A 144,179-nucleotide genomic window follows, 5' to 3' on the forward strand; every position below is an offset into this window, starting at 1 on the left:
GCTGATTTTTGTACCTACCTCATTTTAAAGGCAAAACTTGTTTAAAAATATCTTGCATCATTAAATGTTAACTAACAAATTTGATGTTTTGCACAATAAGAAAACATAAAATTCAACGTATATACAGAAGAAACAAATGTGCATGTCAAGAAAAAGTAACGGAAGCTAGGAAAAAAATTTTGTGAACATGACACCAGGTATGACCTATTAAAGTCTAAGGCTTTATAAAGTAATTAAAATAAATAAATGTGCCACATGCACATGTAAAGAGTTTTCTTCCCCAAACAAAAGAAGGGAGGAGTTTATCATGCCGACACGTGTGTTGCCTCAGCAAGGATCACATTAAATGAGACAAGTTGATCTACAGGAGAATAATATTTGTAAGCAGTGTGTGAAAGCCTAACTGCATTATATTCCAGTAACTTCCATTATATTTTTAGATTTTGAATCGTCACCTGCTGCCTGAATTTTGCATTTTCCTCAAGATATTTTCACTATAAATGAGTGCAGAAAAATCCACCGGAATGCAGGAAATGATGTATTTGACATTGACAATTTCCCAGTATCGTTCCCTCCCCTCCATGTTGAAACCAAATGTATTATGTCCTCAATGCTATCTTAGCAACTAGGCTTAACATACACTATCAAATCAGAAGTGAACAGATAGCGTATATATATCTAAAAGGGTTGAAAAATACTCACACATTGAAACCAGTAAGCACAACAAAACACCACTGAAAAAATGTACGTCTTAGGATTTGTACTAATGGAGGAGGGACATTTGATTAAAAGCGGTGGGCTGTTTAAAAGATTTTGAGCTGCTGCTGCAAAGACACAGTCCTCCTTACACACTAGCCTCGATCCTAGACTAGTTATCGTAGAACTGTGTCTCTCAAATTAATGAAATTAAATCTTGTGGCATCTCTAAGGCTCCAACACTGGTGTGAATTTTGAATTATATGCAGCCAAACTCCTGTTTGTGCATAATTTGGAAATAACTCCACAAAGACGGGGTTTAAAGCTGACTCTCATGGTCGTAGCCTTGGTTTGAGAAATACTGAGGACAGGAGTTAAATCAAACATAAAAGCTGTTTGCAAATTTCCTGACAGTTAATTATTCTTTTCAGATGTTATTCATTAATTTACTGCTCAGTTCTGATTATCTAAATGCTATTTCTCCACACCACTAGTAATAATACTACCACTGATAATAGGAATTATAATTTTAGTAGAGACATAGCTTATCAGTTTACACGATCTGTTTTGATAGTTTGTCTGCCTGTTGAGTCTTCGTAAAAACCAATCTGTAAAGACACACACACACCTGTAAAGCCTGTAAACATATTAAGTCTAAAAACATAATAATGTAAATGCCTCCTCTAGTTATTGAAAAAAAAAAGTCCAAAAACAATACTTAAGATGTGACTTTGGTTTCTTTCCTAATCTGATACATTAGCAAGGGTCATCAAAAATCACTGCAGTGAATTAATGTGAAATCGTTTCAGATTTGTTATACTGACCTTTTTTCTTTTCTTTGGGAAAAATATGAGTGTACATGACATTTGATAAGACATAGAGGAGGAAAGCTGTGAATTTACTTTCATTTAACTTTCATCTAACCCAGGGTCAGTGACCTGCACTATCAAAAGAGACATTTATCACCAAAAATATAATTTATTTAATAAAATCTGTCTGAGGGCACAAAACATATTTGAGCCTCAGAATAGAGGTAACACAGCCTATTGAGTCCAAATTACTAACAGGTCTAAATGAGCATTTGTTGATGTGTTTTAGAACATGGCGGCCGCTCTGCAGTGCACTATTTATGATTAGTTGGTACTTTGCAGCGTTGGCAGTGAAAGCTATCAAATCTGTCAATGCACTATGAAAATCTTTATTTTTATTAGAGACTTTTGGATTTGGAATCCAAGGCTAGCCACACGAGGGAGACTCAAGATGACCGCTATTGAGCTTCAGCAAAATTTAGAGGAAAAGGCGCCAGGCTGTAGACACGTGGCGCACATTTTAGTTGAGGAAATGGAGGTTCCAGCACCCCTAGAGGTACTTTGGAGTACTGCAGGGTGGTACGCTAGAAATGTTAATTTAAAAAATATCAGTTACCCATAATTCCTAAAATAAGTATACTATAATAAGATCGATAACAATGTAAATTAAGTTAATTTAAGTATCTGTCGCCACAAACACAATCACATTCACATTGTGTGTTTGTTCACTGTGTGTTTCTACCAGAAATGTTTTGCACTGGTCAGCAGATACTTAGCTAAAGAAATATTTCAGAAGTTTTAGAACCACTTTGTTAAAACATTTTTTTATTCGGTTCAAGGCTACACATTTTTGGTGAGTGTGAGAGTCACTTTAAGCCGATAACGATGATGAATGAAAATAAATTACAAAAAAAACCAAAACATTTTTTTGTCAGAGCCACAGGGAGCCACTGAAGTGGAGCCAGAGAGCTACATGCAGGTCTGGAGCCATAGGTTTCCTACTGATCTAAACAGACAAAACTAAACTTAAAAGACTAAAAAGACCTGAAATATTAACAAAGACAATCGAGTCATTTAGTTTATGAGTTTGGCCAGAGTTAACAGAATCCTCAATTTTATTTCCTTCTGCCAAATACTCAAATTTGAAACAAGTGGAGCAGAAAATATGAAAACTTTATCTCTCATCTCTGTCTGAACATTTCAGGAAAACACAGCAAATATACTTCTTATGATCGAGAGGAAACCTGCTGCTGCAGTCACTCACAGCACTAGACGTCGAATGTATTTGAGCTGCAGGATTATGTGGCCTCAACCTGAAACAACTTGTTTCAGGTGAGTTGTAATAAAAGGTTGGGAGGCAGATGAGTACGAGTAACAGTAGCTTTTTTTTTTGTTATGAAAAATACACAATTACATCTTTTTAAAAATCTAAATCTTCTTTGTCAAACTCAACAAAACCAATCTGCGTCCCATGTAGCCGTGCAGAAAGAGGATAACTGCAGCAGCGCATATGCAGCTCTAATCTACAGTCAGCTGTATGTTGAAGGGTTTATTTTGGTATTGTTCTGACAATAAAAAGAAATAAATAAAGTACCCTGCATACATACTCTGTGTGTCAAAAAGCTTAAACAGTTTGTCTGAGCGATGAGGATAAGCTTACAATTTCTGATCCATTAAGGATTACCAGGAAGTTTCGTCGGCAGCTGCAGAAAGTGCAACACGTCGCAGCAGTTGTTTCTGTCGGGAGGCATTAATCTCATTCCCAGCAGCAGCTAAATGTCCTAAAACAACCACCCTGCACTCCTCCTTAATCCCTCCACTGTTGTAAAAATTGTTTTTCGCTTTTCTTTGCAATCCCGGCAGGAATTACAAGATAGGGAACCAGATGTATCTTCTAAGACTTAAAAAAAAAAAAAAAAAAAAAAAAAAAGTAAAAGGAAGCTCAGAGATTAAGACTAATGCCTTTCAATATTGTTATACAGATGAAACTTTCCAAAAATAAATAAATAAATAAAAAGAAGTACAAGGAGACTAAGCAACAATGCCATTTCATTCCCAGAAAGAGCTCAGTGGCCCAGATGCTTGGAGGATAGATGCAGACATTAGTGCTGGAACATTTGTTGATGCAACATTTCATTTTTACTTTTTTTTCCCCAGTTTGTGATGTACTGCTCTACATATGGCCGCTAAGCTGAAAAATAGTTTGTTTTTGTGTAATATTTCTCTCCTAATAGCAGCCTAGTTTATATTTTATCTGTTTATTATCTGATTTTTAATGTGGACAATACGCATTTATTAATAAACATGGACATTTCTGGAAACATCAGTGTGAATGTTTCAGAGTTAGATCAGCTGCTAATTTGCACCCGTTGTCCCAGCAACTAACTGAACAGAGACAATTAAGTAAATGTTGTCGTTGTGCATGTCTGTAAACCACAAATACGTTATATCATTTGATACGTATCATGTCAGTGTTTCTAAAGTGACGTAGTGTATATGCTGAGGGGAGGTGGAGATGATTGTTGATTGTCACCTAGGTGACTTTTAACCCAGTCATCGCCATGTCTCCAGCGCCATTTTAACCACTTGTCACTGTTTCGCCACTCGAGGTAGTGTCATGAAAAGTGGTGGTTTTTCACCTGGACATCAACCGCTTCTCCAGCTGCGACTGTGCTCCCAAATCCAGATTTTTCAAGCCCAATCAAGATCTTTTCCCAGGGCCGCCATTTGGCCATTTGGGTTCCCTAAACACAACTGCTTATTTTCAATTTGTAGTGCAATCCTCATATATAAAGTAAGCCAAAGAAATATACTATAAACTAAACCATAACAGCATATATATTACGCCCAGCTGGTCCAGCCACGGGGTCCAGATTTCTCATCAGTCATTAGTTCAAGGTCCACACAGTCTAATATATTCAGCATCATACCTGCGTTTGGCCATACCATCGAGCTAGTTTGCTGTCTCTGTTAAATATCAGTCTGTTATTCACTCACTCTACAACAGGAAACAGCATTTCAAAATAAAAGCTTGTGCTGGAAATTCACTGTACTTCAAAAATAAAGTGTGTTCTTTCATTGACACGTTTGCGAGTTGCTTGTGGTCCATTCAGGACTGACCTGAGACCCACTTTTGGAGCGTGACCCACCAGTTGAAAACCCATGCACTGTAGAAGTAACTACAGAATAAGCAAACACACACATATGTCTGTGCAAGTTTCTTCAATAAAGTATACAGGAGAATGATATGATATGACGATGTGATACGATACGATACGATACGATACGATACGATACTGTCCCATTAGTCACACAAATAGAAGAAAAGTCACAACATTTAATGATTCTGCAGAGACAGAGGAAGTATTGAACAGGCATTTTTCTGTAGTTGCAGGAGGCTCTACAGAGACACACGTCTGCGTTACCTGGCTGCAAGGTCATTAATGAGGTCATTATATGACAGCTTCTGAGAGAGTTCTGCACTGATGTCAGTGACAGAAAGACCAGCACATGTACCTGTCACATTGTTGAAGTCATGTATGTTTTAATTAGCGTGTCAGAATCTGTATTCTCGTTTCAAGTTTCAAGACAAATTAAATTCAAATTAAATCAAGTTTATTTTTATAGCACTTGTTGTACAAATTAAAAGAGTGACACAAATAATTAGCGATATAACATGTACAGAAATATAAAACAGAATAACACTGATAGGAACAATAACATACGTTAAAAAAAAAAATCTCTATTACCCGAATATTAACTTTTAGCTCTGTTCATTGAAACTATTAGCAGTGCAGCTCAAACTCTGTTGTGTCTGAGAGGGTCTTAACTGGGAGAGTTAATGCAATATGTATGATTAGGATTGATGTTGGGCTGTTTTGGCGCCCCCTACAGCACTGGTGCCCTCCACACAGCACGTGCTGTGCATGCCCTTTAGCGGTGGCGCTGTCTTTTCCTAACCATAACATGTTTTTTGTACCTCAGTCTAACCACACATTAACCACACCGTGTTAAAAGTGTAAAGTTTAAACGTATACACTGCATAATAATGTAGAAATGGTAACATATTTTGTGGCGATTGGGTTGAAATGCCAACGTAAAAATGGCAACATTCCTTCGATTGGGTTGCAGTGGCATTACGACAATGTCACACAACTTCTGATTTAAGTGCTGAGATAGGACGACCCTCAGAGGTCACCAGCAATTTAACCTATTGCAAATCACTGCTTTCTAGGTTAGTAGAATGCAAATAATTTTAAGTGTCCACAGTCAGTAGCCGAGATTAACCAGATTTTGCACGATTTTTTGTTTCCTCACAAAGAGTATCTTCTTGTAATGGCAATTTTCTCAGGTTGGTTCTTTTCAGGAACATGCGAACAAAGTATCTTCACACTCTCTCCCTCTGTGGCAGGCTGACTTCACCCCCCGCTCTGTGGGAAGAGCAAAGAGCTGTCCCTGACACTTTGTGTCAAGGCCTGCAGCACGGTCAGCCAGAGACATCCAGACGTCCTCAATGTGAAGAGAAGAGGATGGGAGAGGAAGAGAAACTCTGTGTGACACAGCGGGGGGCGAGGAGGAGGAGGAGGGGGGAGGAAAAGGCGAGGCCGCATCAGACGAGCTGCATCCAAGTGTCAGGGTCCCAAAATAGTGGCGAGCAACGACCAGACTGAAGACACCAAACAAACAACAGCTCTCAGATCAAGTAAACATCGACTAACACACAAGACACGACAAACTGTGAAGCCTCCCTCTGTCTTCCGGTCTCGTTAATCAGAGCTGCGGAGAAAGCAATCGGAGGGGACACCCGTCTTATTAGAGGAGGCTGCAGCCGTCTCTCCCCTCCTCTGACCGGGGTCCTCGCAAACACTTTGCCTTCGAAAAAACGTTGACAAGCTCCCTCTGTGCAGTGCTGTGTGGACACAGAGGACAGAGTCTCGTCTCCAGCAGATGTCTTGTGGCGCCGACTATAAATAAAGCCAATGAGACCAGCCGGCCGCTGACGAGCACAAGCCGCCGCGAGGCCGTGTTAGCTTTGCAAAGGGCCTGTCTAGTCTTGGCACGGCAGGCGGGCTAACATTTGGCGGGCCCTGCGTCGAAGCCTGTGATGCCTGTGAGCTTTGTGTTTAGGGTTTGAGAGGAAAATAAAGATTCTAGCCCCCAGATTTGAGGTTTTATCACAGTTGTTTTCCATGTAGGGGCAGGTGGGAGAGAAAAGAGTGGAAGCTGAGGTGCACAAAGGAAGCTCGGCAGAGAGGCGCCCGAGGAAACATGCAGAGGAAAACATGTCATGCATTGTTAATTTCTCCTCTGTGCTGTAACATATAGTCAATTTAGCAACCATTTAACATCAGTGAGAGGGAGTATAACATCTAATGTATTTACCATAATGTAACGTGCCATTAAATGCAGTGCAACAGTCGGAGAGGAGCGCACCAGTGTAGCCTTGTGTTTCACTGATGACCCTGACAATCCCAAAGGACATTGGTGGCCCGGGGGCCTGTCTGTCTCCATTTAAACCACTCTAACAACGCCTTGTTTGGAAAGGAGGGACTTTCACTTGCCAAGACAGTGCAGGCACCCTCAATTAAGATGTAATGCAGCGCCGTTTTATTGCACATTTCATTGTAGGACGCACCCACAGTTAGCACTTTATGAAGGAAAATATCCCAAGTCGGCCATAACATGGAACACTTACAGCATCTCTGGGATAATCAGCACGAATGTGATATTTCAACACTGATAAAATGGCTGATACACAAATCACCCCCTGCTTTTTATAAGAAACATTCAGAGTATAAGTAGGAGCACTTTAATTTCATGTTCCATTACACGCCGACTAAGTGCACAATTACATCCTGGCACATTTTTCTGCGTTAAGTCTGACAGAAAAATGGAGGACAGAAATCAAAGACAAAGATTGAGGTAAAAAAAAAAAAGGGCCGACGACAGATTGTCACAGTGAATCAGTGAGGAGTCAGGAAGAAGGTGGTGGGGCGGGAGACTGGGAGTCGTCCTAATGAAAAACCTCCGTCAGAGTCCACGGTGCATGTGAGAGGTGTGTCCTCTATCATGAATGTACCAGGGTCTGGAGTGCTGACTGTAGTCAACTGCGCTGTGCTGAAGGAGACACCCGAAAAACCCTGAAACTCTCACAGCTACCATTTCTGACCTTTTTAAAAATTAGTAGTTTAGATGAGGTACTGATGGCACATGGTTTTGGTGCAGTTGGGTGTTTGCACAATGTGTATATATCTTGTAATTGAAGCTGCATAGAAAACAAAAGTATCTCTGTTTAAACCCTAAATCACAGATCATTTTTCCAAAGAGCGAAATGCTGGAGCTAAACGTGCTGCCAGCTGCACTTCCTCTAATGGCCACTAGATGCTGCCTCCAAGAGCAATTTGGCCAGACTTATACTTGCTTCATGGTGGCTGCCTCACGTATCCTGCATCTGTTTAGAGCGTTGGTTGTGCTTTCAGTCTTTATGCTAAGCCAGCCTAATTGCCGTTTGGCTGAAGCTCCATACTTTACACCAAGATATGGGAGTGGTATTGATCTTCATGTGTTACTCCAGGAAAGAAAGTCAATGTTTTTATAGTGTCAAACAAATTATTTCCACAATGAAGACATTATGGTCTTAATATTTTAAAGAAAATTATATTTTTAATTTCGTAGCTGTAGCCAACATTCCTACTGAATAATGATATTGTAATCGCTAAATAGAGTTAGTGACACTGCTTAACCTAAACCTTCAGGATAGCCAACTTTATTCAGGAGAGAAAACAAACTGCACATTTTTCCCACAAATTGTCTGTTGTAAATATCCATCACAGTTTAGCGACAATGTCCTGGTTCAACATTGACTGACTGAATATTTACCATAGTTGTGCCCACACATGATGTGATCATAAAGACAGAAATGATCAACAAAACTACAAAGATGAATTGTAATACTCTGGAAATATAACTTAATTTGACTTTCTATTCTGTATCATGGTAGGTATTTTGAGGATCTGTGACCCAGTTAGAGGTTATTCTGATTTTTTTTTAAAGTATCTTTGTTTGATTGACAGTGGACTTTAACCTATGTGAGACAATTTTATTGGTTGCTGCTTCCTTTTTCCATTAACTAAAAAACATGGCAGCACAAAGAAACACAAACTCCGGGCTTTAAAACATCCGTTTAGCAACTTTTTAAATTTTGTTTCTGTGCTGCCAGGGGAAAAAAACAACTGAAGTCATTGTGCACCATGTAGAAAACTGAGTATTTTATACCTGATTAAAAAATTTGGGAAAATAAAGTGGAAAAAACACCATATTGTACATTTTCTTCAAGGTGTTGCCTCATTTGTATCAAACACTGCCAACTGTAAACCCACAAAATCAATTAATAACTGAGCAGCGACTGCAGCAGCAGGAGATTCTCGTTGTTTGCCCTTGCATGCACGAGTTACTATCTTAACTTGGCAGCTGACACTTTGCCAGAGTGGATGTGCTGAGAGGTGTATTAGAAGTGATAATGAAGAACACACTTCCAGTTGAGAATGAGGCAATTAAAGAGGGGTGTAAACAGCAGAGGGACGACTGAGTGTGACTTCCCTCCTGAGGGAATCCTCCAACATCTCTCACACCTGAGAGGTCTGTGGAGAGCGCTCGCTCTGATGAGGATTCTGGATGACAGTTAGCGACAGGAGGATGTAACACGGTCGCACAGTGTGGCGGGATGACAGCCAGGAGACTGAGAGCTGCACTCAGCGGCCTACTCTTAAACACAGGCCACACCTGCATATCCCAGCATACTTTGAGGTTACATATTTTATAAATAATGAGACCTCACAAGAGCTTACAGTGTAAGACATCAGACATTATATAGCTGTGTTTAGTGCTCCTTGAGATGAGTAAACGGAACTTAATATGTGTAATTGGTGGAGTGCTCCTTTAAAACTTTAACACATTAATTTCCTCACGCATAAATGTATCTGGCAGCTCTGTACTGTATGCCGTCTCTTAAATGCAAAAATAGCTAGTAAACATTTGAATAACACAACAAAAATAAGATGGTAAAAAAAGCTAATAATGATAACGTTACTACTTTAATGTTAAAATAACTCAGCGTCCTTTTTACCACAGGGGTTACAACAAACAGCAAATTAAAGGGACATGGCAAAAGGCAAAGCCAGTTTATTAATGTTGCACATTTTGGTCACAAGGCAGTTCAAAGTGCTTAACATGAAAACATCAAAAGCATCAAGACAAAGTGCAAAAGAAACACATTATAAAAGGACTTTAAATTCAATTAAAGACACTGTTAAAAAGCTAGAGAAGAGAAAACAACAAGCTAAAATATACTAAGACAGGTATTAAATACAAGTATAAAAGGTACAGTGCAGTGTTAAAATGTATAAATATGTAATTTAATTAAAGCAGCATCTTCAGCCTTGATTCAAAAGAACTGAGGGTTTCAGCAGACCTGCAGTTTTCTGTGAGTTTGGTGCATAAAAACTAAATGCTTCTTCTCCATGTTTAGTCTTGACTCTGGGGACACAAGCAGACCTGTCCCAGAAGACCTATGAGGTCTCGATGACTCACAGTGTAGCAGAAGACTAGAATTGTAGTTGGGCCCTAAACCATTCAGTGCTTTGTAAACTAACAGTCAAGACTTCAGAGCTGGAGTGATGTGATCCACTTCCTTGGTCTTAGTGTGGACTGAAGCAGCAGCGTTCTGAATCAGCTGCAGCTGTCTGATTGATTTTTTCAGTCAGACCTGTAAAGACACTGTTACAGTAGTCGAATCCACTGAAAATAAATGCCTGGACAAGTTTTTCCAAATAAGTTCTTGGTATGTTCTTAAGGTGTATTGGACCATTGTCCCCGGGTGATATGGTAATGTAAATTTGTGTGTCATCGGCATAATTGTGGTAACATATTTTGTTATGTTCTGTAGTCTGAGCCAGTGAAAACATGTAAATGTTAAACAGAAGAGACCCCAGAGTGGAGCCTTGGGGAACTCCGCATGTCAATTTTGTCCATTCAGATGTAAAATCACCTATATAGACAAAATACTCCCTGACCTTTAAGTAGGAATTTAACCAGTTTAGTATTATGCCATAAAGTCCTACTAATACTAAGACTGAAATAAGCATTAGCATTAGTAGAGAATAAATTAAATAAATAGACATTAATAGTGTTATTGTAATAGTATTAGGGCTGCCTGTGTCCTGATTTAGCCAGTCAAACTTATCCAGATAACAAAAACAAATCATGAGTAAATATAATTTCAAGGAAAAGAGCAGGAGACACTTGGCTATGCTGTGTTAAGATTAATAGTGGAATCCATAACATTTTTAGTACGTAAAGTGTTAATAAATTCCTCCATATAATGGACTATTACAAAATACAAAACAAGTATAGTAATCGTGCCTCTCCTTAGTCAGCTACTCTCAAATGTCGATTATCTTGTTGGGTCAGATCTCTGGGCACATAATGCTGCCAATACAGTCTGCTTAATATAGAGACAATAAAATGGCAGTGACTGAGCCAGTGGTTATAATTAAGTGCATTGAAATAATTATTATGCAGAGTGCCGCTGCTGCTTGTCCAACACAAATAGATGCAGGAATCCCTGCACACCTATATAAAATTATGTTAAATCAATATGCACTTTATATTAATATTTTACTGAGGAAACCACTAACTAGTGTGGACAGTAGGATGCAGAACGGACATTTCAGTACATGAAGTTAACATTGATGTTTTCAGTACAATCACATGATAGTATTATGTTTTTAATGCTAAACACATAATTTAATAATTCTTTATTAAGTGACAAAATATCCCAAATTTTTGCAAATCAAGACAGAATTCAAAGACATTCAAATCCTTGAACTTTTGAGATGTAAATATTGTCCTTTTGCCCTACAGGAAAAATATTAAAATGTAAAGTGTGTTGTGGCAATGTAGGATTAATACCTAAATATTGTTTAAATGTATTTTTGCTGTATTTCTTAGTGTGTCACTTTTAGTTGTTCAAATATTTAATAAACATTTTGTAAAAGGAAAAGTATATTGTGAAAGTTCAGTCCTAATCTTGTAACTGTAGTTCGATTGGATTTTTTTTACGACAGGGTCCACAGTTTTTACAGTGCTTTCAGTCTTGTTAACATTATTTTATTATCATTATTATTATTTTTGTCTGGTTTATTACCCTGCACTGTGAAGCCAGCTATGTTTGGGTCTGTTTTTACGCAGGCGGTCTCGGGGCACGCGGAGGGGTCCATCACTGATGACGTCTCTGATGATTTGGAAGATGTTGTAGCCGAAACTTGATGTACACTACGTTGTCTTATTAAATTAATGTTAACTTATTCATACAAATGCATAACACGTATTACAAGCCCCAAAATGGAACAAACTGCACATACACCAAATTAAAAGGTGAGTTTATTGTTAATTTATTGGCTCTAAACAAAGCTTTGTTAGCTAGCATGCAGTGTAGCCCGTTCAGCTGTAATTAGCCAGTGGCTGCCAAAGCGCTTTGACAATTCTGTTATTTTAAGATTGACCTAGTTGATGACAGCATTATTTACCCTAAAAGGTTCAACTTAATATGGTGTCTAGTTAAGTGGGTTCTTTTGGCATAATCGGCTTATAATAATTGTCAAAGCAAGCACGTTATGTCAACAAAATCACAACTGTCAGAATCGGTGACAGTTCTCGCCACCGCGTTTTGACGTTAGGCTAACTAGTCGATTTTACAGTAGTTGGGGAAGACTGGGAGTAGAAACGTTTCTATTAATAGTTAATAAGTGGTGATTGGAGTATCAGATGCCAGCTGGATTATTATTTGGAGTCGGGAGCCTCTTAAAAAAACTCTTGAGCCATGTTCTGTTGACGTAAACGTTTGTCAGCACGTCAGGCCAAAAATTGCTAAATTCCTGAGCGGAGTTTGGTGTTAGTTTTTCTCCATACAATTAGAGCGGAATGGATGAACTTGAGGTTGTTAACGTGGGTAAACATGAAATCACATGTAAGATAAGTCGATGGCTGCTCCTTTAAAGCTGTCAAATAATGTTAGCTAGCTAATGTTAGCTCCTCAAGTTCCTGTCACTCAGATAATAGAGACACTCAGCTTGTCCCTGATGTCAGTTGTTAACATGTTCTTCAGCATATCACTAAAGATAAACTCTAAGTAATCTGGTTCCTTGTATCCCTGCTCCATTAGACAGTAAAATAAACTCTCCTGCCTGACACAGTGGCTTGTAGATCAGGCAAACTGAGAAACCATAGTCTTAAAAATAAGTGTGACAGCATTTAATTTGTCAACCATGCTATAAAGTTTAATAAGAGTTATCATGTGAGGATCTAGGCTTATTTGGATCTGACTCTTTGTTTTCAGCTTCAGGTCAGACTAAGGCAGAGTCCTACGGCCCAGCCATGCCTCAGAAACCCCAAAAGAGCGCTCAGACGACACACTACATTGAGCTGGGAGGTTATCAGTACTGGCCTGTGCTGGTGCCTCGAGGAATCAGACTGTACACCTATGAACAGATCCCGTTGTTTCTGAGGGAGAACCCCTACATCACAGATGGATACAGAGCCTACCTGCCCTCCAGACTGTGCATTAAAAGGTGAGCAGTAATGTCGTAATAGTTTATTAATCCTCAAACAATTAATAGTTGTGGTTTGTCTTGACTGCTCCTCAGGGAAGTCAGTGTGCAGAGTTGACTCCAGAGGTTGGCTCAGGGACTTTTCTGACCTGGTTTTATTTAATTTAACTCAGCATTTTGTTATGTAATGATACATTTCAACAACAGAAGAGCTGGATGATTTCATTATGACAGATCAGCCAAACATTTTCTCTTTTTTTGTGGGTTCTTCTGTTGTTTTAGTTGCCTTCCTTTACAGATTCATCTTCTTAAAAACAGGTTGATACCCAGACAAATACCCCACAGATAGGCCACTACTTGCCTAGTTAATGCTAGTATTCAAACACTGACAAAATCAATGGTATAACTTTACTCTGAGTCTTTGAAGCAACATAATTTTGTTGGTCAGTTACAGCAGCTAATTACACCAAATTCATTCCTCCTCAAAGTCAAACTAACATAAAGAAAACTACTAGCAAGTAAGGCCGACTGTTGGGTCACCTCACATCACCTTTGTTTTGGCCAGAAAGTTGTACTTGAACACGCCACAAAGACAGTGTCCAACTAGTATGTAAGTTCTGCGTCTGTGTGAGAGGAAATAACTCTTCAAACCAGCAGACAGCAGTAGTCTGTATACTGGAAGATTAACAGGACGGATTCAAGATGCTAGTTAGCCAGTTAGCATGTTAACAAGACAACCCAATGTTGAAAGAACAAAGGGTACTTGCCATGCTCTAATGAGCAACAACACAAACTTTTCTGCTCAATGGGCAAAAAAAAAATGTTACTTAATATGACAACTTTGTTTCAGTCTCACGCCCTCTTGACTTATGCAGTTTGTTTACTTTCCTCACTTCCGTTTCTCCTCTCGTGTGCTGAGTTGAACTGCCAATCAGAGTGAATTCTCTCACTGACCGGCCTCACAATCTCTGATGCTGATTAAACATCCTGAATCGGCCATAAAAAGTTGACAAGGTCCAACTAGTGCCAGTGGTGTGAGACACATCACCAACTTGATGATATTAATGAGCTGACTTGGTGTGTCAGGGCCCTTGATCTTGAACCTTGCTTGAGCCAAGGGATTGACTTTCTGCATGTACATGCATACAGCATAAATATGTTTGAATTAAAAAGAAAAATAGACTCATAAAAAAGTAGTACCTCTCAAACATCACTCATGACCTGCTAGAAGTGTGTGGTGCTGTATTTATCTGCAGAGACTCTACTCTTTGCCTGTATTTTCTTATTTTCTTTTTGTTTTGCTGTGTTTGGGATGTTCCTGGGCACAGTGGGCAGGTGAGGTTGGGGCTTAATCAAAAGGTAGCGACCAGTTGTCAGACCATAAGTAGCATGTATCTAAAAGGAAGCTATAAGAATCATGCACACAGCGCAGAAAAAGGGTAAATATAGTATCGCAAAATGCCAACAGAAGAGCAAACCTGGGGTTGGCATTCACTTTCACTTTGGCAATCTTGCTTAGTATTCCTTTAAATACTACGGTCTGTGTGGTTGAGATTGCTCAGTCTGTAGTAAAAGGAGAAGACAGAATGGATTTTTTTTATCTCAGTGACTGTTTAACGTTTGTAAACCCTCTGTGCAGCCTCTTCATTCTGTCCAATGAGACGGTGAATATCTGGAGCCATCTGTTGGGCTTCCTCCTCTTCTTCTTTGTCGGGGTGTACAACATGGCCTCGGTGCTGCCAGCCATTGGCGCCTCCAAAGAGGACTACGTCATCTACTCCATCGGGCTCTTCTGCTTCCAGGTACAGGACTGAGTTTCCCAGTTTATTTCAGCCATGACAGTCAGTAGAAATTAGGACGTCGCCTTACATCTTACATTTTCACTAGCTGGTAGTTTGATTGATATTACAGTACGGCTGTGGTGTGGTTCAGCTGGCACCCATTATGTTCATCAAGTGTTAATAAATTCCTTTGTATGATGGACTATTATAAATAAAAACAAGTATAGTAATCATGCCTCTCCTTAGTCAGCTATTCTCAAATGTTGATTATCTTGTTGGGTCAGATCTCTGTGCACAAAACGCCGCCAATACAGTCTGCTTAATATAGAGACAGAAAATGGCAGTGACTGAGCCGGTGGTGTTACATCATTCTGATAGTTGAGCTGTTGCAGTGAATTCTTCTGATAAAGAGCAGGATTCAACATCATTGTCATATTTGACATCATTAAAACACCATATTAATTATCTTTTAAGTTACAGATTAAAATGTAATGAATACTAGATAAGAATGAATTGCAAACGATATCTCAGGTCTGTTTCTGTCATTTTTAAGTTTGCCAAGTTTACCTAGGCAGGGCTTGTTTTATGTTATGTGACAACATGGTTTCTCCTTATGTTGAGCAATGTGGCTGTTTAGCCAAATATCCTGGAAACTGAATATGTGGCAATTGCATGGTGTTACCTTAATCTGAGTGGATACAGAAGGACATCAGACCTTATCCAAAATATTGGCAGTTCTTCTCAACAAATGAAAAATAATCAGTCCAGCAGTTGGCTGGACCAGGCTCGAGAACCAGAGTCTTCAAGTCCAATTAAAAAAAAAAAAAAAAAAAAAGAGTCTATCAAAAAAAAAAAGGCAGAATTTTGAGATGAAAATGGTTAAATCATAATATTTTCTTACTTGTTATCTTGCTGTCGTATCACATCCCTCGCTGCTGCAATGCCTGACTCTCCCCTTGTCGTCTCCTCTGGATCTTACCATCCTCAGCTGTGTATGCTGTGTTCAGTGGGTTATCACCTGTTCTGTTGCCACCGCTCGGAGAAGACAAGCCGCCGCTGGATGGCGCTGGACTACGCAGGGGTTTCCATCGGCATCCTGGGCTGCTATGTCCCCGGAGTCTTCTACACCTTCTATTGTAATAATGTAAGTTCGCCTCTCTGATTTATCTTGACTAGGATTTGTAAGGGATGTTTTCTTTCTGTTGAAAGGGTATTAAATCAGAAAATTCATCTGCAGCTATACTTCACACCGCAGCACATCAGATCATATCAGATAAGACTGACTTTATTGATCCCACACAGGGAAATTGAAGTGTCACAGCAGCAGAAATACAAGAATAGATTTCATAGTGTAGATAATTTTTAAAAAGCAGGATACTATACATAATATGAGCATCTACTATACACAAATTAATCATGAAAAAATAAGAATTATAGGTTCTAAAAGGTATATACACCAGACATAAATAGTAACAACAATATGTATTAAAATAAAGAAAACAAGCAAATTGAAATAGATAATTAAATTGCATTCAAGGAACGTAATCAGAGAGTGGATAAGATGTGATGTCATGTGTCTGCACACAGCGGTATCTGATGCCTGCTTATGCACTAAAGTTTTATTTTAGATTTCTTGCTTGCAAAAATATCAGCAGCATCTGCTTGAAGGTAGCTGCTATTAATCGAACAAAGGTTAAGTTTAGCCCAGTGTCTGACTTTCCTGAGCTTGACTTTACAAAAATTAATGTGTCACTGTTTTGGTCTGCCAAAACATGTATAAAATGATTACATTTACTCAGCTAGGGATTCAATAAAAAAGGTATTAGGGTTTAATTGAGTCTACAAGGGTAAAGTTAAACATCACTGGCAGATCAGTTACTTGGTTTTTCATGTGGTGCACCACTTTCTGCATCCAGAGTGTCAGTTTAAAATCCTTTAAAGTGCTAAATGTAAAAAGCTGCACTCAGATGCTGCTCCTGACTCAGTGACACTCCGACTCAGTTTAACTGCAGCTTATTCTTCTTGTGGAGTCTAGTTCATGCAGCAGACGACATGCAGAATGAACAAACTGCTGCACTGTTTCATGTTTTCTACTTCCATGATCTGAGAAAATCCCACAGTTTTCCATTACTACTTTGGTATCAATACCAAAACAGTACTGTTTTGATAGCTGTTAAGGATGATAACGATTAATTGATGATCGATTAATTGGTCATTAAGGGTTTGATTGAATATGTGAAATATAATTGATCAAATAAAGATCTATTCTTAAATATACACAATGTTTAGTCTCCTAGGATGGTGTCTTTTTTAAAATCATGATTAATCAACTGATTGATCATTAATGTTACAAGTGATCAATCAAGGAAAGTGCTTACAACCTGCAACCTTAATACCCATACTTATATATGAAATTATTTGTGTACAAAACTCTTTGTAATATGATAAAAGTAGTCAAATTTCTTAAATCTTGAATTTCGTCTGAAATAGGTTTGAACGATAACAAAAATATTCTGCTATTTTTTAGACTAATAGAGCAGCTGCAATTAAATATGCAATTTATTTATTTTTGATGTTTGTTATCTCACATATTATACCGCTGTACACAAAATATAAGTCATTCTGTAGTGTGATCAATACAACATTGAATACAGTCAACTTTTTAATTGCTCTCTAATGTAGACCAGGCCTGCAGGTCATGATGACATGAGACGAACTAATGCATGAATTGATGTTTATTACACTGTTGAATCGTAAAAACTTTCCGTCACAGAACTATATTATAACCTTGTAAACATGTAATATAATCATCATGACTCAATGTAAATAAAAGTAGAAGTACTGCAGTAGAGCAGACCTTCTGTGAGCAATAATATATGAATAATAAATGTGAATCTTACAGATGTCCAGTCAGTTATATTTAAACAAAGCATACAAACTGAAGTGCCCACTGACTGTGGATGTTACGGCTTCAGCACACGATTCTCTGCTCTCATCACATCCACCGCAACTCTCTATCTCACTGACCACACACTCCCTACAGTAAACTATGTGATATGTATTCATGTAGATTGCACTTAAACCAGCCATGGCCGTTTTCATAGGGTAGTACTGCAAGCATCACAGCTTGCATTAATGTTTTCTTCATCTACTCTCATTCGCATATGTCAGGATGAGTGTAGGGCAGTCAGTGTGCACATGAAGCCCACTGGGCCAGGTGTTTACAACCTGTTTGTTGTTTTTTTTTTTTTTTAAATTGCTGCCTCTGGGATTTGAAAATTGTGACCACAGAAGCCTGACGTTGGGTTCTGCTTATCTGAGTTTATTTTGTCCCAGCCAGTAAGTCGTGGCTGCTGTATCCATCCCACTGGACGCTCCAGTAGCTGTTGTTTGAGCATGTTTTTCAGTGCAGTCTAAGACATTTTAAAATTAAGGGGCTGCTATTTTAGTAAGTTGACTTAAAACAATCTGTGCAGCTTCGTCAGTCTCAGCCATGCTTGTTGCCATTTTTCTGTTGCTGTTTTATGTGGACGTAGTTCAGCAGCTCTGAAGCTTTGCAAGGAGAAGACAGTGGCGTTCTTAATCCCCCATGCAAAGCTAAATTGGAGATGTGGGCGTTGATTCAGAGGTCTAAAATCAGACTGCTACTTATTTTGTTTCCGAAGCTCTCAAACATTTTGTGGCCTTCCTCTGTGTTTCCTCTGTGGATGGAATTTCATGTGATGTGGCTGAAAGCTTCGGAAACAGAATAAGTAGATCCTGTGATGAGAATATTTTTTGTCAGACTGTTATTTTCTGGTCAAGAATACTCGTAAAAAGATAAAATTATGATTTAGATTATAAACTGTCTGATCAGAGAATAAGTGAAGAAGATTGTGGGTCTGAGTTGGTACTGAAAAGGATTGAGATTTGATATTCAGCCCTATTTTAGAAGAATCAAGGTTTACTGTAGTGCTACACGTGCTGCAGCTTCATGTACATTATAGATAATGTAAATATGTTTTATGTGTGAGCGGCGCTGCACAGATCATCGCTTCAACATCTAACCACAGTCCTCCCCGGAGACTTTTTAGCTCATCCTCGGCCTGAGAAGCCGTAATTGAATAAAGCTGAAGTGGAGCCCACAGTCTGGCTCTGCTGATTGACTCATTGTTCCTGGTGAATAAGCAACACGACACCTTTGCTGCGCTCGCCGTTTGGAAAACAGCCTCTGATGACAGCCGCCCACCACCATGTTATTTCTTTTCCTTTCCTGGTTGCTTCTCTTTTCTTTTTTCTTTTTTTTTTTTTTACATTTTTTTTTTACTCCTGAAGTATTTGGCTGTACTCCTTACTGTTCGCTTTCCCCCGCATATTGGAAGCACTGGGTTATTTTGCCCCCAGAACGCAGCTGAAATCTGCTCCAGCCCAAACCAGATGGCTGCGTTCACGGAGCGGTCCGTCACTCCTGTTCCCCACCATATGACGTTCGCAAGTCTGGGAGCTGTCTCAGCGAAGGGGGCCCCCCGTCCTTGCCAAGACTGGGGCTCCGCTTCTGGGTGCCTCCACTCCTGTGGCAAGCCAAGTCCCTGCAGAAAAGCTGATTTTTTTTATTTTATTTTTTTTTTATATTTAGCCAGTCAAACTCTTGTCTCGTCAGAGTGTTTTAAAGATGCAGATTTGGAGAAGAGAACACGGTGTCTGTTAGGAGAAGAGCTTAAGAAATTTGGCTGGAGCCGAGCGGGGCCTTGTTCCTGGTGCAAATTTATTCACTGTGAAATTCAGCAGGACTCGTCACATGAGGACGTGTGACTGGACGGAGGCCTACATCCACACAAATGGACAGAAGGGACTGAGACGAGGCTGTCCAGACTGTGCACAGTTACTTATAGAAGTTTAAGTTAACAGTGACGACTCGCTGTAGGTTTGAAACAGTTGGAGACGGTTTTTAGCACATGCTTAGATCTTCGCTCTTTTTTTTTTTTTTTACTGAGGAAGTGCAAATAATATATGCAAGTTGAATAAACCCATACATGAAATGGTAGCTATCAAACCTGAGGTGTTAGTTTCCTCAATTGATTTGGATCACAGAAAACATTTTATGGCTTCAGCAAACAATCGTTTAATTCTTGATTCATCTTTTTTTCCCAGTCACACAGAGACACATTCCCAGAGCTCAGGGTAAAGTCTTGAAATTGTTTTTTATTCTTCCTTTCCTCTGACTAATAGTCCAAGAGCCAAAGATTTTAAGTAAACGTTGATAAAAAAAAAAAACAGACAAAAGCAGCAAAATCTCACATTGGAGGAGCTTGAGCCAGGGCTGCAATTAACTATTATTTTTATTATTATTTTCATGATTAATTATTTAGTCTATGAATGTTTTAAAAGGTGAAAAATGCTCATCACAATTTCCCAAAGCCCAAAGTGACATTTTCAAATTTCGTCTTTTGTCCAACCAACAGTCCAAAACCCTGTAACTCTTCATTTACTGTCATAAATGGCAAAGAAAAGCAGCAAATTACATCAAATCTTTGACATTTTTTGCTCACAAGAAAAAGACTGAAACATTAATTAATCATCAAAATAGTTAGCAATTAATTTTTTTTCGATCAACTAATTGTTGCAGCTCTACCCAGAAGGAGCCGACACTTAGAATTTATACTGGATAAATGATTGTTTTCTGTCACTTCATTAATCAACTACTTGTTTGACCACTGAAAAAATTATCAGAAGTGTTCATGAGCAACTTCAAACGTCAAAATGTGTCTTGAATAATATTGTTTTAAAATTATATTCCATTAAAATGATAATGGAAATGTTATAATCATGTAATAGCGGGTTACTTTGTGCTGCATATTCACTCACACGTTAGTACAGAACAGGGTCGGCAGTCCGGTGTGCAAAACTCGACACAGATGAACATTTCATTTGCCTGCCTCCTGGTGGTGTCATTTCATGCTGCTGCCTGTCGTACTGTCTCATAAACACGCTGCTCCACCAGCTCTGTGTGTTTTTATAAGGTCATGAACAATAACAATAGCATACAATAGAGATTTTCATAGATTTGAAGAAGGCATTCCATACAATAGATCATAATATATTGCTACATAAACTTGAAAGGTATGGTTTCAGAGGAATTGCACATGCTTGGCTAAAAAATTATCTGGACAATAGATATCAATATGCAAATAAGTGATGTGAGGTCCAATATGCTTAGAATAATTTGCGGGGTGCCGCAGGGTTTGATATTGGGGCCCAAGTTGTTCATTCTATATATTAATGACATTTGTAGTGTGACTAACGAGTTCAATTATGTATTATTTGCTGATGATACAACCTTATATTGCTCAGGGGAAAACTTAGAATTACTTCTCAGCAAGGCAGAAAAAGGGCTACAGAGATTAAAAAATTGGTTTGACCTTAATAAGCTTTCCTTGAACATAGATAAACTAAATATATTGTCTTCTCCAAAGGGCAAATTAAAATTCAATTGAAACTGGTAATTAATGAAATTGAATTAGAAAGAGTTTATGAAAATAAATTTCTTGGTGTGATTATTGTTTATAAACTCAGCTGGAAATCACACATAAGCAATGTTAAAAACAAAATATCTAAAACAATAGCAATACTATATAGATACAAATATATATTACATAAACATACTCTGTACATATTGTATTGCGCTCTTTTTCTGCCTGACATATTATATTGTGTTGAAGTATGGGGCAGTACGTATATAACCAATATAAAACCCATATTCATGTTACAGAAAAAAAGCTATTAGAATAATCAGTCATGCTGCATATGAAGACTCCACAAATCCACTTTTTATTAAATTGCAAATACTAAAATTTTATGATTTAGTTGAATTGAACACAATAAAGTTTATATATAAAGTTAAAAATAACCTTGTTCCAAACACTATACAGACTCTTTTTGAAAGTAGAGATAGACACTATGAGCTCAGAGGAACTGAGACGTTTAGAAAACCAACAGTCAGAACAAACACTAAAATAAACTGTATTTCTGTTAAAGGAGCACAATTAAGTATGAATTAAAACTTAGCACTTCTTTATCACAATCAAAAACATTATATAAAAAGTCAGCAATTCAAAGATACATGACTGAGATTTGGCTTCAATTTTTTTGTTTTGTGGTTTTAAATTGTTCTTATTTCTCAGTTATCAGCCTTTTGTTGGCTGCATTGTGAGCCGTTTTTTTTTTTTGTTGTTGTTGTTTTGAGTATGTGTGTGTGTGTGCGTGTGTAAAGAGGGTGGGCTAAATAAGCTTCTGCTTCAGTCTACACCTTTTCAGTCAACATGTACATATTGGTGTGAATGAATTATGTATATTTTGAGATATAAGACCGGAATAAATTCATTCATTCATTCATTCATTCATGAATAGGGCTGCACGATATGAGGAAGGATAATGTTGTTGAATACAACGATAACAATATAACTTGCAATAAATAAACAGATATCAAAGTGTTTGTAGTTCTTGACTCAGTCTTGCACGGTACCTGCTTGTACCACGTTGTCGCTCCTGAATCCAAAATATTGTCAGATGGCTGACATGCATTTTTAGGCACCAGTTCTTCTCTGACATTCGTACTTTCATCTGCACTTACCTTGTCACACTCTTTAGAGTAGTGTGGCAGCACTCGTCTAATAAACCTCATTTACATGCAGACTCTGACCAATCAGACAGTGTCTAATGGCGAGGGCTCCGTCCAGTTGGCCACAGAGTTAACAGCAAGGCATCAGACAAAGTATTGCCTGCAGACACACTGTAATTTTTTTATTATAATTGTTACTATATTTAAAGTGCAGTATTGCAGTCCTAAGCAATTATCGTGCAAGTTGACATTGCGATGACACTTTGTACAGCCCTAGTCTTGAATTAATCTTTTAATATGTCCAGAGGGTTTTAGTTTGACAAAGTGTGACGGCTTTTCAAAACTCTCAGATCTGTAGAACTTGTAGAAAAGCCTTAGAATTTACTCCCTTTATAGTAAATGTTAGAATGACACAGTGAAATGTATACATATGTTCACTGTGAATAGGAAGGGAGTGGATGTATTTGTAACTGTGTATGGTGTGACCATTGACCTTTCTGTCCCTGCAGTACTGGCGGCAGGTGTACCTAGTGACGGTCCTGGCCATGATCCTGGCCGTCTTCTTCGCTCAGATCCACCCTCATTACCTCAGCAAGCAGTGGAAGCAGCTGCGCTCGCTCATCTTCTGCTTGGTGGCCGGGTACGGCCTCATCCCCACCGTCCACTGGATCTGCATCACTGGGGGCTTCTCCTCAGAGCTCGTCCAGGTCAGCACGCTCAGCGTTGTCTCAATGACCATAATATCCACTGCCTTGATTCTTAAGTTTGAGCTCAAGTTGAGCTGAGTGAAGCTTTGATTGATATTTTAACCAAAGATATTAGTCTGCAAGTTGAAATCATTTTGTTCTACAAGGGAGAAAAATGTGGAGATTTAAAATTGTGGAGATGTACTGATGTATGCTGCATCTCTAGGGACTGATGTCAGCTGTGAAAAGTGATGACACTGTTCAATTGATTTTTTTCAGCTATAATATTTATTCAATTGTGGAATTGTTCTGTTGTAGCAGTGTTCATCTTCTAAAAGATAAGCAGCTCCCACCAATATTTAGACTCTAATCATATCTGATAATGTTATTGATACTAATCACTCACTGACGTCAAGTGTTCTGTAGCTGCTGTTCATTTTTGTCCACACATTGGTTGAATAAATACTTTTTCCTTTTAGGCTTTTGTTCCTCGAGTCCTGGGGATGTACTTCATCGCTGCATTAGCGCTCATTTTCTACGTTTCAAAAGTTCCTGAGCGCTACTTCCCAGGTGAGACTACTTTTCGATTTCCGTAATTTGGAATGATTTAAACAGTTTGGAATGATTTACAGCTCCGTATTCGATCAAAAATGATCACTATTATATCCAGTAACTAAGCGGTGAAATGTTCAAAGGGCTTCAAAGTTGTAGTTTTATTTTTGGAGGGAAATGAGGTCTCAAACAGCACTGACAGCTTTGTGTGATTCCAAATGTAAATTTTAAGCATCAGCGTCTGTTGCATTTGAAGCATTTTCAAAGCTGAGTGTGTTTTATTTATTTTTATTTAAAATTTATTCAAACAGGAAAAGCCTTACTGAGATTAAAAATCTCCTTTGAAAGAGAATACAGGCAGCAGCACATTAAACAGTTTCAGACATCACAGCCATGTGTGTGTCATCTGGTGTTTTCCAGGTTTTGAAAATCTTCTATTTTGCACAAAATACCTAAAATACATCCTACTGCACATCAGCGGTTGTGAAGGATGAAGTAGACTGATGATCAAATTATACTCAGTTGTTATATTTAAGTCTGCAAAGGTAACACTTTATAAAAGACAACTTGAAGTTACAAACTGTCTTTACATACAGAACAGACAGTTTTGTGTTGCCAAAGTCAAACTGTCAGACTCTGGTTTCATTTCCTGCTCTGTTCCTCCTCTGTCATGTTGCTGCAGGACAGCTGAACTACCTGGGCTCCAGTCACCAGGTGTGGCACCTGCTGCTGGTGCTGATGTTTTACTGGTGGCACCAGTCATCATCCTTCATCATGGCGTACAGACACAGCCAGCCCTGCCCCGACACCTCCCACCATGCCTAGGACGCTGCTCTGCACGCTGGGATCCCTGACACTGTTAAACTGTGAGCAGCAACATTACCTTAAAGCCATAAGGAGATGTTTTATACAACGTGTCCACGGGATCTTAAGAGTATTAAAAGTTGATAAATCAATTAAGCAACAATTAAGGCCCTTAAAAAAATGAAGCGTTAAGTGCGAGCAACAAAGCCATGTGGAACACAAACAGCAGGTGCCAGATGCATGAAACTCTTAAAATTCAACACTAAAAGAAAGAAATATGCATGCACATTCTTTTCAGCAGATTTTTATGGCATTCTATGACTTTCTACATGAAATGTTTTTAAAACACCACACAGTGAGTTTTTGTGTTGAAGTTTTATGACATACACTGTGACTTTTTTCATGACTACTATTTATCATTAAATTTTATGCCTTACTATACTATACTTTTTCCATGCATTGTTTTTACAAATAGACAGCTGACTTTTCGTATAAACTTTTTGACGACTTTCTATACTATGATGTTTTTTTCGTGGTTTTGGATGACATACTATATTTTGACTTTTTTTCAATAGTTTTGGACGACATGCTATACCATGATGTTTTTTCATGATTTTGGACAACATGCTATACTATGACATTTTTCATGGTTTTGGACGACATGCTATACTATGACTTTTATTTCATGATATTGGACGACATACTATACTATGACTTTTTTTCATGATTTTGGACGACATACTATACTATGACTTTTTTTTCATGGTTTTGGACGACATACTATACTATGACTTTTATTTCATGATATTGGACGACATACTATACTATGACTTTTTTCATGGTTTTGGACGACATACTATACTATGACTTTTTTTTCATGGTTTTGGACGACATACTATACTATGACTTTTATTTCATGATATTGGACGACATACTATACTATGACATTTTTCATGATTTTGGACGACATACTATACTATGACTTTTTTCATGATTTTGGACGACATACTATACTATGACTTTTTTTTCATGGTTTTGGACGACATACTATACTATGACTTTTATTTCATGATATTGGACGACATACTATACTATGACATTTTTCATGATTTTGGACGACATACTATACTATGACTTTTTTCATGATTTTGGACGACATACTATACTATGACTTTTTTCATGGTTTTGGACGACATACTATACTATGACTTTTTTCATGGTTTTGGACGACATACTATACTATGACTTTTATTTCATGATATTGGACGACATACTATACTATGACATTTTTCATGATTTTGGACGACATACTATACTATGACTTTTTTTCATGATTTTGGACGACATACTATACTATGACTTTTTTTTCATGGTTTTGGACGACATACTATACTATGACTTTTATTTCATGATATTGGACGACATACTATACTATGACATTTTTCATGATTTTGGACGACATACTATACTATGACTTTTTTTCATGATTTTGGACGACATACTATACTATGACATTTTTCATGATTTTGGACGACATACTATACTATGACTTTTTTTTCATGGTTTTGGACGACATACTATACTATGACTTTTTTTCATGGTTTTGGATGACATACTATACTATGACATTTTTCATGATTTTGGACGACATACTATACTATGACATTTTTCATGATTTTGACTGACATACTATACTATGACTTTTTTCATGGTTTTGGACGACATACTATACTATGACTTTTATTTCTTCGACATACTTTACTATGACTCTTTATGGCATTTTGAATGACAAACTATACTATGACTTTTTTTGGCATTTTTTATGACATACTATACTATGACTTTTTTTTCATGGTTTTGGACGACATACTATACTATGACTTTTATTTCATGATATTGGACGACATACTATACTATGACATTTTTCATGATTTTGGACGACATGCTATACTATGACTTTTTTCATGGTTTTGGACGACATGCTATACTATGACTTTTTTTCATGGTTTTGGACGACATACTATACTATGACTTTTTTTCATGATTTTGGACGACATACTATACTATGACTTTTTTTTCATGGTTTTGGACGACATACTATACTATGACTTTTATTTCATGATTTTGGACGACATACTATACTATGACTTTTTTCATGGTTTTGGACGACATACTATACTATGACTTTTTTCATGGTTTTGGACGACATACTATACTATGACTTTTATTTCATGATTTTGGACGACATGCTATACTATGACTTTTTTCATGGTTTTGGACGACATACTATACTATGACATTTTTCATGATTTTGGACGACATACTATACTATGACATTTTTCATGGTTTTGGACGACATACTATACTATGACATTTTTCATGATTTTGGACGACATACTATACTATGACTTTTTTTCATGGTTTTGGACGACATACTATACTATGACTTTTTTTCATGATTTTGGACGACATACTATACTATGACTTTTTTTCATGGTTTTGGACGACATACTATACTATGACTTTTTTTCATGATTTTGGACGACATACTATACTATGACTTTTTTCATGGTTTTGGACGACATACTATACTATGACATTTTTCATGGTTTTGGACGACATACTATACTATGACATTTTTCATGATTTTGGACGACATACTATACTATGACATTTTTCATGGTTTTGGACGACATACTATACTGTGACTTTTTTTCATGATTTTGGACGACATGCTATACTATGACTTTTTTTTCATGGTTTTGGACGACATGCTATACTATGACTTTTATTTCATGGTTTTGGACGACATACTATACTATGACTTTTTTTCACGATTTTGGATGACTGTTTTGTGTGATCATGTCTGCTTGTGCTGTATTGCACACCCTAGTGGGTGTGCTGGTTGCCTTTTTTCTTCCTGCTCTCTCTCTCTTTTGCTCCTCCTCACCTGTCTTTCGACAGGAGTGAAACTATGACTTTTTTGTCACAATTTTGGACGACATACTATACTATGACTTTTTTCATGGTTTTGGACGACATACTATACTATGACTTTTTTTTCATGGTTTTGGACAACATGCTATACTATGACTTTTTTGTCACAATTTTGGACGACATGCTATACTATGACTTTTTTTTCGCGGTTTTGGACGACATACTATACTATGACTTTTTTGTCACAATTTTGGACGACATACTATACTATGACTTTTTTTTCATGGTTTTGGACAACATGCTATACTATGACTTTTTTGTCACAATTTTGGACGACATGCTATACTATGACTTTTTTCATGATTTTGGACGACATGCTATACTATGACTTTTTTGTCACAATTTTGGACGACATGCTATACTATGACTTTTTTCATGATTTTGGACAACATACTATACTATGACTTTTTTTTTCATGGTTTTGGACGACATACTATACTATGACTTTTTTTTCATGGTTTTGGACAACATGCTATACTATGACTTTTTTCATGGTTTTGGACGACATACTATACTATGACTTTTTTTTCATGGTTTTGGACAACATGCTATACTATGACTTTTTTCATGGTTTTGGACGACATACTATACTATGACTTTTTTTCATGGTTTTGGACAACATACTATACTATGACTTTTTTCATGGTTTTGGACGACATACTATACTATGACTTTTTCATGGTTTTGGACGACATACTATACTATGACTTTTTTCCTGATTTTGGACGACATACTATACTATGACTTTTTTCATGGTTTTGGACGACATACTATACTATGACTTTTTTTTCATCATTTTGGACAACATACTATACTATGACTTTTTTCATGATTTTGGACGACATGCTATACTATGACTTTTTTTCATGGTTTTGGACGACATACTATACTATGACTTTTTTTCATGGTTTTGGACGACATACTATACTATGACTTTTTTTTCATCATTTTGGACAACATACTATACTATGACTTTTTTCATGATTTTGGACGACATGCTATACTATGACTTTTTTTCATGGTTTTGGACGACATGCTATACTATGACTTTTTTCATGGTTTTGGACGACATACTATACTATGACTTTTTTTTCATGGTTTTGGACAACATGCTATACTATGACTTTTTTCATGGTTTTGGACGACATACTATACTATGACTTTTTTTTCATGATTTTGGACGACATACTATACTATGACTTTTATTTCATGGTTTTGGACAACATGCTATACTATGACTTTTTTCATGGTTTTGGACGACATACTATACTATGACTTTTTCATGGTTTTGGACGACATACTATACTATGACTTTTTTCCTGATTTTGGACGACATACTATACTATGACTTTTTTCATGGTTTTGGACGACATACTATACTATGACTTTTTTTTCATGATTTTGGACAACATACTATACTATGACTTTTTTCATGATTTTGGACGACATACTATACTATGACTTTTTTCATGATTTTGGACGACATGCTATACTATGACTTTTTTTCATGATTTTGGACGACATACTATACTATGACTTTTTTTCATGATTTTGGACAACATACTATACTATGACTTTTTTTCATGATTTTGGACGACATACTATACTATGACTTTTTTCATGATTTTGGACGACATACTATACTATGACTTTTTTCATGATTTTGGACGACATACTATACTATGACTTTTTTTTCATGATTTTGGACGACATGCTATACTATGACTTTTTTCATGGTTTTGGACGACATACTATACTATGACTTTTTCATGGTTTTGGACGACATACTATACTATGACTTTTTTCCTGATTTTGGACGACATACTATACTATGACTTTTTTCATGGTTTTGGACGACATACTATACTATGACTTTTTTTTCATCATTTTGGACAACATACTATACTATGACTTTTTTCATGATTTTGGACGACATGCTATACTATGACTTTTTTCATGATTTTGGACGACATGCTATACTATGACTTTTTTCATGATTTTGGACGACATACTATACTATGACTTTTTTTTCATGATTTTGGACAACATACTATACTATGACTTTTTTATCATGGTTTTGGACGACATACTATACTATGACTTTTTTCATGGTTTTGGACGACATACTATACTATGACTTTTTTCATGATTTTGGACGACATACTATACTATGACTTTTTTTTCATGATTTTGGACAACATACTATACTATGACTTTTTTCATGATTTTGGACAACATACTATACTATGACTTTTTTTCATGATTTTGGACAACATACTATACTATGACTTTATTTCATGATTTTGGACGACATACTATACTATGACTTTTTTTTCATAATTTTGGACAACATACTATACTATGACTTTATTTCATGATTTTGGACGACATACTATACTATGACTTTTTTTCATGATTTTGGACGACATGCTATACTATGACTTTTTTTCATGATTTTGGACGACATACTATACTATGACTTTTTTTCATGATTTTGGACGACATGCTATACTATGACTTTTTTTTCATGATTTTGGACAACATGCTATACTATGACTTTTTTCATGATTTTGGACGACATACTATACTATGACTTTTTTTTCATGATTTTGGACGACATACTATACTATGACTTTTTTCATGATTTTGGACAACATGCTATACTATGACTTTTTTCATGATTTTGGACGACATACTATACTGTGACTTTTTTCCCATGATTTTGGACGACATGCTATACTATGACTTTTTTTTCATGATTTTGGACAACATGCTATACTATGACTTTTTTCATGATTTTGGACGACATACTATACTATGACTTTTTTTTCATGATTTTGGACAACATACTATACTATGACTTTTTTCATGATTTTGGACGACATGCTATACTATGACTTTTTTTCCATGATTTTGGACGACATGCTATACTATGACTTTTTTCATGATTTTGGACGACATACTATACTATGACTTTTTTTTCATGATTTTGGACAACATACTATACTATGACTTTTTTCATGATTTTGGACGACATACTATACTATGACTTTTTTTTCATGATTTTGGACAACATACTATACTATGACTTTTTTCATGATTTTGGACAACATGCTATACTATGACTTTTTTCATGATTTTGGACAACATACTATACTATGACTTTTTTCATGGTTTTGGACGACATACTATACTATGACTTTTTTTTCATGATTTTGGACGACATACTATACTATGACTTTTTTTTCATGGTTTTGGACGACATACTATACTATGACTTTTTTTTCATGGTTTTGGACGACATGCTATACTGTGAGAAAGCGTCATAGTATAGCATGACGTCAAAAACCATGAAAACATGTCATGGTATGGTATGTCACTTTCAAGAACTCACTAAATAGACAAAGGCTGAACTGAGACTGGAAAATATGAAGGACAACAAACACAGTGGGAGAGGGGGAAACAACCAAAGTTTTATTATTAACAGAAAAAAAGAACCAGACTTACAACTCAAAAGTGGGATCAAAAGAGGGTTGGAGATCCTGGCCGAAAAGAACAAATGATGGGGATTTGCTGGGCCAACCACGCAGTGGGCGGTCAGACCCAGCTCCTCCCCCTAAATATCGAAACTGAAACTAAACTAAATAAAACCCGAAAACTGAACTGCCTGTAACCTCCAATCCAAACTAAAATAACAAAGCCCAACCACCTTTTCTAGGAAGGGAACAAAAGAAAACACCTGTTTCCCCAAAATCCAGTGTTTCTGCTGCTGCTGCTGCTGGCAGTTGCTGCTGGGTGCTGATGACTGTGTCTGTGTCGGTGTGCCAGCGTCGGTGTGTGCCCCTCACTCAGCCCCTCAGCTCCCTTTAATACTCTCCTCTCAAATCACTTTCAGGTGTTTCACTCCTGTCGAAAGACAGGTGAGGAGGAGCAAAAGAGAGAGAGCAGGAAGAAAAAAGGCAACCAGCACACCCACTAGGGTGTGCAATACAGCACAAGCAGACATGACCACACAAAACAGTCGTCCAAAATCATGAAAAAAAGTCATAGTATAGCATGTCGTCCAAAATCATGAAAAAAAGTCATAGTATAGTATGTCGTCCAAAACCATGAAAAAAAGTCATAGTATAGCATGTCGTCCAAAATCATGAAAAAAGTCATAGTATAGCATGTCGTCCAAAACCATGAAAAAAGTCATAGTATAGTATGTCGTCCAAAACCATGAAAAAAAAGTCATAGTATAGCATGTGGTCCAAAACCATGAAAAAAGTCATAGTATAGCATGTCGTCCAAAATCATGAAAAAAGTCATAGTATAGCATGTCGTCCAAAATCATGGCAAAAAAGTCATAGTATAGTAAGTCGTCCAAAATCGTGAAAAAAAGTCACAGTATAGTATGTCGTCCAATATCATGAAATAAAAGTCATAGTATAGTATGTCGTCCAAAACCATGAAAAAAGTCATAGTATAGCATGTCGTCCAAAATCATGGCAAAAAAGTCATAGTATAGTATGTCGTCCAAAACCATGAAAAAAAAGTCATAGTATAGCATGTGGTCCAAAATCATGAAAAAAAAGTCATAGTATAGCATGTCGTCCAAAACCATGAAAAAAGTCATAGTATAGTATGTCGTCCAAAACCATGAAAAAAAAGTCATAGTATAGCATGTCGTCCAAAACCATGAAAAAAGTCATAGTATAGTATGTCGTCCAAAACCATGAAAAAAAAGTCATAGTATAGTATGTCGTCCAAAACCATGAAAAAAGTCATAGTATAGCATGTCGTCCAAAATCATGAAAAAAGTCATAGTATAGCATGTCGTCCAAAATCATGGCAAAAAAGTCATAGTATAGTAAGTCGTCCAAAATCGTGAAAAAAAGTCACAGTATAGTATGTCGTCCAATATCATGAAATAAAAGTCATAGTATAGTATGTCGTCCAAAACCATGAAAAAAGTCATAGTATAGCATGTCCTGTGTTTCTACGTGTTACTGAGTTTGTTTCCTTTCCTTCATTCTTTACGAACCATTTTCTGTCTTCAGGTTGGTGAACAGCTGCAGCTTATTCCAGCATGCATAAGTGGAAGGCAGCGAGACACCATGGACGGGCCTTTAGTCCACTTCAGTGTCCCCACAGATGGACACATTCTTACCTGCAAGTGTCTTCAGTCCACCGAACCTGTGGAGGAAACCATCAGAGGGGCTGCAGACGGGAATCAGACCTGTGACCTCCAGGATGTCGAGGGTGTTTTTAAGATGAGATGGAATCTCTGAGTGACTGTAGGTCAACAGTCACAGTGGCTAAAAACTAATTTTTACCACCTAAAAACAAACAACTGAATCTCTGAATTGAAACTATAGAATCTCCAGAATTTGCACTGCGTTCAAATTTACGTAACATTAAAAGCAGCTTTGATCAAAACGCAGCCACATTAAACATTACCCAGATCATCAAGGTTGGCGGGCGTAGTCAAGTAGCATTTACTTTTTTCTATGAGACAGTTAAGTGCCTGTAAATGAAACGTCATGTAGCTCTTGTCGAATTAAATTAACACAATTCCATGTTGTGATAATGCTTTTAGAAACAGCTGCCTGTAGGCTCAGTAAGTAATCAAGTAAAATCACCTTCAAAGGGAAAATTACATGTTCAATGTCCAGGCTCTGCACAGTTCTGCTCAAAGTATAAGTGGATGTGAGTTAACACGTTTGTTTTAGTGTTGAGGTTTGCTGACGCTCAGCCCACATCAAGTCGTATAGATTTTGTATGGACAAACTCTGAAACATTATTAGTGGTGGAAACTCTGCGGTACTTTCTCATGAGAACAAGCAAAAACTAACCAGTATCTTTGAATATAATTCATGTTTAGATAGAAAAACCAAAGACTGCTGTGGAGCGACACTCGAAATGTTATCTTCATCAGTTCGTATTACATTAGGTTGTTAATATGTCCTTTAGCGTGTACAGTGTGTGTACAGTGTTGATGTTTCTGTCTCTCACTGCAGAGTGAGACAAACTACAGATTGTTTCAGGATGGTGACGTGTACTGACTCTAAACACAGGCACTGCAGATGTGTCTGTACCTGATACTCCACAACTGAATGTGTTTCTCTGTCCTGTGTTGGGCTGCACTGCCTCAGTGTTCAAACTGACAGTTATATCAGAGCTGCGCAGGGTGTTTGAGGAGGAAACCCTCAGTGTTCACTCCTGGAATGTTTTTGTATTTAATCTAGTAGCTGGGTTCAACTCAGATTAAACTATTGTCTATTTGTTCAAAGTATCTCCCTCACATTTTTATTTCAGTATTGTCCAGTCCCAACCTGTGAGAGTTGGGGTTTATTTCACAGTCAGTCAGTTTGGGGGTGTTATGGACCAGTTCGGCCTCTAGGGGCTGCTAGTGAGACTTTTAGGCCTCTTAACTGTGTCCCAACTTTAAACTAATGCTAATGTCTGCACTGTTGACATTTAAGTTGCCTCCAGGTGTCAGATTTAAAGCTTTAATGCACCTGCACTACACTGTCTGTATACATGTTCTTTCATTATTCAAGTTATTTACTACATTTTTATTTTGTGCTTTTTCTCTTTGCCTGAACACTTTGAAACTTGAGCAGCTGGCTTGGTTTCTTTCAAAAGCATGGGAAGAAAGCAATGAGGGAAAAGCAAAAAAAAAAAAAAGTCAATAAATTAGTAAAAAGAAAAAGAGAGAATTTAAAACAATTAAACTAGAAAAAAAAGAGAAAAGGTTAAAAACAAAAAACAAGGAAATGACCTGTAAAAAAGGAGCTTAAAAAATTCTCATAATTTTGTAACATAATTTTAAATATATAATACAGATAGTTCTTAGCATAGTTTTTCCCCTAGCTTTTTAAAAATATTTTTCTAATTTTTTTTATTTTTTTTTATTGAACACATTAGCTCAGGGTTCAAAGGTTTAAATATTTGTAAAAGGTGTCTGAAAGCAGCACAACACAAGTGATATTCCTCCAGGTTTCAAGGGGTTAATATAAAGTGTCACTATCCACATTTTCTTTTCTGGCAGTAAGAAAAGGCTTTTCATTTCAAGAGCTCAAAAACAAGTTGATTTATTCTACTGTATTTCACTGACGACTTAAACTTCATTTAAAATTGGGACACAGTTTAGTTTTCCAAGATTCAAGCACTGATTATGGGAATCTGTATTCACATGTATTGCTGTTCATATTGCAGCTACTCCATACACGGTGCAGCCCTGGTTTCTACTGTACATTCAATCTTTACTACTTTTGCTTTCATTGTAAAAATAGTTACGAGTATTTTAGACTGTTTACGAAAAACTGCTTTTTCTGCCTGACCTGAGTTTACCTGCAGCGGAGGATTCTCTCATCAAACTGTGTTTTGGACTCAAATCACAGGACTTTGTCTCTGGCTCATTTTAGGGTGACGTGCAATGTTAAAGGTCAACTCTTATTTTCATGTTTTAGTGGCTTCGTTCCAAAATGCAACACAACCATGATGGATCGAAGTCTCTGTACTGTGAAATGCTCTGAATTTAAATTCTCTCAAACTGTCTTAATGCTTAGAACATGAATGCATTTTTGTCTGTCATCATTTAATCACAAGTTGTCTCATTTTGGAATGAAAGTCATTAGTTTTGTGTGTATTTAATGTTTTTAAGTTTCAGAGCGAGACATATTGTTGTTCTGTATTTAAGTTATTCTCCGTGACCCTGCTCTGTGCTGTCTGTAACGGTTCCTCTAAAACGTTTTGTCTTACTTGAAAAGCTCTGAGAGACGTCAGCTGTGTGTCCGACACTCGTTTTGTAGCAGCCGAAATTTTTGTATCTTGACTTTTCATACCTGAGCAATCAAACTGCTGAACTTCAATAAAATTAACAAAGAACTGTTGAAAAGTGTTTGTTTTAATTTACACTGTATGGAATCCACCTCAAGCTGCACTGAGATGACTCTTTTTTTATTGCATCAAACAGCAGTATAGCATGATAAATACAGTATCAGATTTACCCCTGTGGAAAAAAGAAAAGATGGAAAGCAGTTGTATGAAATGGTTCCACTGGTGAAAACACAGCAACCTGCAGGTTTTATTCAAACAATGTGCCGATGGCTGTGAAGGTAAATGCAGTGCTTAAGGCCGTCTATGTCTAGCACACAGAGAATGAGTTCTTGGAAGAGTTCAGCAAACAAATGACCTGATGACACATCACAGATTTCTGAGTGTTGAATTTTGTTTCCCTTTATGAATTTGTCAATTCACATTCTGCAGCAGAAAGACCTGCGTTAAAGAATAACTTGTGATATTCTGAGTTGTTACTGTCAACAAATAACAAGAAAAGACCAGAACGGTAACGAACTGATCCCACTGGCAAGTGTCCAAAACCTCATATCTTATTTCACTCTCTAGTTTTTGTTGAGTCAGTCTCACTTCCAACATCCTGCTGCCCCCAATGTGTATTTATCCGCAGCTGAAAATAGTCCCTAATAAAATGCACTTTGAAGCTATTATGTCCTGCTGTTTTAGAAAATTACTGAACCTTATTTAAAATGAAATTTATCTTTGTGAGCTGTTTTTAAAGGAACAGTTTGACATTGGGCACATGGGAGGAAAAAACTTGCTGAGAGTTAGATAAGAAGATTTATACCCGACTCTGAAGCTGAAGCCAGGAGCTTAGCTTAGCTTAGCTTAGCTTAGCTTAACATAAAGACTGGAAGAACAAGGGGAAACAGTTTGGCGAGCTTAGCTCTAACCAAAGGTAACAAAATCTGCCTACCAGCACCTCTCTTGGCCGGGCGCAGCAACTTCCTAGAGTCGTGTCGTCATCGTGAGTTTACCAGGAAATCAGAGGGACTCGAGGACGTCACTGCTCCAGGCCAAGAAAGTCTCTAACATGACGTCCTGTAAAAAAAAGAAAAAAAAAAGTAATAAGTGAGCCTTACAGGTACTGGTAGGCAGATTGTTGTTTCCAGTCTTTATGCTAAGAGAAGCTAGCGGTCTGTGGTATCAATCCCAAACCGCTGGTTCTCAAACTATTGTACATGTCTGAGTACGTGAGCTCCCTCTAGTGGTTCACAGAATCTCTGAAATTAATAAAAAAAAGAAGCATGTAATGCTATCAAAATACACCATTTCAAATTAAAATACATAATCTAAGAGACTGTCGAGATGTTATATCAAATAAGTTTTGCCTTTCCTGTAATATTTTTGCTTTGATTTAAGCCTGCTACATGATCACATTCATGACCGTAGCGTGTGCATACGTACATAATTAGTTGCGAGTAGAGCTGCAGCGATTAATCAACTAGTCGATGACTAATCGCCTATTAAAATAATCAGTGACTATTTAAACATTCTCGGAACCCATCGGCTGTATTTGGCGTCTGACTTCCGGCAGACGGCGATACAGCCTCTGGGGGCAGACCCAGAGGTTTGATTTAGGCGGAGGAGGCGAATTTCCGTTTCCGATTTCTGTTTATATATCAGTAAATATGCTGAACCACTGCAATGGATTCAGAGTTTGCAGTGACGGCAATTATGTTCCGCCTCGTTAGTTCACCGCACGGACCGTTTAACCTGGCAACAACTGCAGCCGGCTCAAACGTGATTGGTCAATATTACGCGGACTACAAACAGCCTACAACCGGAAACCAGGGCTCTTCCGCTCTTCTTCCGGAGGCAAGATCTCCGGGGTTTGCCTACAGACTCTACATTCACTCAATGCGGAGTCTGTATATAGAGACTACTATTTTAGTAGTCGACTAATCAGTTTGAGTCATTTTTCATAGAAAAGTACCCCAAAATACTCTTATTGCAGCTTCTTACGTTCAAATATTGGCAGCTTTACACACTCTCCCATGATGGTGAACTCAAACCCTTTGGCGTGAGTACGAAACAAGTCATTAGATGACATCATTTTGGGGTTTGGGAGAGACAGACCAACATTTTTCAACATTTTAACACATTTTTTGATAAAATGATTAGTCGACTAATCGAAGAAATAAATGACAGATTAGTCGACAATGAAAATAATTGTTAATTGCAGCCCTAGTTGTGAGCTAAACTTTGATGATACGATTGTAAGTGAGGTAAAATGAATGGTTCAAAAACACTGAAATCGCAGCTCCAAATGGGAAATGTTGGGGGAAAGAAGTGCGCATCAGGAGGACAATATTTCAGGCAGCTTTGTTAAAAGTGAAGTAGACAACAATCAACACTACTGTACTTAAAGGTTGGTCATACATTCATTCCTTTATAGAGTTATGTCTTCAGTAGGAACCAATGGGCTTGGGTTCTGAGAGCCACTAGTCTTTTGTAGCCAGACCTATCTCTAAAATTGGCTTCAAAGCCCCGGCACACTTCCTGGGAGCCTGAGCCTGATGGCAGGCTTATAGCCACAGTCTACATCTGGTGAGTCAGACTATAGAGCTGCAGACAGGAAGTCACGAAGTACTAAAAGTCGGACAAACATATTGTTGGTTGTGGTCTTTTTCTTGGATTTGTTGACAGTAACAAAAGTTATATAGAATACCATCAGCCTGTTCCTTTAACTCATCACACACCTCCCATTTATTCTTCAGCATAAATAATTCTGAAAATGTTACATCATCTAATGTTAGGAGCTCTTAACACTGCTGAGAAAATGGCGGTACAGCTTATGAGTTCTTGAAGTGGTCAAAGTTCTTAAAACACAAACCTAGACTAGTGATCTAATGTGGCTTTGTGTTTCATCTCTTCCTTATTTCTAACAGAATTTGTTGAACTTAAAAAAACAATATTAACAGTACTTACCTAGAAGATTACCGTTAGAAAAAAAAGGACACAGTTAAGAGTCTAAATTTAAACCTGACCCAATTAACTTTTACAGAAGTACAACAAAATTCGATCCCTTCTGGTATTCAAAGTGTAACGCAACACAAACCGCAGTCACGCTGGGCTGCGTAAAGACTACGGTGAAATTATGCATAGAGAAAGATCTAATAAGGATAAAACAAAGTGGTTAAGGTCAACTCCCAAATGATTCCACCGACATGAAAGTCCAACGTGGGCCGATTGTGTCGTGGTTTCCGAGGTACTGTGCAGCGAGGCGGAGCCCAGCTCAGGTAAGGCTTTGTGGTGCTAAAAAAACATATTGGTAGATCAGAAGGCAAGCCATAAAGAGCTTTTTGCAGCGAGTCAAGCGGTCAAATGTTAAGCTTATAATCACAGTACGATTTATCGAGTGGGTTTTCCGTTCCGGTTCAAACGTCTTTACGAGCGTTAAGATGCAGCATAAAAGGCTTCTCAGCAAAACAGGTACAGCTGAAGATATGTGGAAACATCACTCACACTCCACAGGATTTAGGTTTTTGTTATTCAAACTAAAAGATGTATTAAAAAGTTTTTTTTTTTAAAAAAAAGAGAAGCATTAGGACATTGTCAGCTCTCGGGGTTGGTTGAAGATGTTCCCAAGCCAAAAAGAAAAGCTCAGGGGTTATTTAACAGCAACTGGCAGAGTGGGAAGACGCAAATAAAGTCACTGCTTCAGGGGAAAAGGTGCAGCTCCGAACGGGTCGAGGTCCACTGGCTGTGAGGGCGGCGGCGGCGGCGGCTGCTGCTGCTGAGGTCCACTGTGGATGACCATTTCTGTGAAGGGCACTGCCCCAAAATCATCCATGCTGCTGTTTCCAAGAGCGCCGTGAAGGGAGCCTGTCCAGGACTTGCCATTGGCTGCGCCCATGTCGCTCTTGGTGTCGGTGAGTCCTTGATACTGGCCATGCCGGCTGCCGTCCTGAGGATGGAAAGGCTTCGCTCCAAAGGGGTCTAAAAGGGCCTCGTCCACCGGCAGAGAAGCTCCTTTGTCTTTCCCTTCAGCCATGGTTATATCAACACTGATGTTCTCTTTAGAGTCAGAGGTGCTGAGGAACTCGTTGCTGCTCTGCGAGTCTCTCCGGCCGACCTTCTTGTGTCTGCGGACTCGCTCAGGTGTGCGGTAAGTTGGCTTGTTGGTCTTGCGGCCTCCGGTCGGCGTACCGTGGTGGCGTTTGCCATTGCTGCCGCCTGCCGTGGTCTCCTGCTTGGTTTTTCTCTGGCGTGACGACAGCTTCTGGAGGCTGCGCTGCTTCAGCCTCTGCTGCTGAGGGCTGGCCGAGTCCTCAAAAGACTGCTGGAAGATATCTTCTGCGCTTCTGGAGGTGGTGGGAGGCGGTGCGGTGGGGCCCGGCTGGAAGGGAGAGAACCCGAAAATGTCAATGCCCTCGGGGGAAACAGGCGGCGTTTGGCCCATGTGAACATCACTGCCACTCTTGCCCGACTTGGAGAGGTTCCGGCTGAATGGCGCTTTGGTAAAAACATCAAATTCGTCCGAAGCTTGCTGCTCATGGCTGACTTGCCTGAAAGGCGCTTTGGCAAAGATGTCCGAGCTTTCTGAAGGCCCGACAGGCGAGGTTCCTCCGAGGAAGGGAACAGAACCAAAAACATCCACAGAATCGGTCGCTGAAGCAGCTCTGGCTCCGCTGGGCGTCTCAGGAGGGGTGATCAGAGTCGTGGCAGAATCCTTAGGACTCCTCCTGGCGGCTGAAGCTGCTTTACTGGCCAGAGCTTTCTTTGAGCGGCTCTTGACCCTGCTGGGGTCGTAGTCCGAGTCAGAGCTGTGCTTGTCTTCATCGTCCTCTCCCTCCTCTTCAGAGTCCATCAGCAGAGGCCTCTGTCCAAGATTCTCTGGCTCGGTGTCGTCACCGTGCTCACTGTTCAGGCCTTCTTCCTCCTCCACCTCTTCATCCTCGCTGCTTTTTGGCGAAGGAGGGTCGGACTCAAAGTCGCTGTCGGACTCTTCTCCTGGTCTGCAGCTGCTCTTTTTGCCTGGTTTGTGCTCCTTAGGCGCCACTAGCTGCAGAGCCTCTGTAGAGGTGGATACGAGCGCAGGAAGGCCGACCTCCTCACTGCTCTGCTCAGTCTTTTTCTCATCGGTACCTGAAACAAGACATAAATGCAAGAGTTAAAGATGTTACCAGTCTTCTTGTATTTTTAATCTTCTTTTGAATGTGCATTTCAAGTTTTAATGTCAGTCCCTTTGAGATATTTTTAAGTTTGATGTTTTAAATAACAAGATGAGTGACAGAAGGAGAAAGTCGATGCCAGAAGTACAAGTTTTCATCTCCCAAGAACGCCTCTCAGCCCCTCTGACCTCTGTAATATGTGGCTTTACTGAAATCAGGATTACTTGGCTTACGTTTGAAAGTCCACAAATACAAATCCTGACAGTTTGTCCAATATTGAAGCAGAAGGAGCAGCGAAGGAGAAATCACAAAACTCAATATGGTCTAAAAGCTGCTCCGACTTCTCTACTCTGACCCTGCAATAAGAAGAGCAGGCTTACAGGCGCAAGAAATGAGACGCCCGGCTTTTCAAGATTCACAAAATTGCTTTCAATATTTAAATCTCTTGGTAAAGAAGACTCAAGCTGTCAGTCACTTCCTTTAGAGTTGAAAAATAAAGCTTTGTTCTGTAATTACTACTCCTTACTTCTGCAATTCTATAAATTCTTACGCATGTTTGGCATTTGCTGGAAAAATTTGTGCCTTGTGTAAATTTATTTCCAAGAGATTTGCATAATGACAACTTAGAAATTAGCCTAATTAGCGAGTGGATAGCCTCCAATTATATTGAAAATAAATTGTGCCATACACAATGAGCCAATTTATTGTTCCCTATTAGTGGAGGCTCTATATAATGGAAAGCAGAGAAAGGACCCCCTGCTGTGGACACAAGAATGGAAACCTCTCCACGTCTTCAACCATCCAAACTGGCAGGACGCGTTGACAGATTAGCCAAAAGCTTTGTTGTTAACAAATGAAACAAGGCTGCAATAAAAGATAAAAAGTAATAAAACACATTAATGCAGGAAACACGAGGTGCTCTGCATCTGTTGGCTCCACCCGACTGCTCTGCAGATTATCACTTGTAATCACGTTCACCTCTCAGACTGAGACAATAGGAACATCTTTAATCAGGAGGGAAGATGTCAGACTGACACACAGATTTGTTTTGTCGCTGTTCCTTTGGGGGGAAAGCTGAAGGATTACACGCCGCGTCTGATCTCTTTAAGATACAGATAAGTGGTGAAAACATGCATGTGATTGTTCTCTTGTCTGATGGAAGATAAAATCTGTTAGGGATGTCTGACAGCAGGAGCTTAGAGAAGTCTCTTCCCTCACGCTACAACCACCACTGAACCTAGACTGATTTGATGAAGCTGCACAGAGGCGAGAGACTCTGAACTACAACGTTCCTCGAAACAAACGACTGATAATTTGACCACGTACCTATCAACATGATGATTTACACCCTAAATCTGATCAGCAGAGATTTCAAATCATTAATAGAGCAGGAGATGATAAACATCGCTCAACTCAGCTTCTCAAATGTTAAATTAATTGGGGTTTTTTCCCCTTATTGTAAAACTGTATCATTAAATAACTGATGGTGTTGGTCCGATAGTCAGATTTTGAAAAAGCTATTTGATGATGACACTTTGAGGTCAGTGAAAACTTCATTTACTTTTTGTTTTCTTTAATATTTTATAGATTCAGCTATAGATCAATCATCAGAAAAATCAGCAGCAGCTATTCCTTAAATCACATGCCACTGTGGCTGGAATTGAGCAACCTAAATAAACGGACCCATACTTAAAACAGTAGAACACATTTCCTCATCACATACACACTGAAAGCAAAAGCTGCTTCTCTTTGAGAGGGAACTGTTCTGGAGCTGAGGAAAGGATCTAATTTCTATTATTTTATTCCGACAACAAAATCAGAAAAGCAACTTTTTTTAAATTGGGTTTAATTTCTTTTTACTCCGACACAGAGGACTTATGTTCTTGGGGGGAATGAATGGAAGTCAAACTGTACTCGGTCATAATGTATATGTGAAGCTGTTGAGGTAGTTTGTTGCTCTATATTTTTACAGACTGAATCCTTTTGTTTTCAGGCCCGAATAACAGCACAAGAAGGATTAAAATATCAAGAAGCAGAGCAAATAATGATCAGCCTGTTTGAAGACACATCACTGCAGATGATTCATAGTTGCTCATATAGAAATATTTCAGCTGCACCAATCCACAGTGCCACACACACTGAAACTGCTCCTTTTGGGAGTTTTAATCATTTCACCATGTTTTGTGACAAATGTGACCGGCACCAGTCGTGATGAAGGCTGATGCCTGAAACATCCGGCACCCAGAATTTATCATTTTTGGATGTGTGTGCTGTTTTCTGAGTCTTCGGTTTGTTCCAATCTACAGTGCAGCAAACAATAGTTAAGTACAATAACATTAAAGGATTTCTTTAAGCAGACTGTTTGTTGGAAGTATCTCAAAACAAGCTGCTCTGCATATTTAATCAATCATACAACAGCTTGATAACCTAATTATTATCATTCGAACGGCAATTTAATTTCAGAGAGTGTACATTTTTTATTTCATTTGCTTCAATCATGTTTGGAGATACAGTATATGTCTGTAAAGCCCTGAGACAGTGTATATTTCAGATGATCTTGCATAAATAGTTGAGGAGTTTTAGCATTTTGTGTCTTGTAAACAGCAAATGACTTCTTTACTATCTTAAAGGTGTACTATGCAGGAATTGTCGGCCAGTGAAAGTGAAAGTCGACCCCAGATTTGGCTCGTTTTGGACCAAGCTTTGTGTTTTTTCAGCTCTGTGTCTGCAGTTGTCATCGCTTCCTCTTGAATGCTTGTAGCTTACGCTCTGCCACCTGGCTGCAACCTTTTCATTGAGTCCCAACCTCACCTGAGCACAGGAATGTCCCGAACACAGCAAAATAAGAAAAATGCGAAGAATAAGAAAGTGATGACAGAAGGGATTACTTTTGTCTGAGTCTACACATTGTTTTAAGGAAACTCCTGCATAGTGTACCTTTAAAAAGACGGTCTGAACGGGTCATCTTTGACTGATTGTGTGTTGCAAATTATGCAAAAGCACAAGCAAAATAAGACTACAGACAGATAGAAAACAATTACAGATACACATGAAGAATTTCATCCAAATAACGTCATGAAAGCTTTTTTAAAAATGTAATTGGAGAAAGAAAAGCAGCCAAATTAAGGCTGGGAAAAATGTTAAAACCTAAATTAACCACACTGAACTTGTTTAGCATCATGCAGGTCGTGCGTCTCAAAGAGTAAACTGCCTCACACGTCACACACCGGTTAGTTCAGGACAAACAGTCGACATCATTGTGCATTTTTTGCGACCATCACCTTCATTACCGAACATTAAATTAAGAACTTTCGGACGACAGAGAGCTCAAACAAAGACAGCCATGTTAACAACAGGAACATCTTGCACATGGTGTAGTGGTGGAGAGACTCTAATATTTTATGAGCGCTATAAAAAAGGAACCAAAGTGAATTTTGATTTTGAATGTTTTTTATTTATCAGTAACATTCTATAAAGAAATACATTCACACTCACAGTATGATACAGGACCTTTTACATAGTCTGTTGCAAAAACAAGATATGTATAAGACAACTTATTGATCTATAGGTTGTTTACTTTCCAGGAGCTGCTGATATCGAGCAGGAACTAAAACTGAACGGTGCGGATGAATTCCCAAAGTTTTAGTGATCTGTTCTGGGGCTTCTAGCAGGATGTAAAACCGACACAGGATGCTTAGTAAGAGGGGACACCATCACCCCGAGACAGAGAAGATACAAGCACAGAAAACTTGCAAATGTAAACAATATATAAACAACATATTCAATGTCTATGTTTGCTTGTTCGTCCCATTGAATCCTGGGATGTTTCACCTTTCCTCACACTTTAAACAAAAGGAAATTAAAGTGCAGTTAATGGCTCTGGTCGTCCCTTTCACTTTTCATTTTGGCTTTGATGGTTCGCCTGTTCACACTATAGATCCATCCACCAGTACACATGAACAAGATGTTTCTGAGTATGGCTGTCTCACTGAATGACAAATGAAAAGAAACAAAGCAAATAATAATTAAAAAAAAAAAAAAAAATGAGGCAAAAGTTTTTCCACAGAAGGCCCAATCGATAAAAGCAGGCAGTGATATGAGCGGAGACATGAAGTGGAACATTAACTCCAAACTTACCTTCAGCTAAACACATGACTTATATTTTAACCAGTTAATATATTTGTACAAAAATGTGTATGATTCATGTCTGCATGGATGACTTAAATGGGTCACTCTCTCACTTGCTGCTCTAAGGCGGAATAACAGCAGCACAATGAGGCTTAACAAACATACAGCCCTTTAGGATTGTATGGATTTTATAAAAAAGAAAACTAAAATCAAAATGTCATCATTTTGATATCATCAGGACACTCATCAAGCATTCCTTTCAGCACAACAATTTACATTTACACTACTGAATGTGCCATCAGCCAGTTGTGTTCAACATAAGGAAAATAACACGGTTCAGAGTTGTGTCAGTTGGTGCTCATGAAAATCTGAACTGATCTACGTTATGTAAGAAATACGCTCCTAACATCAGGTACATCAGGGCAGAGTAACTTCAGGATTTTACCAGCCAACTTGCTTTCTAATAAAGGTTACCTCAAAGGGTGGAGAATACAGTAACTCATTTGTTTAATTTACCTGCCAGCTGGTTTTAAAGTCGTTCCTTTAATCCAAACTTTGGGGAGCAGAGGAAAACAGAGCTGCTGCTAAACTCCTCTTTACATTTTAATTCTTCAGGTAAATGTCATCTATACGGAAGCCAAAAACGGCTGTGCTTGCTTTTCTTTTTGAGATAGCAAAGCTTGTTTTCTCATGATAATGGGATAAATTATGTTGATTCTTAAAACAACAAAAGTCAGATTTCTCAAGATAACAGGATAATTAATCACAAGACAACGACTTCTCCTGTGATCACGGGAAAATTCTGGAGAACAAGAAAACGAGTGTCTAGAGATCACACCTAACTTCAGGCTTCAAGATCACTGTCATGACTGTCAGGGAGGAGATTATCAGTTGTCGAAACGCCACTTAAGCAAGCAAGACCCTCCTGATCTCTGATAAAGAATATAACGATCTTAGGGCAATGGAATCATTAAAAAAAAAGGATTAAAGGACAGCTGTTCTCTGCTTTCGTACAGATGAATTTCAGTTCTTTTGTTATGACTGTGGGGAATAAAGCTCCGCCAGTATTACTGACCTGGTTAATAAGAATGCCATATAAAGGCACTTTGTATCTAGGAAAGGAAAGACTTCCACTATAAAAAAAATCCCTTAGACTTAATAACTGCAAGAAAAACAGGAGTATTAAAATGTGCAGTCACACCGCCAGCAACTGAACTACTGCCATACGAATAAAGACTTGTATGAAGTCCTCCTGTCTAAAGACCCTCTGCATCGTACAGTGACAGCTATCCTGCAGGTTACCTGTGTGTCACACTTCAGATGGTTCTGATAAATTCTTGGTTACAATCTGTCAGACTGTACAATTTCAATTTTGTACGATGAATCGTAGCGTTGCCGTGTAAATCGCAATAAATGTGAGTCGCAAGTCATCCATCTGCGCTGCACGTAGATTTTGAAAACGCAGCATAGCAAAACAAACTCTGGCCACAGTCCTGGATTTATTTAGAGTGTTTATTTTTTTATTCGAAAATGGCACTTATAAGATTGCATCAGCCAGCGTATTCTGTCTCTTTTGATATCTGCAGCTGTTTTGATAATTAATATTTCTAAAAATGATATTTCCAGGCTCACAATTTTGAGGATTTGCCACTTTCCTCGGTCCTAAATTAAATTAAATTCATTATTTTGGGGGTCTGAAAATGTTGATTGGACAAAAAGATATTGGGTGTTGTCACAGGCTGTTTTCTGATATTCTGCAGATTGAATGATTCGAGAAAATGATCTTCAGATTAATCTGTAACAAACAATCTTTAGTTAAAGCCCAACGAGCGAGAATTTTGTCTCAAATTTTGTTGAAGAAAAGACTGAAACGTTGCAGCATTAAAATCCTTATTTCTGCAGGTTAGACAGAGTGCGGGAGTCTTATCTATGAGTTTTATTCATCTTGTCCCTCTCCTGCGCACCTGTTTGGAAATAGATGTGTGAAGTTTGTACGACCCTTTAGTAGTTTACAGACAAAAGCAAGTTTAGAAAGGCCAACAACTTAAAATTATGAAACTAAAGCACCTGTAAGTTTGCCAACACAAACTTCAACAGCTGATAAAACACTGATGTTGCAATGACGACCAAACTTCACCCAAATAAAAACACAGAACACAGACATTAAACCTGACTGATCTGAGAGTTGCCAGCGGTGTGTCTGCACTTAAATGATCACCTGCAACCTAAAGACCCAACTGACACACGGTGATGGCACAAACACAGGAAGCTAAGAGGCTGATCAAAAATTAGTTGCATATAATTTTCTCATGCCAGCCTGTGGAAATCACACACAGTCCCAACAACACGGGTTTATTTGACCTTTCTGTGGTTTAAATTCAGTACAAAAGTCCCTTCAATCTGTTTGGTTTCTTTGTTTTGGTTTTCCAATTTGAACTCAAATAGAATTTTATATTCCTTAAGTAACAAGTGAAGACGATAAAATATTTCCACACCTACATTCAAGTGCTTAGAGGGTTATATTGCATCATTATCTTGTCTTACTCTACTCTAAACTGTAGCCACTGGACTTGCATTAAGCCTGCATGTTTAAGGACACAAGAGATGAATTTACTGTAGAAAAAAAAATCTACTCTCCTCTAGAAAATATCTGCGTTTTAGCGTTGATACCGTTTATCATTAAATATATTCTAAGTTACAAACAGCGTTTCTAAACTGCCTATCAAAACCAATTCACATTTAAGGAGCAGGAAGAGTACAGAGGCACAGAAGCTTATTGCTGCCACCGACGTAATATATGTAGAAATACTGCACTTTGATATTCACATTGTTATACCAAGGCTATGATCCGTGTCGGGGTTAAACCTCATGCAGTCTGACCGGTTAGTGAAGCCAAATGAGAACTAATCATCAGGTTGTATTAGAGTGGATGTTAACATCGGCCTCCACAGTAAAGTGCACAGTCCACACGAGAACATTTGAGGCTTCGTCGCAACAGTAAAGAAAAAAAAAACATTTTGCAAACTGTGAGGAATCTTTGCAGTTTCAATGGCCGAAGAGGATCAGTGGTGTTTTAATGTAAACAAATGGCAAAGAGCCACAACTTTGGAAGTTCAAGTGTTCCCCGAATGGAGGTTATTAGTACCAGGGCTGAGTGATGTGTGGGTCTGATTCGACAGGTGCTGTGAGTGTTCATGATATCATGATGAGAGTTTTTGTTTGTTTTTTACAGAGTTAATTATGACTGAAAATCTGCTTAACAAAGAAGAGGGAAAGATGAGTTTCATAGAGTTCTTGTGAGACACCAGGACTATCAGAGTGTCAAAGGGTTCGGAAACAGACATATGAGTTAGGAGGAAATCATCTGACAGTCGTTTCATATGCTGGAGTCATCTTACTTTGATCCATGATCATTTGCTCACATTAAATTTGTCTGGTTGTACAACATGGATCTCGATCATTAGAGCATCTGCACAAGGTTCAGCACAGATAGGAAGTGTGTATTGGCGAATCAACGTGACATGATTATTCTGGGAGGAGCAGAATTAGCACAAAACACCTCAGTCCAAAAGCTACATCCAATGATTAACCGTCTTCTTCTGGAATGAAAGCAAAATCAAGCTGAAAGCACAGACTGTAAAAAGGAAGTGGATGTAGCCACTGTGACGTCACTCCTTGGTTTGTAGGCTACCGTTTGAAGAGTCCAGTTTGGCATTTTGGCTGCCATCTTGTTTTTTTGGAGCCAGAAGTGACCATATTTGGATGAAAGGGTGGAGCTGTGGAGGGGCGAGGGGTGGATCTGACTGAGAGCAATGTAACACTACCATGGTAGCGACTTGTCAATTACAAGGTAGCCACGCCAACAGCATACCTTGTTTTATCCTCTTTACTCTAAAAGGAGAAGACAATTTACATCATGCTGTGTTGGAGAAGACTTAAAACTAGTGTTTGGGACCATAAATATACAAAAAAATGTTTACTGAGGTAATAAATCAAGTGAGAAGTAAGGTCAATTTCTCACAGACTTCTATACAATCGGACGTCTTTTTTGCAACCCGTGAAGTCACAACAGGGCTGTTCTGCCATGATTAAAGGTGGCTCAACACCACAATATTGGGTATTACTGCCATTTTTTGTTGTTGTTGTTGTGCTTGCATTTTTAACCAATCATCGCAACTTTACTGCAAATTTGACTATATCAGGTAAAATCTTCCTGCCCTCTATTGATAAGCTCAGCCCACCTCTCTGTCTGTGTATCATGAGACTACGGCTGCTGTACCTGGGCTCTGTGCCTGAGACAGAGTCACACACATACAGTGGATACCTGCTGGCATCAGACAGCCAATGTTACCAAATGTTATTAACAGATTTAAGGACAGAGGTGAGCCGTTTCGGTGTCCGTGTGAGATTAATGGCTCTATGTCAGACGTTAATCACTGCTGTGGGGCTTCTGCCCCACAATATGACAAGAAGGGATGAGATCATGTTCTGCTTTGTTAGGTTGAGCTAACCAGGCAGAGACAGCAGAAGGAGAGCAACTCAGGTAGACTGTCCTTCAACGCTGCTTCAAACAGCCATGATTGGTTGGCAATCAGCTGCTGATGCCTTCACTGCCCACCCCTCTCTATCACCACAGTTAGATTCCAATTCTGTGGGAAACGCTGAATGCTCATAATAATGGGCTCCAAATCTGTGACGGCATCACAACTATTCTTTGAAATTGTCACCTGCCTGCAATTTTACTGCCTAAAAAAAAGACCCAAAACATAGTGACATGCATCGGCTTTTTTTGTTTGTTTTTTTGTTTTAGTAAAGCTGCCATGAAATGAGGCACTGCGAGCCGCAACAACCCCAAAACAGCCCTCGAAATCTTGGAAGGGATGATTGCTGTTGTTCAGGGTGTGAAGGCTGGTCTTTGTGGTATTTGTCCCACCCTTCCAACACTGTGATTGGACAGCTGGGTAAAAAGTGACAGTTACTGCTTCTGTAGTGTTTAACCTAAAGATTTTACAACTCTCAGCGACCAGAGAAAGTAGGCAAAAGTGCAGCGCTGAGCATCAAGCTGGCTTGATTGACAAAAAGTGTGATCATTAGAGTCGCTCCCTGCTGGCCATTAGAAAGAATGCAGGTTTAAAACACTTCCTTATTGGCTTCACTTTCAGACACGGAGGCTACATCCACTTCTTTTAAACAGTCTGTGGCATCAGGTAGAATCAGGTGTTTGGCACCGTCTGAACACCTAATAAAGGTCCTCGATTTAAAGATCTGCAAATGGACTGCATCAATATTTGCTCCACATGGTGCTCCAATATGTCATATTCTCATATATTCCAAATCCATTAAAGATAAAGACAGCATGAGAAATCAACAACAGTATGCGCATGAATCATGAAATTTGCTCAAAGCCGTGGTTTTTCATTAGATGGTCTATGTTTTTATTTTTTAATGTATAACATTGTGCAGTGTTGACATCACTCAGCCCTAATTAGTACCAGCCATGTGTCTTTACACTGACAGGTTGTCACTTCAGCCTCATTATGATCATATTGCTTTTAGTGCCGATGGAACTGCAGCAATTTTATGCAGCTGTGTTCCTTGTTGGACACAGTGAGTTGGAAGTTTATGCACGGAAAAGGAAATTGTAGTTTTATGCGAAGCGCCTCCCTATGAGTTTATATGTTATAGTGAGACCTCTATGTGTGTTAGTACCTTGCTCCAGCCTTTGATCCAGTCAGGGAATGTAACCCCCAGCAGAGTTAGTGCCGTGAGAAGACTCAAACACTTCTTCCAGCTGACTTGCATAAAGGTTTGTTACAGCAGGGTGGTTAGACATGATCACCACCAAGCCCAGTATTAAAGGCAAGTGCTGATTGCAGTGGATTAAGAAAGGGCTTTCACCACTTCACTGATGTATCTGCTAAACCGACTCACAAGTTGCTTCCTAATTTAGTCACAGAAGAGCCTGGGCTCCACTTTTCCTTATATTTTATACTGACAACAGAGGAACTAATCTGCCGACCGACACTGGGAAACAAAAGAAGAATCTGATCATTGGTTTAAAGCCCCACTGTGGGGTCTGTGTGGCATAGGAGCACCTGACAGGAGGTCAGGTGGGAGCAGAAGAGCTGGACAGAGGGGGCAGAGAGGGGGGGGCAGGTGGCTCCACAGTGTTGGGTCCTCTCTGTAGAGACTCCTCTAAGACTTGCCTGCGCTGGCCACGAACGGGACCGAGCCAAACAGGTCCTCTGGTGGCAGGGGCTTGGCGGCGGAGGCAGCAGGTTGCGGTCGGTCCGCTTCAACGCTGGCTGTTCTCTCCACTGGCTTTTCTGTATGTAGAAGATCAGAGAGGGGGAGATACTTAGAACATCTAGGCCAGTGTTTTTACCCACATAAAGCTCTCAATACTTAAACGCAAAATCACTTTTAAACATGGAATTAACACAGGTTGTCCAGAGGTATCAGACACTTGCATTTATTGCTTTTTAAGACCTTGTAAAGTTAATTCAAATCAAATGCAAGACTTGAGACAAATCAGATTTTTCTTATTCAAGCATTCCCTGTGCAGAGATAGGTTTTATTTGGGAAAATAATAGAGTGAGTTACTCTACATTTTGCCTGTGAATAAGTGCACGTATAAAGTTAAGTTTTAGGGTTAGTAGCAGGTTAAAAGATTCATAACACCAGAAATGTGGATTCCACGCAGAAGAGCTTGACTCATTTTGACATAAATAAATTAAAAGATGGATAAGTAAAATTAAATAAATACGTTTGTGGCGATTTAGACCTTAAAAATTCAAATTTAAGAGTTTATAATGACTTTTTAAGGCTATAACATTGAACTTAAGACATTAATTGCAGACACCCTGTAAGAAACTACGCTCCACCTGGTGATGATTTCTTTTTCATTTGCATAATTGCAACTGTAAATAAAGTATGTATCCTATTTTGGTTTGTCACATATATATTTTGAACCACTGCACATCCCCTCTTACACAGGACTGTATTGCTCTTCTACTTTAAAAACAGATCTATTTTTCCTCACATTTTTCAGTTTTTCTATTGTAAATGTTTCTGTTTTATATCATTTATTGTTACGCACCAAAACACCAACAGATTCACTGTATGTGCAAATCTACGTGACTATAAAACTGGCACTCAGAGAGATACCTTCTGTCTGAGACATCAAAATTTAAATTTTACTGACAAAAAATCTTAAGAAATGTTACATCTTTATCTGGTTCTGTAGCAAATATAAGTACAGTAATAGACAATCATGCAAAAGGTGCCAAAATCTCCCTTTAAAAGAAAAAGAAAAAGTCTAACTTTTCTCATTCTCAAACAAAAGTAAACCAAACATAAACACAAACAACAAAATCATTGACAGGTCACTTGCTTGCTCTGAGCATGTCGAACTCCCGGTCGATCAGCTCCTCCTCGGTCAGCTTGGAGAAGTTGTCCTCTCCAAAAGGGTTCCAGCGCGACATGTCAGGGGGGTTACTGACTGTACTGTTGCAGCTCTGAGAGGGAGGTGTGATCCCATCTGAGGCAAGCAGAGGGTTTCGACTGTGGAGACAGAACAACAGGGAGATAACCTGTTATGGGTAGGATTCACCAACGGCTGTAAGATAACCTAAAAACTAAAATCAAGGATAGAATGAGAGATACATGTTCAACTGGTAAGTTCAGAGGACATTACCTTGGGTTAGTGTAAGAGGGATCCACAGGCGACGGTCCACCTATCTGGACACTTCCAGCTCCAGCAGTGGGTGTTGTGGTGTTATAGGAACCCAGCGGGATCTGGAACTCAAGAGGGGAGGACATATAGGGGAGAGGCTGCTGAGCGGGATGAAGCTGCTGCTGCTGCTGATGTTGTTGTTGTTGTTGATGTTGATGATGTTGCTGCTGCTGCTGCTGCTGCTGCTGCTGCTGAACAAAAGCCTGTTGGTACTGGTGCAGCTGTTAGGGAAGGAAGAGAGGGAGAAGAGGGGGACGGGAATGAGGGACGGACCTTTGAGTTCAATGGCGCACAATGACGGCAACAAGATGATGAAATGTTGTTAGAAACCAGTTCTGGATTTGGAAAGCTGGGGACACGGTGGAGGGGAGGGGTGAAGGAATGAAAGTCAAACAGCACGTAGGACAACAAACTCAACATGTTCCAAATGCAATAAAGCTTAGTTCACACTTTATAACTTTGAAAGTCATCAAACCGCTGTATTGTTCACACTGCACAACAAGGCTGCAACTAGCAATCATTCTTATTGTCAATTAATCTGCTGAATATTTTCTCAATTATTTTGGTCTGTAAAATGTCAGAAAATAGTGAACAATATCTATCACAGTTCCTTAAATTCCAAAGTAATGTCCTTCAATGTCTTTTGTTTTGTCAGATGCCCAAAAAAACCAAACAAAAAAAAGGAAATCTCCATATCTGAGAGGCTGTAAACAGCATTTTCTGCCATTTTTGCATGAAATTTTACTTTAACAATTACTCGATTATCAAAATAATTGGTAAGAATTATTTTGTCATCAACTAATTTCTAAGTCTAATCGTTGCAGCTCTGCTACACAACTTGTTGTTTTGTAATCAGAAGTCTTTCAGTCATTGTAGTTTTCCCACTACATGACTGACCAGCGACATGAAATCAAAGACTACACAATCTTTTATCAGGAGGAATCTATGATGTATGTCATGTGATGCACAGATTGAACCACAACCCAGGGTCAGGGGGGTGCTTAGTATAGAAATCAGTCAAGAAAAACTAACAAAGCAGTGCTCCCATTAAGTTATAACCCTCATGAGTCAAAATTAACTACTATCAATTACTCAGGGTTAGGGACAGTTTTCCCAAATGTTAACTGTCACATAAAACATGACTTTCTTGGGGAAATACCTGCCGTTTACTATTAAGTTTTCTTGGTGATTTTGTGGTCCTTACACTGCTTGTGGGATTCTACTACTTTGACTCCCATCATGCTAAGGTTGAAAAACATTTAGCATAAAATACACTATGTCTTGTATACACTGCCATGGCTTTGTAATGGTTTCAGCCATGCTGCCAAATCTTGGTTGAATGGACAATTTTCACTGAATTTGCACTTGCCCATGTCCTCAAGGGTAAACTGGCAGCTAGCTAGCACAAAACGGGGCTGACTGATAAATATCAGTTGTTATGAATAACATGTTAACTGTTGGTCACCTGCAGACTAGCATTCAGTTGCACTCCCTCTAACATTCACTCTTTTAAGCGGAGGTCCTTAGAAAATAAACTACTCCTTAGCTTCTAAATGTTTTAGTTTCTTCACCAGCTTTATCACCTTCTTCTAAAGGAGGCTCCTTCTCCATTGGAGAATTAACATTAAAAAAACATAACATATTTCTTACATTAAAAGACCTGCAGCCACAACAAACCCACTTTAACTTGAGACCAACAGAAGTATCTAGCAGCTTTGTTAAGGGACTGCAGCTCAGATACACAGTAGTGCAGCACCGTGCAGATCTTTGAACACAAACACGACTTTTTTGTAAATTAACAAAAGGATGTACAAACTCAAACCTCAAAATGAACCTTTTTTTTTTAAAGATATTTTTTGGGCGTTTTTAGCCTTTATTTGACAGGACAGTAAAGTGTGAAAGGGGGAGAGAGAGAGGGGATGACATGCAGCAAATGGCCACAGGCTGGACTCGAACCCGGGCCGCTGCGGCAACAGCCTTGTACATGGGGCGCCTGCTCTACCACTAAGCCACCGACGCCCCTCAAAATGAACCTTTTAACATGATTCATGTTTCTGTACATCTTAATTCTGCTATTGTTGCTCCGTCCTCTGCCTCCTTTTTTCATGTTTTCTTAACAAACCACGTTTGTAAAAGCACTTCTGTCTGTGCACACACCGCTGCTGTGCTTTTAAAGTGCTGTACAAATAAAGTTGATCTGTTGTCACACACCATAAAACAAATCTGCAGTCACTTTGAAAAGCTTCTAGAAGAAAGGAGGAGGTCTAAGATCACAGAGGAGAGGCTGCTGTTGAACATTTATCAGGTATCTTGGGAATAAGAACAGTGATTTTTTTAGAGGTGCTCTCTTCCCCTGCCTGCGAACTGCTTCATATGTCGGGATGCAACACAGAGGAAACTGCTCGATTTCACCCTCTGTTCGATCCCCTTGTGGCTTCGCTCCGACCAGATTGCCTCTGAAATAAAACAGATGGTACGCGTTCGGTGGGAAACAGACTAAAAATTGCGCCGCCCTAACAGAGCGCATTTGGAGGACCTGTGTTTGTGTGTTTGATTCAGTAGCTGCGTAAATACTAGTTTTCTGAATATTTGGACAGAATCAGTAGGAAGTTTGAGCGTCTGCTTCCAATGCTGCTTGGCACAGACGCGAAGCAACTCGACTAAAGAGGACTGGCTGCCAGTGTTTGGAACAGAGAGAGCAATTTTAGGCCATTCTGACATTAAATGAAATATTCAGCTCCGTGTTATTTCATGCTGTGTCTCCATGTGTTTCGCTGTCATTTGCTCAAACTATTTATTACTGTTTTGGATGAAATCTTCAGCTCAGAAATTATGTCATGATTTTGACTTAGAAGCATCCTCAAATGTTTGAATGCAAACAAAAGCAAATTCAATTTGATTGATGTCCATTTTAGGGCAGACAGTGAATCAAATCGAGCCTCGGCAGCTTTCAGGCTTTTGAAAGAACTCACCATGGCTGCGTACTGAGCCTGGGCCTGAGCCTGGGCAACCTGCTGCTGGTACATGGGCTGCATCATCATCTGCTGCTGCTGGAGGAGGGCCTGCTGCTGCTGAAGCTGGAGGGACTGCTGCACAGCCTGTTGGTACTGAGGAGGGGAGTAAAGGGAATTAAAATCTGAACATTTCCTCGCAGCGACGGCTCCAGATGTCAGCGTGGTGGATTTACCTGGAGGTATTGGAGTTGCTGTGCATTTGCATGTTGTTGCTGCACTGCTTGTTGTTGTTGGTGGTGATGTTGTTGTTGCTGTTGTAGCTGCTGTAGACGCAGGTCACCAGGCTGTAGCTGCTGCAGGACTCGGTGCTGCTGACTGCTGGGCTGGGGCTGCATGGATGGCTGCCCAGAGCCAGGGGTGGGAGCTGAGTGGACAGGTACAGATCGATGGATGTATTACTTATTACAACACCTCACTGAGCACAGAAGCCAACACAAGTAAACTGTATAACTAAAGGTGCTCTGATTAATCTGCCGATGCTCATTCTAAATGGATCAGTGGTCTCTATAAAGGATGATCAGAAGTCAATCAGATGATGCAAAAAATGTGAGACAATCGATCCCTCTTCTCTAGATTCACTGCAATGTTCAATATAATCTGATGACTTTTACTACAGTACTGCAGGTCAAATGTGTGCACTATTGAAACATCCAAAAGTCATTTATATGGGATAATACAATCAATGATAAACCTTTTTTTTTTAACATTCAAAGGTTTTATTGAGGTTTTTGCATGAAGCCTCGAATGTCTGTTGTCATATTTTATTCTCATCGACTCCCTAAAAAATTTAAATATCCTCGAATATTATCCTCAGTTTAAATCAAATGATTCACTGGATTAAAATGAGTTGGTCATTTTTCGTAAAATTGACTTTCTCTAACAAACAAATGTAATTTATGGTGCTGCTAGACCGCCCTGTTAATACACGTGCGTGCCTCTCTTTGTGTGCGGCAAGAGGGGGAGCAAATTGTTTTTTGACCACAGTGAAAATGTGGTTTTTGAAAGGATAAACACCAACAAATATAGATTAAAGCTAAATATTTCATTAGTTACAAACGTTATGAATTTTAAAAATGATTACATCAATGTTTTTTCAATAGATTTTGACTTTTGGACTTAACAATACCCTAGAATAAAAAGAAAATGTTGGATCACAGATGTCAACAGTGAAACAATCCTAGGCAGCCATCACTAATTAGTACAGCACTGATAATATTAGTGCAGCCTATTCTTTATCTCCAACTGTACAGAAATAACTAAGGTTAAACGGAATGAACAGACAAGCAGTATTTCAGTATTTCAATGTTGATTGAAGCTTCAAAGCTTTGAAACATTTGGTGCAGCTCTAGAAAGTACCATTTGAAAATCATACTGTAGGAACTTCACAGACACATCTTTCCTAATACATACTAACACTGTATTTGCATAAGATAAAAACAGGTTTAGTTTTCTGAATTTTCATATAAAAATCAGTCTCTTATGTTCAACAAACCTTTCTGGCCGTTGCTGACGGGTGCTGAAGGCACGGTCATTTTGACAGGGGTGACAGTGTTGGCGAGGGGCAGGACGTTACTGTTTGCCGCTTTTGGCCTCTGTCTGGGAGCTATCGATGTTTCCGTTGGGCCCACAGCGTCCGTTATCCTGGAAAGAAGGAGTCAGAAGTTGTGGTTTTATTTTCCTCGACCAACATCAATAAACTGTGCCTCTTAACATTTGGTTTATGCACAACAAGGTTAGTATGGCCCTGATGTTTATATGTGTTTTGTATTTTAATTTCAACCCCGAACAGTGATTTTAACTTGTTCTTTTCATTAGCTTGAAGACACCAATTAGTCTTAAAAAGCCATATGCATTAAATACAAACTATCAACCTTAACAGTCAATTCATCAACACCAGTGTTGGCATATCTACCATAAGAAAAAATAAAATAAGAAACCGTGAGTGAACAGTACCTGGCTTTCGTCATGCTTTTCCTAGCAGCGACCTCACTGGCTGTTAGAGGCTCTGGGAGCGACGTGGGGATGGGAGAGTTCTGGAAAAAGAGCAGGAGAATTACGTTAATACAAAAATGACTGCAAAGCCTAAAGCCACGCTGAGTCCTTTGTTCCAGCTACTTACAAAGAGATTTGGCACTGGACAGTCTTTTCCAGCTAATTTGAAGGCAAAGTAGGACACTTGGTAAATGTCTGGTCTCTTCTCCTGGTCTGGTTCGAGCATATATCCTGGAAAACACAGAGAGGTTATTTTTATTTTACCAAAGTAATGACATTTCTTTTCACTTGGGCATTTCACTAAATGAACAAACCTTATTTATACAGTAAGTTTCTTTGTATGTTCGTGTGTCTGAGTGTTTTTATATGAATGCATGCATGGATGTCTGTTTATTTGCACATTTACAGGACCATCACGAACCAACAGACTTAAAACATGTTTGCCTGGGCCATGAGTAAACTTAATTCCAAAAAGCACTGCATAACCTTATAGACAATATGATGACTGTCTTTAGAGAGCAAACCTACTGGAGCATGAACAACAATTACATTTGTTTAAGTGCAATAATTACATTCATACAAGTGCAATCACTATTCTAGATTCTAGGACCACTGTTGCTGGCACAGACTCACATCCTTATTGTGGAGGGCTTTCTGCTTCACACCTATGGACCTCTGATCAACGCTGAACCAAGGTTACTTCATTTCCATTCCATATCAAGACTGCAAAAGCACTAGGTGCTCTAGGAAGTACATGGTACCAGAGGTCCCCCACCCCTACCCCGGCCTCTTTGACAGCCACGTCTGGCCCATGTAGTAGAAACACAAGCGCATCAAAGATGTTCCTGTGCCTTTTTACTGCATCAGAAGTAGCCTTTTTAATTTCCTTGTATACTGCGCAATAAAGATAAAGGCTTTTGATTCTATTCTATTTCTATGCAGCATGTTGTGCAGAACATCACTGGCTGATTTATTATTGTGCATCTTCTCTCTCTGGCCACTTGGAGGAGCTCTCGGTCAAGTAATCTGAAAAGGGAAGCTCCACTGCAGGATGCATTTACAGTAGGGAAGTGGAGCAACTTGAAAGCAAATAAGGCTGCCATGACTGTCAGTCCACAACCGGTTCAAACAGGCTCAAGTTGTGTAAATGCTTAAATCAGTTACTGATCGCTCACACAGCAACACTGTCAAAGTAACACAGCAAAACAAAGTTGTCGGTGTAACTTGCAGTCTAGCTAATGACAGAAATACATATACTGAAAAAAGAGCTCCTTCTGGAAAACCCCCACTGAAGAAATACTCAAACTTCTGTGCTGCATTCTGTGTGACTGTGTTAGTAACTAGTCTTACTGACACAGCAACCTTTCCTGTAACAGTATCAACTGTAATTACAGGACAAAAGGTACACATACACACTTCTAGAGAAATGATAAAATGCTCCAAAATCATCAGAACAAACACACACTGTTTAAAAAAGACAAATTAGAAGTCATCACGCCCATACAGTTATAAAAGGCGATTCTGAGGTGGTAATTTATCACTCCAAACTCATTAGAAGACACATTTTGACATCATAAATCAATGTTAAGTCCCAAACTTACTGATTAAACAGTGCAACTTGAAGGAGAATTTGGAGTTATCTGGAACAATAAAGGTTCCGTCACATATGGCAACTTGACTCTCCCCAAATGGAAGTGCGAAGAAACACAGCTTGTACAACAAGCATCCAAGTGCCTGTGGAGAAAACAGAAACAGTGATGAGGAAATTAAACGCCTGAACTCAATCAACTTTTAGAGGGTGGGTGTCGCTTGAAAAGATCAATGCTGGTGTCAACACAATACCTGAGTTTTGATACCGTATTGTATTCTCTGTTCACTGCCTTTGTTTCAGAATCTAAAACCTTTTTTTTTTATTATTTTTAACAGGAAAGTTAGTTAATTTTGTCTCAACGCTTGTTTGTTTAAAGGTAAATGTTGCCATTTTTTTAACCAGCACTGTGTCATCACAGCATGTGTAGATGAACAGCGTTTGGCTTCTCCCTGTGCCGCTAGCACCTGGAGCTCCCCACCAATCTGCCATGAGACCACTGGACCACTGGGTGATGCGTTTCGCCAAACACTGTTCATCTGCAAACACCGCGATGACACAGTGCTGGTTGAAAATCAGCAACGTTTCCACTTAAACAAAATGCAGCTTAAAACCAACAAAGTTATGATTCCAAAAAAGGAGATATCTGACCAAAGAGGACACAAACAAGACTACAAATCTGACCACGTGTTTGAATGCTTGGCAATTTTTGATGCTCAATGTTACAGACTCGAATTCAAGTTGTAAACCTCCACTCAGAGAGAGAAAGGGGAAAAAAAGAATTAAGAGGGCCACCAGAAGAAACAAGAAGTCTGTATGAGTTACAAGAAGAAAGTACAAGATGTAACTTGCTGATTAGTTTTGTGTCTCAACATATATCTTTGCTTTATAGAGGGCTAAAGGGAGAATTATCTGTGGTTCTCATCAGCACTCATCAAAATACAGGAAATAGAGATGAAAAAAAGACCTCTACAACCACTTAACATGTCAAGTGCAGTCCATCCCACAGGGAGCCGTAACTCTTTCTCTACCCACTGAGCTACACAGGACTGCTTAGCAAAGAATTAATGTTCCTTATGTCGCTGGCTAAAAAGCTGCTTTTAAAATCAGGCCCAGAGTCTGCTCCCCTGGCAATATGGCTGTCCAAACAAATCCACATGCAAAAGTGCTCTGCTCCCAAATCATATATTCAGTTGGCGCTATATTTGGCTCCAGCATCTTTTTGTTGATGATGCAGTTGGAGATGAAAGAGACTTTGGAATTAGCCACAGCGTTTAGGGGATGTCTTCCCTTTAAGCGCTGTATCTGAAGACGGATATTCTTCACAGTTCTCTCCACTCAACGGGCTAATCCAGTCTGATACTAAACTCCTAATCTGAGTCGGACAGCATATCTGCCAACAAGCCCCAGAATGCATGGATAAATGTTAAATATGACACTTGTGTGAGGCAACAACGTATTAAACAGCAGAGTTTTAAAACACGTGGCTAAACATAGAACAGGAAGTGAGAATGCAGGGGGTAGTCTGCAGGAAGTTGGTGTTTTTGTTGTACGTCCCACAGTAGTTCCTTCAACCAGAGGCCTGTTTGAAGCTTCGGTCTATTCATCTCATGTAGAACTACTACTGCAGACTGATACATTAATCCACTGTGACAGGATCATTAAAGTAAACATGAAAAGACTGTTTTCAGTGGCTGTTTATTCGAAGCCACAATTCATCATCACAGATATGCATGTGTTACTGATTCAACTCTTTGTTCAATTTGTCCACTATCCAAACTGTCAATAATCCAATGCACGCCTGAGACAACGGCATAGAAACACAACAAAATGCAGTCAGACTTCTGCATAGTGTCAGCCCAAAATTTAAAGAAGCAGGAATTTAAGTTTACTGTTTGTAGACAGTACTGCCAGCTAAAGTAAAAGCCAACCACAGATTCAGTCTCATTTTGGAACAAGCTTTGTCCGCTTTGCATTTCGCCTCGTATTTGCATTTTTTCAGCACAATATCTGTGATTTTTGTAGCTTCTTCTTGGATGCATGCTGCTTACGGTCTGGCACCTGGCTGTAACTTTTTTAAAATGCTCCGATCTCACCTGCACTCTGTGCCCAGGAAGAAAATAAGAGAATACAGGCAGAGGACAGAGCCAATACACCACCACACACCTCAAGTGGGTCATAAGTAATGATTGAGAGCGATCACCTCTGTATGACTCTATACCTTGTTCTGAGGAAATCTGGCATTAAAATGCCCCTTTTCCACCAAAATTAGCGTGTGTGTGTGCAGGGTGTAAAATTAACACCCGCCAAGCGCTAATGGAAAATTTTGAATTGCATGTGGTGTTTTTATGTGTTTCGACCATTTCTGCCAGCTGTGTCAGACAATTTTGACCCTCGCGGCTTATTGTTCATGTGCCGGGAACGCATGACATCAGCTACCGGAACCCTGGGCATTCTGTGGTACTTTTTGAGCAAGATGTGGCGACACATTTCTGCTGTGAAGCCAACGCCAGAAGAGGAAAAACGAAGATGAACATGTTGGATTTCGACAGGAAGGACAGACAGTTAAACGGAGTACAAATGTCGCACGGCATTTTATTGAAAAATGGAAACTAGACAACGCTGGCCAGCCGCAGTCATGGCTGACCTACGACCCAGCCTTTGCCGCAAGCACGCCAAAGAAACACAGAGGACAGGGTTGGATTTTCCTAAAGTTGGATTTGAATTATTTTTAGTCAAACAAGGCACACTTTTTTTTTATTTGGCTGGTGAAAAATATGTTTGGCCGGTAAATATTTGGAGATCACTAGCAAACAGCAGATGAGGTAAAAAGTTCATTTTACACCCTGTGTGTGTGACATGAGGAAACCTGTTAAATATAGGCAAACGACTGCTTTCCCATTGCCAGTGACTAGTTCAATGTCACAGGCAGGCCAGAAAACAGGTTAGTAAATGGTAGAAAGCAGCATGGAGGCCTGTGAAAATGTTACAATGTGTACCTCAGTCTCTCTCTCAAACTCAATGCAGACTAAATGTTGAACAATGTTCGAGTGCTGCTTGGATGGAGGCAGACTGTACTTTGTGGTGGCCCATCATTGCATCTTGTCAGCAAAGAGGCTAAAATTAAAACCTCCACCTGCGCATCTTATTGCTATCACTGCAGATTGAAGCCAATTGGAGCTGGAGCCGTTAAATACCCGTGACTACTGCAGAGTCATCTGTCTCTGGAGTGAACGCGGATTGTAACCGCTCCCATTAAATACAAAAGCCAGATGTTAGTGGGTGTTAGCGGGTTTTTGCGCAGAGGGAAAGGGGCTTGATAAACAGTGCATTTTCTCAGTTAACTCAAAAATTAATCAACTGATCATCTGATTTTTACATGGACTGCTTCACTGAAAGCTAGAATTGCAGTATTGCTTGTATCCTCAATTAAGAGTACTTGACATTAAGCTTTTTTTAAAGGCAGTGATAGTTGAGATACTTCCAAATTCTGTTATGGTAATTTTAGAAACATATCCTTGTGTACAGGAAGCTTGATATTATTTGTTTAGGTAGTTTCATTTGTATTTCAATCTGCACTGGTTAACATACAGTATGTGTAAATATTGTTGTATACATGTATGCTTCTTAATAAAACCCTCTAGAACAATAATCATTTCAGCAGTTGTTGTCTTTGGAGTCTTGATTCAAAGCTGTATATCAGCAGAACGTGAGAAAGTCCAAGCAAAGATCACACGTTTATAATGCGCAGAGTGACCCATTAACAGCCGCATCTTTATATGCTGGCTGTTTTAACTCCCCGGGTGCATCAATTTACACCGCTCCTCAAAATGGCTGCAGTCCAAGCCCTTGTTCCTGCCTCTCTACCTCGCACCTTCAAAAAAAAAAAACAGCCGAGGCCTATTTCACATGAGCTTATCGAGGTCCTCGACTGGGCCTAATTATCTCAAAAGGAGGGAGTATAGAAAGAGACAGGCAGCAGGGAGAGAGGAGCAGGACGAGGCAGAGTGTAGTGAATGATGTTGCTCAATGTTTTATGAGGGAAAAACACTGTTGGAGAGCTGGTGGAGGCAAACAGCCCCGAGCGAGAGACTGAGAGACTGAGTGAGGGAGAAAGAGGAGGAACCTGTCGGGGCAGAGTGACGCCCAGGACACTGCCAGGACAAACCGGCCCTGCAGGGTGCATAACACACACACGCGCGCGCGCGCACACACACACACACACACACACACACACACACACACAAATACTGTACACACATACAAATACTGTACACACATACAAAGCAGGCCCTTACCCATATATCAGCCTTAGTGGTGATGGCTTTCCCTGCGTACAAGTTAATCATCTCTGGTGCCCGATATGAGAGGGTCGTGTACCTGTGAGACACAACAACAGGAAGTTGTCAGTTGCAGGTCAAAGTTCAAATGACAAAGTACCAGAGGTGGTTTACACAAGTACAGTGCTTAAACACAGTTTTGAGGTACTTGCTCCTCTTTTTTTTTTTTTTTTTTTAAGATTATTTTTGTGGGCTTTTTGCCTTTAATAACAGGACAGTTAGTGAAAGGGGGAGACAGAGAGATAGAGTGGGGACTGACATGCAGCAAAGGGCCACGAGCCAGATTCGAACCCACGGCCGCTGCAGCGAGGCACTATCCACTACGCTACCGACGCCCCGTTGTTCCTCTTTTAATGGTAAACATAATCTACTTCCTGGCAACATTCAAAAAATGTTTTGTGGCAGGGAGGGGGAATATAATTGAAGACTCTAAAAAGATAATATTTTCGGCAGATATATAGACGAGGAAAGGTTGTGATAGGGGAGTGCATATTTATTTTGTAACACTGGGTGGAACTTGGACTCTAAATAAACAGTCAAAGTACTTATTTATCTAATTGGGTGGTAAATAAACTGGGGATGGTTGTATATTAGTTGTAAATAAATTTGGGAATTTGTTGAAATAATACATGAGTTAAAAGAAGAAACGTAAGAAAGGAGTAGGTACATATAAATTTTACTTCTGCCTACTCCTTTTCAGACACTGTTATCTTTGTCTTGTTTTTTATTAAGTTTCTTTTTATTTCTGGCTTGAAATAAATCATTTATCCACTTCATTCAATGCTATCTTATACTTCTACTCCACCACATTTTAAAGGGAAATGTTATATTTTTTACTCTAGTGTATTCTTTGGCAATTGTAGTTACATGTAAGGTTATTATTCTATATGCAAAATATATAACACACTGAAAAATATATGATGGAATTGGTACATATTAAACTCCTCAAGATTATATACAATTTAAAATTAGCTCCACCTCGACCAGCTACAACATTGTAATAGTACTTACATGTAAATGCAATCCAATCTGATTCAAGTCATTTAGTACTGAGTATCTGCTGATACGGAGTCCCAATCCAACACTTCTTTTTCCTAAATAATTCAGATGCACACTGCAAACTTGAAGTACCTTAAAGTTATTAAAATCAATCCACTTTATATGCTTAACAATTGAATAGTTCCGTAATGTATTGAGAAAAAAAACCTGCACACAAACTGTTCCTTAATGTTTGTAATTTAATATTTTTTGTTATAAAATAAGTTTAAAATAACAAACACTCCTTTTAGCTGTATTTCGTTGAGTGTTTATTTTCGTCAGCAGTAAATCTTTTGCGCGAATGAGGCTGCATTAATATATCACTCTTATTGGCTCTTTGCTCGTGGGGCTTTTGTTGCACTTGCAGTGACATGGTGAGTGTGGCTGTCGTAAGCTCTGCACCCATGTCTGTTTCTCCTCTGAGCCGTGGGGCAGTGACACACCATGCGCCATGATGACAAAAGATGATGATTCAAGAGACTGTCACACTGAGCTGAAATAAAAGAAGTGCTCATAACTTCAGTAAATAACATGAACAAACCATCTCGTACTGTGTTTTGCTGTCGTTTATGGAGTCTGGTGTTTCGTTGTAGCTGAATGAGAGTTGGAGAGCTGACGATAGTTGCACTCGTGTTGCTGTGCATGACAAAGGATCAGTTCGGACGCCGTATAGCTCAGTATAGCTGATCTTGATAAGTTTAAAAATGCCTTGATCGGCCCTGTTAACTATCTTTGTGTGTTTTGGCTAGGGATGTCCCAATCTGATCTCAGATTTAGGCCAATAAGGCTGATATCTTATTTAGATTGCACTACATGTTTGCTCTCCTGCATTCCTGCTAATGCTAATATCCTACACAAAACTCTTTACTGACTGCACCGCCGCTTAATGTCACTGAAGACTGTGACCCATACACACATGAAACGCTCACTGTCTTATTTCCTTTCAATGCCTAGTTATCCTTTTTAACTTTTATTTATATTCTAAATTTTTAAACATATATTTTATCATTATTTTTTAAATTAATATTTATTTTTTAATTATTTTATTATTTTTTGAAATTTCTATATATTTTTATTTTCATATTTGTACATTTTTAAATATTTTATTTATTCTTAATATATTATTATCTTTTTATTTTAGTACTTTTTAATTATTTTATCTTATGCCTTTATTATTTCTCCTTTATTATTATTTCTGTCACTACCTCTGAGCACACTGTCCATTGATGACACATGGGTGCTTCAGTTTCCCGACATAGAGAAGAAAAAAAAAAAACAATAGAATGTCACCGCAAACATTGCCAAACACTTAGTTTTGTTTTCTATTCAAAGTCATTCTGATACTAATCAAAGCAGCTGGCTATGTTTTGGTATAAATTCAGCTGGGTTATGAAAATGCAAAAGCTGTCTGAGTCACCACAGTTCAGATGGTTTCTGTATGACCAGAGAAGCATGAAGCAGAGTTTACACAAGGTCATATACTGTCGATAAGCACCACACATTGCCACACATTTATTGCCGCTATAAATGTGGGAAAGTTAAAAGGCCAGAGCTGAATGGGCTTCTTAGATCTGACACACAAACAAATTATAAACACTACATCAGTACAATATAGTAGCAAGTGCTGGGGTTGTGACCACAAAGAGTGCCACATTTACCACCTCCCACTGCACCATCATCTGCAACAGATCAACAACAATTTGATTGTTTGCAGTTGTATGTATATGTTTAGTTTACGTGCAGTGTACGACTCTGTGTTTGGTAAACAGAGCTATTCTGATCTGCTCCCTGTGTGCTTTGAAGCTCACTCATTTGCTTTGTGGACACAAATAAACAGACCTTGAGTTGCAGCACGTTGAGTGAAACGCTGTATTTGACAGCAACCTGGCCGCACGCCAGACTTGGTTTGGATAGGAGTATTCTGAATACTGAAGGTAACAACACCTTTCCCTCACATAAATCTACCAGCTGTAGGCCATCTTCAACAGGGAACTGAGGAGATCCAGGAACTAGATTAAATACGACAAAGTCCCATTTGTGCTGTTTGTGTTTCCACTACATCTGAATAACCGTGACGATGAGACAAATTAGGCCAAATCCAAGGCAGTGTTATCATGTTGTTCTTTGTCATTTTCTCTTGTGTGGCAGTGTGATGTTTGCATGGACGTTGGAAAGGAGATGAGCCTTTCTGGTGTTTCTGAGTGAATGTTTTCGGGTTATTTTTCTGCTTTTGAAAGTAACTGCATTAAAACAATTTGCAAATACACTTAGAGTTCTCTAAATTGTTTATGCTCGCTCATTCTTGTTGCCTCAATCTTTTTTTTTTTTTTTTTTTGGACTAGTTGGAAAGTTTGCCCCGTAACCCTGTTCAAACATCAGTAACCTTTCAAGAAATTTCCATCGTATCACCGATGTTATAAGATTTGAGTCATTAGTTTGATAAGTCAGTGCAAACTCTCCCTTGATAGATTGTGAGCCATGATAAATATTATCTCAGTAGCAGGGACTTTTCGGGGTGCAGGACCTAAAACGGAAACTACAAATGTTCCTGCGGTCGAAATGCAGGTTAACTTCCTGAGTTTTTTAAAACAGTCCTGGGTTTCCCCCAAAGTTCCTGTGGTGCAAAAAGTCCGTTATATGCTGGTCTTTTTTAGTGAGAGTTTTACATGACTTCACAAATTTACACACCACTCTGACAAGTACAACAATATTGTTACAGCAGCCAGAATTATGGCTCTAACATCTACTGTATTAAGTGACCTGCAGAACATAACATCTTTCATTGACAAAGCAACTTACTTCTTAATCTCGTCCTCCACGGCAGTCACTCCATCTTTATGTGGCAGCAAAATCTTGTGAGTGGAACTGCCGAAGTCACACAGCACATAGTTTCCCTGGTCGTTCAGCAGGATGTTTTCAACCTGGTAAATGAACAGACAGATTTTAGACGTCAAAGGCACTAATGAAAACATATCAATGACAGAATATAGATGCACTGACAGATGCAGTTGAATGTAACTTTCTCTTCACTGGCTTATTTAAACGCAGTGTCACTCATCATCCAATAACAGAGCTGCAAACCCAGAACGTTTGGATCTTCATTTGCAGTCCAACCCGCACCACCCACAGGAAAGGAAAATGACAGCAGCAGAAGATTACAACTGAAATGAAAACATGTTATTGTGTACCCGAAAGTAATAGTTTTTTGCCATTTTCAAAGTGTTACAACTGCTTTTGCTTTTATTATAGCCGTGTTTGTGTTTGAGGTTTCATATTTTACATTTTAAACCTGCTGTGGGAGACATCATGTGTCCTCAGCCTTCTGTGACTGTTCTAAATGTGTACAACTTATTTTCAATAAAATCCACAGTGTAAGTGTTAAATGTAAATCTTTAGAAAGAAAAACGGAAAATGTTTTCTATTAAAACAAGAGATAAAATGTCATTAGGAACACACATTGGGCCTTATTTTACGCCCCACGCAGAGTGGAACAGAGCGCAGCACAACTATCATTGCTAGTTTCAGATCGACGCAGTTGTCATTTTCACAGCCAGCGCCCACGTTGTGTGAGCAGCAAAATGTACTTGTGCACATCTGAGCGCCCATGTGAATGTAACATGAGGTGTCTTAACATGAGGTGTGGTCAAGGGCATTGTTAGTGTATTGCTATTCTGAGGCAGCAGAAAGTGACTGCTTCACTGACCAACAAACACCTGGTCATAAGTCAGGATGGTGCAGTATATTTCTGCTATTTAAAAGGTGCATTACACAGATCGTAACCTCGCGCCTTGATAGGTGGGTTCACAACATGCATACAGTCTGCTTGTTACACACACAGAAATCCACGGCTGTCCAACTCTCCATTAGGAGAGACACTGTGTGCAGTAACGCACGAGGAGCAGCGTAACCTCACTGTTTATGTCCGAAGCTCAATGTTAAGTTGTGTTTCCTCTGTCAAGTTTATTACAACAGTTTCTAGTTTTGGGGCTTAAATGTCCCGCGGTATTTGCGTTACTCTCAGCAGAAAAGTGCTTGCTGCTTCAATTTGCCAGATCTGCCAAGTAAATAGCAATATGCCAGGTGTAGGTGCACCTGGCTTTTGGAAGATGATGCTCTGACTGGTTGTTATGCTGATAACACACCTTTGATTATAATAATTAAGGGACTAAATGCATAACCTTTGCACCCAGATTAAGTGCTGTTTAGCTAGGCAAAAGTGGAGTGGGACACACCCTAAATGCACTTGCACCATGCACTCTGAAGAATTCAAATAGGGCCCTTTCTTTCCCTATAGGTGGCAAAATCAACATGTCAACATCTGCAGGTTTAAACTGCTGCTGCTGCCATTTGTTTTGTCAAATCTTTTTTATGTGTGATGACCTGACGATGACCAAACAGCTCTTTTCCCCATTACCAGTCTGCATCCAGTATAATTTAGCAAAAGCAAGACTGTGGTCATGATTGAGACGCATAATGCTATTGAAATTACATCAGTTGTGACTTGTGTGTTGTTGTGAAATGTTTGTGGCACACAGATGAACAAACAAACAACCAAGCCGAAGCTAATCCGCAATTACATCATAATGGGCATGGAAGACAATTAGTGGATAAAGTCGCTTGTAAAAACTCACAAACTGATTTAATACACAGTGATGGAGTAGTGGGACAAGCCCTCATTACAGTAATTCTGCCACAGGAGCCTCATCAGAGCTGTTCTGTGGCCCGACAGTCAGGAGGCACATTTCAATAACAAGTGAGACTGAAAGCAGATGTGTTTCTTATTTGTATGTTATCAGATGGGTTCCAGGCATCGGTTTTTAGATGATACTTTTAGGACCACAGCAGGGAGATTACAAGCCTGAGTAACAACATGACAACAGCAAAGCAAGGAGTGAGGAATGGCTGAGCAAATGACAGAAAAAATGAAGGCAGGTGGAGGAAAGATGGAACACGAGAAGCAAGACAAAGTGAAGAGGAGAGACCAAAAAGAGTATCAAGAAAAAGATTTCAAACTGTCCAAGGAAAAAGCTGAGCTAATGAAAGCAACACAGTGTCTCAATGCTGTTGACAGCTCGGGGTTAAGGGGCTTTTTTTGCACTCTCACTTCCCCTGGCGATGCGTGACTGGGCCTCCGTGGTCTTTTGTATCCCTGCGATGTTATGTAAGCCATGTAGGCTGAACAGATAGATACAGACAGCGAACAGAGGACAGGCCTGTGAAGCTGAAGGGACCGCACTGTTTAGAGGCTTGTCCAACTGGACAGAGTACAGCGGCCCACTGATGGGGCACTGAGGAGAATTCAACCAGGGTGGCTGGGAAATTACCACTGGCCTCCAAGCATCAGCAAAACGAGGGTAAATCTGGCTTGGAGCCACCCTTGGTTTAAAAATCTACTCTTACTAAAAAAAACAAGTTAGCTGAAAGTTAGTGAGGAATTTCAAGATGGAACGGCTATTCTGGCCTGCACAAACGGTAAGTGCTGTGCAGGATTAGGTGGAGGAGAAAGAGGAAAAGGAGGTGGATGAGCAACGAGTAGGGGGGTATCGAATAAGAGGAAGGAGAGGAAATAAGAGAGCATGCTGGCAAAGGAAGCGGGGGAGCGTAAGAGGAAGCAGAGGAGCTAGAATGAGCAGTGAAACCAAAACGTTCTTTCTTCTGCTGACCAAGCACATTTACATCACTTAAGTTTACAAACACTATCTGGTATTAAATTGAATAAATTACTGTTAAGGTGGCAAACCACAAGTTCCTCCTTTTGATATTGTCGACATCTTTTCAAATCTGCTGCTGTAGAGTCAGTGCAGAACTCCACGCTTCAGATCCTGCCAAACACTGTTGAGTGTATTGTGACATCTTTTTTTAAAGAAGTCTTAGTTAAGGAAGTTGCTTTAACTTCCCAGATATTCTTTTAACAATTCTGTTCCTGTTTTCAGGGATTAACATGTGCAACCTTTTACCAGTGTACTGCATGTTCAGCTTTTGGCCAAAGCACTTTGGGTTTTAGTGTTTTTCTCGAGGAAATGCCATGATTACTTATCATTTTTGTCAAGGGTCAGAGAAGTAAATGCCTAACCAATTAGTCAATAAGTAGTTAGCACTGTCACTTTACAGCAATAAGGTTCCAGTTTCAAACTTGCAAGCCTGCTGTGACCCGTCTGTGTGTAGTTTGACATGTTCTCCCTGTGTCAGCGTGGGTTTTCTCCGGGTACTCCAGCTTCCTCCCACAGTCCAAAGACATGCAGGTTAGATTAATTGATAACTAAGTGTGAACGTGAGTGTAAATGGTTGTCTCTATGTGTCAGCCCTGTGATAGTCTGGCAACCTGTCCAGAGTGTATCCTGCATCCTGCTCAATGCCAGCTGAAATGGGATAAGTGGTAATGGATAATGGATGGGTTAGAGTAGTTAATGCCTAACTAATTAGTCAATTAGTTTAGTTTAGTTTATTAGGATCCCCATTAGCCACTGCAATGTAGCAGCTATTCTTCCTGAGGTCCACAACAACTTTACATTTGTGACGGTTTACAAAACAACTCACATGTAACAGTGAACAAAATAACAGGACGAGACTACAACATTCACACAAATAAGACAGCTCTTGGTAACACAATAATTAAGATATATGCTTTTTCATGATTTCATTTGGTAAGTAACCGCCAGCTTGGGGCTAAATTTTGCTCTGATTACGTGATGATGCTCCAATATTGTAATATTAGACCAAGTACTGACATAATACTGTACATTCACATCTGTATGTTTCCATACACACATTACATGTGCATTAAAAGGAATAGTTCCCTGGAGAAACTATATTTTTACCCTGCATGAAGTTCATTACTTGACTAGTCACTCTGCAGAAAATGATTTGACAGCAATGAATGGTTTAAGTCATTTATGTAGCAGAAACTTCAAAAATTCTCGAGCTCCAACTTTTATAAAGTTAAGGATTTGGCTGTTTTCTCAATCAAATATCTCTGGTAATTGAAAATCCTTTGGTTTTGAACCATTGGTCTGACAAAAGAAGCAATTTGAAGATGTCACCTTGGACTTTTCTTACATTTTACATAATCGAAAACATTCCTAATAAAAAAAATCATAAGTTGCATATAACCAGTAGAATACTGTGTTCTAATAAGGGAACAGAGAAAGGAAGACAAGAAGAGTGGGGATGGGGAGCAGGGAGTAACTCTCTTCTCACCTTGAGGTCTCTGTGGATGACGGGCGTCTTGCATTGATGCAGGCGGGCCACGGCCTCGCAGGTGTCACAGAAGATGTGGAGGACCTCTGCCTCACTGAAGCCCACATTCAGCCGTTGGTTCATCTGCTTCACCACCTGACCCGCTGCAAGAGAGAGGTGGACGGAGAGCTTTAGGACTCATCAGCTCAGGCTGGGTAACCATAGTCCCAGCCAGCACTTTGGTGTTCTTGCAAACTAAATCTTCCAGCTGAGATAGTTTGCAGTTGTCCTGATTAAACATACTTGTAACAACCTTCAAGCTGAACTTGACTTAATTAAAACTCAATATTTATGACATGGCATATTGTATCGAAGCATCATAGATCTTTTGGTATTATCAGTACAAGTCAGCTGAGGTCATACTTTTTTGTGACCATAATAAGCCGTCAATAAATTAATAAAAATTGGGAAAACATGTTTCGAGGACAATAAGACGGCCATGAGCAAAACAAATGCTTCAAACTGTTGTTAAGTAAACTAAATATGTCACCATGTACAAGATGTATCTATCTGAATATTCTCATTAATCAGAGTCATGTTTGCATGTAAACTCATCCAATGAGGGCAAAACCGCTCAAAATAGCCTCCCAAAAAGCCAAGCTGAGCCAGATAGCTGCCACGATCAATAGATGGGCCACACAAAGGACAGAGGCAGCAACAAAGCAACAAGCCTCTTTAACTACTAGGGCTGTCCCAAATACCAGATTTTGGGCATCGAAGCCCCAGTGAGAAATAGTCACGATTAATCAAAGCTTAGACAGGGGAGGCAATTCAGGTATGGGGACGGCAGCTTACTTAGCTTACTAGCTTACTTACCCTGACGCAATTAATATAAGAAGTCAGACATTATAAACATAAACTATAATGAAGCTGAATTAAATAAGTATAAAACAGTACCTTTACAGTATTCCATGAGGATCAGGACCTCCCAGACGCTGTCCGACACAGCGTTGATTGTGGAGTCCAGGTATCCGACAATGTTCTTGTGGCCTGACAGCTCTTTCTACATACAGGAGGAAAACATGAAACTGATCAGGACACAAACACATAGAAGCATTCAAGAAGGAGAGACTGTGCAACTCCAGGATTTAATTGTTACAAAGCCTCAAAAAAGAAAACAGACAAAAACACAAGGTAGCTATTGAGGTGATTGTGTGGATTGTGTACACAGTGTTTTGTCCTTTCTTAGTAAGCGCTCATGAGTATTCACGTTTGGACTTGTGTCGTTTTGCTGCTATATTTGTTTAGCTGAGGGAGGCTGCTACTCAATGCTCAAATCAACATAAAGAAAAAGTGCAGCCTGGAAGAATGCTCTGCTGTTTCTTCATGTCTTTTTAAATAATATAAATTAAAGAGGTCAGACAAGTCAATCACGTTAGATATGGTACAGATTGTAATGTCTAATGTTACAAACATTCAAACTCAATTAGTTTAAGGAAGACAAAAAGATACACCATCTAAACATCTAACTTTAAAGCACATAAACTTTGCCTCATAATCAAGTTGAGACAATTGTGTTTACCTCCTGGTTTTGCCACGTAGAGCAGTGTTAATCTATGGAAACCACATCCACATTTACAAACAAACAGCTGGTGATTGCTTCATCAAAAAACACATCCCAAAAGTTAAACATCCAGTTCATTTGAGTCCAATCTCATCTTTGCCATCGAGCTACTGTGTGTGGTAAGAAAGCTTTTTGTATTTATTTGTGTCCCAACACCATGCTGAGCTCTTAACTCCACTAATCGCTCTTAACTTGATTCATTCGCTGGATTAAAGCATCGCAGCGTTTTTGCTTGTTGTTGTTAAACACCAGCATGAAAAGAGACTTGCAGTGTGTTGTAGAAACCGACACACCTTAGGCCAACGTCCCAACAGGCCAGAACTGTGTCAGTGTTTAAGGTCAGCTGTGTGGGTGAGTATTTCACAGCTGATATGAGGCAAATGAACAGACACACAAAGCTGGCCAAACAGCTCAGAGTGAGCTGTCCGCTGACACACTGAGGTCAAACGTTCAAGACGAGACATCTGCTGTTGTCCAAGACGTACGCGTCTGCTTGGTTACAGAATAAATGAGAATATCCAACTTTGAATGACATGAAACACCTTGAATTATCTGCTGTAATCATGGAGGTGCCCACTCTGTGTAATAGATCAAACGTATTAGTCAATGGACCAGGTGCATTAATACAATGTCACCCAGGACACAGCCAAAAGGCTTTTGCTCTTGCCAAACTGGAAATGTTGGCAAACAGGACAGGTCAGGAAGATGGAATGAAGCCATTTATATGCACCTTGCTTTACGAGGGCATGCAACTTTATGAGGGCATGTGTCCCATTTCAAACAGGAATTATGTCCTTAAATTAAATACCCGATAACTGAGAATGCCCTCATGAAATTTTCAAATAATGAGCACAGTGTCTTCAAGTACAAATGAAGCCCTCAGAGCACAAGAAGTGACAGAAATCATTTTTCCAGCCCATGGAGGGCAGGAAGGAAGTGTAATACCAAGAATTAGTAGAACATGGGGATAAACAGTGTGATCAGGAATATTATGAGCTGATTCTTTTATTTTCATCTTCAACAGACTGTGTTTAATTCACACCGCAAATTTCCTTTTCAAAAAGATTTCCAATCAAACATTACCACAACTAGCTGCACAATTAGGCAAAGGTTATATCTTAATTTCCTGCGCTATGATTAATATTTGTGTGCACTGAGCAAATTTAAAATCAAGCTCTATTATAAAAGCAAGACGGAAGAAGACTAAGGTTGGGCTGAGAGATAACATCTGTAACTACACAACCAAACATCGTGATGCTGCTCTCACCATGATAGTGATCTCTCTCTTGTACACATTCAGGTCTGGGACGTTGTTGACGTACATCCTTTTGAGAGCACAGCGGACACCACTGTGTGTACGAGCCAGAAACACCACCGAGAAGCCCCCTGGAAAAATACAAGATGACGCGTTAGCATTACATCAGCATACTAAGGTATATTTCACACTTGAAAATTAATTCACAGGGTGGTGGTTATCACGAATACCACATAGAAAACTGCTAACTGGCCATAAATAATAAATTAGGCAATGCTCACACGAGACTTGAATATCAGACTATGGCTTATGTTCCTGCATGACAGCAGCAATTGCAAAGACATTTTACGGTTAACCATGTCACAAATACACTTTGCACACACATGGTAAATCACATTTTTCACCCAAAACATCTTATTTCTCACACACATTGCCATTTTTGTTGAGACTGTGACTGCTGTGAGGTGTGAATGTGAGTACAAAACAGGGCAGTGCTGAAAAAAAGACCAAATATACTCAACATCAGGGTAGAAACATCAGTCAGATAAAATGTAATCTAGGATTTATAGACAGCCGCCAAGAGCTGATATTTTTACAGCAGCTAACTGGTCTCATTTCAAGTAGGCTAAGCTCCTTTAGCTTGCATTGGACTGACTCCAATTGAGTGTAATCCTGGAGTAAATTAAGCTATTTGCTTTATAAAACCTAGCAAGGTTTAACAGGAATGAGATGTGAAGCGAATTTTCAGTGGGAAGCTTGGTTTCTGGTGTAGGAGTGAACTGTGTTGACAGGGACGAGGTGTTTAGCTAGAGTGCCAGTAGCTGTTGTCACTGTCCTGTGTGCCTCTCTGGGTGAATGGACTCTAGCACTGTGATGGGACAGTCCCCGGTCTCATTAGAGGGGATCACTGAGTCACTGAGTGTTGAGCATCAAAGTCCACCGACTGAGGAGAAGAAAGAAAGGATCGACAATGGTGCGCTTGTTGCCTAACAAGTTACCTTAGGTCAGCTGAAAAACAGCGTAGCTTTGGATCGAGAATGAGCAGAAGTGGAGGGGAGCTGAAGTGACCAGTGGACACAAAGGCCTTCATTGAAAAGTCCATCAACACAATGTTAAAACAGATCTCAGAAGCTGTGCTGGTGTGAGGACAGTGCAACATAAAGAGTACAAATAATTCACGCAGGTTAAACCTGTGTGTCCCCGTGAGGACGGTAAACAGAGGATGGCAGAGTCGACAGTCAGCCAAAACAAAGTCAGGCAAAACAAACATAAACAAACTGAAGTGTAGTGTTTGCTGGTATGTAGTGACAACAGTGAGAGTTACTGTAGCAGACATTATCAGCTTAGAGGGGGTGACTGATGCCACTCTGCTGCACAGGGGAATCAACAGCTATCTAATGAGACAGAGGACAACCTGCTATAGCAGAGCTGCAGCTGGAAATAAAGCAAGACCGCATTCAATGGAGCAAATGAGAAACTGCCATGAAACACCAACAAAGTGACAGTATATTTTGGTTTTGGTCTATTCTGTGTCATCTAGTTTTCACCCTCATTTCAGGAACATATAAGACCGTCGTGATTTTTGATGCCACTGATCCAGAGATTAACATATAAATTGCTGACAGTCACAAGGTCAGGGTTGGCTGCATACAGACAAACAATAAAAAAAATAGACAATAAAAACATAAACTGCTGATGAGACAACAAGCAGCTTCTAAAACGTTATGCTGATGCTGCTGAAACAGGTAACAATAGCAGAATGTGATCAAAAACCCATTGCAAGGGGAACAATACAGAAACAGAAATGTGTCAGAGAATTTCAGCACAACAACTTGAAATATCACTGATGCTGGGCAAAAAAAAAACTGAAATAGAATAATAACAATGAAAAGATGAAATTTGCTGCATGTATAAATGGAGCTACCAAGTATCAGACCTGCTGCCACCTCCGAAAAAAAGACAGAACAGAAACAGAAATTCTGCCAAGACAAAGTACAAGAGCCAGAGCTGTTTACGCCTCCTGAATGCTGTTTATCGATTTGCCTTGGTCTGCCCTGTGTGCTAAGGTTAGCTTGATGGTCACTCCAAACCGCTGGGCCAAGCTTAAATTGATTTCCTGTAACAAAGCAGTTGAGTGCAGAGCCATCCAGAGACTTGTGGGGAGTGGGAGTGAACTTTAGGCAGAAAAATGAATCATATGACATCGTCTTATGAAAGAGCTACTTTTAAAAGAGCAGGCAATCATTTATGAAAACTGTCTTTAAGATGAAATTCGGTCGTTATTTAGTGGTGGGAGAAATATCTAGATCCTTTACTGCAGCAAGAGTACCACTACCACTCTGCAAATACACTTCACTAGAAGCAAAAGTTCTGCATTCAAGACCTTACTTCAGTAAAAGTATTTAACTACCATCAGCAAAAATCACTTAAAAAGGTCAAGCGTGTAGGATTTACTGACATACAGCCGTGAGGTTGCAGAAGTGAAACATCTCTGGTATGCCAAGCATGTAGGAGAACTGCGTTTTCCGATGCAAAAAGGCGAATAATCCTATCGAGAGCCATTAGCCCTTTAGATAGGAATTGTGCAAATTTGCAAGAAAGCCCAATCAGTCTTCTTTCAGCATTGGCAGTATAAAAACAAAAGCGGTGAGTGCAGCGAAATGCCGCCAGCCTTCTTTTGTTTATACAGAATGTGCCTTTTTCGGGGCAGTGGGGGGCGTGAGCAAGTAACAAAACGTGTAGCTCAGCGTGTGACGTAAACAGTGACGTGGGAGGGAAGCTGCGGCTGGTCAGTCCTTCGGTGATTCTCTCTTAAGTCAGCCCGTCCTTCACCGTCCCCGTCATCTGACGGTTAATGGCCTCTTCGTTTGCGGGGACAAGGAGGGCGCACAATTCCTTGTCTCCCCAGTTGCTCATCTTTACAGTGTCTGTCAGGTGTGTGTTTCCCTCTTGTTACTAGCTGCTTGCTAATTCCTGCTATCAGCTGTTTCCTGTTTATCCATCGCCAGTGGGTCGCACGTGCAGCGTCATCAAAAGCTCCTCCCACAAGTCATCAACAGCCCCTCCTGCTGCGGAAGGGCGCCTCGTTCTGTTTAAACCAAAAAGGTTCCTCCAATATGTCTACCCTACGCGGCGGAAAATTGGGCACCTCGGATCAACTTGCCAATCCGGCTCTGTGTGTCTAAACGCTCACAGCTTGCCAGCAAAATGGCCCAACATTCCCTGAAAATCCGGCAGTGTAAAAGGGGCTTATGTTTGAATTGTCTGTTCTGAGCTACTGTAGAACTCTGTGGTAGAAGACCCACTCTCTGTGTAAACAGCTCATATTAAGGTAACAAAAACACTGTGATTCTTATTTTCAGGTGATTATAACCTAATGAAAACACAGTTTTGAATATTATATTCCTTTTCTGCCAGTATACCCTCTAAATCCTACACACTTAACCTTTAAAGTATGTAATTAAAAGCACTCATTGCGCAGTAAAATGTTCTATATCTGATGTTTTTGGATTAATATTACTGCTACATTAATGTGTGTGTGACATTCTGCTGTAGATGTTTAAGATGTTGTGCTCATTTTAACTCCTTTATATAATGTTGGGTAGTTTAATCTACAGCAACGCATCATGTTCTATTAGATCATCATATATTTGTTGCATGGCTGTCCTGTGAGAACCACAGATCTTTAAAAAGTCAACTTTTCATGGTGTCAGAAAAACAGCCCTGTTTCCAGCTTTGTGACGATGCATTTTCCAGCTGATTCAAGAAAGTTTTTAAAGAGTTCATTCAGCTGAAGAAGTAGAAGTTTATCAACACAAAGGAACACTTCATCTTTCAGTTTATCACAGTCAACAAACAGTCAAAAATTAAAATATTTACCTCTGAGATGGAGTTAAGTAGACGTATTAAGGAACATAAAATTGAAACACTCATGTAAAGTTAGTCAATTTTTTACATAAGTAAATTATTTGGGTGAATGTAGTTAGTTACATCCCATCACTGGTCATGTTACGTGATGCAGAGTGTGCTTTATGAACCTGCCATATAAGTAAAAGCTACCTGTGAGTCATATTGTGCAAATCTTAAGCATTATATACTGCTTTGACACAATGTAGGATGCAGATGTAGTAAAGATCAAACTTGAGGCCAGGAAGGAAGCAAGAAGATGTGGGGGTTGCTTGAGCTGGGTGACAGACTTTACAAGGCAAAATCCATTTGCTCGGGCAAAGGGCCAAAAGGCTGAAAGGAGCAGGCTGTTTAAGCATGCATGGACAAGATGCAAAAAGAAAAGCTAACCTTAGCACAAAAACAGAGCAACTGAAGAGCTACACTTAACATCCTAAAAACCAAATTCACTCCCTCTGTGTTGCCTCACAGCAGACTACATGATATTTCATGCTGAGACTGTTGGCATGTTGACTGGGAGTGAAGTGAAGTGATGTCAGATGAGGTGTACTGATTACAAGATTATTCCAGAGATGCACGGCTGGAGCGAATAATCTGCTCATCTCTTAGGTGCTCCAACAACAAGCATCTTGTTGTTGTGCACAATATATTACAAAACCCAACCCAGTGTCTGGGACACCTCGTGACAAAGTCAGGATTTGTTTTGGACCTGCAAAAGTCATGTAGTATCCATCAGAGTCAGGTTGGGGTTTGGACAAATATATCGGTTACTGGCTGGGTCAATTTTTCTCATTTTATTTTGCTAATTTAATGGCTTGTCTTCAAAAAACGAGTAAGACACAGCACAGGAAAAATCAATGTGAAGTAGAGCCATCATATTTTCACTTCTAACTCTGTGAATTATTGGTTTATTTTGATCAAACCAGATCAAGAAATTGGTAGAGCAATGGAAAGACTAACCAAGACAGTTTTGATGAGTTTTATCTTGTTCCTGTTGAGTTTCAGTCTGGGGGGTTTAACAATGAGTGCACAAGGCAATTAAGCTAGTCTTAGTTCGAAAAGGAGAAAAATTTGAATTCAGAAGGTGTGCAGTTTTTTGTTTGATAAGGAATTGGTGTAAAAATATGGCATGAGCAAATCAAACTCACTACTGAGTGCCAGCTGTTGCACGTTTGCTCTTTTTTTCTGGTCACCGAGAGTTAAAAAAAAACATTAACTTTGAGCTGCAGCCGCTCATCATTGTCACTTCAGGGTCGGGACAAATACCACAAAGACCAACCATCACATCACCAAACAACAACAACGGACAAGAAACTAATACTAGACCCACACAGACCAAGGTCAAGGGCCAGTAGGTACTCTACCTTCTGCTGACATTTTAACTTTCGCGGATCCTCTGTCTCATAGCAACCAGACGCAACCAAAATATTGTGCGCTCTATTGCCCTTATGTATTCTGCATTTAACAATAAACAAGTATTTAATCTGTTTCATAACTGTGTCATCTTTGTCTTTTAAAAATCAACAATATTCCCAACAGTAGCCTAACAAGGTTTATTTACAAATCACTAAAATCAGGATAAATTAAGTCATTTGCAAAAAAAACAAAAAAAAATGGCAGTAATAGCACATATCATGGTGCACCATCCTTAATAACTGCAGGGGAAATTCCATCACCACGACAGCCTGAGTCTAACCCCACATTCGACTTAACAGAATCACAGCACATCCTTGCACTGAATTCTTGACAATCCTTTCCATTATTCCCCTCTCCAGCTGTTACCTGACCATCATTAGAAACTAACTATTTGCCCGATCATGGCAGCCGGCACTGTGTCTCCGGAGGGGAGGTGGCTTTTGGAAAGTTAAGAAAAGATAGAGGCCCAGGCCATCCTATCAAATGCTCCATGTCAGCCTGCAGGCCTGTTCTGGGACTGACTGAAGCCATATGCTCCAGGATCAGATTCTCACTAAATCACCACCCTGGGGCTTTTGTTGCCTACCATAACTATGCCAGCCACGGAAGTGGTACACTATTGAGTGTATTATTCTCCTGAGTGGCTCTGGATGGAATGATTTATTTTAGAGGGGCTTTGTGCCCAGCATACCAACTTCCTGGACAAATAAGGGACCCCTAAACAACACAAAAGGCCCCTCACTGTACAGGAGACTGGCTTCAACCAATGACAACACAAAGCTGTCTGTCACTAACCCACACTGACTACACTGAACTCTGACATGCTATGTCAACAATGAACTTGAGTGAAGGGTGAACATACCTCCATGAGAACAGACTCAGACAAACAATGACTGGGATTCTCATGTAACAACAGAACTGTTTCTCTAATGATGACAGCGAAACAGAAATAACAACAAAAAGCCCGACATCAATGACTTATGAAAAATTCATAAACACTCCACAAGGAAAAGGCAGGCATTTCATCTCATTGATCTGTCGGATTTCTTAAACAGTCATCTTGCTACATATGTTTTCTTAAAACTAAATCTTAATTCCATTCAAAAGCCACTGTTGTCGATAAGGGACAAGTGCTTCTCAACCTGTTTGGCTTACAAACCTCAGAAAAATATGACTCCTACTTTCAGCCAGATGGTGAATTGTTTTAACAGATGACAAATTTAATTGTATTTGCTCTTTGGAGACTTTTTTCAATTCATTTAATTGGCAAGATCCAAAAGTTTAGGCTGTGATATCCAGTTCCATTTCCAGTGTGAGTCTAATCAGCAAAAAAACTTGGATTCGTTAAGATCAGAGTCTGACATATCTCTCCAAAAAATCTTTTCTAAACCTTATTGGCAAAAAATGAATATGAAAAAAAGTCATTTAGCTAGGCAAACGTAATATATTTAGTAAACTGAAAATATTAGAAATTAGTTGAATGTCAATCCATTGTGACGCCCACCACATCTTAAATATCAATTTAAGCAAGGGTTATGCTTCTGTGCACCTACGACGCAGAGGGCTTTGCGGAGGTGTTGTATCCCTCTGCGACCAACGCAGAGACGCTGAGTGCACCTCCAAAAAATTGTAACCGCGCGTCGAGGCAACACAGACCCAACACAGACCGCAAGAGCTATGACTGGTCCTTCAAACTACTCATTTTCTGGCATTTCACGAGGGTTCGCTTCCTGCTGCAGTACCACAACAACCGCCTCAAGCCATTCAATGGGCGTACAGACCATCAGCGCAGTCACCTCTCTCTCTTAGTCGTCGTCGTAACATTTGTAATGAGAGCATTTGTTGTTCAATGACGATCATTTCGACAGAGTGTCTTTCTCTCTCAGTCGCCATCTTCACTGTTACTAGAGCAAAGTCGGAAGATAAACAAACAATGAACGAGCAATAACCATAGACGTCACAGAGTCTTGGTAGCAGGGTTGGGAATCTCTCTGTGATAGACGATTCGATACATATCTAGATACACGGGTTAGGATACGATTCAAAAACAATATATTTTTAATACAGAACGATTCGATATGATTTGATACAGTGTAGGACCGATACGGTTTGATACAATTCGATTTGATACGATTCGATACGATTCTATGGTTAACATTTGTTGATGTAGACATTAATCATACATTATAAAATAAAGAAGCCAATTCTATAAAAGTGACATTCTTACAGTATTTTCAAATTTGTAAAAGGCCACATCCCCAAGCATTGTTGCTGTATGGCACTGGCAAAAATAAAATAAAAAGACAAACAACAACAAAATCACATGTCAAATGTATTTATTTTTAGACATGGACCAAAAAAAGTCTTGCTGAATGAACATCATTTTGTTGGATGGGATCAATATAAAAATGAGAAGAAGTTTTAAACTTTAAGTGAAGTGAACTTTAAGTAAAATTTAAGTGTTTTAAACCTACTTGTTGTGTTGTTTTTATTGTACTGTCTGTGTTTTTGTATGTATCTTATATGGACTTGAGTCTGGAATAAAGTTTATCATAACGCTGTACAATATAAATATAAAGCAGAATAAAATAATAACATGCAATGTAAGGGCAGAATCTGACATCTCCTGTTATTAGTTGATATCATGGACTGTGATGACTAGCAGCTTATCACTGACAGCATGTCAGACTATTTCTCTGTGTTTGCTACACTCTGTGTTTGTCATTTATAAACAGATAAATCACTTTTCTATAATACATCACTGATATTTCAATGGAATAAATTACTTACTGACTTATTCATACTTCAAAAACAGCATCAATAAGTGATTAACATAGGGAGGGATCAAAATAAAATAATTAAATAAATTCAAAATCAACCAGCCACCCTCCTCCCCTGACAAGTAAAGAACAGTCCCTAAAGTGCGGTGAGGTTTGTGGAAATGTGAACGGCTCGTTTCTCCTCTGACACGCCACATAACTGTGTGCTGCTACGGCTCGGCTGTTCAGGTATTTCTGGGCAGTCATGACACCGACGAAGACTTCTTGGACCGGGCTTCTTGGTTGCCGGTAAGCCATTATCTTGCGCCGTGGAGCACTACGGCCGCCATATTTGACAGGAATACATATTTTTGTCTGTGTCTGTGACCCCCTGTTCAACCCACAACCGACAGGATTCGCCTTTAGTTTCTGTTGCGGCTTGGCTGCTCCCTGGTTTATCCAACCAGCATTAGCTTCTGTTCCTCAGCTCCACTGGTCAAGCTGGCGCTGATGTTTACATCCATTATCGTTGTCAGTAATGCCTGCTACGGAGCATGCCACTGGCTCTCGCGTTGTTTTCAAGATGCAAACTGTTAAAGCCAGTCAACCAATTGCGAGTCTCGCGATACCTGACTCCATGACTCTACAATCGATTCATCTAAGGATTCTTGGCTGATTTGTATCGACTGAGGAGGCTGCTACCGACGCAATCGTATCTCTCGCTTGTCAAACCGGATATCTGGTCGTATCGGTTAATCGTTCCCAACCCTACTAGGTAGGTGTAAAAAGAACACCGCACCCCCAAGCGCTTTGGTGCAGAATTGCATAGCGATATAGACCAAAAGCACACAAAACTATGATAGGCACACAGCAACTGCGGGGCAACTGCGGGGCAACTGCATGGACGTTGCGTCAAGTGTACACAGAAGCATAAAGAAACACCTATTTGTGACTTGTTGGTCAAACAGACAGATTTGAGAGGATTTCATCAGCAGATTTAGACTCTATAAAAGTATTTTGAAACTCGACCCAGATACCTTTTCTATACATAAAGCAAGCAAGCAAACTCTGGTGGATGGAGCGCAAAACACTTTCAAGATATACTAAGAGCGACAGCAACATCCAGGGAGCCTATCAAGTCCTGACCTAGCCAAAGCTACGGCTTGCTAATGCTGTGAAAAAAGGTTGGAGGTGCACAAAGCTTCACCAAAACAGAGCCAGGGCAAGCTGTTTTTTGGGCTAGCGACACACTGGGAAGCCTGTTTGCTGATCCACGGAGCAGGTTAGGACATCTTCAAAGGGAAACACTGAAACAATACAATGTTCGTTCACTTGCTCACATCACGCCGGTTAGGAAAAGTTGTGAGAGTTAAGAGGCTGTAGCTCAATTTAGAAGGTAATCTCTTCATATTTTTTCCATATTTCATGAATCATCTTTTGTCATGTCTTCATATCTCTCAAGACTCACTAAGGCACAATGATTTTAAAGTGACATGTAGGTTTTGTTAAAAGATGTCTGTGCAAATCGGATGATGATTTGCTCCAAGTTTAAGTTACAGACTGATAATACAACACAGCGAGCTTCTCGTGCACAGAAGTGTAACCGAATCCTTTCAGTGTATTAAAGCAGTGCTGATGGGCATGTCTAACTCTGGTACTCAGAGCCCATTAGTCACATCTCACTGTTATTGTACCTCCCCTCCTGCTCCTCTGTTGGCTGGCTGCACTATGGAGAGGAGATGGAGGCACTTCACCGTGAGGACATGGTCAGTCGTCAGTGACGGTTGAGAGGAAAACCCCCGAATCCATCAGGCCAAGAAGAAAGGAGGGGGGTTGGGGGGCGCACTGACATTACAGCCTGGTACTGAGCGAGGGCTGTAATTACTGGAGAATATTTCCCGGCCCTGAATGCAGCGCTAGGGACCCTGACATCACTGCAAAGCCCGACTATCTAGGACAGTCAGAGGCAGCCCACATGACAGCCTGTGGAAGAGGCTTGAAAGAGGATCTCAACAGCGTCTGCGAAACAGATACTCAGCATGCCTTGTGATATAGGCAAGAAAAAAATACTTCAAAAGTGGCAGAGGAGTGTCTCAACAAGTGAGGATTAGAGGATTTAGTAACACGCAGCGAACTGAGATTATACGTTTATAGTTTCTGCTCAGGCACAGATGTTCTTCCTCTGAAGCATGATGTCATCTGCGATAACAGACCATGCTCTGACCAACAGTCACTCTGTTCGAATCGCACTCTGTTGACTTCACTCGTTTCAACCCACAGCTTTTTTACGTAAGTTAGTGTGGCATCTTAGCTTGTTAAAAAGCTACAAACTAAGGATGTGGTTCAATTCAAAAGGCCTCCTTCAGCTGCAGGGCTGCCTTTAAAAGAGGAGAATGCCATTTCTTTTGGAGCAGGCTTAGGTATTTCCTCCTGGAGGCCCCCATCCCCTGACATGAACCCACAACACTTCCCCTACAAGTCTTCACAGTTGTAAAGCTTAAGGATAAGAGTAACCAGCTTACAACAAATTGTGGTTGCATGGCATTACAAAAAGTGGGAAGGATATCTCATTTCCTCATCTCGTTTGAGCTTACATAAAAGGTTAAAAAAGTAAAACGGGTTATCTGAATACTGGTGTATCTTTTCTCTTACGTAAATGATGAAATTGTTTTACTTGAACTAATGAGAAATCAGGTGAAAGGTAAGAGTTGTGCTTCGAGGAGCTATTCACTGTTTTCAGTGTGTCCTTTCGCCTGCAAATCTCATCTTGGCCTTCTTCCCCCAACTTCCCCTCGAGTGAGTGCTATTTCACAAGAATCAAACTTGGAAAGGGATCTCCTTCTGGGTAAACTCTCTAAAAGGAACAGTTGTCAATTTGTCCAATGAACTTAAATTAATAAGGTTAATACTTTAACAATGTCATTCCTAAATAAGATACCAGTTATTTTGTTAACACTTCACTGGCTATCCAGAGGCTTCAGTGACAATGGAGTAACCTTACTATTGGGAACATTACACATATTCAATATGAAAACCTGGACCTACTTAAAGACGTATTTCACTGCTGGAAAGATGGTCTTTTCATAAAACTGGGCTTTCTATGAAGTAGAAATGCTCAATTTTTTAACAGGGTTTCCACACATTTGTAAGGCATTTTATCAGATTCAAACTCAAATTTCAAATAGAATTTCAGGAACATGGGGTGAAAATGAAGAAGCATACGTGATGGTAAACAAAACGTTGTCATACATCAAAGTATATTAGAGCAACATTATATCGACAGCTACAGAAAACAAATTTGCCATTATTTTATATTACACTGAAGGTTATACACTTCCTCTCAAGAGGCAGAAAACCTAGAACTACCAGAATGCACTGTGCCGCACCACACCAATAACTGCTCTCGCTGCTGGGTGACAAAATGCAAGTTGCCGTACGACAACAATATGGTGACCAGCTGGTACCAAACGATATCTTATTACAGTTCAACAGTAAGCTAAACTATGTTTCTGAAAACATTATAGGTGAGAAATAGGCAACGCAGCCACAGAATATTGGTTCATATTTTATCAGCACTGACAGCACACTGACAAAAAAGTATAGAAGCAGATTGAGAGGGAGAGAAGGGCAGCTCTCTATCTGCCTCTATACTCTTTAGCCCCTTTTACACCGCCAGATTTTCTGCAAATGTTGGGCCGATTTGCCGGCCAGCTGCAAGCATTTATACACACAGAGGCGGAAAGACGATTTGATCCAAGACGCCCAATTTTCCGCCTCAGAGGGTAGTCATAGGCGGCCTTCCGCAACAGGGGGGACTGTTGAAGACTTGTGGGAGGAGCTGTTGATGATGCCGCATGTGCGAGCCACTGGATAAACAGGAAACCGCCGATAGCAGGAATTAGCGAGCAGCTAATAGCAAGAGGGAAACGCAAACCTTTTTTTTTTTTTAAATATTTTTTTGGGCATTTTGCCTTTAATGGACAGGACAGGTAAGCGTGAAAGGGGGAGAGAGAGAAGGGGGGATGACAAGCAGCAAAGGGCCACAGGCTGGATTCGAACCCTGCTCTACCACTAAGCCACCGACGCCCCGGGAAATGCAAACCTGACAGACACTGTAAAGATGAGCAACTGGGGAGACAAGGAATAGCGCGCCCTCCTTGCCCCTTGCCCCGAAAAAGGCGCATTCTATATCAAGAAAAGTAGGTAGGTGGCAATTTTCCGGACTCCTCGATTTTGTTTTTAATACTGCCAATGCTGAAAAAAGACTGATTGGGCTTTCCTGCAAATTTGCACAATTCCTATCTAAAAAGGGCTTTTGTGTCGTGGTTGTGGCATGTATGCAAAAATAAAGAAGTACAATCTGTAGTTTGAGCAACAGCCCAAGAGTCAGCGAAAACCTGCCGATGACACATTTCAAGCAGGGAGATCTGGCTGCTGGCAAGATGGAAACCAGTTTAACATAGTTAATTTACACATACTACCCACGTTGTTATGATACAAAGCTGAAAGCTGAGCGATGAAAATCGGCAAAGTACCCCTTTAAGTTCCTGTTACAATTTGAGAACAGCTAGTTACTGCGACAACTGTATATTCACTGAAGTATTTTCCTCTCCATCTATGGCTCAACATATCCAACCTTCTGATCATTGTTGATCACTCAACACAATGTTGACCTAAGAGTTTAAGCAGTTAGTGTCGAAATCAATCAGTCACTCTGAGAAAAGGAACTTGCCCCACTTGATGCCAATGATACCAGTAATATGTTAAAATGTCCAGACTGAGGGCTCCATCACCTCTTCTTTAATCTAACCTTTGTAACATTCAAAAGAGTGTCATCTGCCAAAATTTGAAGTACAATATGAACTTTTCTAAGTGTTACACCTACTGTATTACAGAATACTAAAGTGCATAATGCATACCATCCTTCCACATTGCTGCCTTTGTCTTGTAGACTAACAGGTGCCATGTTTCCACAATAAATGTAGAAAATGGATTTCCATCAACAGGCTTCAAGGTCTTTTCCAGTTTGCCATGCGGTGCCAGCTGCTCTCGCTAATTACCAATAATGACTTTTTGATCCCCAGCGCTTTAGCAAATCCTTTGAGATTTGGTATTATAAAGGCTAATACGGAAAGGACTTTTGTTCTTTGGCTGGCTAATGTAGTGACAACCAAACATGCTGTTTGGTAACTAGAGTTATAACAAATCTGCAGAGCTGAAAGTTAAAGGCAGCCGAAACCATGTTTCAAAATGTAACAGCAAAACATGTCCTGTCAGTTTCATTCCAGAAATAAACGGCAGACCATCCACCCTGAGTTTTCACACATTCTCCAGGCACTGACAGACATGTCAGTTTGCAAACATCACTTTAGGCCAACAACTATCTGTTAAAAACACTACCTAAACTGTTTCTCCTGAGTCCTCAAAGTTAAACTGTGGCAACATTCAGAAAAGCATCAGTGGCATAGGTTGTCAGCCCTAAAAATAGGAATGCACTTGCTTTTAGCGAGCAGCTGACAGATTCTGCACTCTGTGATCCCTTTCCTGACAGAACACCACACCACCGTGTCATCTTCTCCAGACCCTTCAAGGCAGAAATCCTGCTTTGGTTTTTAGATGAACATCTTTAAAAATTAACAAATTCTGATTATAAATTAATGGCAAGTTAATTATTTCTCAAGTTTTTTGTATTAAACATAAACAAAGATAACACTGCACTCTGCTTAATTTACACACTTCTCCTCCCTTCACCATAGTTAACCTACTAACACTGTTACTTGAGTTTCCTTTTCCAGCCAAGTCAAATATGCATAGCCTTGGCCATAGCAAGGAGATAACCAAGGTTGTTGCAGGTCAGATATTTTTAAACTTTTAGCGGCGAGGGTGGCACCCTGCCAAAATACAGAGCAGATACTGGGATGCTGCAGGCATGCTGGACTAAAAATGAATGAAAGGTGCATTCACAGGGGGAAGACAGCCGAAAACATCAATCTGGCCTCCAACATCTGGAGGTGTGACTTGGTCATAAGCAGCATGAGGGTGCTGATTGCTTTTCAATGTTACCAGTTTTAGAGGACACTCACATTTTACTTTAACTGTACGGGGTCCAGTATGCGTCTACCATCGATTAAGATTTGCTTGTCAGCACAAGATTGATGAAAATGTCGCAAGTTACGTATCACGGCCTTGTGACTGTTTTCAAATCTCTACAGAAACCGATCAAGATAGTTTTGAGGAATTGAGAGGATTCAAAAGGGGAACAGCAAATAGAGAAGGGTTTGTGAAATATCACTATGTTATGAAGTTCTGTGGTGTGGAAATAAATTAAAGTCTGGTAAGGATGTCCCATCAAATTCTGATGAAAGGTTTCAGGTAGGGCTGGGCAACATGAAGAAAAAAAATACCCAAGTATCCTTAGTGCAACAATATTGTAGGTTTGACTATTAGTGCATTCACAAAATGTTTACATGAGATTTTTGATAAAACTGTTGGGTAAAGGATGACAGAACAGAACAGCTAGAACAATCTGGTGAGTTCAGAAAATTACATCACTTTACTGTCATGCTGCCTTTAAAACCAGGAAAAGACAACACTTAAGATATTACGATAACCAAAAATAGAAAAATAAAATCTAACACAGTACCGATACTTTGTCGATATATATTATCCAGCCCTTGTTTTAAGTAGAATCTCTGACTCTCTTCATCACCCTTACAGGTACATCTGCTCTGTATTCAGCACCACGCTGCTCTTCCTCACAATGGAGAGGTCACTTTCAGCTGGCAAGTGCCTTGCACATCTGCTCAGTGCCACTGCAGAGTTTGAGCATGACAGCACTGTATGAACAACCTCTGCCACTCTTTTTCTTTCCTACAATAAAGTACTGTCCAAAATACGTACATCTGTTTGTCCAGAGTAAATGTTGTCTGTGGAGATTTTGACCTCTGGTGACACTATAGAGCAATTTTTCGCACAAGGACACACGTGCGAAGACGACACTCCTGCCAATCCTTTCGTACTATTCCACTGTTCTACAGGTGGCGTTAAAATGCCATGAAATGCCGACAAAGGCAGAAATAGAAAGGCTACAAGCAATTAAACAAGGATGTAAACAAGCTGGATTTAAAACACTTTTTCAAAAATTTGCTTTGCAAATGTTCTACGAGAAAGGAAATGCATTCAAAGCTCTTACACACATACACACACACTGACTGTTAACAACTTTTGTTTACAAGAGAATTCCACTGGGCACCTTTAAGGAAAGGACATTCATTAAAACTTCAGCAGCATTTATGGCAATCTGCTTTCTAGATTGTACAATGTGTTGGGTGATATACTACATCAACTCTGCTCATATAAAAATCTGTCTGAAAGTGGCAAAAGAATAAGTAAACAATCTGACCGGGCATACTTACTTAGCAGTTTCTGATACTTTTTGAAAACCAGCCTTGGGCTGTGTATAGTCTGAGATTTTGGCCTGGTGGTGCAGCTACTAAAGGGGCAACAGAATTTTAGGATTCATCTTCTGTGATGCGGAATTATGCCAGTAAGTATGTATGCAAGTTTCATGGAAATCCAGATATTTGTTTTAAAGAGGCATTGCCTTTCATCAAGTGTTAGTCAAGGGGAATTTGGAGCTAGATGAAAGGTTAACAGCAAAAGGTCAGTCCTCTCTCCAGCCGCAATCTTGCTCTTAACTGTCAAAACCAACTTGCTCTGGGTCAAAAGGTTGGACAGACAAACTGACTGAACAGTCTTGTGTCTTGTAGCTGCCAGGGCAAAAGTCAAACTTAACTGGTGACCAATGATCTCAGAGTCTTAAATAACAAACGCGGGTCAAATCTACAGTTCCTCTCTGATGAATAAAGCACACTGAAATCAAACCACTAGGCATCAGTCGCAGTGAAGGAATAATATTAAAGTACGAAAAGCCAAAAGAAGTTTGAGAATTGCCCTGTCAGTTCTGTTTTAACCGCCACAAATCTAACTCCCTATCTCCCCATAACACACTCTCTGATTTTGGTGTGCTCAGTAACTCCTGCCTGGCGAGTGAGAACGGCAAACACCACTGCAGACACTTTGTTGTATGCATCACAAAACTGTCAACCCGGACTACGTCTCCTCCTCCTTATTCCGCTTTCATTCTTCCACTTAGGGCTATGTGTAAAGCAGGAGTACTTGACTGCAATCAATCTAATTTCTTCCCCCAGACTCAGGTGAATGATGCAAAGCACTTTAAAAGACAGATGCAAGTGTGTGAAGAAGTCTTCCTGGAGAGCAAGTCCATAAAAGGTAATACGAGGAGGTGCAGCGATGACTGTACATGTTTTTTCATCCTGGGCTTAGTGAGCTGGAAGGTTCTGGCAGTCAACTCTCATACATCTTGCCTCAACAGTGTTTACAACTGAACCGACAGACACAAGTGGCTGTGCTTTGGAGGCTTTATGATGAAACTAGGAAAGAGACAGAGATGCTGCTGGACGAAAAGGATACACAAGGGTGACAACATTACAACAACAGGGTCGGTTGTGATCCCAACTCAACACCATCCTGACATATAAAGGAAAACAAGAAAGGAGTTAGGAGAAGTTTGTTCGACTTGCGTTCATTGTGTGCAGGTTTGCGTTCACTGGTTTGGACCAAATACCTGCCGTCTAAATTTAAGAATTTAATGGTCAAAAAGGTCAAAGTACAAGTGCGACTTTGGATATGTAGCAAGGAAAAATGCTGGAAAAAAGCAAAGACACAGACCTTGGGCAACCAACTCCACCGTTCCTATCCTCAGAGAAAAAAGTACATGGAAACTGTTGGGGCATAATTTAGGATAGTGCCAGGCTGTGATGAAAAACAGTTGTAATTTCGTCAATAGAGAGACTGCAATTAAGCTAAATAAATGCCAGGATGGGCGGGTGTCAGCGTAGGTCAAATTTTACCCGACATGGTCAGTTCAGACTAAACAACAGGTCTTTAGTGGCTGCGTAGGTAAGTCATGGAGTATGCCAAGAACTCATAGTTTACATGAACTTTAAGTTAAACAAAGAGGCTATGCAAAATATCATGAAAACTGATCAGACTGCATGGGTCGCTTCGTGTTTCCCCTATGTATTCTATTTGCTAGAGATTGCACAACCTCCCTTCTAAATAAATCAACACTTTCTCATCTGAAAATGCCATTTCTAGTTTGCACTGCTGAGCTAAAATTTAATGAACTTGTTTACAGCTTGTTCAGACATCTAGCAATCGAAAGCGATTTTTTTTCTTCATAACAAACAACATAAGAATAATAAACTGCAGACTGGAGTGGCATGTTGGCACCAGCGTGTTTACAGTTCCCACAGTCATTAAGAGTGAGGCAATCATTCATCACTCCTGTCTCGTCATCCAACTGAGGGGAGCCATGCTGGAGTTCAGTCAGCTCACATAAGCCTATGATCAGTTTCCAACCTGTACTTAGTGTCTCCGGAGAGCTGACCTTGACTAGAACCACAAGTCATGATAGCTTATAAGTCAGTGCAATATATTGACATTTATAATCTCTTGGTTATCAGAATAGTTATTTTTCATGTTGACAACAAAATGACAAATTTGCAAGCTGCTACATGAAAACCTCTGACTGATTTGCAGTAGAAAATAACTTCTTGTCCACAAGAATACCAAAAACACTGGACTGAGAGCAACTGTTCACTCTGTTACACAGACTTACTGTACATTCACACCAAAAGCGACCAGAGCTTCCAAAGTGGCGGAAGTCATTCATTTTCAATGACAGCCTGGCGACTTGGGCAGCCTGGTCGTCAGCCGCGCGTCTTGGGCGACCAAAGCGACCGGAGCGGTCTGGAGGGAAGTGAAAACTCGTTTAACTTTATGGTAATGAGCTCTGACATGGTTCGGCAACAACCAATCAGAATGCTGATGTGCTTCAATGAAGCGGGTCCCAGAGAACAAGTCGTGTAACTTCCTATAGCACACTTGTTCCGACAATGGATATCGACAAGTTTATTAGTTGCGTTGGCGCCCACTCAGTCCTTTATAATGTGTCACTGTTCCGTTACAGAGACCAAAATAAAAAGAATGAGGCTTGGGACCGCGTCACGGAGGTAGTTGGTTGGTTTTAAAGTGTGTAATGTTAGTAATAGAGGAGAGAATTGGAGGCTAATGTTGCGACGTAGCATGCAAGTCTTGCTTGCTTGGTTTGAATGGGATGACATACGTTTTCTGTTTCCATTGACCAAACATAACTTTCTGTAGGCCAACTATGAGCTTTTTGACTGGACAACAGCAAGCAGCAACTACGCTGCTTTCAAGCCAGTAGTCGCTTTGCGGCTCCTTTAAATTGACAAGCATGATCGAACGTTCAATGATTCACATGATGAGCGACTAGAGTGACCAAAGCTGCCACAAATGTTTTTGACAGTCGTGCTTCTTGGGCGTCCAAGACAGACTTTGCCTCTTTGGAAGCTTCTGATGTGAATGTACAATATGAAGACTGCAGTCCTTTTTTCCATAATAGTAATGGACTGACAATGCCAGGGTTTGTATAAAACAATGCATATGATTCTGCAGTAAACACATCAATATTCTCAACAATCCTCTGAAACAAGTACACCAAAGATGAGGAGTTGGGAAAACCTTGAGCTCCTCACAAACAATCATCTCCAAGCACATTCATAAAAGTTGTCCTCACTCAAGGTCAGCACAACCAATGTCTTTCATAAACAACACAAGAGGTAATATGGTGTCCCGGTGCACTGCTGTATTTAGTTTGAATTATGCTGCATTGTCTATTTAAAGCCACTAAATTGAATCCTAATGATGCATGTGTCTCAGAATAATCCACAATTTGTCAATACATTGATCAAAGAAAACCGCAGCCGCTGAAGTGAAATGTTGTAGTGGACTTCCAAATCAATGTCCTTCTGTTTTGGCAGTGTCCATGTGACCAGAGTTCACTCCCACATTTGGCTCAACGCCCTCCTCAGATCGGGTGATGATGAATTGGGAGAAAATAATTCATTTGCAGTTTTACAAAGAGGGGAGGGATGGCAACGCAGAGAGGCAGATACAGAAGGCCTCAATGAGCAAGCACAAAGGCAGCAATACCCATCACGGGACCAAGTGCTGCGTCGTACCAGCATTCTTTCTAGGGTGCTAGAATAAGACAACAAAGGGGCACAATGCGCCTATTCATCACCAGTACAGTATGCTAATAATGTAGATGGGATGCATTCTCACCCCCCTCCCCTGGTAGAGAGGGGGGATCAAATAGGTCATTCAAAAAAATAAAACACTATCAAAAGGAACGCTCTGACCTGAACAGCAATGACAGATGGCAGTGACTAGGACAGCAATTACACCTGCAGTTTACCATTATATGATGTTTTTTGTGTATGTAACTGTTGCTGTTGGCAAATTAAAAGCAAGGCTGGGTGATAATCAAATAGTCATTCATTGTTTAATTTATCAACTTTCACTGAAATTGTATCATGATGATATTGTGTTAGTTTCACAACACTCAGTTGTCCAAGCAAAGGACCATCCACACTAGGAACGAAAACAATGACTATAAATATCACATTTTGAAAATAATCCTAATTTAAGTGGATGGCGGAGGCTACACCACAACCTCAGCAACAGTGGCGAACAACATTGTTGGAAACACTTTCTGATGGATTTCATGAATATCAGAAATACTGACAGCCAATCAAACATTATCCAAATTTAAAGGGCATCATGTTCAACATGGCAGATGGCATTGCAGAGAGACCCATCATTGTATTTTTAAAAAAAACTGCACCTGTTTGATAAAACAGTCTTTATAAGATGTGATCTGGTATCCTTCTGTTTTCTTTATTTCTCTGTGCAATGTACAGCAGTAAGAGGTCATCAATATCCATTTTCCTAACCTGCTGACACAGCTGGCGTGTGCTTGATGCCACTGTTTACAGAACGTTATTGTTCATCACTCCTGATGCTCACATCAATATCATTTTAGTTATCATTCTTGGTGTACAGCCATGCTCCTAGCTCCATAAGGCTGTGCTTGCTTTCAGCTAAAAGCTAGGTGAGCATGCTAACATGCTCAAAATGGCAATACTAACATGCTGATGCTAAGCAAGTATAATGTTGAGTATTTTATTTTGCTATGTTAGCATGCTAACCGTTGCTACTTAGCACAAAACACAAATTGTAGCTGATGTGAATCTCATTAGTTTGCAGGTATATTGTCATAGATTAAAAGTAACGGACAAATTAAAATTGGACGAAAAGTCACAGGATCAACAAAGTTATTTGAGGGGCAGCAAAGTTCATTGCAATCCAGCCAATAGTTGTTGAGATATTTAACTCAAAACCACAAATGTGGACCCGTTTGTGGCACTAGGGGAAAATACCACCGTGTTAGGCTGTGGTCAAACACATTTGACAGCAGCCATCAAAATTGTCAACCAGAAAAGCTTACCTAGCTCAATGCAAGAAGTATACTTGCTGCAGACAATGCATGCCCATACGCATCATGGCTGCCATGCGTATTTTGCGGTTGTTTGGCACGTAGGCCGCTCACTTTGACGCGAGGTAACGTGATGCGTGCGCAAGATGCAATATTGACATGAACACTAGAGGCGCTTGTGCGAAGTAGACCTCTAGAGACTGTGAACGTGAGGTTGAGCCACACATACCATCTCCGATGGCGGCGGAGACGACGCCTTTTCCTCTGCCGAGATCTTAAAGTACATACAATTATAATCTCCTCTTCACCGAGAGTACCCATGTTTGTGTGTAGCCTACTACATCCGGAAATACAGTGTCACCGCCTTCTTTGCTTTTCGCGACCTCTGTGTCTGAGTGCTGTGGTCTGCCCCTAGCGGAGACCACCAGTATCAGGCGTTCTGGCTGCATCGACAAACGACCGTGCTACAGCAAGTGTGCACACAGGCGCGGCACACTATGTACGTGTACATTTGGCCACGCAGCCAGTATACTTGTGCCCTAACTATGACACAATGTTGGGTCAATGTTGGGTCATGCAGGAAGGGATTGTGTTGGTCATTTAAATACGAGCAAGGTGACACACACGTGGCCATGGAGGAAAGGGGTGGGCAGATTGACACCAGAAGATCTATACTATAGATGCGTTCCCATTTTGAAGATATGGATCAATACCTAAAAAGGATTACCTTCTCTCTTCTACGTCGTACCAATTGGTATTTCAAAAGTAAAACTGTCTGTGCTCTGTGTGTTGTCTGTACTCAAACAACATATGTGTCGCACATGCACAGCACACCACGGCGTGCACCCTGACTAGTTTAATCTTACAATTAATAGCAGTGATGTTTTAATGAACAAGGGAAAAAAACACAAGAGGAGAAGGGAGGAGAAAGGAAAGGCCTTAGCATCCAGACCTCTGACACAAAGACAGAATTTACTGGAAGAGTCGAGACACAGGTGAGGAATATCCAGGTATACAGTAGTGAAATTAGTATTTTAGTCAAATCAGATCTTCAGCATTGGTTAATGTGACATTTTCAAAATGTAATTGGTCATCATTAGCTGTTGGTCAGGATTAGCAGACTGATTATTCACCTCATACCCTATAAGAAAGTACATGAGCCACTTTTAATAAAAAAAAGAATTGTATCAGTACCAATATCAGCAATTCTGGCCCTGTATTACTTGGTATCTGATTGAAACCAAATTTTGTGGCATCACCCGCCCCTAATGGAAGATAAAATGATTACTTCTGTTATAACTCTCCAGGTAACTTTCCATTATTTTAATACAACACTGTCTTCAGTCTGAAGCAGAGCACAGTTAGACTGTGCCCTCCGCCATCATCCCAAAAACACCAAATGAGGGAATATGGTGTTCCATCGCTCCATCTCAGAAAAACATTATTATTAATACCATGATACTGAATCCAGCCATATCACTCAGCCCTAAGCTGACAGACTTTTCATTTTATCTAAACTGAGAGACCCAAAAAGGCAGCAGATATCTACAGTATATTTACTTAACATCTGGCTTTCTCTTTCATTTATTTTAATCTGGAACAAAGCAAACACCGCTAAAGAAACTCACAACAAAGAGCTTATCAAGTGGACTTGTTTCAAGTGTAACCGCACTTTCATTGATACATTTGTTGTGTAAATTTCTAACAGCAGCGGGCAAAAAACTGTGTGGTCAACGCATAGCGGCTGTCCAGATCACAAGCAGGAAAGGACCAGGTGAAAACGCATCATGTTCGCTGTGAACACAGCAGCTGTTTGCATGGAAACAGTGTTTGCGTTTCTCCTGTTTACATGATCAGTGGCTTGTCGTGGTCAGGGAGTCCCCGTGACCAAGGCTGAGAGTGTTACGCTGCCTTCATCTCTTCAGCTTGGGCTTACAGAGTGCCATGACATACTCTGGTGTAAACGCTTCAAGATTCTGCTGACAGCAAGCAACGGGGAAATTTGTGTGAAGTCAGCATGTTCAGAGAAAATGTTTTTTGTGTCACTTAAAAAGCTCAGACAATACTCAAGAGAACCAGTCAGCTGAGAGTCAAGCTTTCTATATGAAGACGGTTAAAATGTTGCATGAAAAGACGCAGGGTGCTACGATGAAGCACAAAGTCAGCTTAGAAGATGGAGGTGACCCTAATTAGACGAGGCAGTGATGAATTATAACCTCACTGTTAAGATGCATGTAAAACTGCAAACATAGGAAGTGAAACCCCTGAGCCAAGGTCTTCCTGTTAATTAGAACGAGGCAGTGACATTTGACCAAGAACTTACCAACTGATGCAAACACGAACTGTTTGCCCTGTACAGTGAGAGAGGTAGGTACAGTACAGCAGTCATGTAACGTAGTGGTGGTCTGGTGAGTAAACAGCAGTGACATAACGGCGATTATGCAAGTTAAACTGACAACAAGACATGTTCCAGAGGCAGTTATCTGTTAAATGCTTCGTTGTTGCTCAGCAAATAGCTTAATTAAATATTCTGACTGCAACACAATCAGTTTAGGAACAGTCTGTCTGCCATCTTAAATAGTGGCTTTTGACAGAAAATAAATATTTAAAGATAGGCATATCTATTACTATATATTTCTATGCATTAAAATCTTTAAAATTCTTCCAAACAGCAGCAGATACTCTGTGTCTACTACGATTTTCCCCAAACTTTGTCGGGCTTTTTGTGCAACTACCAAACTTCCCAAACCCATAATTTATCAAATTAATCCCTCCTCATTTCCTAAACTTCCAGGCCCTAAGGAGGGACCCCAAATGATTAGAGTTAGTGGAGAAAAGGGTGACGGGATGCTCACAGATGCATCCTGTTCCTACATGTCATTTCTGTGTTCCTCTTGGAGACGGCAGCAGATAGAGCTCAAGAGAAACCGCAGAGGCAAAAGGGGAGTGGAGGGAAATGACTATGTTCCTACTCAATGTAAGAACTGTCTAGCTCTGCAGATATGTCACTGGAAAAAAATATCTAACAACATGACAGCAAGAGAAGTTTAAAGCCTGACAAGTTTAATTTGAACATATCTGGAGGAGGTGGTGTTTGGAGCAAAGATACCCAATCATCAGCAGTTTCTCTTCTCCAGCAAACTATAGCTGTGTGTTTGGCTTTAGGAGAATCTCGTGCTTTTCATTAAACTGGCACAGCTGCTGGATAATAGCTGAATAAGGAAGAGGAAGATGAGCCTTTCAGAAACCACATGATCTACTCAGTGCCTGGACATCAGTCACATAAGTTACCCTGTGCCCGCAACAGGTTTATTCAAGTTATTTATTTACATACGCACAACAATCACAGAGAAGCAGTGTGTTGACGATGAAAATCTTAGATCTCAGGCTCCTTCCAACAATGCTTGTTAAATATAAAAAGAAAGAAAAATCATGCAAGTCAAAAATGAGAATTTGAGTCATTAAATGTTGCAAAAGTTACAATATTAAGATAAAATCTAACATATTAGGTATTATTAGGACAGTGCTTGCAACGTTAATAAATGTTAGTATTGTTAGCAAAAAGGCCATTTGTTGGACATACTTTGTGCAAGAACGTAACAGTACAACTTTGAATTTCTTGGCTCACATGAAAAATTAAACTTTTATCATTAGTAAAAGTCAGATTTTTTTTTAAAGAGAAAAACACTAAAACTGCGTTGTGTTTATCAGTGTCTTTCATATGATTTTTTAACACGGCACATGTGTGCATATCTTTGATATTCAACTTGTTTTAAGTTCACAAATACTTGACTGTGCTTCTTGTGGTCTCTGAAATACAGCCATCTTCTTATCAACCTATATTTAGACTTTAGGCACATGGGACTACTGTTGTAGTGCAGTCTAAATGTATAGAAAAAGCATGTGCCCAAAGAGTAAATAAAGTATGATGAGAAAAAGTCACTTTTCAGTCAAATGGACACAATATGTTGAGAAAAACAAAACAGATCAACAGGAGGATCAGTTTATTCTGTGGTTTTGCCTCAGTCATGAAAACTTTTTTACAAGGAGGAACTGCTGCTATGATAACAGCCCTGGTTTTCCTTTACACCAAAAAACCTCACATTATGGCAGACTGCTACAGTCAATTAAGACTGTTTTCACTTCTGACAAACTACAAATGGTTCAAGACAACTGCAATGTGCATCCTCAGGTCTGATGAAGTTACCAGCTGTTCATCTGACTTCAAATGTCATTATTCTCATCTGGCCAAGAAAAAGGAAACCTTCAAAGTTTGAATACACTTTTCTAAACATGCCTGATGCAGTTACTTGGTGGTCTCTGGGCCACGATGGCAGGTAAATCCTAAAATTAACCTTGACACGTTTACCACGTTCCCAGCATAGAAAGTTTTTAAATAGATCAGGACATCAAAATGATGGCTGGTTACCTGCCAAGTGGTTCAAGCCACAAACCCCAAACCTGTGTAAAGAATCTGCAACAGTAGATTGGTAGGTAGAGGTCCTGTGTTGCTGAATGGGCAGCACATGGGACCACCACTAACAGAAAAAGTACAGTACTCAGCTGCCTAAGCAGTCATGACACCGTACAGTGCTATATTTATATAAAAGCCTACATCATGAGTGCATGTGAAGTGGTGGAGGCGATTAATTGATTTGCTACGGTTGTTGTAAAAGAGTATTTTTTTACTGACAGTCATTTTATTTCTACTGAAGCAAGTTTTTCTTCAAGTGTGGTACTGTGCACTATTTCTAGTATAACAGAGTACAAATGGTTTCAACCATTAAAACAGGCAACTTTGAATCCTTGAAGAAAGTACTGATCTTGATTTAATGCACTTTATTGTGAAATTTCTCTTTTTAACACTTTAAAAATATCGTCTGAATTCTACCCTTTCTGCTTTTGATGCTGTAAATATCACATGACATATTTTGTTTCTGATAAGCATTAAGTTTCACTCTAAACAAGTCTCCCAACAGCTACTTCCTTAAGCAGATTTTACACCTAGCACTTAAACTCCACGTTAATGACTGTGGAGCAATACTCTCCTCTTTGTATCTGGCTTTTACACTCTGTCCCCGTCCAAATGCAGCAGACACTGTAAGTGAAATCAAATAGACAATTGCGTGATTAACGTGCAGCCCTGACAGACGCAGACACCCAGCTCTTACCCCTGGAACAGAAATGATGAGCAAAGGTTACAATGTAACCTTGTGCTCCTGGTAGCAAAACCAGCCACAGCCACTTCACATGATTATATGATGACACAGACTCATGACTGCTTGCAGGAAGGGTTGTGTGTGTGTGCGCGTGTGTGCGTGCGTGGTTGTTTTTTCTTTTTGGGCAAGTGAGATCAGGTTTACAGTTTGACTCAACGGCATGTTTACAGTGTTGCGTTACTTGAGGAGACAATGCTCACTAAACATCTGGAACATTTAGTTAGCGTTCTTTACTCCTAGTGATTTAAAGATGGATTATGGCTTCAGTGACACTAATAGCACACAAACAAAATCTTTTTAATAACGCCTCTTAACTTTGTTTCACTTATCTTTGCAGTTAAAGTCAGGTGGGAGTTGCTCTGCACTGTGTTGTCTGTGAGAACAGTTTCCCTTTCACCCACCTGCACTGCTCCAAGTTTATATCACGTGGGCTGACCTTGACTTAATGAATCCTCAAACAGTCGACAGAATTTGAGTAATTAATTTGTTGATTTATGCAGAAGAAAAACCTGTTGAAGTGTTCGGCACTATCACCCCTCCACAGTCAAACCCAATACTGCAGAGGGACCTTTTAAACACTAAAGACTAAAGCATATTTGTGAAAATAATTCTGATGGGTGGAATTTGCCAGCACTTTTCCAGTAATGTCTAATTAGTATCACCTTATGCTGGAATAAACACCATAAAAATATGACGACTTCCTGGTAAAGAAAAGACCCTAATGACCAATTAGCTCACTAACTGGCAAAGCTGGGTTGGTCGGGGCGGCTCTATAAATCAAAGAATGTTTCTAATTAACACACCGTGATAAGCACTAAACCATTTGCGAAAGAACAGCTGCTTTGTGAAACATGTCTGTTTCCACACTTCCCCATTCTGCGCCTGTGTGAGTGTATATGGAGGAGATTCTCGTTTCAACATATCTGGACGCGGGGTTTGGTTAAGCCATGAAGGAAATGTCTTACGTTTCCAGAAAGCCTGTCGACATCCTCAAGAGCTGTACTGGGTACACACAGCCATTGCATAAGGCATCCTTAATGTGTTTATCTAGCAAGCACTGTTACTTGTTTTAATGGTATGCAATCTGATCAAGTTAGACATGCCAATAAAAAGCTGTGGTGTCTCTCTCTGCCAGCCTAAAAAGAAACTAGTCTTTGTACATTTTAACAGCTGCAGAGAGAGGAAAACTTTTCATAGTAACTAAAAAATCCTCATGGGACAAAAGAGGAGTGCAGAAGAACTTTTTTGGTGGACAGAGTGATCTTTTTAATGGCTGGATCTTTACATGCTGTATGTTGACACAGGGGACTTGGACCGTTGTTACCCTGGGGGCAAACCCCCTCAGTGGAGCAGCTGAAGCAGGATGTAAGCTACAGCTGTATGGGGAGAAGTTACACGTTTCAAGTCGAGCTATGTACCAAATCCCTGGTGCCCCAGTTTAGGCACCAAAGCGTTCACAGCCTGGAAGAGAAGCGCGACCTATTTCAATCACTCTGCGTGTATTTTCTTGGGAAATAAGCAGATGTTTAAGGGGGAAAACTGAGCTTTTATAGTGGAGTGCAAACCAATTACCAACCCATAAAAGGAACAAAGCTGGAGGAGTTGCCTCACTGCTGGGTTTGCGAAAGTTGCTCCCTCCAAACAGAGGGTGACGGGTGTGTCCCAGAGTGTCATGGTGCTTTATGTGAGAACACTGTCAACAGGCTGTATTAATGCACATACCTTCTGCAATGAGCTCTTCCACGGTGACTTGGAACCGCCCGATTGCAAACACTTTCCCGAAGTAGCTGCTGACTCCGGAGCTGGAGCCGGACCCGGACGCCCCTCCGAGCCCTCCGCTCTCGGACTTTGGCATTCTAGAAAACTTCTTCATCCTCGTACTTTCTGTCAGTCCGGCCACCAAATGCGATCCCAGTTGTTGGTGGTAGATTAACCACACAGTCCAATTTAACTCGGTTGTGTCCGACGTCCCCTATCTACTTATCTGTGGTCTTTTCTTCTCCTGCATGCTCCGCGTCTGGTTCTTCTGGAGGGACAACTAGCTGTCGGGTGATACGACATGAAAGTACAGTTAATACACGGGCGTCACGGTGGGATGATACAACCCCGTCTGTCTCCAAAAAGCTCGTACCAGTGACAGCATCCACTCACAAATGGTCAAAAAAAAAGATTCGTTAGCTAATGTGACACATCACTGTAGCTGGCGGTTGCAGCCGTTGCTAGCATGCATGGAGACAGCGGTGTGCAGTCAGGACGCTCCGCCAACAATGAAAAAAGGGTAAGAGGAGAGGCGCAAAAATACACCTGGCAAAGAGTTGGCAGCACGAATCCCTCCAAGGAATATATCCGACTCGGTATCCCCCCAAAAGTAGCCTCGGCGCGGTTAGCTTCACACGCCGCGACTTGCTCACTTCACTCGGGCGACGCGGCTAGTTAGCTCGCTATTAGCTGCGGTAGTTAGCGGCTAACGAGCTTAGCTAGCACCACAGCGGTTCCTCTACAGCACCCCGAGTGCAGGTGGGCTAACAGAGTGGGAGCCCGCGTCTCACCAGAAACCCTCCCAGTGAAGTCGTTCTCATCGGGTTCACCTGTGTCATCCCCGCTCACCTCTGGGTCATTAAACAGTGGAGCTTCGCTAACGTTAAACTTCTCGTGACTCCCCAGCGGTAGCCTACAAAATAAGTGGGTGGTTTGTTATTTACCCTATGAGAGTGACAACCTAACCTGGAGTGGCCCCGCCCCCTCCTATTGTTATGATTGGTGTAAGTGGAGAGAGTATGGAAGCCGATTAGTGCCGAAACAAAAACCCAACCGAATGAATGAAGTTATGTAGGATATAAAAAACATACATTTAATTTTTATTTATTGAGTCAATCTTATGAGATACTCAGTGGAGAATATGATACTTTCAGATAAAATTAAATTGAATTAACTTGAATTAAATTAAATTAAATCAAATTCATTCATTAAAAAATAAGCAAGACTTTATTAATCCCACACTAGGGAAATCCACATTACAGCATCTTAAGAGTCATAAGCAAGATTTTTTTTTTTAAAGGAAAAAGTTATTTAGTGTTAAATAGGATTTTTTAAAAAATTACAAAAATACAAATTAGTTAACATAAAAATAATATAAAATCTAGAATACCCCAGGAATGAGTCCTAAAACCCAGAAATTATTTAGCATTTTTGCACTCCTGGTTCCCTTATCTTGAAGTCAATGGTTGTTTTTTCATGGGTTTTTGTTTACTACATAATACACATAAGTATACATCACACTCATAACTTTTAAAGCTTTTATGTGTCTTAAAAAGGCAGCTGCCAACAAGCGGCTAAATGAGATTACAGAACATCATCACACCGAAGACGCTTTACAGCCTTGATGTTGTGATAACGTTAGATTATGCGACCATGGTGTGATTTGTTTATAGCCTAACATTAGCTTTTTACTTCTGGTGACTGCATATAGGTTTCAAAAATCATATGGAGCGTTTATTTGTTAAGATTATCTTGCTGAACAAAACATGTAGGTATCATAAAATTTTGTTTGCCACAGAGCTTCCTTGTCAGCCTACCAAAAAAATGTCCATCTGGAGCACTCTATTATAAAAACACAAATGAGATCAAATAAGAATAAAAATAATCAAAAATCTATATACACTGTATACAGCTTTCTCTGACACATATACTGTTCACCCCTGGTTGACTGCACAAGATAATTGTAAAACACACACAGTGTGTAGTATTTTCACTGTAAAAACCTAGGAGTATATAAATATCATTGCACAGTAAATATGAGATATGTCAGAATAATATGAGATAGTAATACACCAACCTCCTACTCTTTTCCTTGGGATTTCACATTCAAGTTTCAAGGTTTTTATTTGTCGCATACGTTTCTCGACTTAGTCCACTGAAATGCCTGTATGCCGCCTCCAGTGCTGTGCTTAAAATATAAATATAAAAATGTAATTTATAACCTACAACAATACAACATATGCAGCACAGAAAATATATACAACAAAGATAAGATGATAAGATATGCACAAAATTAAATATTGAGTATACAGTAGTGTGAAAAGAAATATGGTATCAGTATCAATATTAGAGGTGTAGAGTGTCAGGAGCCTTGGAAACATCCTCATTTAGGATTTAGATGTTCTCGAGGAGAGGTAACATCTCTTGAACCTCTCTGTGGTGGCCCTAAAGTTGGGGGTCTAAAGTCACTTAAAAAAATTGGGGGAACTCATTTACACTAAATTTGCAATTAAGGAGGGCAGTGATGTTCCTCTTTACATCACCATCTCATCCATGTTGTGGTAATTACACTTCAAAACACTTGTAAACCTGTTGTGTGACTTAAACACTTAAATACGACAAACTCTTTGCTTTTTTTTTTTTACTGAAGTCTGGTGACACCTGAGCAAATATAAACCCAGAGGCAGTGCTGTTGTACAATGTTATCTGTCCAGTAAAAACATAAGCCTTAACTTTATCCTGAGACAAACCAATTTAGCAGCAACAAACTTATCATAATTTCTTCAGCAAGGAATCATGTAAAGTCACACAGCTTGCAAAGATAACACTGTTGTCCCCAAGGTGACAATAGATGGTGATTAGCCAATCATGTTAGGAACTGGGCTGCTACCAGCTGAGATGACTGACAAGACTTACTGAATTAGCAAGGTTGTTATTTATTTATTTATTTATTTATTTGTAAATTTAAGTTTATTTTATAAAATAAATATATTTATAAAATTATATTTTTCATATATCTTATAGATTAACCAAATATTTAAAATTTTAATTGTTAATTAATTTTTTCACCTGAAAATATTTTTTCTTTTATTTATTTGGTGAGGGTTTTTATTGTCCACCATCACCTCTGATTTTGACTCACTTAGTCAACATCATGAGGTAGTATGACTCACCGTAAGTTTTTTCCCTGCATACTTTCATTTATTTTTTCCTTGTCTTGGTGTCAATGGGCCTCCATAAAAGCACCCAGACAATGTTCATCTCTGCTGGGGCGGAGTGAGTGACAGACAGACTGAGCAGTCTGGTTGAGGAGGGAGATCACAAAACAGGCTGGAAAGAATGCAGTGCGTGGAGAAATAAACAAACCTCAGGCTACACTAAAGTAACCTGTTTACCTCACCTTGCTCATTATTAAAAACCCTGATCAATATTCCTTTGTGTCTTTGTTCTTCCTGTTACACAATGCTGGTCTTTTCTGAAGGCATGCAAAGGCTGTTAGTTCCTCAGTGTGTGTAAATTGATCTCATGACACTCCATTCGATTTTAATGATCATCCACAGTGGAAAAAAACAATGTAATTTTTCACCAGACACTGGCAATGAGGAAGTGGTGTGACAGCTGCCTCTGTGAACTACAAGCGTATGAACAAAGGCATGTGTGTAGGCTGGAGAATCCACCTCATAATGCTGCACACTCTCATTCCTTCATGGTCTCAGCCATGTGCAACATCACCCAAAGTCACCTCTGTCATGTGTGCGTCAATTACTAGAAGTGAAAAATGTGTATTTGTGCGGGTAACTGGTGACAATTACCACATTTAGGTCAGTGGTTATAGGGGGAGCACATGGCTGAGATGGGGATTACATAAGAGATGAGGAGGAGCAGAGCAGGATCACATGACTTTACAAACCCCCATGTCTGGACACATCCTGTTTCTGCAGGGGGGAATCTTTCCTCTCTGACACACTTATTGTTGTCTGGTTGTGTGTGAGGTGTATGCTGCCACCTGTTGGTCTTTGAGTTATGCACACAGAATCATCATTCAGCAAGTACATGACATTGGAGTGTCTTTGGGTCACAAAAGTGAACCAGGTCTACGGCTGACCTCCGACCTTCTCGAAGTTTAGGGCACAGCCAGTCTCCCCGTGGGTGTTTAAAATACAAAACAGGTTCATACCAACAAATCTGAACAAACACAAAACTTTCAAAGCAGAAATATAAATAACATTCTACGTTATTTTAATGGCCCTGATTATGTTTCATCTCAATCAGCTTCTCGGTGATTAACTGAAGTGAACTGACAGGAAACAGCAGATGAAATTCAATGAGGACAAGTTAAGTAGTAAGATCTGGAGAGAAAGTTTGTTTCCAACAAATCATTGTACAATGTCTTGAACCAGTGGTTCCCAACCTGGAGGTTCAGACCGAAGTAGTCTGAGTGGGCGGAAATTCGCTTCATAGATCAGCCTCTCATTGGGCGGAACGAGCCACCCGCTGAAGTCCCGCGCTACCACCTCTGGTAGCAGTTTTCAACAAGTCCTTTACTAACTTTGATCTTGTGGGGATGTAGCCATTTTTCTGCCATGGTTTGCGTACTGTAGGTGATATTTTTGTGGGTGTGTTACACCAAAACCTGTTTCCCCCTGGCAATATTTCTGCAAGCGCGCCGTTGCTGCGGCACCGCCCAGAACGAATGTGATTGGTTGAAAGAAATACAAGCAGCCGGGGCGTTTTTTTTCCCCAATCTCAAAGTGAGAGTCGGCCCAGCCAGACCTTTCTTTTCTTGAGAAAGGTCTGGTGAGCGAGACTAAGACCGAAGAGGTGTCAGTCACTCACTCTACAGGAGGGAACAACACTTCAAAGTAAAAGCTCTGTGCTGGAAATTCAGTGTACTTTAAAATAAAGTGTGTGATTTTTAGAAACTTGACATGTTCACAAGTCACATGTGGTCCATTCAGAATAAACCCAGGACCCACTTTTGGTCCAGGACCAACCAGTCGGGAACCACTGTTCTAATTTTTGCTTTTTTTTACTTGTTATACTGTCTTAATTCACCTCGTCAGGTCTCTAAAAATCCCACAAATTAAACAATCTTGGTGTAAAAATAGTCTTTTGGTAACTGCTGACATCTCATGTCCATAATAAGACTAGAGCTGCAATGATTACTCAATTAATCGATTAGTCGATTGACGGAAAATTAATTGCCGACAATTCTGATAATCAGGTAAAGCCTGATTTATGGTCCTGCGGCGTACCTGCGACGTACCTACATCATTGCCGTGACGTTGTCGTGAACCCTTCGAACTTCTCTGTCACTCCATTTCGTCGCGGTGCAATTCACCCCCAGAGCAGTAGGGGGCTGCGTTCCTTTCCTGAATGGTTATCATCGTCTCTAGTTGATTCTTTGTTTAGCTTCCGGCTTTTCCGGTCACAGTGAACAATGGCGACCGAGAGAGAGAGAGAATCTTGCTGGAGTTGGAGTTGTTGGATGTCAAAGAAAGTATGTTAATACTGCAACATCTACATCGCAACAGAAGATGTTTAAAGATGGCGGGGATGGCGCAATCTGGAAATACGGAACCGGAAATGCGTTGCTACCAAGCAACCAATCACAGCCCTCTCGGTCTGCACTGGGTCTGTGTCACCTCGACGTGTAGTTACATTTTTTGGGAGGTGCATGTCAGGCTACGCCGGGGGCTACGGCGAGCCTCCTGTGTAGCCATGTACCCTACGACGTAGGTACGTCGTTGATCTAACGCAGGACCATAAATCAGGCTTAATTGTTTTAGTAATTTTTAAGCAAAAAAGCCAAACATTTGCTGGTTTAAATCTAAAAAAATGTGCTTTTCTTTGTCATAAATTATCAACTAAATAGCTTTTGATTTTTGTACTACTGGTCTGATAAAACACACCATTTAAGGACATCACCTTGGGCTCTTGGAAATAGCACTGCTCCATTTTTTTCTCTATTTCTTGACTTTTTATTGACAAAATTATTAATCCAGAAAATAATAGTAGATCAATCAAAAATGAAAATAATCATTAGTTTCAGCCATATTTTTAATAGACCAGCCTGGTGTTGTTTTTGTCAATAGTTCCAGTGTGATCAGATCAAATACTCCCAGGCTGGTGTGGTTGACGTTTGATTGACAGGAAGCTAAAAAAATAGCATTGCTTTTAAAAATCAAGAAAACAAGGGGCAGATGAATCGATAATGAAAGATATCATGAGTTGCAGCCCTAAATAAGATCATGACCTATGTATGAGAAAGGGTCACAAGTTTTCTGTAAGTGGCTATTTCAAGGGGTTGCAAGCCGAAAGGGTCAGAAATAACAGCCTTTACGTGCTTACATACCATCATTACACCTTATCAAATATCTAGAGATGCCAAACTTTCAACATGCTGTATGTTTCAATGTGAATATGGGGTAAAATGCATTAAAATGATGCACAAAACATGAAGATTTGATTCCATTTAATAAAACTGCACAGCAACAAAAATATGGAATCTGATGTTTGAATATTTAACCCTGTGTAAATGGTATAAAGAGTCCATGAAAGAGCTGGAACAAGCTGATAATGAATATATTTAATACTGCAGATGGTGGACTAACATACTCTTACCAGCCTTAAAGCTGCTTAATGGGAAAGAAGGGGGAAAACTGATTATTTCCCAGATTTAATCCCAAAATTTACAAAGGTTTTAAACACATTGTATGCAGAATGTGTGGGAAACAAAAACAAAACAAAATAAAATTAAATTAAATTAAATGAAATCAAATAAAATTAAAATTTAAAAATAATAAAATAAAATAATTAAATTAAATTAAATTAAAACAATGTGCAAGATGTATTTTTATTTTTATTTTTTAAAAAAAAAGGAGAGGTAATTTTAAGTGCTTTTTGGTGGACTTTAGATTGTGTGACCTCACAGAAACATAAAGGGGACATTTAAGGGGGAAAAACTGTTTAAGGGGTTATTGAGATCCCTGTGTCCTCAATATACCCCACCACCAGCCTTTCTTTCAGCCTCCATTCATCCCCACACACAGAGAAGCAGTGAAGTGTTGGCATGGCAGACAGCGGCGCTGGTCTCTATACTGTACTTCTGAATGGCAGACCGGTTTATAAATGGAGACTTTTCACGTGGGAAGAACATAATTGGGGAAATTTCACGGACAAGCTTACATTTCCTGGATTCATGTCAGTGGGGATGAAAGCTCTGCTCTTGAATTCTGGTCTGTTACACTTTACACTTGGCATCACACACCAGTTTGGAGTCTGAGAGCGAAGCGAGCACGGATGAACTTGGCCTACATTTCTTAGTTTTCCCCCGTGAGTTTCGTTTTCTTCACTGGAGCGCTGCCGTGAGAGCACACATTGTCACAGAAGATACTGTCACACATTAGAGGCTCCATGCAGTCTGATACTAAGAGCTAAAACAATGCAAAACACTTAACTAGTATGATAACAAAGATATCGGCCTTTGTAGGAGCTGCTGAGGAAATGTGATTAGGGCATGAGTAAAATACACAAGGTCACTAAAAACTCAAAGGAGGATTAACTTTTTACTTTTTAGGAATGATGTGGTTTTGTTGGCTTCATCACACCGTGACCTCTGAGAGTTTTTTCTGATGAAGGTGTTTACCAGACTGAAAAGATACACTTGAGTTGAATTGTGGGAAGTGTAGGATCAAGAACGTTGCCTTGTATGAGGATATCTCCAGAAAGTTTAAGGACCTGTGAGAACCTTTCCAACAGGCCTCTGCTGCATCCATTTCTCACAAAACACCCCAAATTTATGGAGGCACAGATCGCTAAATCAGAGCTCCCCTTTAAGATTTACAGACACCATCCAGCAGGGACAATCAATTTGACCTTCTGAAGCCAGAATAAATCTCCTTTGCTCAGGAGGACAGTTCATTTAAGTAAAAGTAGCAACACAGCAGTGTAGAAATACTCTGTTACAAGTATTCACAACTTCACTTTAGCAAAAAGAATTAGCATTAAAATATACGTCGAGTGCCAAAAGTAAAAGCACTCTTTTTGCAGCCAATTTCAGAATAATATATATCATATCACTGGGTGTGTACGCATGACTTATGTTGCAGCTTGTAAGGGTGGGGCTAATTTGGCTACTTTATGTACTGCCAGGGGACTTCAGGAGTCAAAATTGTAAGGAGCACAAAATGAAAGTAATGTATGTCTTTAGTTTAATCCCACCACTGGTTTACTTCTAAGAACAAGAGGGTCTCAAACCACAACCAGGTGTTACTCACTGATTTCTTAAGTACATCTGAGCCAGAAGCAAGAAGGCTTAAAAAGCACAGTATCATAGATTTTAGCGCCTTTGCAGATAACTTCATGACCAAATCCCTGGCTTTTGTTTTATCGTGTTCTCCCTCATTTCCTGTCATATCTCTACTATTGATTTCTAAAAAGGCATACATGTTATTAGTAAAATATGTGTCTAAGGGTAAACTGCAAGTTTTCTATTCTGTTTTGGAGGCTTTAACAAATATGGAGCCTCAGTTTCAGGAGGAGCAATGCGGACTCCATCGTGGTTGTGAAACAGTGGACCAGCCCTTTATCCTTGCAGGGCTGCTGGAGGGGTCGTGAGAGTTTGCCCATCCAGCCCTCATGTGTTTTGTGGACTTGGAGAAAGCTTACGACCGCATCCCACAGGGAGTTCTGTGGGCCCTTCGGCTTGCTACAAGCCACGAAGTTGCTAAGAGATCCATGTATAACCGAAGTGAGAGCTGTGTCCATGTACTTGGCACAAAGTCACACATGTTTTCAGAGTGTTGGCCTCCACCAGTGCTGTCCCTTGTCACAGATTCTGATTATGATATTGATGGACAGGATCTCAAGGTGCAGTTGGGGAAAGGAAGGGTCCAGTTTGCATCTCTGCTCTTTGCAGATGATGTGGTTCTGTTGGCTTCATCACACCGTGACCTCCAGCACACTGGGGATGTTTGCAGCAGAGTGTACAATGGTTGGGATGAGAGGCAGCACCTCCAAGTCTGAGGCCATGGTTCTCTGCCGGAAACCAGTGGATTGCCCCCTCCAGGTTGGGAGAGACTTACTGCCCCAAGATTAAGTATCTTGGGGTCTTGTCAACCAGTAAAGTTAAAATGGAGCGTGAGATGGAGAGGTGGTTTGGCGTGGTGTCTGCAGTGATGTAAGCGCTGTGCGGAACTGTCTTGGTAAAGAGAGAGCTGAGCTAGAAGGCAAATTTTCGATTTACCAGCCCATCTACGAGAGAATGAGATCGGGAAAACAAGTGGTTGAAATGAGTTTCCCCTATAGAAGGCTTGGCTTAGCCTTAGAGACAGGGTGAAGAGCTTAGACATCCAGAGAGAGCTCGGAGTAAGCCACTACTCCTTCACGTCGAAAGGAGGTGTTGTGGTGGTTCGTGCATCTGATCATGGTGCCTCCTGGGCTCCTCTCGGGGTCTTGTTAATAAGTGAAGGTAAAATGGAGGGTAAGATGGATAGGCAAGTTGGCGCAGCTTCTGCAGTGATGTGGGCGCTGTGCCGGACTGTCGTGGTGAAGAGGGAGCTGAGCTAGAAGGCAAAGCACTCGCTTTACCAGTCCATCTACGTCCCAACCCTCACCTATGGTCATGAACTTTGGGTAGTGACCAAAAGAATGAGATCACGGACACAGGCAAGCACTTTCCTTCATAGGGTGTCTGGGCTCAGCCTTAGAGATACTGTAGGGTGAAGAGCTCAGACATCCTGAAGGAGCTCGGAGTAGAGCCACTGCTCCTTTGCATGCAAAGAAGCCAGTTAAGGTGGTTCAGGCAACTACTCAGGATCCTCCTGGGCGCCTCCAGTTCGAGCTGTTCTAAGCACGTCCACTCCAGGAACAGCTGGAAAATGTTGCTGGAGATACAGACGTCTGGAGTACTTTGCTTGGCCTGTTGCCCTGCGACCCGACCCTGGATAAGATGGATTCACGGCTTTAACAAATAACACTATGGACTTTAAGGGAAAAGCTGCAGCAGAGTGTCTAGATTCACCAGACTGAGGTGATCATTGAAGTTCTGCATTGCTGGTAACTATATACATAAAACTTGTGTTTAAACACAGTGAAGGGTCACATTGGTTGCTGTACTGTATATCCAGCATTGTTTGTTCTGTTTTTACAGGCAGCTATTTAATTAACCAGGAAGGGACCCTCCCATTGACCCTATTTAATGGGACATGGCTGCATATTAAGGCCAAAAATCTACTTACAAAGTTTTATCTGCATGAATAATGGCTTATTGTGAGGTGGAAATATTTGATAATATACTTTCGTTTTTAAAAACAATCTGCCTTTAAGTAGGTCACAAACATGATGTGTAATAACAGTTTTGTTTTTTTTTTTACATGTCTTGTGTTGATAACCGTCTGTTTTACTATGACGCTGCCTGCACACAGACACAGGGGAGATGTGTGTGGAAGCTGTCAGAATATGAAGATGTATAAATGTAGGCCTGCAGCCTCTCTTCCTGTTTTCCTTCTCTTCAGATAAAGAGGGGGGGCAGCAGGGTAGAGTGAAGGACTCTGGGTGATTACTCCAGCTCTAATGAGGAAAACGTCTTTGCCTCCAGGCTCTCATCCACCTCAATAGTCTGCGAGTGTGTCTGGCCTGAGTTTAACTGTCGGCTCCCTGCAGGACTGAAAGACATAAAGACGTGAGGTGCTGCAGACAGGCGATAAATAGATTTCATTTGGAGGGGGGGGCAGAGGCTGCAGCGGATGTGTTTTCCTGCATAAATAAAATATCCAGGAATTTATGAAACATTATGTTTCCTCTCAGAGGAGTCATGTCAAGGCGGGATTTAGAGAAACTCAGGTCATCAGGTAGAGGGGCTGCTAACTGTTCTCAGAGTGCAAACTAAACACAGAGAAGCAGCACTTAGTTACTGTGCCTAACAGAGCTGGAACTAACCTCCAAAGGGTGTTAAACTTGCACCAACGTGGACCAACTTGCTGCCTTTGACTGCACCTTAAATACACATCATGAACCACCTTGCTCTTTTATCCTGTATTCATCTCGTCAGTGTTTCATTGACGTCGCCATATTGGCTCCCTAAAACATGATAGTAGATCCACAAATGCACTGACAAACTACCTGTTTTGTTGGGCTCAGCTGCAGCAGACAAAGTTCCATTTAAGTTTGCTTAATTTGCAGATGTTTAAACAATTATTTTGACTCATTGTGCCTTTGTGGTGTCATTGGACAGAAGCAAATGAGGGTAATTAATTTCTTTGTCATTTTTATGTGGAGCATAAAAATGAAATAGTCCTCACACATGCCACCAGTCTATAAATGTGCTTCAGCCAGTATATAAATAAAAGATAACAATAAAGGCAACAAATCAAATAACTGAATAATTTTAGTTACACATAAAAATATTTCTACAGCTACAAAAACTTTAGCAAATTATGTGTGAACAAATTCTGTTGAAAGCTGCACATTTTTTATAAACATTCACACATTTGAACGTGTTAATTTTATTTAATTCTATTTAATTTTATTTTTTTCTTTTATTATTTCATATTTTATTTTATTTTACTTTACTTTATTTTATTTTATCTTTTTTTTTATTTTTTTTTCAAATGTACACATTCAGATACAGACATGCATTTTTTTCACATGCACACTAACAGGTGTAATACAACTGCAGGCTGTGAAATTATTTGTCAACAGAATTTCACAAGCTCAAAATATTAACGACACTCATTTGCTTCCATATGATTGCCGTCTGTGTATTTCAGTTATTACTAGATTACTTTTTTGCATGTGATTGAATTGTTTATATATTTTTGTGTTGCAAACTTGCTTGCCTGAAATTGTCCCTTATGGGAAAAATAAAGTATTTTAAATTGAACTAAAACACAACAGTTGACTAAACAATCTTCAGTCGAGGTCATCTTAGTCACTACTTTGACATTTAAATATGACAATTTGTGTGAGACAACAGCAACAGGATCTTTAAAGAAAGCAAATGTCTCTCCTGACTTTGCAATAAAGATACAGATGTGTTTTGTCACTGCAACACATCAGAGTTACATTCAGGGTGTTTATGATTACACAGCGAGATATGTTTTGGTGTAATAAAATATATAATACTGCTGCGTAGAGGTGGAACTAATGAGCTGTCACATTTCATTGAAAAACATCTGCACTTTGGCTCCATCTTCAGGAAGAATTAGTCTGATACTCAGAGTTACCACTAAATATATAAGAGATGAAATAATCATTTAAAAGAATAAATAACTCTATTATCTAACTGTGAATTAAATGTATTAATTTCCAAAACTCCACAGACCCATTTTTGTGGGAAAACACAGAATCTCATTATTTCAGCTGGATGTTCATCATTTATTCATTTCAAGATATTCTCTCTACAAGTGTTCCTATTTTACCCAACATGAGCCTCAACAAGAATTTAGGTTGTCTTCTCCAAAAGGAACCAGATATGGTTTTAAATTATTGCTAGCTTTTAGAGCAGCAGCTCATTTCGAAACAAAACTCAGAGGGAAACGAGCTGTTTGGTTCTCGCAGCCTCAGACTCCCCTCAGGCTGCTGTCACTCTGCTCCAATTTTCCAATATCAGATCCTGTCTGAGGGTTTTCTCACATTTCTTACAAGTAAATTTAGGGTACTTTTGACACTTTTGTCGGAGTGTTTCGTCACATATGCCTGAGTTAGCTGTGTGCAGAGATTCTCTCTCACCTTACAAGACTGTTCTGCATCATTAAACACAAGACTGCTGCAAATAAGTTCTGAGTTTTTAAAGGTCGGTTTTTGTGCTTTGATTTGCAAGTCTAATGAATGGTATCAACACTGACGTAATAGACATTCAGTATTTCATTCGTATGTGCCAAGTGTTTCCTTTGCAAACTCTTGATGTAAAATGATTTCAGTGGCAAAGAAATAAAAACCACCTGTCCTCCACCTTCACTGAAGTTATCTAGTTTACACTCCTTTTGTGATGCACTGAAAATATATATTGATCTCTGTGACGGGAAATTAAGATCTATGGATTAAAAAACATGTGTAAAGGTTGAAGTAAAACAGTAGAAACAAAATCTGTGCACACATAAGTATGAACACAATAATAAATAACATAACTGTCATTAAAAGTATACCAACATCCCACATGAAGGTGGCCTAGAAGCCATGGACTTTTACCTGGAACCTAGAAAAGATGCTCTCCCTGCCAAACTGCTGATGATATTGACAGAGTTTATTCTGAAGTCTAATTACTTCATGTTTGATAAAAAATATTATTTGCAATCTCAAGGCACGAGTATGGGGTCACCTTTTGCCCCTAACTATGCAAATTTGTATATGGGACTGTGGGAAGAAAAGCATATATTTAATAACAACCCATTTTCTGGTAACATTTTGTTTTTTCGCAGATTTACTGATGACATTGTGATGGGATTTGTAGGCAGTGAAGATGACCTGAAGGCATTCAATGTTTACATTAATGGGACATATCCTAACTTGAAATTCACTATGGAATATAATCAAAAAGAGACTCATTTTTTAGATCTACTTATTTCTGTGAATGACAACAGGAGATTGGAGACATCTATCTATCGTAAAAACATTGATAGAAACACTATTTTACATGCTACTAGTTTCCATCCTGACCACCTCATTAAAAATATCCCATACGGGCAGTTCATAAGGTTGAGAAGAATATGCAGTAATGAAGAGGATTACATCATTAAGACTAAAGAAATGGCTGAACGGTTCAAACAAAGGGGATATGACAAATCCCTTATTGACAGGGCAATTGAGAAGGCTAACGAGAGGGAGAGGGATAAATTATTATATCCTTCACCTGCTCAGCAAGAAAATGTAAACAGAGCCACCTATGTGTCAGAATATTCTACAGCTTCGAGGCAAGTCAAACAAATTATTAATAGACATCGGAAAGTACTAGAATGTGACCCGAGCCTAAACCATCTATCTGCCTCCAGACCTCTATTTTGTTTCAAGAGAGGCAGAAATGTGAGAGACATTGTTGTCAGTTCCATGTATAGGGAACCAAAACAAACCAATTGGCTTTCTCAGCAAGTTTATGGGAATTATAGATGTGGAAAATGTGCACATTGTGCCAACATATTTGATACAAAAACATTTAATCACCCCCATTCCGGAAAGAAATATAATGTAAAAGAATTTATCAATTGTCTTTCCACTCATGTAATTTATGTGCTTATTTGCCCATGTGGCTTGATGTATGTTGGTCAAACAAAGCGTAATCTGAAGTTGAGGATTGCTGAGCACAAAGCGGCTATCAGAAATAATAATTTTGATTACGCCATCGCAAGACATTATAAAGATAAAAATCATGGTTCTACAGCTTCCCTTAGATTCATTGGAATTGAAAGAGTGTTGCCTAATCCGAGAGGGGGGAACATCATTAAGCAGCTCCTGAGAAGGGAAGCGTTTTGGATTAATGAACTGTCTACTGTTGAACCTTTTGGAATGAATGATTCACAGGATTTGAGTTGTTTTCTTTAACCTGTTTTTGTTTCTTTTTTGCCCCGTAGGATACATAAAAGAAAGCTTAGGAAAGCTGTACTGTCCTACATAGGGAAAGTTGAGCCTGCACTATCTGCGGAGTAGTGAGTAAAGGATAGACTTGCAGGATATATATTATCAATGTATATTATTCATGTCTTGCTATATGGTTCCTCTGCATAAAGGTATTTGTATATAGGTACTGGTGGTCTCTAGCTAGCATTGAGTAATTTGTAGTAATTCTACCTCTTATCCTCGCTTTGTGTAATATTGATTGTGTCATAAAAAGTATCTATGAGTACAGTATGTATGTATAAACACATGCATGTGCACACAGCATGCCACAAGTTTACAATTTTCTTTTACACAGATCCCTCTGAAAACACCTAACACCTATGTATAAAAGAATAAAGTAACTATTTTCTCCCTAAAACATAGGTTAAACATTAATGTGCATCTCCTGTGATGGTCAAGTCGGGTCAAACACTTCCACCAGTCTCCACAGTTCCCAGTTTGCCCATACATGAGCCTCTTCAAGCCCCCTGAGGTCTTTCAACCTGCAGACATTTAAACCTTGAAAACCCTGCTGCTGAGTCACTGGCGCCCCCTGCTGGTGACTCTGATGGACTACCACATTGTTGTCCAATCAAGTCTCGTAATTCCAACATACACGAAAAAAAAGTTCAATTTGCGCAATTAAATCAAATAAAACTGAGATGAAAGCAGTATGAAAATGTATGTTTATGTAGCTCAAAACATTTACCCAATTTACTCTAATAACGTTTATGTAATAGCTGTTAATAAAACCGCTGTACTTCAAATTTGTTGAATTTACTTTGATAAAGTTGAGGTATTTACTGACAAGAAATGTTATGTATTTCAAATGGTTTGATGCTCACCTACAGGGCTGCAAAATCAGTCTCATCTTTGGAAAACCTACTTGTTTGAAATTGCCTGTCGATGAGTTAAACTGCTTTATTAGTGCTTTTTTCTTGTTTTATTTGCTTTGTCTTTTATTCGGTTTTGTAAAGCACTTTATAACTGTGCTTTCAAATGTGCTATATAAATAAAGTTAATTATTATTATCATTATTATTACTATTGATTTGAAATATTAATCATATTTATTGACAGTAGTGACATAAATGTTTTAAAAGGAAATTCAACATGTTGATGCTCATTAATATACTGTATGTGAAATACATTGAATTTAGTTAAAGACATAAACTGTATTAAAGAAAATTAGGTAAATTCTATGAGCTATAGTTACATACATTTTCATAGTCTAATCATCCTTTTTTTTATTCAGTTTAATTACAGTTTGGTTTTTGACTAAGCTGGATAAAATTGTATATATAATTGGAACACGTGAACCTAACATTAACTACCTAAAATCTGCAGAGCTTTTCAGGACTGCTACAAAATGATGTATATGCAAAGCTGAGGGGGTCACATTAGCACCAAGACACAAAAATACAACTACATCAATTATTTCAACTACAAACAATATAAATCAATTGAAAAGCCAATATAATGTTTTTAGACATATCTGAAAGCGGAACGAACGAACAGCTGGCTCACTTCCGCTGTCGGAAGGTAATAGTGTGACATCCACCGGAAGTAAACAGCAGAGGCGGGAACAGTTAGTTGCATGAACGTGTTGAATTAGCTGGAAAACGACAGTCGCAGAACAGATAGTGCTTTATTTTGTAACAAAGCAACAATGTCTTCAGCAGAGTATCTGAGAGAGTTTGTTAATGAGAGACTAACTGCTGCTGCTCAAGAAATACTCCGAGTTTTTCATAAAACTATCATCGAGTATGAAGAAGAGATCGACCGTCAGAGGAGGCTGTTGGCTGTCGTTTTGAAACCTGAAATAAGGCTACACAGGATAGGTGTGTAAAATGTGATAGTTTAAACATGCTGGTGCTAATGTGCACGTGTGTCTACTATCATAGTAGTATCTTGTCCCTTCTGCTGTGTGTCCCTCCAGAGCTCCCACAGCAACATGTGTGTAAGGAGGAGGAGGTTCTCTCTGAGCAGCAGCTCTGTATTGAGGAGAGGAACTCCAGTGTGGAGCAAGAGGAGCCAGAGCCTCCACAGATTAAAGAGGAAGAGGAGGAAGAGCATGGGACAAACGCCTCAAAGTTGATTCCTCCTTATGAGGACAAAGACCACAGTGAAGATCAGCCTCTGTACTTCAGTCCTGATGATGCTCTCAGTGCAGCAGAGGAGGAAGTGGAGTTCAGCGCACCAGGTTCAAGCCCTGTGGTGTCAGAAGAATACAGTTACCACCCGCTCCTCTCTCACAGCTCTCCTGAAGCTGAGAGCCAAGATCAGGAAGACGGCGAACATGGAGACTTCAGAGCAACTAGTGACGCAGAACCAAAACCAAAACCAAAGAAAAGACGTCACAAAAGCAAAAATCATGATAACACTGCAAACAATTCAAACATGTCCGGCGTTTACCGTCATGCTCACACAGGGGAAAAGTCCTTCAAATGTGAAAAATGTGGGAAACACTTTAATATTAAGTTAAAATTGCGGAGACACATGAGAGTCCACACAGCTGAGAGGCCACATTCCTGCACAATATGTGGAAAAAAATTTATGTATAATAGCCAGTTGTTGATACACATCAGCACACACAGTAAAGAGAGGCCGTTTACATGCAAAACTTGTGGGAGAGCTTTCAAGCACAGCTGTGATTTGAAAAACCACAGGGTCAGAGTCCTGACAGGTGACAAGCCCATCCTCTGCAAGTTCTGCGGGAAAAGATTCTGTGTGATTTCAGCGTTGCAAAGGCACACGAGTATCCACTCAGGTGAGAAGCCGTATTCTTGCAAAATATGTGGAAAAGATTTTGGATATAATAGTCACTTGTCGGCCCATGTGAGAAGAGCTCACACTGGTGAGAAACCGAACTCTTGCAAGTTCTGCGGGAAAAGTTTCTGTGCGAGTACCGTATTGAAAAGGCACGAGAGTATCCACACAGGTCAGAAGCCGTATTCTTGCAAAATATGTGGAAAAGATTTCGGATATAAAAGTCACTTGTTGGCCCACATGAGAACACACAGAAATGAGAGAAAGTTTACATGTAACACATGTGGGCAAGCTTTCAGACGTATCTATGAGCTGACAGTCCACATGAGAAGAGCTCACACTGGTGAGAAACCATACTCTTGCGAGGTCTGCAGGAAAACATTTTGTGATGTTTCAGTATTGAAAAGGCATATTAGCATCCACACAGGTGACAAGCTGTACACATGTAAAACATGTGGGAAAGATTTCAGACAGAATAGTGACTTGTGGGTCCACATGAGGAGTCACACAGGCGGGAAGCCGTTTACGTGCCCGACATGTGGGCAAGCTTTCAGACGTGACTATGAACTGTCAGTCCACATGAGAAGAGTCCACGCTGATGGGAAGCCGTACCTTTGCAACACCTGTGGGAAAATTTTTGTTTCAGTGATTGAGTTGGAAAGGCATGTAAGCGTTCATACAGACCAGTAGTATTCCATTTGAACTGACACAAGTGATGAGCCACATCATGACAGCGGTAAATAACAGAGCATCAATGAACACAGGAGAAACCATTGAGTTGAAACTCTTGTGGAGACGTGTTCACTAACTGAAGGAAACAAGCTTTTGCATTTGAAACATATCCTTAACTGATTATAACATGTTTTCAATAAAGATGAGATGTAAATATATCTTGCTGTAAAGTTTTGCTTCACGTGACTGTATTGCTTACATTTTTGTTTTGGGAATATTTCTTGAGTATTTCTGCGAAATAACTGTAATCTCCCATATAAAGGAAAATGTTAGTGTCAATGAGAGTGCACAGTGGTGGCCGTTATACGAAAGGTGTGATGTGGATGAATGATTCTTGTGTCAGCTTGTGTGGATAACTGCATTTGTCAGATGTTGGAATTTTTTTGATGCAATTGTTAATGAATTATATGTATTTGAAATACGTATAATTTATTATCAGTAATCACATAATATTAGTTGAAGTAAATTGGGCAAATTCTATGAACTCTAGTTACATAAATTCTCAGTGTGTTCATGCCAGTTTGATTTAATTCCTTTTTTTTTTTTTACTCAGATGAAAAGATATTCTTTTTGTGATTTAAATATGAAAACGCGACAGACCAAATAATTAATTCTGCAAAGAGTTCTGCACTGAGATCATAACTGGGGACACCTCTCAGATCTTCTGATTTCTCTTTATTGATTTGCTCATGGAGTAAAGTCACAGCTCGAGCATCTGATGCTCCAAAACCCACTGGACTTGTTATCATACACAGAACTGCAACAGATATGAAGGTTCCCCCACAGACCTCAATACTGCTGTAAGTCAGTGATGGTGGAGTTGATCAGAGCTTTTAAAGACAGGCACAAAATGATGTATTAACAAAGCTGTGGGAGCCACATTAGAATCAAGACACCAAAATCCAATTATATTGATTATTTCAATCACAAACAACGGAACGAACGGAACAGCGAGCTCACTTCCGCTGTCGGAACTTCAAAGGGTGACACCCACCGGAAGTAAACAATACGAGCGCTAACTGTTAGCATGTATATTTTGAATTAGCTGGAAAACGACAGTCGCAGCACAGATAGTGATTTGTATTGCGACTAAGCAACAATGTCTTCAGCTGAGTATCTGAGAGAGTTTGTTAATGAGAGACTAACTGCTGCTGCTCAAGAAATATTCGGAGTTTTTCATAAAACTATCGTCGAGTATGAAGAAGAGATCGACCGTCAGAGGAGGCTGTTGATGAACATCGTTTGGGAGCCCCCAAAAAAGTCACACAGCAAGGGTGATTAAAGCTCATTCATTTCAATATTTTTTAATAATTGGCTGGCATGTCTGTGTTATTTTCCTCTCCACCATCACAGTAGTATCTTGTCCCTTCTGCTGTGTGTCCCTCCAGAGCTCCCACAGCAACATGTGTGTAAGGAGGAGGAGGTTCTCTCTGAGCAGCAGCTCTGTATTGAGGAGAGGAACTCCAGTGTGGACCAAGAGGAGCCAGAGCCTCCACAGATTAAAGAGGAAGAGGAGGAAGAGCATGGGACTGACGCCTCCATGTTGATTCCTCCTTATGAGGACAAAGACCACAGTGAAGATCAGCCTCTGAACTTCAGTCCTGATGATGCTCTCAGTGCAGCAGAGGAGGAATCAGAGTTCAGCGCACCAGGTTCAAGCCCTGTGGTGTCAGAACCAAAACCAAAGAAAAGACTTCACAAAAGCAAAAATCATGATAACACTGCAAACAACCCGAACATATCAGACTTTTACCGTCATGCTCACACAGGTGAAAAGTCCTTCAGATGTGAAAAATGTGGGAAAGACTTTAATTTTAAGTCAACGTTGTGGAAACACATGAGAGTCCACACAGCCGAGAGGCCACATTCCTGCACAATATGTGGAAAAGATTTTATATATAATAGCCAGTTGTTGAAACACATCAGCACACACAGGGGTGAGAGGCCGTTTACATGCAAAACCTGTGGGAGAGCTTTCAAACACAGCTGTGATTTGAAAAACCACAGGGTCAGAGTCCAGACGAGTGACAAGCCCATCCTCTGCAAGTTCTGCGGGAAAAGATTCTGTGCGATTTCAGTGTTGAAAAAGCATGAGAGAATCCACACAGGTGAGACACCATATAGTTGTAAAACATGTGGAAAAGATTTCAAACTTAATAAAGACTTGTTGGCCCACATGGTAACACACACAGACGAGAGGCTTTTTACATGCAAAACGTGTGGGGAGGATTTCAAACGCAACTATGAGCTGACAGTCCACATGAGAAGAGCTCACACTGGTGAGAAACCATACTCTTGCAAGTTCTGCAGGAAAAGATTTTGTGACGTTTCAGTATTGAAAAGGCATATTAGCATCCACACAGGTGAGAAGCTGTACACTTGTAAAACATGTGGGAAAGATTTCAGACAGAATAGTGACTTGTGGGTCCACATGAGGAGTCACACAGGTAAGAAACTGTACACTTGTAAAACGTGTGGGAGAGATTTTGGATATAACAGTCATTTGTTGGCCCACATGAGAACACACACAGGCGAGAAGCCGTTTACGTGCCAGACATGTGGGCAAGCTTTCATACGTAACTATGATTTGTCAGTCCACATGAGAAGAGTCCATGCTGATGAGAAGCCATACCTTTGCAACACCTGTGGGAACATTTTTGTTTCGATAATTGAATTGGAAAGGCATGTAAGCGTTCATACAGACCAGTAGTATTCAATTTGGACTGACACAAGTGAGGAGCCACATCATGGCAGCACTAAAATACCAGAGCAACAAACACAGGAGAAACCATTGAGTTGAAACTCTTGTGGAGACGTGTTCACTAACTGAATGAAACATACTTTTGCTGTTGCTACATCTCCTTCAAGAGATAGTTCAGTATTTTTTAAGTGTGGTTGTATGGGGTTCTTATCCATAATCACTGTGCTACATACACTAGATGTCTGTCAGTATGCCCCCAGATTGGAGAAAAAAGCAACACAGTCCAACACAGAGGCCAAGCAATGTACTGCTCTGAAGGAGTCAAACACAAAACGTAAAAAAAGCCCCACCTAAAACAAATCTATATCAGTTTAAGTGTATGCTATACTGACAGTATTTTCACTGCTTTGTCTTACCTTTCCTTTAGACAGCCTGTTTCAATGGGGAACACCTTCAATTCCCCATCTGTGCTCTCGTCAAAGCCACCAGACTCCATTGAGAAAAATAGTCACTTTAGCTCACTGCACACAGGAGTGTCTGGACTACTGCTGCCTCTATCACTTAGTCTGTTTGTGCTATTGTGTGACTTTGGTGAGTCTGAACTAACCCTTATAAATGCTGAGGTCACACAATAACACAAACAGACTAACCGTTTGCGACAGCAGTAGACCAGCAGCTCCTGTGTTCAGCGATGTTAAATCACTGTTTTTCTTAGTGGGGTCTGGCTTTGAAGAGAGCGCTTTAACAGCTTCATTTCTCACTGGAAATTACTGTCTGTCATTAAAATATAGCATACACTTAAACTGATTCATTCATTCATTCAGTCATCTTCTAACCGCTTCATCCTCTTGAGGGTCGCGGGGGGGCTGGAGCCTATCCCAGCTGACATCGGGCGAGAGGCAGGGTACACCCTGGACAGGTCGCCAGACTCACTTAAACTGATATTAATTTTATTTTAATTGGGACTTCTTTTAAATACATTTTGTCACTGACCCCTCCACAGCAGGTCATTGCGTAGCTTCTGTCAGACTCCAGCCTGCTTCTCCAAACTAGTGGCGTGCTGACTGACATCTACTGTACGTAATGCACTCACTATGGATAAATACCCCATAATAATAATAATACCACCACATAAAAACAGACAATCGTCTATGTACAAAAATACAATCAATAAATTCAATATATATGTTAAAAAGACAAGACATACCCAACACTACATTATGCAAGTTCACAATACAATCCCATTTGCAAAAATCTGAACTATCCCTTTAACTTGTAAAATGCTTTCAATAAAGATGTGATGTCAGTATATCTTGCTGTAAAATTTGCTTCACGTGACTGCACTGCTTACATTTCTGCTGAATATTTCTTGACTATTTCTGCGAAATAACTAATTACCTCAATAAAGGAAAATATTAGTATCAGTGTGAGTGCACAGTGGTGGCTGTTGTAATAATGGTGTGATATGGATGAGTGGTTCTAGTGTCAGCTTGTGTGGATAACTGCATTTGTCAGATGTCGGAATTTTTTTGATGCAACTATTGTCAGATTATTTCAAATATGACATTACATAAATATATACAAAATGCACTCTTTATATGTCAAATGACATTTTAAAAACACAAAATTTAGTAACAGTAATTACATAAACTTTATTGAAGTAAATTGGGGAAATTCTATGAGCTATAATTACATAAATTCTCAGTGTATTCATGCAAGTTTTATTTAATTAAATTATTTAAATGTTATCTTTTTTATTGTTAATGAATTTCAGATTATTTCAAATATATTTTATAATTATATACAAACAAAATAAATATGAAAATATGCATTATGTGTATGTCCAATAAGACATTTGAAATACACTGAATTTAGTAATAGGAATTACATCAAATTAATTGAAGTAAATTAGGGAAACTATGAGCTATAGTTACAGAAATTCTCTGTGTACCCATCTCAGTTTTATTTGATTTAATTACATAAGTGGTAGTGTTTTATTTTGACTTAATTGAAGATGAATATATATGTAACTGAAATATATAAACCTGACAAAATAGACCAAATAACTAGCCTGAGATTTGCACTGAGATCATAACTGGGGACACCACTCTGAGCTTCCGATTTTTCTCTACTAACTTGCTCGAGCATCTGATGCTCCAAAACCCACTGGACTTGTTATCATACACAGAACTGCAGCAGATATGAAGGTTCCCCCACAAACCTCAATACTGCTGTTAGTCAGTGATGCTGGAGTTGATCAGGGCTTTGAAAGACAGGCACAAAATAATGTATTAACAAAGCTGTGGGAACCACATTAGAATCAAGACACCAAAATCCAACTGTATCGATTATTTCAATCACAAGCAATATTAATCAATTCAAATGCAGCCAATATACAACACATTAGGACTGTTTTTGAATATATTTGAAAGCGGAACGAACGGAACAGCGAGCTCACTTCCGCTGTCGGAACTTCACAGGGTGACATCCACCGGAAGTAAACAATACGAGCGCTAACTGTTAGCATGTATATTTTGAATTAGCTGGAAAACGACAGTCGCAGCGCAGATAGTGATTTGTATTGCGACTAAGCAACAATGTCTTCAGCTGAGTATCTGAGAGAGTTTGTTAATGAGAGACTAACTGCTGCTGCTCAAGAAATATTCCGAGTTTTTCATAAAACCATTGTCGAGTATGAAGAAGAGATCAATCGTCAGAGGAGACTGTTGATGAATATCGTTTGGGAACCCCAAATAAAGTTACACAGCAAGGGTGTGTAAAGAATATTGCTTTTAATAACATAAAATGGAGGAAATCGATTTATATAGAATCCCAGTTTTACTAATTTGCTGGCATGTCTGCATTATTTTCCTCTCCACCATCACAGTAGTATCTTGTTCCTTTTGTTGTGTGTCCCTCCAGAGCTCCCACAGCAACATGTGTGTAAGGAGGAGGAGGTTCTCTCTGAGCAGCAGCTCTGTATTGAGGAGAGGAACTCCAGGGTGGACCAAGAGGAGCCAGAGCCTCCACAGATTAAAGAGGAAGAGGAGGAACTCTGCACCAGTCAGGAGGGAGAGCAGCTTGTACTGAAGCAGGAGACTGATGCCTCCATGTTGACTCCTGCTCATGAGGAAAGAGACCACAGTGAAGATCAAACTCTCAACTTCAATTCCGACGACACTCTGAGTGCAGCAGAGGAGGAGTTTGAAATTGACGTATCAGTTACAAGCCCAGCTGTATCAGAAGCATACAGTGACCACCAGCTCCTCTCTCACCACTCTCCTGAAGCTGAGAGCCAAGATCAGAGAGGAGACAAACATGGAGACTCGGGATCAACTAGAAATGCAGAACCAAAGAAAAGACGTCACAAAAGCAGAAGTCAGGGCAACAATGACAACAACTCTGACTTGACTGAGATTAAATCCTTTAAGTGTGAAAAATGTGGCAGCGAGTTTAAGTATAAATCAGCCTTGTGGAAGCACCTGAGAATACACCCAGATGAGGAGCCATATTCTTGCAAAACATGTGGAAAAGAGTTCACGTATAACAGCAGCTTGTTGGCCCACATGAGCACACACAGGGTTGAGAGGCCATTCACATGCAAAACATGTGGGAGAGCTTTCAAACACAACGGTATGTTGAAAGTCCACATGAGAAGAGCCCACACAGGAGAGAAGCAGAACCTCTGCAAGTTCTGCGGTAAAAGATTCTCCGCGATGTCAGTGCTGAAAAGGCATGAGAGAATCCACACAGGGGAGAAACCGTATAGTTGTAAAACATGTGGGAAAGATTTCAGACTTAAAAGTGAGTTGTTGGTCCACATGAGAGTCCACACTGGTGAGAAACCGTATACTTGCGAAACGTGCGGGAAAGACTTTGGATATAACAGTCACTTGTTGGCCCACATGAGAACACACACAGGTGAGAGGCCGTTTACGTGCCAGACATGTGGGGAAGATTTCAGACGTAATTATGAATTAACAGTCCACATGAGAAGAGCCCACACTAATGAGAAGCCGTACCTTTGCAACACCTGTGGGAAAAGCTTCTGTGACTTGTTTGTATTGAAAAGGCATGTGAGAATCCACACAGGCGATAAGCCATATACCTGTAAAACATGTGGGAAAGATTTCAGACGTAATAGTGACTTGCTGGTCCACACGAGAATCCACACGGGCGAGAAGCCGTTTACCTGTAAAACATGCGGGAAAGATTTCAGACGTAACTATGAATTGACAGTCCACATGAGACGAGCCCACAGTGATGAGGAGCCATTCCTTTGTAAGACCTGCGGGGAAAGATTTGACTCAGAGTCTGAATTGGAAAGTCATATAAGTGTGCATACAGACAAGTAGTATCCCACTGGAAGTGAGGAGGAGCCACATAATTGCAGCACTTCTTATCACATACTTTAAAAAATACCAGAGGTTCAATATACAGGGTTCCCACAGTCATGGAAAACCTGGAAGAGTCATAGAAATTTCACTAAGTCTTTTTTCCATGCCTGGAAAGGTCATGGAATTAGCAAAATTCTTGAAAGTTTTGAAAAGTCATGGAATTTATTGTTTGTAATGAAATTGTTACAATAATCTCTCATGGATAATCTTCCACATTATTTAACGTAACGGCAAATTTATTGTGTTTAGCTGTTCAGGGTGGGAGTCACCATGATACCATATTATCATGTAGGGGTGGGCGATGTGGCCCTAAAATAATATCACAATGTTTCAGGGTATTTGTGCGATAACAATATTCTTGACAGTATGACAAATTAGTAAAACAGTATTTTAATTATTCATTTAAGAACATGGAATTGCAACAAAATAACTAAAGTATGAAAGTGTGTGTGAACCCTGATGCGCACAGGAGAAACCATGGAGTTGAAACGTGTTCACCAAATGAATAAAACATACTTTTGCAGTCACTACATCTCCTTAGCTGAATATATCATGTTTTCAATAAAGATGAGATGTTGATATCTTGCTGTAAAATTTCCTTTCACATGACTATATTGCTTTTTTCTGTTTGGTAAGTATTTCTTTGAAACAACTGTAATCTACCAAATAAAGGAAAATGTTAGCACTAATGGTATTATCTGACTGACTGATTCTTGTGTTGACTTGTGTGAATAATAACATTTGCCAGATGTCGAAATGCTTTTTATGTAATTACAGTTCGTAAATTCTATGAATTACCAACATATTCAAAATATACAGAATTTATTAACAGTAGTTACATAAACTTGAAGGTAAATTTAAGGAAACTCTGTGAGCTATTGTTACATAAACTCTCATAATTTATGAACTCAGTTTGATTTAATTACATAAATTATTTCTTTGGTTTTTGACCTAAATGGATGGAAAGTCTATATGAAATTGAAAGATGAAAACCTGACAAAACATAAAATAATTATTTTGAGTGCTGCACTGAGATCACAGCTGGAGATGTCACTTCTCTTTTAACTGTTATTATTGCTTCAGGTAATCTGTACAAAAAGAACACAGCACATGGGCAAACAGTAATGAAAAGAACAAGTAGGTGAGGTAAAGTAAGACATACATTTTAATTCAATTGTATATACTTTATTAATCCCCAAGGGGAAATTCAATTTCCCACAATTTTTTAACTGGTTTGCCTGATGAAGGTCTACCCAAACATCATAAATCAATTATTTATTGCAAGTTAGACAGTGTGCGGAGTCCTTTTTGCAACTTTTTGGTCTTATCTCTCCAACTCACCTGTCTTGTTTTAATAAATGTGCTAAGTGTTTCCTTTGCCCACAATATTTAACTAAAAACAAATCAATGGTAAGATCAATAATAACAGTAAAATAGATAAGTAAGCAAAATTACATTGAAATAAATTCAATAATATTTAAAATAATTAAGTTGATAAACTAAATCAAGGGGGAGACCTTAACCGGGCACATGGAGGGTTGTTAAAGTAGTCCAAGAAGGGCTGCTACGCCTTATGGTATTTTTTAATATGTCCCTGACTGTGATATCTCAGCTCCTCTAGCTTTAGCTGTGCCGTCACCTCTCTGACCCAGGAGATATCACCTCTAATTTCTTTACTGACTTTCTCATGGAGCATCTTATGATGTCACAGCTCCAGTATTTTATGTTCTAAAATCCCCTGTACTTGTTCTCATACACAGAATTGCAACAGGCATCAAACAGAACAAAAACACAAAGTCAACTTATTCCCCCAAACCTCAGTAATGCTGAAACTGAGATGAGCTTGTCAAGACTGGCACAAAAAGATGCCTTTAACTAAGCTATGTGAGGCAGAGATGGGTGCCACGTTAGAATAAACCCATCAAAATCCAACTAGACTTATTATTTCAACTACAAACAATATTATATAATTGAAAAAGCAGTTAACATCCATCACATCAGCAGTGTTATGGACATTATCTGAAAGCGGAACGAACGGAACGCCTGGCTCACTTCCGCTGTCGGAACTTTGGAGTGTGACATCACGCGGAAGTAAACAAGTAGGAGCTAGTACTTGTCAAATTAGCTGGAATGCGGCAGTCGCGGCGCAGATAATTATTTAATTAGTAACAAAGCAACAATGTCTTCAGCAGAGTATCTGAGAGAGTTTGTTAATGAGAGACTAACTGCTGCTGCTCAAGAAATACTCCGAGTTTTTCAGAAAACTATCGTCGAGTATGAAGAAGAGATTGACCGTCAGAGGAAAATGTTGATGAATATCGTGTGGGAACCCCGAATTAAGTTGCACAGTACGGGTGTGTAAAGTGTGTTAATTTTCATAGGTTAAAGTGCAGGATTTCAACTTAAATATAACCTCAGTTTTTATACTGGTACTAAATTACTGCCATGTCTGCATCTTCTTCTCCACCATCACAGTAGTATCTTGTCCCTTCTGCTGTGTGTCCCTCCAGAGCTCCCACAGCAACATGTGTGTAAGGAGGAGGAGGTTCTCTCTGAGCAGCAGCTCTGTATTGAGGAGAGGAACTCCAGTGTGGACCAAGAGGAGCCAGAGCCTCCACAGATTAAAGAGGAAGAGGAGGAAGAGCATGGGACTGACGCCTCCATGTTGATTCCTCCTTATGAGGACAGTGACCACGATGAAGATCAGAACCTGAACTTCAATTCTGACGACACTCTGAGTGCAGCAGAGGAGGAGTTTCAGGTCGATGTATCAGGTATAAGCCCCGTGGTATCAGAAGAGCACAGTTACCACCAGCTCCTCTCTCACAACTCTCCTGCAGCTGAGAACCAACATCAGAGAGGAGACAAACATGGAGACTCGGGATCGACTAGAAACGCAGAACCAAAACCAAAGAAAAGACGTCACAAAAGCAGAGGTTACAGTAGCACTGTGAACAACTCTAACTTGTCAGAGATTCACCGTAATACTCACACAGGTAAAAAGACTTTCAAATGTGAAAAGTGTGGGAATGAGTTTAAGTATAGGGCAGCATTTTGGAAACACCTGAGAGTCCACACAGGTGAGAAGCCATACTCTTGCAAAATATGTGGAAAAGGTTTTATATATAACAGCGGCTTGTTGGCCCACATGAGAATACACACAGGTGAGAAGCCATTTACATGCAAAACATGTGGGAGGGCGTTCAAACACAACGGTGAGTTGAAAATCCACACAAGAAGAGCCCACACTGGTGAGAAGCCGTACCTTTGCAAGTTTTGTGGGGAGAGATTCTGCGACATGTTGTCATTGAAAAGGCACACGAGTATCCACACAGGTCAGAAGCCATATTCTTGCAAAATATGTGGGAAAGATTTCGGATATAATAGTCACTTGTTGGCACACGTGAGAACGCACACAGATGAGAGGCAGTTTATATGTAACACATGTGGGGAAGCTTTCAGACGTAACTATGAGCTGACAGTCCACATGAGAAGAGCCCACACAGGTGAGAAGCCATACCTTTGCAAGTTCTGTGGGAAAAGTTTCTGTGAGATGTCAGTGTTGAAAAGGCACGTGAGAATCCACACAGGTGAGCGGCCTTATACCTGTCAGACATGTGGGAAAGATTTCAGACTTCATAGTGGCTTGACAGTCCACATGAGAATCCACACCGGCGACAATCCGTATTCCTGCAAAATATGTGGGAAAGATTTTGGATATAACAGTGACTTTAAAAGCCACATGAGAATCCACACGGGTGAGAAACCATATTCATGCAAAACGTGTGGACGAGAGTTCAGACGTCGTGACGGCTTGCTGCTCCACACGAGAATCCACACAGGTGAGAAGCCGTTCACCTGTAAAACATGTGGTAAAGATTTCAGACGGAACTATGAATTGACAGTCCACATGAAAAGAGCCCACGCTGACGAGGAGGCGCATCTTTGCCAGACCTGCGGGGAAAGATTTGTTTCAGTGTCTGAACTGCAAAGTCATACAAGCGTGCACACAGACACGTAGTTTTCTGTTGTAACACATACAAGTGAGAACCCCAATAACTGCAGCACTTGGGGATTTTTTTTCTCAAATCACATACTTGGAAAAGAAAAAAAAATCCAAGGGAACATTTGCAGGAGAAACCGTTGAGCTGAACCTCCTGCGGAGACGTGTTCACCAACTGAATGAAACACTTTTGCCACATCTGTTACTTCATACAGTTTATTTCCCACAAAGTTGAGACGTCAATATCTTGCTGTAAAATTTTGCTTCACATGAATGTTACATTTCTGTTGGCTCAATATTTTATGTTTGAAACAACTGTAATCTCCCAAATAAAGTAAACTGCACAGTGGCGGCTGTTACACTGATGGTGTGATTTGGATGACTTATGTTGTGTTGGCTTGTGTGGATTTGTCAGATGTCAGAATTTTTTATGTCACAACTGCTTATAAATATTATGTATTTCAAATATATTGATGAACATTGCAGCAGATATCAGACACATGGTCATCTTTTTGGCAACGATTTGGTCGCCATAGATGGGTGCTACATTAAAATCAGACCACCAAAATCCAAATACATTGATTATTTATTTAACAGTATTACTTAGTTCATATGCAAGAAGGGTGACTGGATGCCAACCAACCTGATGAAATGGGACAAAGAGCATAGCTAGCTAGCCGGACAGATAGGTAGGATAGATTGCCAATAATGCTGAAGTTGATCACACCTGTTCAAGATAGAGATGTACTAATACCACTTTTTCCTTCCCGATACAGATTCCGATCCCTGAACCTTAGGTATCTGCTGATACCGAGTACCGATCCGATACCAGCGCGTAAAATAAAAATGGATGGGATATGTATGAATTGTATGTCTCAACTCCTAAAACTCTATGTAAAATATTAAGAAAGAAATACATAATAGTAGAATAAATGCCATGAAACTTTTTTTTAAATTATTATTATTATCCAGTGTTGACACAGATCAAGACACAGGTTAAAGTGCAGCCACACACTTTGGTAAAAAAGACATTTTAAAGGCTACAGTAGAATGCTTTTTAAACTGGGAACTGCCCATTGGTTCGACAGCCCATTGTTCCGACCATATTAAACTCATTGTTCCGAAGTTCGTTCTGAAATCGTCATGATGCCCTGTGGTTAAGGTCTGGTTATGTTTAGGCACAAAAACCACTTGGTTAGGGTCAGGAAAAGATCACGGTGTGGGTTAAAATGAAAAAGAAAGTGACAAACACGTAAGCCGTGAGCCTGCTCCGCCTCAAGCCGGTCGCGGCGCACCATACGCCCGCTGCGAGCCGTTCAGCACCGCGGACAGTCGGACTAATGGGATGTCAAACCAATGGGCTGTCGAACCAATGACATGGACCCAAATAAACTCCGCTCCGTTTCCGTTTTGTTTGCCTGTAGCGTGCATATGCGTAATGACATGAGGCATTACGTGGAGTTATTGGATTGGTCATAGGCTGCACTCGCCGATACCGATACCGTATTTTAGCAAGTACTGAAGGCATTTCCGATACTGGTATCGGTATCGGTACAACTCTAGTTCAAGACTGGCACAAAATGATGCCTTGAACAAAGCTATGGGAGCCACAGACAGACAGATGTAGAATTAAGCCAGCATGTTCCAACTATATCGACTATTTCAGCTATAAACAATATTATTCAGTTAAAAAGCAGCCAATATCAAACTCACTAACACTGTGTTTGAACATAGTTGAAAGCGGAACGAACAGAACGCTTAGCTCACGTCCGCTGTCGGAACGCGACAGTGTGACTCCACCGGAAGTAAACACTACCGGCGCTAACTGTTAGCTGCATGAACGTGTTGAATTAGCTGGAAAACGACAGTCGCAGCACAGATAGTGATTTATTTTGTAATAAAGCAACAATGTCTTCAGCAGAGTATCTGAGAGAGTTTGTTAATGAGAGACTAACTGCTGCTGCTCAAGAAATACTCGGAGTTTTTCATAAAACTATCGTCAAGTACGAAGAAGAGATCGACCGTCAGAGGAGGCTGTTGGATGTCGTTTGGAAACCTGAAATAAGGCTACACAGGATAGGTGTGTACAACTTTAAAGGTCTATAAAACTTACAGAGGAGTATGGCTTTGAATTATTAGTTGTATTTATTTGCTCAAATGTGTGTTTCTCCACCATTTCTTTTTTTCTTTAACCTTTATTTAACCAGGAAGATCCCATTGAGATTAACAACCTCTTTTTCAAGGGAGACCTGGCCAAGATAGGCAGCAGCACGTACGAGGGACAGTTACAAATTACACAGATAAAACACAAACAAATAGTATTGAATTTACAAGCAGATTATGAAAAACAAGTACATGTAGTGGAGTCAGCCTCAAGTATTCTTAGTTTGGATTTAAAGGTGCTCAAAGAAATTAACCCTGTTAGTTTCCAGTCATTTTGCAACATATTCCATGCTGAAGGTGCAGAGTAGACAAAAGCCTTTTTACCCAGTTCAGTACGGGCATATGGAACAGAAAGCAACAAGTAGTCTTGCGAACGAAAGGAGTAAGGACCAGCACTTCTCTGTGCAATTAAGGAACAAATGTAGGAAGGCAGTAGACCAAGTAATGCCTTATATATAAAAGTATACCAATGACTGAGCCTTCCAGTGGTCAGAGCAGCCCATCCAACCCGAGAGTATAACTCACAGAGGTGTGTCAATGGTTTACAATTACTAATAAACCTCAGAGAAGCGTGATAGACAGTGTCAACCATATGAAGACATTTAGCAGACGCATTCATATATAAAAGATCTCCATAATCCAACACTGGTAAAAAAGTAGCAGCAACAAGTCGCTTTTTTGCATTAAAAGAAAAACATAGCTTGTTTCGAAAGTAAAAACCCAGTTTTATCCTCAGCTTCTTCACTAGTTTCTCTATATGCGGCTTGAAATTGAGGGAGGCATCAATCAAAACACCCAGGTATTTATACTCGTGAACCACCTCTATTTCATTTCCCTCGAGAGTGGTCACTGAGGGGATAATTTGTGGCCTCTTCCTAGAATTAGAGAACAGCATAAGCTTAGTCTTGTCTGCATTGAGAACAAGTTTCAGCTGAAGTAATGAGTGCTGGACAGCAACAAAGGCTTTCTGCAGGGATTCAATGGCCTGAACAAGAGTTGATCCACAGCAGTAATTGTGTCATCAGCATAGAAATGCAAATTAGCATTTGTCACATTTATACCCAAATCATTGATATAAATAATGAATAAAAGGGGACCTAATACAGAACCCTGCGGCACCCCCTTGTGGACAGTAACAATATCAGAACACAGGCCATCATATTTAATGCACTGAGTCCTATTACTGAGATAGTTGGTGAACCAAGTAACTGCTTGCTCCGAGAGTCCTGATTACAAGAGTCTAAGTTTTAAAATATCGTGGTCAACTGTGTCAAACGCTTTCGACAAATCAATAAAAAGAGATCACAGTAGTATTGTGTTCCCTTTGTTGTGTGTCCCTCCAGAGCTCCCACAGCAACATGTCTGTAAGGAGGGGGAGGTTCTCTCTGAGCAGCAGCTCTGTATTGAGGAGAGGAACTCCAGTGTGGACCAAGAGGAGCCAGAGCCTCCACAGATTAAAGAGGAAGAGGAGGAACTCTGCACCAGTCAGGAGGGAGAGCAGCTTGTACTGAAGCAGGAGACTGATGCCTCCATGTTGACTCCTGCTCATGAGGAAAGAGACCACAGTGAAGATCAGACTCTGAACTTCAGTCCTGATGACACTGTGAGCACAGCACACGAAGAGTCTGTAGGGAACATGCCAGTTATAAACTCTGTGCGATCAGAAGCATACAGTTACCACCAGCTCCTCTCTCACAACTCTCATGAAGCTGAGAGCCAAGATCAGAGAGGAGACAAACATGGAGACTCAGGAGCAACTAGCAATGCAGAACCAAAACCAAAGAGAAGTCGTCGCAAAAGCAGAAGACAAGACCACAGTGAAAACAACTCAGACTCATCAGAGATCCACCGTGATACCGACACAGGTGAGAAGTCTTTCAAATGTGAAAAATGTGGGAAAGACTTTAAGTTTCCGTCACTTTTGTGGAAACACGCGAGAGTCCACACAGGTGAGAAGCCGTGCCTTTGCAAGACCTGTGGGAAAAGATTCTGTGACCTGGCGGTTTTGAAAAGACACGAAAGAATCCACACAGGTGAGAAGCCATATACTTGTAAAACATGTGGGAAAGATTTCAGACTTAATAGTGACTTGTTGGTCCATGTGAGAACCCACACTGGAGAGAAGCCGTTCTCCTGCAAAACATGCGGGAAAGATTTCCCCTACAATAGCGAGTTAAAAATCCACATGAGAGTCCACACAGGTGAGAAACCATATTCTTGTAAAACATGTGGAAAAGGATTCAGACGTCGTGACGGCTTGCTGATCCACACGAGAATCCACACAGGTGAGAGGCCGTTTATTTGTAAAACATGTGGGAAAGATTTCAAACTTAAACATGAGTTAACAATCCACATGAGAAGAGCCCACACCGATGAGAAGCCGTACCTTTGCAACACCTGCGGGAAAAGGTTCTATGAGACGTCGGTATTAAACAGGCATTTGAGAATCCACACAGGTGAGAAGCCTTACACTTGTATAACATGTGGGAAAGATTTCAGATGGAACTATGCATTAACAGTCCACATGAAAAGAGCCCACACTGATAAGAACTCACACAAGTGAAGAGACACATAATGGCAGCATTTAAAGGAAAAGTTTTACTCAGATCACATACTTGAAAGAAATACCAGAGGACCAACATACGAAGGAGAAACCATTGAGCTGAAACTCCTGTGGAGACGTGTTCACTAACTGAATGAAACACTCGTGCAGGTGTTGCATCTCTGTAACAGAATATACATTGCTTTAAATAAATATGAGATGAATATCTTGCTGTAAAGTTTCCCTTCACGACTACATTGTTTTTATTTCCGTTTGGTAAGTGTTTATGTGAAACAACTGTAATCTACCAAATTACGGTAAATGTTAGTTTCACAGTGAGTGCGCAGACTTTAGATTGATGACGTGACAGCATTTGCCAGGTGTCAGATTTATTTTTACATGTAGTTACTGTTAATAAATTCCTTGTATTTAAAATGTGCTGGTTAACATCCATATTTTTTAAATACACGGTAAATACATGAACTCTATTAAAGCAAATAAGGTAAATTCTATGAGCATTAATTAAATAAATTCTCATTGTCTACTCACGTCAGTTTGATTTAATTACGTAAATGGTATTATTTGGTTTTTGACTCAGTTGGAGAGAAATTCTACAAGTAGCTGAAATAATTAAACCTCACAAAACGGACGATTTCTTTGAGTGTTGCACCGAAATCACGGCTGGAGATACCGCTTAGAGATTCTGATTTTTATACCTCTGTGCCAGCGATAGCTGTGGCTGGAGACGTTATTGTGGGTTGTGAGTATGTCTGTACGTCCATCCCATTCTTGTGAATGCAATATCTCAGCAATACCTTGAGAGGATCTCTTTAAATTTGGCACAAACGTCCAATTGGACTCAGCAATGAACTGATCAGACTTTGTTGGTCAAAGGTCAAGGTCATTATGATCTTGTGTCCATGTCATTCTTGTAAACGCGTTACCTCAAGAAAGCCTTGAGAGAATTTCCTCAAATTTGGCACAAACTAAACGATAAGATTTGGAAGGAGAAAGTGTGCAAAAATGTTGAATTAACTTTAGACACAGTTTTATACAATTTAAAACAGTGCATGGGCTATGCTACTCCAAAGACAGATTGCATTAGATTTTTCCTTCCTCTGTCATTGGTGTAAAGAGGCAGACGGGACATTAACACATTCTCTTTGGACATGTTGGACATTAACTTATCGGAAGAGTATTTTTGAATGTGTCCTAAATGCCTTTGAGAAGAACTGGGAACCTAACCCACTAGTTGATGCCCTTGGTGCCACAAGTGTTACCTTTGGCAACAAGTATGAAACTCAGGCTGTTTGATTTGGTATGGCTGTAGCAAGGAAACTTATTCTACTTATGTGGAAGTCAGACTATGCACCAACATATGATCTGTGGATAAGAGAGACCATGAATCTTTTGTATTTAGAAAGGTTAAGGTTTTCTAATGAGAATAAGATTCAATGGAGCCCTGTACTCGAGTATCTCAGGAGTAGTGGATTGTAATTGTCTGAGTAGCAATATACCCTCTATCATTGTGTATATGTATTTTATTTTACCAGTAATGTTGAAGTCCTACGATTTGTTTTTTGTTTTTCCACCTGTGAAGATATTTGTGACTGAGTTGTTAAAATGATGTACAGAGCATTTGTTTTACATTGAAAATCCTGAAATAAAGGTCAAATTTGGCACAAACAGCCACATGGACTCAATGACATGATTAGAACTTGGTGGTCAAAGGTCACTGTGATCTTGTGGCTGTGTCATTCTCATTAATGCAGTATGTTAAGAAGGTCTTAAGAGAATTTAATTAAATTTGGCACAAACGGCCACTTGGACTCAACAATGAACTGATTAGATTTTGCAAGTCAAGGGTCAAGGTCATTATGATCTTATATCCATGTCATTCTAATAAACGTGTTATCTCGAGAAAGCCTTGTGAGAATTTCCTCAAGTTTGGTACAAATGGCCACTTGGACTCAAGAATAAACTGCGTAGAATTTGCAGATTAAAGGTCAAATGTCACGTGACCTCAATAAACATGGTTTTAGCCGTAACTCAAGAACTCATGCGCTAATTATGACAAAATTTCACACAAATATCTAATCAACAGTGAAGTGATTAGAATTTGGTGGACGTTGGTCAAAGGTCACTGTGATCTTGTGTCTGTGTCATTCTTGTAAATGCGATATGTTAAGAAGGCCTTAAGGTAATTTCATTAAATTTGGCACAAACATCCACTAGGACTCAACAATGAACTGATTAGATTTTGCAAGTCAAAGGTCAAGGTCATTATGATCTTATATCCATGTCATTCTAATAAATGCGTTATCTCGAGAAAGCCTTGTGAGAATTTCCTCAAGTTTGGTACAAATGGCCACTTGGACTCAAGAAAGAACTGCGTAGAATTTGCAGATTAAAGGTCAAAGGTAACTGTGACCTCAATAAACATGTTTTTGGCCGTAACTCAAGACCTAATGCGCTAATTATGACAAAATTTCACACAAATGTCTAATCGGATAACACAATGAAGTGATGACATTTTAAATCCAAACAGTAAAGGGTCAACTTCATTGTGACATCATAATGTTCTGCAGAAACACTTTTCAGGCCATTATTCTGCATTATATCTCAGGAAGAGAAGGGTAGACATTTGGTCTGACACTGAATTGGTGACAGTAATCTCAGATGCCCACCTTGAAACTGTGCTGATTGTATAGATCTGTGCTGTTGGGGGAAATAATTTGTAGCTTTGTAACGGCAGCATCCATATATGAAGCATTGTCAACTGCAACTTACCTGTTGCATGGAGGCATACAACCGCAAGGCAGTAATTCTAGTTCTTAACTGGCCTGCTCATCTTTTAAGATCAAAACTTGGTGTTCAAAAATCCACTGTACATATCACACACAGATTTGCAGCAGATATCAGAGAGAAACTCAAGGTTGTTTCCCCCCAAACCTCAATATGGCTTATGTCTATGTTTATTTAATTTAGGAACGGACAGTGCACATTAATTAACATGATCACTTAAGTCACATAAATGTGCCAGATGTAGCCATACAGGCTAATTTTCATCTGCAGTCCCTGGCAGGTTGATGGTTTATGGGGATATAATAAAAAGAAATTAAAATAACACAAAAGCACAGATAAAAGCAGATTGATAGCATGTTCATAGAAGGGCACATAAGCACAGAGCAACATATAACCAAAGACAAAAGCACATAAGCAAAAACAACAAGACATAAGCACTATTGATAAAACAATGACAAAACCAAATAACCAAAAACATTAAGAACGCACTATAAAATAGTACAAAATAAAACACAAAGTAGACCAAAGCACACAGCCACAAACAAACACACAAAAGCACAAAACACATAAGCACAGTTAGCAAGACAGTGACATCGCCATAAAACCAATGCACATTAAGGCAAACGCACTATACAAAAGCACAGAAACAAGCCACCAAAAACCAACTGCATCTACTATTTCAACTTCAAACAATATTATTCAATTCAAATGAAACCAATTTGCACCGCACTAGGACTGTTTTTAACAGATTTGAAAGCGGAACGAACGGAACAGCCAGCTCACTTCCGCTGTCGGAACTTCACAGGGTGACATCCACCGGAAGTAAACAATACAAGCGCTAGTAGCGTTAGCTTTATGGATGTGTTGAATTAGATGGAAAACGACAGTCGCAGCGCGTTTGGTCACTTATTTTTGTAACAAAGCAACAATGTCTTCAGCTGAGTATCTGAGAGAGTTTGTTAATGAGAGACTAACTGCTGCTGCTCAAGAAATATTCGGAGTTTTTCATAAAACTATCATCGAGTACGAAGAAGAGATCGACCGTCAGAGGAGGCTGTTGGATGTCGTTTGGAAACCTGAAATAAGGCTACACAGGATAGGTGGGTAAAATGTGATAATTTTAAAACATGCTGGTGCTAATGTGCTCGTGTGTTTCTCTACCATCCCATTAGTATCCTAATAATTCTGCTGTGTGTCCCTCCAGAGCTCCCGCAGCAACATGTCTGTAAGGAGGGGGAGGTTCTCTCTGAGCAGCAGCTCTGTATTGAGGAGAGGAACTCCAGTGTGGAGCAAGAGGAGCCAGAGCCTCCACAGATTAAAGAGGAAGAGGAGGAACTCTGCAGCAGTCAGGAGGGAGAGCAGCTTGTACTGAAGCAGGAGACTGATGCCTCCATGTTGACTCCTGCTCATGAGGAAAGAGACCACAGTGAAGATCAGACTCTGAACTTCAGTCCTGATGATGCTCTAAGTGCAGCAGAGGAGGAGTTTGAGGTCAGCACACCAGGTATAAGCCCCGTGGTATCAGAAGAGCACAGTTACCACCAGCTCATCTACCACAACTCATTTGATTTTGAGAGCCGAGATCAGAGAGGAGACAAACATGGAGACTCAGAACCAAAACCAAAGAGAAGACATTACAGTAACAATGTCAGCAACTCAAACTTGTCAGAAATTCATCGTAATACTCATGCAGGTAAAAAGTCTTTCAAATGTGAAAAATGTGGGAACAGTTTTAAGTATAAATCAGTATTGTGGAAACACCTGAGAGTCCACACAGTTAAGAAGCCGTATTCTTGCAAAATGTGCGGAAAAGACTTTTTATATAGTAATCGCCTGTCAGCCCACATGAGATCACACACTGGTGAGAGGCAGTTTATATGTAACACATGTGGGGAAGCTTTTAAACGTAACTATGAGCTGACAGTCCACATGAGAAGAGCCCACACAGGTGAGAAGCCGTACCTTTGCAAGTTCTGTGGGAAAGGTTACTGTGAGATGTCAGTGTTAAACAGGCATGTGAGAATCCACACAGGTGAGAAACCCTATACTTGTAAAGCATGTGGGAAAGATTTCAGGCGTCATGGTGACTTGTTGGTGCACATGAAAACGCATACTGGTGAGAATCCATATACTTGTAAAATATGTGGGAAAGATTTCCCATATAACAGTGACTTCACGGTTCACATGAGAATCCACACAGGGGAGAGGCCGTATATTTGTAAAATATGTGGGAAGGATTTCAGACGTCCTGACGGCTTGCTGCTCCATATGAGAATTCACACAGGTGAGAAGCCGTTCACTTGCAAAATATGTGGAAAGGATTTCAGACGTAAGTGTGAAGTCACAGTCCACATGAAAAGAGCCCACAGTAGTGAGAAGCTGTATGTTTGCAACACCTGTGGGAAAACATTCTGCGACATGTTTGTATTGAAGAGACATATAAGCATCCACACAGGTGAGAAGCCATACACCTGTAATACATGTGGGAAAGATTTCAGACTTAATAGTGACTTGTTGGTTCACATGAGAATCCACACAGGTGAGAAGCCGTATACCTGCAAACTATGTGGAAAAGATTTTGGATACAATAGTGACTTGACAGTCCACATGAGAATCCACACAGGTGAGAGGCCATTTTCTTGCCAAACATGCGGGAAAGACTTCAGACGTAACGATAGCTTACTGCGCCACATGAAAATCCACACGGGTGAGAAGCCGTACTATTGCGAAACATGTGGGAAAGATTTCAGACGGAACTATGAACTGACAGTCCACATGAAGAGAGCCCACGCTGACGAGACACCGTACCTTTGCAAGACCTGTGGGGAAAGATTCCTCTCAGAGTCTGAATTGGAAAGTCATATCAGTGTGCATACAGACCAGTTGTTTCCTATTGACAGTGACACAAGTGAGGAGCCACATAATGGCAGCACTTGAAGGGAAAGTTTTACTGAAATCACGTACTTGGGGGGAAAAAAAAGCAGAAGATCATAACATGGGAGAAACCATAGAGTTGAGACGTAGTCACCAAATGAATAAAACACACTTTTGCAGTAGCTACATCTCCTTACCCGAATATATCATGTTTTTAATACAGATGAGATGTCGTTATCTTGTTGTAAAGTGTCCTTTCACATGACTGTATTACTTATATTTCAGTTGGCTAAATATTTCTCTGAGAAAACTGTAATCTGTCAAATAAAGGAAAATGTTACTTTCACATCGAGGGCTCAGAGGTGACTTATACTCATGGTGTAACGTGGATGAGTGTCAGCTTGTGTGGATAACATTATTTGCCAGATGTCAGAATTTTTTAAAATGTGATTAATGTTTTTAAATTCATTCAATTTTATAAATACATATAAAATTTTATAAATATAAAATATGCATTCTGTGCATGTTAAATATGACATTTGAAGTACACTGAATTTATTAACAGTCATTACATAATCGTTATTGAAGTAAATTGGGAAATTCTATGAGCTAGAGACTGACATTCTCCAGTCATATTTAATATGATAAAAAAAAATACCTAAAGTGACAAAAATACAAAGTGTCTTCACATGGCCTCCAGGAGACTGAGGCTACTTCCTGTTGATCATGTGACTTGTGTTATGTCCATAGACTGTATAAAATAAGTCATGTCCCAAATTTGTAGACAGGAATGTGTTAGGGTAACAGGACTGACTGAAAACCAGGGGACATGACTAAAAGGTGTATTTTAGCTAACACATTTTTAAGATAAAAGTAATTTTGGTCTAAATTGGAAACAGAGTCACAATAATACAAAAAAATCCTACAGGATTCACTAAATTTCATGGTGAAATATTGAGTTAAATGGTGGAGGCGGGGTACAATCCTATTTTTTCAGTTTTATATGTAGTTTTTCAGTACGGTTTTACATAACGTATATTTAAATTGCAATTCGGACAGTGCAGGACACTTTGCCTGATATGATGTATTAATTCAATAACCTGTCATGCATGTTTATGAATGAAATGTCCTCAGGATGGAAAAGGCAGAATGGCCCTTATCATACACAGAGTGGGAGCAGAAATCAGACAGAACAAATACAAGTTGATGTTTTTCCCCAAACCTCAAAACCACTGTCCCGTGACATAAGGTAGTTATGACGGGCCCCAGTGCACATTATTATGATGGAACCCAATAATCTACACTATCGTGCACATATCATCTGGTCACATGATCAGAGACCTGACATTGGATAACATAAACATACATATTACTCAGCAATCATCATTACATATCTGTATATGACAAAATAACCAAGGAAAAATGAGAAATGATTAATTTAAAGTATTTAATGTTTTATTATAGTTTATTTGGAATAAGCATATAAGTTTGTTAGAGACGCTATTGACTATTTTATGGGGAAAAAAAGATGGGAGATGGGTTTGCCCTTTTTAATGGGCACTTATAGCAAATGGCACTGTTTTTAATTTAATAAGGGTTCCTCTTTGAACACAGGAATATTTCCTAGGTGGCAGTCACTCATTAGGGCCCATTCTCCACCCAATACATTGTTGAAGGGCCCATTCTCTCTATGGGCCCCCTACTTCACAGGCCCCAGTGCAACTGCACTGCCTGCACCGTCTATATTCACTTATACAGCCATATTCTTGCAAAATATGTGGGAAAGATTATTATTATTATTTATTTATTTATTTAAGATTATTTTTTGGGCTTTTTGCCTTTAATTGACAGGACAGTGTGAAATGGGGAGAGAGGGAGAGTGGGGGGATGACATGCAGCAAAGGATTGCAAGCCAGAATTGAACCTGCGACCGCTGCAGTGAAGCATCGCCTCTGTACATGGTGCGCCGGCACTATCCACTACGCTACCGATGCCCCGGAAAGATTATTTCTATAATAGTCGCCTGGAGTCCCACATGAGATCACACTCAGATGAAAGGCCCTTTAAATGCAAAACATGCAGGAGAGCTTTCAAACATAAAAGTGAGCGGCAAAGCCACAACAGAAGAGCTCACAGTGGTAAGAAGCCACACCGTTGCAACACCTGTGGGAAAACATTCTTTAACATGTCTGCATTGCAAAATCATGTTAGCATCCACACAGGGCGGTATACTTGTAAGACGTGGGGAAGATCTCAGACTTAAAAGCAGTTTGAGAGCCCACATGAAAACACACACACAAGTGAGAGGCCATCTAATGCGGAACATGTGGGGAAGCTTTCAGACACAATTGCGAGTTAAAAGTTCACATGATAAGCCACACAGGTGAGAAACCATATTCTTGCAAAACTTGTAGGAAACAATTCAAATGTCACAAAGGCTTCCGGCTCCACATGAAAATCCACACAGGTGAGAATCTGTATTCTTGTAAAACACGTGGGAAAGATTTCAGACGCAAGAATCAAGTGCCAATCCACACGAGGAGAGCCCACACTGATGAGAAGCCGTACTTTTGCGCGACCTGCGGGGAAAGGTTCGTCTCTGTGTTTGAATTGGAAAGGCATATAAGCGTGCATATGGACAAGTAGTATTCCACTGGAACTCACACAAGTGAAGAGACCATAATTTCAGCACTTGTGGGAAAAGCTTTTCTCAAATTGG

The 144,179-nt window shown here is 39.8% G+C and overlaps 4 protein-coding genes across 16 annotated transcripts; 3 read left to right on the top strand and 1 right to left on the bottom strand.

The window, feature by feature from the left end:
* Positions 1–11,784: 11,784 nt before the first annotated feature.
* paqr3a (progestin and adipoQ receptor family member IIIa) lies at positions 11,785–35,386 on the top strand. The gene is made up of 8 exons (XM_049579977.1): positions 11,785–11,939; positions 12,901–13,132; positions 14,751–14,913; positions 15,881–16,036; positions 22,999–23,196; positions 23,655–23,745; positions 24,410–24,593; positions 32,571–35,386. Exons 1-7 carry the CDS (start codon positions 11,879–11,881, stop codon positions 24,550–24,552), a joined length of 1,044 nt encoding a protein of 347 aa, XP_049435934.1. The 5' UTR covers positions 11,785–11,878; the 3' UTR covers positions 24,553–24,593; positions 32,571–35,386.
* A 60-nt stretch (positions 35,387–35,446) lies between these two features.
* On the bottom strand, positions 35,447–102,822 carry bmp2k (BMP2 inducible kinase). 2 transcript variants are annotated; one of them, XM_049579975.1, is made up of 16 exons: positions 101,848–102,822; positions 74,393–74,511; positions 72,459–72,564; positions 71,523–71,665; positions 67,125–67,246; positions 63,246–63,327; positions 58,961–59,093; positions 57,487–57,590; positions 57,321–57,400; positions 56,860–57,008; positions 55,541–55,731; positions 55,326–55,460; positions 52,315–52,574; positions 52,012–52,181; positions 50,825–50,944; positions 35,447–40,464 (listed from the first exon to the last, which is right to left on the bottom strand). In XM_049579975.1, exons 1-16 carry the CDS (start codon positions 101,996–101,998, stop codon positions 39,029–39,031), a joined length of 3,501 nt encoding a protein of 1,166 aa, XP_049435932.1. In that variant the 5' UTR covers positions 101,999–102,822; the 3' UTR covers positions 35,447–39,028. The 2 variants fall into 2 exon arrangements, with proteins under 2 accessions (XP_049435932.1, XP_049435933.1); XM_049579976.1 differs by lacking the exon at positions 35,447–40,464 and adding an exon at positions 43,923–44,478.
* Positions 102,823–118,039: 15,217 nt separating this feature from the next.
* On the top strand, positions 118,040–141,800 carry LOC125889960 (gastrula zinc finger protein XlCGF57.1-like). 12 transcript variants are annotated; one of them, XM_049578269.1, is made up of 3 exons: positions 120,971–121,249; positions 121,364–121,398; positions 139,826–141,800. In XM_049578269.1, the coding sequence occupies exons 1-3, from the start codon at positions 121,075–121,077 to the stop codon at positions 141,521–141,523; spliced, it is 1,908 nt and encodes a 635-aa protein (XP_049434226.1). In that variant the 5' UTR covers positions 120,971–121,074; the 3' UTR covers positions 141,524–141,800. The 12 variants fall into 12 exon arrangements, with proteins under 12 accessions (XP_049434232.1, XP_049434236.1, XP_049434230.1 ...); XM_049578270.1 differs by lacking the exon at positions 121,364–121,398 and adding an exon at positions 125,599–125,633; XM_049578271.1 differs by lacking the exon at positions 121,364–121,398 and adding an exon at positions 129,584–129,618.
* LOC125889961 (zinc finger protein 501-like) lies at positions 132,888–137,850 on the top strand. Its single transcript, XM_049578281.1, has 2 exons — positions 132,888–133,156; positions 134,583–137,850. The coding sequence occupies exons 1-2, from the start codon at positions 132,985–132,987 to the stop codon at positions 135,800–135,802; spliced, it is 1,392 nt and encodes a 463-aa protein (XP_049434238.1). The 5' UTR covers positions 132,888–132,984; the 3' UTR covers positions 135,803–137,850.
* Positions 141,801–144,179: the final 2,379 nt, after the last annotated feature.

Source organism: Epinephelus fuscoguttatus, linkage group LG6 (genome assembly GCF_011397635.1).
Source record: "Epinephelus fuscoguttatus linkage group LG6, E.fuscoguttatus.final_Chr_v1".
Classification (NCBI taxonomy): domain Eukaryota; kingdom Metazoa; phylum Chordata; class Actinopteri; order Perciformes; family Serranidae; genus Epinephelus; species Epinephelus fuscoguttatus.

What these genes read in the sequence shown, in the direction of transcription:
- paqr3a (XM_049579977.1), top strand. Translation starts at nt 11,879, where the DNA reads ATGCATAACACGTATTACAAGCCCCAAAATGGAACAAACTGCACATAC. An exon ending in TCGGGCTCTTCTGCTTCCAG is followed by an intron (nt 14,914 to 15,880) that starts GTACAGGACTGA and finishes TACCATCCTCAG; the next exon opens with CTGTGTATGCTGTGTTCAGT. An exon ending in TCTCCTCAGAGCTCGTCCAG is followed by an intron (nt 23,197 to 23,654) that starts GTCAGCACGCTC and finishes TTTTCCTTTTAG; the next exon opens with GCTTTTGTTCCTCGAGTCCT.
- bmp2k (XM_049579975.1), bottom strand. Translation starts at nt 101,998, where the DNA reads ATGAAGAAGTTTTCTAGAATGCCAAAGTCCGAGAGCGGAGGGCTCGGA. An exon ending in CAAGTTGCACTGTTTAATCA is followed by an intron (nt 57,591 to 58,960) that starts GTAAGTTTGGGA and finishes TGTGTTTTCCAG; the next exon opens with GATATATGCTCGAACCAGAC. An exon ending in GTCCAGTGCCAAATCTCTTT is followed by an intron (nt 57,401 to 57,486) that starts GTAAGTAGCTGG and finishes CTCTTTTTCCAG; the next exon opens with AACTCTCCCATCCCCACGTC.
- LOC125889960 (XM_049578269.1), top strand. Translation starts at nt 121,075, where the DNA reads ATGTCTTCAGCTGAGTATCTGAGAGAGTTTGTTAATGAGAGACTAACT. An exon ending in AAAAAAGTCACACAGCAAGG is followed by an intron (nt 121,250 to 121,363) that starts GTGATTAAAGCT and finishes GTGTCCCTCCAG; the next exon opens with AGCTCCCACAGCAACATGTG. An exon ending in ATGTGTGTAAGGAGGAGGAG is followed by an intron (nt 121,399 to 139,825) that starts GTTCTCTCTGAG and finishes AAGGAGGGGGAG; the next exon opens with GTTCTCTCTGAGCAGCAGCT.
- LOC125889961 (XM_049578281.1), top strand. Translation starts at nt 132,985, where the DNA reads ATGTCTTCAGCAGAGTATCTGAGAGAGTTTGTTAATGAGAGACTAACT. An exon ending in AATAAGGCTACACAGGATAG is followed by an intron (nt 133,157 to 134,582) that starts GTGTGTACAACT and finishes GTGTCCCTCCAG; the next exon opens with AGCTCCCACAGCAACATGTC.